Raw genomic sequence first — 143,309 nt, 5'->3', positions numbered from 1 at the left:
ACACAACATCATGGATGCATGCCGGGTCCAAGCAAGAACATCTGCTGGACTACATAGTGACGGATCAGTGGATGCGGGCCCATGTCCTTGACACCAGGACCTACCGTGGAGCTGATCTGCCCTCTGACCATCGACTTGTCATCTGTAAGATGTGCCTGCCATTCTTCCACTCCGGTGGTGGGTGTACACCCAGGACCCCATTCCAACCTAAGGTGGCCTAGTCTCGGCTAGCTGATGAAAGTTGCAAGTGAGAATTTCATCATCGCTTGCGGCTGGGGTTGGCATTGTCCCCCACTCCTTCAGATGTCGAGGGTAAATGGGCGAGGTTTAGGACTGTGACTCATGCAGCTGCAATAGCTGCTTTGGGTACGCGGTCCAGACCTCCCCAGAGACCCTGGCTGACAGAGCATCCTACGTCAGAGAATGAGGAGGCTTACCGCAACCTTCGCTCAGAGGTTCGGAGAGCCGTGAGGCGCTGCAAGGATGGGTGGTGGTCGCGGGTTGCTGTGGAGATGGAGTTTGCCTCAATGGCCCGCAATCACAAATCCCTATTTAACTCAAAATAGTAACCTGCAGCGCCACACCTATTACCATCATTAGGGGAAAAAACGGTGATCCAATCTCTGACTCCCAGGAACAGGTTTGCAGATTTGCTGAGCATTTCTGTGAGGTCCTGGGGGGGGGAAATCCCTCGACATGGGAAACATTGTTGGACAAAGTGGGGATGACCCTGCGGAGGCTGCGGTGCCCCAAATATTTGAAGAAGTCACCCCCTGTGAGTGGCTGGCTGAGGTGCCATCTGTTGAGGAAATCCAGAGTCTGAGACCAGGAAAGGCACCGGGCAGAGATGATCTCCCAAGCGAAATGCTGAGGGAGGGTGGCGTTTGCGCACAGACTGCCCTACATGACATCATAACAACAGTCTGGACCACTGGACGGGTTCCGCAGGACTGGAAGGATGCCCTGGTAGTCCCCCTCTTTAAGAAGGGGGACCGCACAGACTGTAACAACTACAGGGGTATCTCACTCCTCAGTGTGCCGGGAAAGGTCCTGGAAAGGATTATTCAACATCGCCTTGCTAGGCACGCTGAGGAGAGGCTTGCGGAGCCTCAATGTGGTTTCAGGAAAGGGCGGTCCTGCACGGATGCCATATTTTCTGTCCGTCTGCTACAGCAGAGTTGTAGGGAATTCCAACAAGACCTACATCTCTGCTTTATTGACCTGGTCAAGGCCTATGATACCATCAGTAGGCTTGGGCTCTGGGTTGTTCTTCATGTTTTCGGAGTCCCTGACCCTCTGCTCACGATCATTAAGGACCTGCATGATACCCGGGTAAAACTACGTGGCCGGGAGTCAGAGCCATTCGCTGTACACCTTCGGGTGCGACAGGGATGTCCTCTGGCTCCCACATTATTTAACATTTATTTTGACTACGTAGTTCGTAAGGCCTTCAATAGCTGTACTGGAGGAATTTCCATCTGGTACAAATATAATGGGAGGCTGATCGATGCCCGGGTGCGGTCAAGGGATGGCTCCCTATTGCTCAACCATGTTATGTATGCCAATGATCTGGTAATCGCTGCTCACTCAGAAGAGGAGTTGGAGGCGCTGCTCCTAAACCTGGAGCTTGCCACTAGGAAGTGGTGGGGCCTTACCATCAGCCCCACCAAAACTAAGCACCTGCCAGAGTATTTTGTACCATCGGACACTCCACCCCCACAACTCTTAATTGGTGATGGGGCAGTTGTGGAGAGAGTAGAGAGTTTCCCATATCTGGGCAGTGTGCTTATGACTGGCTCCGGTTTAACAGCAGAGGTTTCACTCCGAATCAGTCAAGCGGCATTATCTTTTCATCAGTTGCGTAATGCTGTGTGGAAGCTACCTGGTCTGTCGCTCCGCACGAAGCTTCAGGTCTTCTCGGCCAGTTATTCCATCCCTTCTCTACGCTTGCGAAACGTGGACCCCCCTAATGAAACATTTTTGCCAGTTAGAAACATTTAGGCTGGCCTGCCTACGATCCATCCTGGGTTTAACCACGCTGGATTGTGTGAGGAGCTCACAAATCCTTGAAAGATCTAGACAAAGTCCCATCGGTGAGCTTCTCCGGCAGGCAAGGCTACGTTGGCTGGGCCTGTAGCCCGCATGCCCAGCCACCGCATGCCGAAACAGCTTTTATTCGGCCAGATCGAGGGGGCTAAACAGACGCGGCACGGGCTAGAGAAGAGATGGAGTGATGTGGTATGGGAGGATGTGGAGTTGAGTAGTCTTGCTGATGACCGGTACCAGCGGTGTCAAGATCGGCCTCTGTGGAGGAGGCTTGTGAAGGACGCTACAGGGCAGTTGGAGGCAGTCGCCCTCCAACAACAACGGAGGGCAGAGGAGCGGCTATCACAACAACGAGCGGAGCGCCGGGTGGCTAAAGCACAGCAAGTTGGTACAGTAGGGGGCACAGGTGGTGCATCAGCCAGTCATCTCGGTCATCTCAGTCAGTCGACCTGTGGCACCTGGGTCTGCCCCATGACCTCCTGCCAGCGCGCGTTTGACACTTTACGTGGCCTCAAGGTGCACATGACCTGGCACAAGCATCGTGATGACGTCACCACCACTTAGTGGCGAATGGCGGTTGTTGTTGTTAGTGTGTGTGTGATGTTAGTGTGTGCGTGGTGTGTGTGATGTTAGTGTCGACTCAGCCTCAAATGAGTACCTGGTGCGGTGTGTAGTAAACGTCATTACTGGGGAGACAAAGGCGGCCTGGCGTGGTGTTGGCCACCCACCCCCTCTTGTGCCATGCCGGCCTTCATAGGTGCTACTCGCTAACAGCTCTTGGCCCAATAGTCTGTTAAAGCTATACGGGGGATCTTTGTCATCTTTGGTGCAAGTGCTGCAGATGTAGATTCCACTGGTTCTTCACGTTCTGCAGATGTAGATGCCACTGGTTCTTCACGTTCTGCAGATGTAGATGCCACTTGTTCTTCACGTTCTGCAGATGTAGATGCCACTGGTTCTTCAAGTTCTGCAGATGGAGATGTCACTGGTTCTTCATGTTCTACAGGTGTAGATGTCACTGGTTCTTCACGTTCTGCAGATATAGATGCCACTGGTTCTTCACGTTCTGCAGATGTAGATGCCACTTGTTCTTCACGTTCTGCAGATGTAGATGTCACTGGTTTTTCACGTTCTGCAGATGTAGATGCCACTGGTTTTTTACTGTCTGCAGATGTAGATGCCACTGATTCTTCACGTTCTGCACATGTGAATGCCACTGGTTTTTCACGTTCTGCAGATGTAGATGCCACTGGTTCTTCACGTTCTGCAGATGTAGATGCCACTGGTTCTTCACGTTCTGCAGATGGAAATGCCACTGGTTCTTCACGTTCTGCGGGTGTAGATGCCACTGGTTCTTCACGTTCTGCAGATGTAGATGCCACTGGTTCTTCACGTTCTGCGGGTGTAGATGCCACTGGTTCTTCACGTTCTGCAGATGGAAATGCCACTGGTTCTTCACGTTCTGCGGGTGTAGATGCCAATGGTTCTTCACGTTCTGCAGATGTAGATGTCACTGGTTCTTCACATTCTGCATATGGAAATGCCACTGGTTCTTCACGTTCTGCTGATATAGATGCCACTGGTTCTTCGCGTTCTGCAGATGTAGATGCCACTGGTTCTTCACGTTCTGTAGATGTAAATGCCACTGGTTCTTCACGTTCTGCAGATGTGTAGATGCCACTGGTTCTTCACATTCTGCAGATGTCGATGCCACTGGTTCTTCACGTTCTGCTGATATAGATGCCACTGGTTCTTCGCGTTCTGCAGATATAGATGCCACTGGTTCTTTACGTTCTGCAGATGTAGATGCCACTGGTTCTTCATGTTCTGCAGGTGTAGATGCCACAGGTTCTTCACGTTCTGCAGATCTAGATGCCACTGGTTCTTCGCGTTCTGCAGATGTAGATGCCACTGGTTCTTAATGTTCTGCAGATCTAGATGCCACGGTTCTTCACGTTCTGCAGATGTAGATGCCACGGTTCTTCACGTTCTGCAGATGTAGATGCCACTGGTTCTTCACGTTCTGCAGATGTAGATTCCACTGGTTCTTCACGTTCTGCAGATGTAGATGCCACTGGTTCTTCATGTTCTGCAGATGTAGATGCCACTGGTTCTTCATGTTCTGCAGGTGTAGATGCCACTGGTTCTTCGCGTTCTGCAGATGTAGATGCCACTGCTTCTTCCCGTTCTGCAGATGTAGATGCCACTGCTTCTTCGCGTTCTGCAGATGTAGATGCCACTGGTTCTTCACGTTCTGCAGATGTAAATGCCACTGGTTCTTCACGTTCTGCAGATGTAAATGCCACTGGTTCTTCATGTTCTGCAGATGTAGATGCCACTGGTTCTTCACGTTCTGCAGATGTAAATGCCACTGGTTCTTCACGTTCTGCAGATGTAAATGCCACTGGTTCTTCACGTTCTGCAGATGTAAATGCCACTGGTTCTTCATGTTCTGCAGATGTAAATGCCACTGGTTCTTCACGTTCTACAGAAGTAGATGCTACCACCGCCATCTATTACGCGGCTGTTGAACTTACGACTCTGGGTCCGAACAGGCAACTGGACAAAGGGACCGGGTTTGTTCGTATCCCTGAAAGTTCGTAGGTTGAGTAGTCATAAGTAGCAGAGTCCCCACTCACGTTTAGTTCAACGAGCTGAATTTGGCTTTCCAGACCCCCCCCCCCCCCTGGGCCCCCACCTTACCCAACCCCCCCCCCCACCCTTTTGCCTGGCGTCTGAACGTAACCCCCGACGCGACCGCCGCAGGTAATCGACGACTGGAGGAGCCTCATCAGCAATGCCCACTCGCGGGGCGCCATCGTGAGCACCACGGAGCGCGACTTCAAGCGCGACCTCCACAGGGTCATGAAGCCGTCGGCGGTTGCGGCGTCCACGCACCCGCAACAACAACAACCCCTGCTTCCTCTTCCAGCGCTTCCAGCGCTTCCAGCGCTTCCGCTTCCGCCCGACGAACCCCGGCACGAGCGGAATGTCGTCGTCAGGCGCCGCTGTTCCGCCGACGACGCCAGGAGGCTCTCCACCTCGTCGGCACCGCCCAGCAGCATCCTCAAAGCCAGCTACGGTGGCACCGGCACCAAACAGCCGCTCCGATCAGTGCGCTTCAACATCCCGTCAACTTCCGCCGCCGCTGCCGGCAACCAGAGAATTTTTCTGGGATTGCCGCTCCCACCGGTAGTCAGGGAGCGAAGCGAGCGTGGGGGCCGTGGGGGGGGCTTCACCCCGCCGTAGCCGAGCCGCCGTGCCGTGCGCGGTGGACGGTTCTTTTTTGGCGCCCAACCGCACTGCGTGTGGGCACGCACGTTGAAGGACGACAACACCAAACACAGCGGCAACAAGCAGTTTTGAAGAAAGAGGCGTTCCAGACGGCCACGGGAGCAGCGCGTCTGGAAGCGCCGCCGTCACCGCGCGCGATGATGATGCGGTGACCGCTAGGAGGATGACGACCGCCGGAGTTGCGCGGTGATGTTTTATTGCTCTTTGACGAAGAGCAGAAGGAGGAGGAGACGTAGAGTGAAACAGCCGAGGTGCCACCGTTGAGGTTGTGCCGCAGGTGTAAATATATTGCTTGTGGAAATCAAGTTCGGTTATTGTTGTTACGGTTTGTGTACATTTTTTTTAACGGTTGGTTTTTTGTTGGGGGCGGGGATACTTTCAATTCCTGGACGCGGTGACGCCGGAAGGTGCGTCGTCTTTGTGTGCCCCTCCGTTCTTCTCAACTGGAGGTTACGTGGCGGGGGTGGGCTGGGCGGGGTTAACGTGTCGCCGGGACATGTTTGTTGATGTGACGTTTTACACACGCACATATATATAGAGAGTAAGAAAAAAAAACATTTTTGCGAGGGGTGGTGGAGGTGGGGTGGTTTTAATTTTTCATGAGAACCCCGGGGCATTCCGCTCCTCGTCGCGACTGCCACACACGCACGGGCAGTCCGCCGACGCTCTGCTCACATTCCTCATTCTCATTTTGCACCCTCGTGACGTGCGCAATTGTTTTTGCTCGGTTTTTGTTGCCCCCCCCCCCTCGTTTGCGTTGTCGTTTTCACTACGGGAGAGCTCCGCTCAGCGTCCCCCCCACCCTGCGCTGCTCCTTCTCATCCAAACGGTTTCCTCCCCCCTTGTTTTTGTTGATTTGGGAGGTGACTCTTGAGTGCCGGAGTCGCCGTTACCATGACGCAAGCAAGAAAGAAACGTCGTGGCCGTAGCGCCCGGCGGCTTCTTGATAATCGGACGGAAGCGACGAAGGAGCATTCCAGACGGGCCGCGGCAGCGCGTCCGAAAGTGCCGCGTGGCGACCACCATCTTTGTTCGACGGTTACCCATAAGCCTTTGCCGCCGCTACTACTGCGAGGATGAGCAGAGTGTCGCGTGGTGGTGCCTTTAACGACGAGATTGGCGGTTCGTTTGTGGCGAGCACTTTGCGTGCGCGTGATGTAGCGCGACCGTGTTGATGGTAAACTCGTCTTCACACTTGACTTTTTTGTTGCATGCTGTTACCAATAACTTTAACAATGAAAATTTTATTTGAAGGCTCGGCCGTTGTGGCGGTGATGTCCGTCGGAGCGTTGTTACGGCACGGCGATGAGCGACGGGCAACCACCTTTTGCCATTTCATTTTGCTAATAAAGCGTTGGGCCCGTCAGCCCCCTGGAGATGCGTTTCCACAAATATTTTTCATCTTTTCACGACGAAGGGGGTTTGGTTTGTCGGGGTTACATCGCGTGAAGATGCAGGGTGTGTGTCGTGAACCCGACCACCTGACACGGCCCCAATTTCGTGAGGTTTGTGTCGCACGAACAAAACGTGGCCACATTAGTGACTACGTCGGCGCACACCGGTTGTGTCGTGGGGAGTAAACCCAACTACAACATTTACAATTTGAGTTACTGAACCAAAAATGTTGCCGGAAGAATAATGTTATTCGCCTACAATTACTGCTACGCGTTCAATTGCATCTTTTTCTACGCGTGCGAACACGCATCGACTGCACGGTCTGAATAGAGGGGCTTCACTTATATGGGACGATCGTTTTTAATGGATAAAGAACGGATAATACACTGGTAACGTGATAACAAATGCATGTTAATCGCTTCAAAAAGTCAGAGGCTCCACTTGTTCGCAATCATTGTCAACGCGTGCCTGGAATCTTCTCCAGGTGGTCTCCAGAGCCCAGAGGCACATTTCTTGTGGTATTGTTGCAAATTCTCAGAAGTGTTAAACATGTTTTGAAGCACCCTGTATTTTTAAAGTAGTTTGGTTGATTTACTGCGACTACGATTACTATTTTTATTTTACAGGTAAAGGCTCACTGGGCTATCAAGCTCTTTTTCAGAACCACCCACTCAACCAATTCACCCAACCACCCACTCCACCCATCCACTCACCTACCAACTCACCCACTCACCCATCCAATGAACGTAACCACTCACTCGCCTACTCATCTACCCAACCACCCACTCACTCACCCACTCATCTACTCACCTACCCACTCACTCACCCACCCACTCAACCAATTCACCCACCCACAGAAAATAGAAACCTCCTCGTGGTGCATCCTGGTAACTTCTGGAGGGGTATTCCCCAGAAGGCCAAACATATTAACCCTCCTAAACCAACCGCATCTACCCAAGAAACGCGTGGACAAAAACAGTCGGCACTGTCAATCCTCTCAATATTGACGGATACTCACACGGCAAGTGAGTGGTGACGTCACATCTGTGATGTCACCCGCATGCGGCAGCTGACGTCACACATCCCCCCCCCCCACCCTCCGCGTAGGCCGCGTATTAATCCAAGACATGAATCCAAGTCTCGGGCGAAGCCTGGATAGTAAAGCTCGTCATTGTACGAAGCACCGTCAAGTACTTTCGAGTGGAACATTTTACGGGATGGCTGTATACGCAAGTGGTGCCTCGTGGTCGGGGATTTCAACTCCCGTGACACAACAATGACGGCACCCTGGGGGAACAATGGGCAGAGTCCAGTGGCCTGACGCCCAAACAACCCCCCCAAGTCATTCAACAGCAGCCACTGGAGGAGAGGATACAACCCAGACATCGGTTTTTACAAGCAATTAAATTAGCCATATTTGCCGTAGAGCAGCACTAGAGCCCATGCCTAACACCCAGCACCGCATTGTTCCCAGGCCGCGGACCGGTAGGAACCGGGCCGTACAGCAGGAGGTGAGCGGTGGGTCTGCGCGTGGCCCGCCCTCATTGTCTTATTTTTGGTAAGCCCATAAGCTAACCCCTAGCCAAAATGAGCTTCTTTGAAAAGGGGGAAAGACCCAATGATGACCCCCCCCCCCCCCCCCCCCCGGTCTGTGAAAAAATTGTCTTCCACGAAACCGGTCCCTGGTGCCAAAACGGTTGGGGACCGCTGCCCTAGAAGTATCAAACTGGGGTCACCAATAACAGTGCTAACACACTCCGTTTCGCAGACGATACAACCTGAAAAAGCCGATTGGATAGCCTTCACAGAGGCAGTGGAGGAATCAATCTGGGACATCACTCCCACCCACGGGCACTACAGCGATTTCATGACGGCTGTGAAAATAAGGGCTGCCGCACAAGATACATCCCAGGCAGGGCCGGATTAAGATTGTGTAGGCCCCTGGGCTACAGGGTACTGGGAGGCCCCCAGTAATATTTTCAAAAGGAAAACAAAGTTGAAGAAAAATAAAAGTATTTTTTACAAGGCTAACAACAATACAAATTCAGCGTTCACAACTTAAATACATTTTCACTTCATCTCTGAAGGCCCCTGGGCTGCAGCCCCAAAGGGGCCGTCCATAAATGACGTCACGCGATTTTGGACGATTTTTGACCCCCCCCCTTCGTCACACGACGTCACAAAAAGTCAGACCCCCCTCAAATATGACGTCACAAAGCTCTGCCCCACCCCCCGAAAATAAAACATGCTTCAAATCGCTTTAAACTATTGTCATTGTAGTGCGTATTTAATATGGCGCTGCACTCTGATGTTGTATTAGAAAACATTTATTAAAAAGTATATTGAATTAAGTAGAACCTGTTGTCTATATTTACTTAAAGTTGCGCATTTTGTTGTGACGTCAGATTTCTCAAACCCACCCCCCCTCTTCGTCACACATCGTCACAAATGTCTGACCCCCCCCCCCCCCTAGGTGCGTGACGTCATTTATGGACGGCCCCTAAATCCCATGCCTGAATCCAGGCATGTCAAGCACAACATCGGAGCTGTCCGCTCTCTATGAGACAGAATACCACCTCGACCCCTTCTCAGAATCCCCTATTACGTTGGGAGATAACCTAATAGACAACAGAGGAGTCGAGCGACACACACTGCCTGGAGGGAGATGATCGTGAACGCGAATATGACACACGACAGCGTGAACGCTTGGGCGACCATAAGAAAACTTAGGAGGTGACAACATGAAACGCATCCAGCCGTGTCAAACGTTACCGCCAGCGAGGTCGCACAACAGCTGCTCAACAACGGGAAGCGGTTGCAAAGAAGAAACAATGGAGAACGACATCGATCTTTTATACCACCTGAAAAGCAGCCACCCAAAGACTCAACCTGCCCGTGTACTTTGGATGATCTGACAGCCGGCATAGGCCTGCTTCAACAGGGGAGGTAGCAGGAGTAGACGACATCCTAGTTGAGATGATACAATGTCTAGGAGCCACCGCTAAGCAATGGATTCTTGGCCTGTTTAACACGGTGGCTTTTGCGTCACCTTTCATTTCTGCACTTGAGTGGTTATAGTAAAGTCGGGTAGAAGGGAAATAATAAAATAATAAAAATAAAACTATAATAATAAAAATGTATTCTTTTATCATTTCCCTTCTCCGTGACTTTACCGAAAGAACCAAGAAGATGAATCCCTGCAGTCACGAAAGCTTCTAATTGAAATTGGTTATAGTAATTGGGTTCAGTTATTAAATAATATACATTACAACGAATTACTCATCTACAACTGATTATTAATCATAACAATTGACCGATTGCTAATCTATACTCTTTGTTTTTTTCGGTAAAGTCACGTAGGTAAAAAATAATCAAATCAAATAATAGTAAAAGAAAACGAAATTAAATCACGACGTTTCGGAGGCAACACAAGTCTCCGTCTTCAGGTGGGACCGTCACAGCCAAATTTACTGTATGAAGTGAAAAGAAATCCAATATCTATCTAACTATCTAGTTAATATTATCTATCAGCTTAACTTAGTGTCCCTATTAATCAATTCAACTTCCGCCCCCTTTGTTCACGGTACCCCAATACCCCCCCTCTCCTGCTTCATGAATAGATGTTGGCAATCGTCTTACCTTCAGGCTAGCATCCCCCCCACCCTCCCACCTGGGCTCCCCCCTCCCCCTCTTACCCGATAGAGTGGCGTCTCTCTATTAGCTCGCTTCACTCACTACAGCGACTTTGGCTGTAACGGCTCCACCTGAAGAAGGACGCTTGAAGGAAGCTTCTTTTTGTTTGCATTTTGACTGCTTGTGTTGTGGTTATTGCAAACATGATGCCTCATATAAAGGTGTCAGTTTTGTACCAGTTGAAAGGGTAAAAACCTATTACTATATTTTGCCACTGGTAAAGGAGGTCTCATAGTGTTAATGCTTACCCGGAGCTCTCAATACTCTGATAGTGCGCTGTTTTTGAGTTGTACGCCTTTTGGCGTCATCTGGTCCAACACCAATGGAGACTAGGCTCTAAGAAAAGCTGTCTCGGGTGTGGACCAATCAACTTCAAGGACAGTGCATATCATTATCAGAGTTGTTTCTTTTTGTTTGCATTTTGACTGCTTGTGTTGTGGTTATTGCAAACATGATCCCTTGTATAAAGGTGTCAGTTTTGTACCAGTTGAAAGGGTAAAAACCTATTACTATAAGGAAGCTTGTGTTTCGATTTAAAGCTTTCGTGACTGCAGGGATTCATCTTCTTGGTTCTTTCGGTAAAGTCACGTAGAAGGGAAGTAATAAAATAATAAAAATAAAACATAATAAAATGAAATAATTCTCACGACGTTTCGGCTACAACGCAAGCAGCCGTCTTCAGGTGAAGAATGAGACACTACCAAGCTAGGAGCTTATATATAAACTGGGTTGGAGGTGGAAGAGCGCCTTAACAAAAATAATGTGCATATGAAGAGGAATTTAGCATATTCATGGAAGCTACCCCTTTTTGGATGTCCTAATCAAAAGGAGACCTGATGGTTCAATGAGCCACTCTGTCTACAGGAAAGCCACCCATACGGATGCTTATCTAAAACCGGATTCCCACCACCATCCATCCCAGAAGAATTCCCTCATCAAGACTCTATATCATAGAGCCCAATGCATCTCCGACCATGAACACATTTCCAGTGAACTCAAACACGTACGCCAAGCTCTTACGGCTAATGGTTACTCCGACTACACAATCCGCAAAGCCATCACTCCAACCATCAAGAAGGATCCTGTTGAGGAGCCTTTCAAGACCATCACCTTACCCTACATTGCTGGGGTCACAAAAAAGATCTCCAAAATCCTGATTAAACACAAGATCCAGGTCCGATTCAACACAGTACATAAAATCCGTGATCTGGTACCGTCTGTAAAAGATGTGGTTCCAGACATACAGTACCCTGGTGTCTACAAACTAAGTTGCCTCTGTGGTAGCAGTTACATTGGGGAAACCAAACGACATGTCTCGGACCGCATCCGTGAACATAAAGCTGACCTGAAACACGGTAGGACAAACACCTCAGCCGTGGCAGATCACTGTTACAACTCAGAGGGCTCACATGACATTGACTTCTCCAAGACAGAGGTTCTCTGCAAGCCATCTGGCTATCATGAGAGATTCGTTCATGAGGCGATCCACATATACAAACACAGAGACAATTTTAACCGAGAAGATGGATTCTGGCTTAGCAATCATTGGAAGGACGTAATAAACCATTTCGATACACATTACGGTGGGTAGAATAATACATAGTGTTATGTTGAAACGTATAAGGTATAGGGTGGTTTATAGTAATACAGTATATAATTTAATGTTGGGTTTATCTATGGCAGTATATAGTACGGTATATGCTCGTGTGATGTAAGAGAATAAAGTTTAGATGGAAGCATATTATATAATTTTTACGACGTAGAATTGTAATGTATTACTTGCTGTTAGTAACTCAGCTTATTGTAGAGTATAGTAAGTATACTAATGGTGCTATGCAGTTTATACTTTAGTTTTTTATGTAGTTTATACTTTAGTTTTCTACGTGGTTGTTTAGTAACTGCAGCTACATATCATTAACATTCCTTTCCTTTGTTAATGCTACTCCCTGCACCCCCCCTTGGTGCGGCTGATCCTGCATAATGCATGGGCATAATATGACTTTGAAACCCCCCCGCCCACCTCCTACGCATTTTCCATGAATATGCTAAATTCCTCTTCATATGCACATTCTTTCTGTTAAGGCGCTCTTCCACCTCCAACCCAGTTTATATATAAGCTCCTAGCTTGGTAGTGTCTCATTCTTCACCTGAAGACGGCTGCTTGCGTTGTAGCCGAAACGTCGTGAGAATTATTTCATTTTATTATGTTTTATTTTTATTATTTTATTACTTCCCTTCTACGTGACTTTACCGAAAGAACCAAGAAGATGAAGCTTGTGTTGCCTCCGAAACGTCGTGATTGAATGTAGTTGTTTTCATTTATTTTATTTTTTTACCTACGTGACTTTACCGAAAAACCCAAAGAGTATGAATCCTTGCAGTCACGAAAGCTTCAAATCTAGAATTGATTACTGATCTATTAAATAATTACAATAACCTCCTCCTCCGCCTCAAATCACTGCACTTGCTCCCGGATCTATTTAAGACTGGGAGCAAGTGGAGGGCTTCACCATTCTGGCAAAATTGCCCGATGATGCTGGATGATGTAATTACACGCGAAACGTCGTACTCCAAAATTGAAAATGTTGTAGATTTACTCTTCAACACACCGGTGGGCTAAAGTAGTGAACTATTTTGTCTTTTGTCAACGTGACACTTTTTTTATTGATTGGCCGTGTCAGGTGGTGGAGGGTTATGACACATTTATAAATAACGCGATCTAAGCCAAAAACGTTTATTATGCTCCTTAACTAATTCAACGCTATTGACGAGTAAACAGATACCATCAGTATGGAGGCAGGCAAGAGTCAGTTCTGCCCAAACCCGAAAAAGACCTCACCAAGAAGCTACAGACCGATCTCCCTCCTTAGCAATTTGAATCACAGTTCCTATGATCACTGTTACATTGTTTTTATAGCTTTATTTTGGTGATTTTGAAAACGTTTTGGTTTAGCCATATTTGTTTGTTGTAGTGCAGAGTGAGCCTGATAACTTTAATCTAAATTGTCTTATGGTTGTTATTGTTTGACTTGCATCCCACTGGGATTTTTGCACACAGCGTTGAAATACGGTGTTTTTTTCTGGAAGACTTTGCTGTTTTTTCCTGGATTTTTCTGTTGCGTGTGTAGTGAGCGTAAGTAGCGCAGGAGACGTCGATGGAGGCAACACTTATTTATTAACAAGAGCTACGATACAGCACGTAGCGAACCCTCACACTTGAAGGTGTAACGGCCCCTTCACCCGATTCTACTAGAGGATGTGTTCCTCAGCTAACGTTCCTCGTGAGCTCCTACTACACCCCTCTATCTCAGACCATCCTAAAGGAGGCTAACTGACCTGGCCCAGCTTCGGCTCAGGTCCGACCCTCAGCCACTCGAGCCTGGCCCTCACAGGGACCCAGACCTCGCTCTCTGAGGTCGCCCCTGGCTTGCCCTGCTCGGCTCTTATAAGAACTGCGAGACAGGGTAGTCCAAGGGCTAGGCTAGTCGCTCTTCAATCTTCACTGGCTCTTCATTCTCTTCTGGCTCCAACGACTGCCTCGAGCTCTCTCTCTCTCACCGCCTTATATACCCAACCCCCCCCCCCCCCCCCAGAGGGGCGGGGCTGTGTGGGATCCCAGCCACAGCCTCCCACACAGCCCCCCAGGGTGGTGACCGTTTGCGGACGTTGATGTAGACACCCCCAACGTAACAGCTCGCCACACCCCGTTACGTAATACCTCTACACGTGTAGTCACTCTAAGATGTTTCTTGTTCATGCTTTTGTTGCGGTTGCACCCGAGTCAAGAGCCGCATGGCTCACAGGGTTATACTTACTACATGAAACTGAAAAAAACTGAAAAAACTCTATGGACATCCTGCAACAAATTTCACCCCGCGTAGATCTCAAACTCATATGAGACCAAGCGGGCTTCAGACCCGGCCCATCCTGTGCAGGCCAACTCCTAAGCCGCACACAGCACAGCGAAGATGGTTACCAACAGAAGATGATCACCGGCACGGCGTTTGTTGATTTGCCTGCTGCATATGATGCTGTTCGGAACCGCATTTTGATCCACAAACTGTACCTCATAACTGGCGACCTAGACCTTAGCCAGACCATTCGTAGCCTCCGAGAGAACAGACGCTTCCACGTGGAACTAAGCGGGCAGAAAAGTCGATGGCGTTCTCAAAAGAATGGCAGTGTGGCTCGCCCCACTTTTATTCAACATCTACACCAACGATCAGCCACTTCCTGATAAATGTCAGTGGTCCATCTACGCTGACGGCCTCTGTATCAGCATACAGCAGACGAATTTCGAGGACACAGAAAAGATCCGGGAGAGGACAATGGACGAGATGTCAAGATACTCCCTAAATAATCATCTCAAACCCAACCCGAGTGAAGCCCAAATCTGTGCCTTCCGCCTGAGAAACTGGAATGCAGAGCGACACGTGAACGTCACCTGGGGTGACCAGGGCCTCGAACACCATCGTCACCCAATGTACTTCACGGTAACATTGTTCAGTTTATTTATGAGGTATAGCCCTGTGAGCCATTCGGCTCGTGAATCGATTACAACCGCAACAAATAAAAACGTGAACAAGACACATCTTAACGTGACTACGTGCAAACAGAACAATCCAGGAAAAAACAGCAGTCTTCCAGTAAGACTGGATCCTATACTCGGCTACAAAAAGCACACTTTAAATACCAAAGTCAAGATCAACACACGAAACGAGATTCTGCGAAAGCTCGCAAATTCAGAGTGGGGAGCACATCCATCCACGTGCCACTGTCTTGGCACTTTGTTTTTCTGTGGCTGCATATGCATGCTCGACCTGGGGACGCTCAATCCACAGTGAACATGTCGACACGGCCCTAAATGACACGTGCAGAATCGTATCAGGGTGCCTGAGAGCCACCCCTGTCCCCTGCCTATATGCACTATCTGGCATAGCGCCCCTTAACATCAGGAGAAGGTTGGCAGGTGACCACAACCTGCAAGTCATAGAGTGGGGGGGATGTCCGTTATTCGCTACGTGGCCATCAGCCAGCACCACCGTCGTCTGTCACCGACAAACAGCTTCTTGTGCCCCACTGTGCCACTGACCACATCACCGGAATTTGCTAGAAGTTCCCTCTGGCAAAAAGAATGTGGAAAAAAAATCAGTTCCGGTCCCGCCGCTCCTAAAACCCTGTCAAGATCACGGTCTGTGCGGGGGCCGCCCCCCATGCAGGACGGGCCGGCAACCCGCACTCGTTCTAAGTCCCTCCCCTTTTGTTAATTGTTGTTGTTCTAATCTCCGTTATGTCTTGTGATTCCTGATCGTCATATTGTTTCTCGCATTATTATTGTTCTGCTGCAGCCGGGGACGGCTGGCTTTTTCATCAGTGGGGGGGGGGTCATGTAATGTGAGCATAAACGGGGTGGTTGCTGGCCTCCGCGCCAATCACACGGCCCGGAGCATTGGGGGGCGGAGCCTGGTCGGCGGGGCGTGTGGGAGGAGCCACTGCTCACCTCGGCTCCAATGGGAGACGAGGTGAACGGGGGGCGGAGACGGGGGCAGTACGGGAAGGAGGAGTCAGGGTCACGTGATGGGAAGGATATAGAGGGAGAGCCGGAAGAGATCGAGGAGTTGGAACGGAGCAAGAATAGGGGAAGCCACGCTGGGCAGTGCGGGAGGAGCGGCGCCATCTGCCACGTGGTCGAAGACCTACGCACACCATCGGCCAGCGGTGTGCGTGGGGTAGACGGGGCTAGCGGTGTGTGAGGGGCTAGCAGAGTGTGCGGGGCACACGTGGCTAGTGAGTGACAAGCGGAGTGTGCGGGGCACACGGAGCGAGCAGTGTGGCTGGCGGCGTGTGCGGGGCACACGGAGAGAGCGGAGCGGCCACCAGCGAGTGCGGGCCACACGGAGCGTGCGCGGGGCGCGCGGCGGAGACGGCGCGGGTTCGGCCGAGGACCAGCGGGGTGCGATACGAAGAACCTAAATAAACGACAATGGAGACCAAGAGAGCCTGACAGAGTCGTTTATTGCAGATGTGTAGTGACATAAGAAGGGAGGGGCTGCTGGGGGCTCTGGGACCCTTGGCGCCAGGCGCTGGGTTCCCAGGCGGGTCAGACGCTTAAGCCTCTTGGCGCCAGGCATTGGGTTCTCGGGTGGCCCAGGCGCTTAAGCCGCTTGGCGCCACCAACGGGGGGGGCTGTGTGTGCTCTGTGGGATATCTGGGGGCGCACACGGCCCCACCCCTCGTTGGGGACTAGGCATAAAAGGGGAGCTCCCTGGACAATCAGGGCCAGTTGTAGCTCAAGACCCAAGACCAGCCATCTGAGGAACCTGGGATGTTGTGAGAGCCAGTGGTGGGACTCTGGAACTCCCGACTCTACGACCTTGTGAGGGCGAGTTCCAGAGCATAGCCAGAGTAGAGTATCTAGGCTGTGTACCTAGGCTGTGTACCTAGGCGGTAACAGAGTATCAGGACTGTTGGAGAGTTGGAGAGTTGGAGTGTTGGAGTGCTGTTGGATTGTAATAAAGAAGTTACCTCTACAAGTGTCTCCGGAACCCGTTACATTTGGCGTCAGAAGTGACCATGGAGACAAGAAGTAAGCCACGTACCTTCAGTCCTGACGGCGATGTCGAGGAGCAAGCGGCGACGGGGCAGCCAACTCGGGCCGACAACGACGCCTTACCGCCGGCTGAGCAGCCGTCCACCACACCTGCCGATCCTCCTCCAGCGTCGGGAGCAGCAATGGAGGAAACGCTGCTTCGCCTCACTGAGCTGCTCCACGCCACCGTCTCCATCCTGGACGACATGCGTCGCTCACAGGCGGAGACAGGAGGGAGAGAGGCGGCGCAGCGGCCGCGCCATTCCGCCGCAGCCGTTCCCGGCACAAATACATCCGGGTGTGTCGTCACTTCTGCCGGGGGAGCAGTGGCCGCTGGGAGTGACATCACTTCCACCGGGGGAGCAATGACCGCTGGGAGCAACGTCACTTCTGGGCCCAGCGCGGTCCAACCAAACAACGCCGCGTCATCAGCGCTGCGTCCCTCACCGCCGGGTGACAGCTGTCTGCAACCTAGCAACGCCGCGTCATCAGCGCTGCATCCCTCACCACCGAGTGACAGCGCTGCGAACGCGAAGCCAGCTTCAGCCGAGTTGCCAGGCAACGAGCGCGGGGCTCACGTCCAGCAACGCCTGCCGGAACTCAAGGCATTTTCTTCAGAGGGGGGTGAGTGGGCAGCGTTCGAACGCCGGTTCGTCTCTCTTATAGAGACGTCCGGCTGGTCGGAGTATGAAGCGCTTCAGGGCCTCCCGGCCATGCTCGACGACGACTCCCTCGCAGCACTCCTTGTGGTGCCACGGGCGAAACGTGCCACGCTCACGGATGCCCTTCATCAGATGCGGCTGATTTATGGACCCCCGTCCGAAGCACGTCACCGCTTCGATGCGAGGAGGAAGAAGGCCTCCGAGTCGGCGATGGGGTACCGCAGCGCGCTGCTGGCCATGGCGCGGGTTGCCTACCCTCACATGGATGAAGACGCTGTGGAGTCACTCGTACTGCAGAAGCTCATGAGCTTGGCCCGCCAGCTTCGAGTTGCCATGCCGACAGCCGACAACGACGACGACTTCACGTCGCTACGTGCTGCCAGGTGCATCCAAGCACACCTACATTGCGATGAGGACACGACCATCGCCGCCTGCACAGGCCCACCTGATGCACAAGCCTATGACGTGCATTCGGGGCCTCATCAGGCCTTCGCGGCAACAGAAAGTCGCGGATCGTCCAACTGGCGATCCCAGCGAGATCACCACCAGCGGGACCGGCCAACCTCGCGCCAGGACGGGGCGTCCATCATCTGCCACAACTGTGGCCTTCAGGGCCATGTGGCGTCCGGCTGCCGGGTCCCCCGACGCCGGACTTCAGGACCTCCGGCGCCTCGCCCACCACCGTATCCTCGGCATACCCAGGCGAGTCACGACACCTCGCACTCTCGGCCCCCACTTACAACAAACACGCACCTTCACACCACACAGGGGGGTCATGCTTCGGAGGAGGGGGATTCGGGCCCATCATTGAACAACCGGGCGATCGGACCAGGTCAATGGTCCGAGTTGGCCCATAGGGTCGTTGCCGCGGCGGCAGGGTCCTCTGCCGTAGTGGGTTCCATCGAGGGCATTGATGTTCATATGTTGATCGATACGGGTGCGTCGGCGACCATCATTTCAGACATAATTTATAACATTCTGCCCGATACATGCCGTCCCTTGCAGCCAGTTGATGTGCCATGCTATGCCGCAAATGGGAGTTCGTTGGGCATCACCGGACGGATCAATGCTCAGATCCGCATTGCTGACGTCCAATTAGTTGGACCCATTTTGGTCTCATCAACCCTCGCCGTCCCGTGCCTCCTCGGAACAGATTTCTTGGGGAAGATGCCCATTAAAATTCTCATTAACAAAGGGTGTATTGAGCTCCCCTCCGGCCGATGCATGGCCTTCCTGCCCACACCCACTCGGTTGCACTCCGCATCTACGACGGTGCAGGCATTGGCGGCCTGCACAATTCACATTCCTCCCGGCTCTCAGATGTTAGTTCCCCTCCGGTTTCGTAAACCACTTGACTACGACGCGTTCATGGGGGGTGCTGTGATCGGGCCTTCGCGTTCAGCTGAGCGGGTGTCGGACCTCGTGTGTGCACAAACGCTCGTGCGAAGCGACCATGACCCCTTTATCCAGGTCCTTAACGCGGGATTGGAAACGGCCGTTATCTGTCAGGGAATGGTGCTTGCTCACGCGACGCCAGCCCCGTCAGAAGATGTGATCGTGGGTCACGTAGGAGGCGAGTCCTCTTCCGTTGCCAAGCCAGGATGGCTCGATGCGCTTTGCTCCACTTCTGCCGATTTGTCACCATTACAGAATGCTAAATTACGCACGCTGCTGAGTGATTTCGCTGACGTTTTCAGTCAAAGCAAATTCGACATTGGCTGCACTAAATTGTTAAGCCACCACATCGACACGGGTGATGCCGCTCCAATTCGTCAAAACCCATTCCGGTTGAGCTCGGCCGAAAAGGAACATGTACAGGTGGCCGTCAACGATATGTTGGTGGCCGATGTCATTGCGCCATCAAATAGCCCATGGGGGGCGCCGATCGTTCTTGTTAAGAAGCACGACGGGAGCCTCCGCTTTTGTGTTGACTTCAGGAAACTTAATAAGATTTCTGTGGCCGATGCCTACCCGCTTCCCAGGATGGACGAGTCGCTCGATGCCTTAGCAGGTGCGCACTACTTCTCCACCTTGGATCTCCTCTCAGGGTTTTGGCAGCTACCCCTTGATGACGCATCCAAACCAAAGACGGCCTTTCGCACGCCGCAGGGACTGTTCCAATTCAACAGACTTCCCATGGGTCTTCACTCGGCCCCGGCGACGTTCCAGCGCCTGATGGAGCTGGTCCTCGCTGGGCTCCAGTGGGATTCTTGCCCAATCTACCTCGACGATGTAATCGTGTTCAGCAAAACTTTTGAGGAACACCTCACGCGATTGAAGGCAGTTTTCCTTAAAAGGCGGGCGGCTAACCTCAAATTCAAACCGCAAAAGTGCCACCTCATGAGGGATTCGGTTCGTTACTTGGGCCATATTGTCAGCCGCTCGGGAATTGCCACGGACCCCGAAAAGACAAATTGCGTGCGCTCATGGCCAACTCCTACCTCTGTTGGGGAGGTGCGGATTTTTATTGGCTTCGCCTCATATTATCGACGATTTGTTGCGGGATTCGCATCCATCGCGAAGCCCCTCCACGCATTAACGGCCAAAGGGGTAAAATTCCGTTGGGGAGAGTTAGAACAGGCATCGTTCAATGCCGTCCGAAAAGCACTGGTCGATGCTCCTACCCTGTCTTATCCAGATTTTACCACTCCGTTCATTCTGGATACAGACGCCAGCAACACCGGAATTGGAGGGGTGCTGTCGCAAATTGTCAATGGAGTGGAGCGCGTCGTCGCCTATGGCAGCAGGGTGCTGTCGCCCGCGGGGCAACATTACTGCGTGACGCGCCGCGAATTGCTTGCTATCATTTTTTTCATAAAGCAGTACAGACCATACGTGTATGGCAGGCATTTTACAGTACGCTCCGACCACGCGGCACTACAATACGCCTTGCGAGTGGACCAACCATCTGGACAGCTCTCGCGTTGGCTCGAGATCCTCCAGGACTTTGCGTTCACTGTCATTTACCGCAAGGGGATTCAACACGGGAACGCCGACGGGTTGTCGCAACTGCCGACCAATGGGCGCTGTGCTTGTTTTTTGGGTGCGGGGCGTTGTAGGCAGCCTGACGGGGTACCGCCCCCATCCCTTGCGGCCGCGGCCGGGGATGGGGTCGGGGACCACGGGGCTCCCTCCACGCAAGTTCCGCAGGACGCGTTGCTGGGCCTCGGGTTGGACGACTGGGGACGTCTTCAGATGGAAGACGTCTCCCTCCTCAAATTGAGATGCCGCACTAGGGATGCCGAGGGTCACAGGGGGCAGGGGAGCCCCGTATCATATGTCATCCGGGAAGGCGTCCTCATGCATTGGGATCGGGGGTCCCAATCCCACACGTTGGTGGTGCCCACCTCCCTGCGGGGGCGACTTGTGTGGGAAACCCACAGTCGCCTCTTGCACTTGGGTGTTCAGAAAACACTAGCTAAAATCCAATTGGAATTTTTCTGGCAGGGCATGGCAAACGATGTGGCTGACCTTGTGCAAGGTTGCACAGAATGTGCACGGCGGAAACCACCTGCTAGGCTGTCCTGCCCGCCGCTCCAATCCATTAAGGTTTCCCGGGTCAATGAGATCGTCGCATTGGATATTTTGGGTCCATTTCCCGCTACTCCTCGGGGTAGTAAGTACCTTTTGGTTGGGGTCGAATATTTTACCCGATGGGCCATGGCCTGGCCACTCCCCAACCAGTCTGCAGCAGCCATTTCGGAGGCCTTTTTCCAGGGCTACGTCCTGGATAAGGGTGCTCCCGAACGCCTGCTGACCGACCAAGGGAAACATTTCTCTTTCACCCTGTTGCGGGATGTGTGCAACCTGCTAGGGACACACAAAATTCGCACCTCGCCATATCACCCCCAGACTGACGGTATGGTCGAGCGATTACATAGGACACTTACCTCCATGCTAAGCCACCAGGTGTCTGAGTCACAGACTGATTGGGATCTCCACATACCTGGTGTCTTGGCCGCCTATAGAATGGCACCCCATGCTGCCACGAGGTACTCGCCATTCTATCTTATGTATGGTAGGGAGGTTTGCCCCCCAATCGATGTACAATTGCGCATTAAACAGCCCGCACCTAAGGCTAAGATTGCCGACCACATCCGTGCTAATGTGCGTCGTCTCGTGGATGCCCGGGAGGCTGCTCAAAATAACTCAGAAGCCCGTCAGCTTGCCAACGAGCGGTTGCGGAACCTCCGCACGTCCCGCCACGTTTGGGTAGAACGGGACCGCGCCTAGCTCCACTGCCCGCAGGTACCATTGGCTACTTCCTCAAAACTGCTTAAGCCTTGGAGAGGCCTGGTTGTTATTATTCGCGTTCTCCGCCCGCAGTGTGTCAGGATCCAGCATGGCAAGCGACGTTGGTTCGTGCACCCGTCACGTCTAAAACCTTACATTCAACCCTACACACCTCCTTCACTTCTCCGGGGCCGAGAGCGCGACATGTCTGACGAGCCGCGCCGCGATGATGCTGCTTCTAACTCTCGGGCAGGTCCCGTTGTCCCGCCCTCAGGTGCCTTGGGAATGAAACCCGCCACGGCCGACCCAGCGGGAACAAGCTTGCCCGCGGGATCAGCGACCCAGGACACAAGCGCAACAGCGGGTCGTCGGTCCCCTCCCACCTCCGTCGCGACCGATGGAACTGCCACTCGGACTCGCTCCAAACTCAAACGATTTTCATGACCCCCGCCCACGAACTCTCGTCCCAACACGCCGCCACTCACCTTGCCATCATGTATAGTGGGCGGTTTGGGCGTGCGTTCATCCTGCATATATGTGTTTATACAGTGTTGTTCTGCATCGGTGGCCTGGAGTTTATTTTATACGCGTGACCACAGGAGGGGGAGAGGCGCTTTCTTCTCATTTTTTTTCTTGATTTGTCACACACTCATTCTGATGGTTAACAAATAATTTATTGTACAATTGTATTTTTTTTGACAGCCAGGTCGGCTGGAGGCTACGTAGAGGGGGGTAATGTAGTGACATAAGAAGGGAGGGGCTGCTGGGGGCTCTGGGACCCTTTGCGCCAGGCGCTGGGTTCCCAGGCGGGTCAGACGCTTAAGCCTCTTGGCGCCAGGCGTTGGGTTCTCGGGCGGCCCAGGCACTTAAGCTGCTTGGCGCCACCAACGAGGGGGGGCTGTGTGTGCTCTGTGGGATATCTGGGGGCGCACACGGCCCCACCCCTCGTTGGGGACTAGGCATAAAAGGGGAGCTCCCTGGACGATCAGGGCCAGTTGTAGCTCAAGACCCAAGACCAGCCATCTGAGGACCCTGGGATGTTGTGAGAGCCAGTGGTGGGACTCTGGAACTCCCGACTCTACGACCTTGTGAGGGCGAGTTCCAGAGCGTAGTCAGAGTAGAGTATCTAGGCTGTGTACCTAGGCTGTGTACCTAGGCGGTAACAGAGTATCAGGACTGTTGGAGAGTTGGAGTGTTGGAGTGCTGTTGGATTGTAATAAAGAAGTTACCTCTATAAGTGTCTCCGGAACCCATTACAGATGCACCAGTTGTGCCCCCTACTGTACCAGGCTAGGTGCAGGAGGTCACGGGACAGACCCTGCAGGTGCCATGGGTTGACTAACTGTGATGACTGGCAGATGCACCAGCTGTACCCCCTACTGTACCAGGCTAGGTGCAGGAGGTCTCGGGACAGACCCAGAAGGTGCCATGGGTTGGCTGACTGAGATGACTGGCACATGCACCAGTTGTACCCCCTACTGTGCCAGGCTAGGTGCAGGAGGTCACGGGACAGACCCTGCAGGTGCCATGGGTTGACTAACTGTGATGACTGGCAGATGCACCAGCTGTACCCCCTACTGTACCAGGCTAGGTGCAGGAGGTCTCGGGACAGACCCAGAAGGTGCCATGGGTTGGCTGACTGAGATGACTGGCAGATGCACCAGTTGTACCCCCCTACTGTCCCAGGCTAGGTGCAGGAGGTCTAGGGACAGACCCAGAGGTGCCATGGGTTGACTGAGACGACTGGCCGATGCACCACCTGTGCCCCGTACCGTGTCAACTTGCTGTGTTTTATCCGCCCGGTGCTCCGCTCGTTGTTGTGACGGTCGATTCACTGCCCTCCACTGTTGTTGCTCGAGGGCGACTGCCTCCAACTGCCCAGTGGCAGCGTCCCTCACAAGCCTCCTCCTTCACAGAAGCCGATCTTGACACCACCAGTACCGATGCTCACGTTGATCTCGAGGACGCAGGCTCAATCTGTATTCAAGTGTAGGGTTTCATGATAAAAGAGTTTTTTTTGTGTTGGGGGTTCGGTCACATCATTTAAATGTGTTGTAAACCCCACCATCACCTGACACAGTCAATCAGTTAAGGTTTGTCACGTGAACAAAACGTGCTAATTAGTTACTAGTTCAGCACTAACCGCTGTCTGTGTGTATGTGTGCTGGAGAATAAACCCACACTACAACATTTACAATTCAAGTAACCGTGACGTTTCGCCGGCAATTACAACAACAACCACAACAACAACCACAACAACAGCCAGCAGCCTCATCAGGCGACAGCCACAGAGTTGTGGAGAAATCCTCCTGCTGCTTCGGTCTTAAATGTGTCGTGTCAGCGGAGCGGGAGACAAGGTTTTTCAGGAGCACCTTCTTTGTTAACACCTTCAGGTTCCCAGGTCCGTCCTCGCGATCTCCCTAGTCGTCTAGCCTAGCCTTAACACAACCCTCACCGTGTAACACCGACGGCGCAGACCAAGACAGCAAACAACTATCCGGCCGCGCAATATCTCGCGAAGATGGCAGCGGCGAAGACGACGAAGACGACGGCGACGATAAGACGAGTCCACTTCCCGGAGCCGACAGCCACGAGCTCCTGCCCTCCGCTGCTTTTATGCTACCCGACGTGGCCTGGCTCCGCCCTGGCCGCGCCTCCCTTCTCGAACCGACTAGCGGGTTCCAGGGGCTTCCAGACGGGGTCTTCCATGACCCTTGCCCCAGTTCCTCCGCCCTGCCGACACACAGCCGTGTACTTGCTTTACCGGCTTGTGTACTGCTCATCCACCGCAGTTGCCGTTTCTGGGCAACAGTCGGCGCTATTACACTACACCTGTATAATTGTATAAACTTGTATAGTGTTTTACTTTTTGGTGATGAACAAGTTTGGCTGGTCAGCACCCAGATGCGTTTCCACAATATAGTGGCTAGTTTTTTTGGTTTCATCTTTTCACAATAAAGGTTTTCATACTCTCTGGTTCCTTCGGTAAAGTCATGTGAATAGAAAAAAACACGACGTTTTGGTCGCAACACAAGCGTCCGTCTTCAGGTGAGAAAATTATCTGCTGTTGTGGCTTTATATAGGCACAGGAGGGGGGGGAAGGGGGTGGAAGGAGTTTTGTCGAGTCGTGGCTGTAGGAGTTCACGGGGGAGAGGGGGGGAGGGTTTGTGGCGTGCAGGGACGGGTGGGGGCTGGAGAAATTAGCAAGTAAATGAACTTGTGTTGCGACCGAAACGTCGTGTTTTCTTTTATTATATTTTTTTCAATCTACGTGACTTTACCGAAAGAACCAAAGAGTATGGATTCCTGCAGTCACGAAAGCTTCAAATCAAGAATAAAGGTTTTGTTGGGTTAGATGGCGTAGATGCAATGAGGGAAAAAGTATTTGATCCCCTGCTGATTTTGTATGTTTGCCCACTGACAAATAAATGATCAGTTTATAATTTTAATGGTAGGTTTATTTGAACAGTGAGAGACAGAATAACAACAAAAAAATCCAGAAAAACGCATGTCAAAAATGTTATAAATAGATTTGCATTTTAATGAGGGAAATAAGTATTTGCCCCTCTGCAAAACATGACTTAGTACTTGGTGGCAAAACCCTTGTTGGCAATCACAGAGGTCAGACGTTTCTTGTAGTTGGCCACCAGGTTTGCACGCATCTCAGGAGGGATTTTGTCCCACTCCTCTTTGCAGAACTTCTCCAAGTCATTCAGGTTTCGAGGCTGACGTTTGGCAACTCGAACCTTCAGCTCCCTCCACAGATTTTCTATGGGATTAAGGTCTGGAGACTGACTAGGCCACTCCAGGACCTTAATGTGCTTCTTCTTGAGCCACTCCTTTGTTGCCTTGGCCGTGTGTTTTGGGTCATTGTCATGCTGGAATACCCATCCACGACCCATTTTCAATGCCCTGGCTGAGGGAAGGAGGTTCTCACCCAAGATTTGACGGTACATGGCCCCGTCCATCCCTTTGATGCGATGAAGTTGTCCTGTCCCCTTAGCAGAAAAACACCCCCAAAGCATAATGTTTCCACCTCCATGTTTGACGGTGGGAATGGTGTTCTTGGGGTCATAGGCAGCATTCCTCCTCCTCCAAACACGGCGAGTTGAGTTGATGCCAAAGAGCTCCATTTTGGTCTCATTTGACCACAACACTTTCACCCAGTTGTCCTTTGAATCATTCAGATGTTCATTGGCAAACTTCAGACGGGCATGTATATGTGCTTTCTTGAGCAGGGGACCTTGCGGGCGCTGCAGGATTTCAGTCCTTCACGGCGTAGTGTGTTACCAACTGTTTTCTTGGTGACTATGGTCCCAGCTGCCTTGAGATTATTGACAAGATCCTCCCGTGTAGTTCTGGGCTGATTCCTCACCGTTCTCATGATCATTGCAACTCCACGAGGTGAGATCTTGCATGGAGCCCCAGGTCCATTTGCGAATAATCACACCAACTGTTGTCACCTTCTCACCAAGGTGCTTGGCGATGGTCTTGTAGCCCATTCCAGCCTTGTGTAGGTCTACAATCTTGTCCCTGACATCCTTGGAGAGCTCTTTGGTCTTGGCCATAGTGGAGAGTTTGGAATCTGATTGATTGCTTCTGTGAACAGGTGTCTTTTATACAGGTAACAAAGCTGAGATTAGGAGCACTCCCTTTAAGAGTGTGCTCCTAATCTCAGCTCGTTACCTGTATAAAATACACCTGGGAGCCAGAAATCTTTCTGATTGAGAGGGGGTCAAATACTTATTTCCCTCATTAAAATGCAAATCAATTTATAACATTTTTGACATGCGTTTTTCTGGATTTTGTTGTTGTTATTCTGTCTCTCACTGTTCAAATAAACCTACCATTGAAATTATAGACTGATCATTTCTTTTTCGATTTAAAGCTTTCGTGACTGCAGGGGATTCATCTTCTTGGTTCTTTCGGTAAAGTCACGTAGAAGGGAAGTAATAAAATAATAAAAATAAAACATAATAAAATAATCCTCTATATATAAGCTATATATACGCTCCAAGCTTGGCAGTGTTTCATTCTTCACCTGAAGACGGCTGCTTGCGTTGTAGCCGAAACGTCGTGAGAATTATTTTATTATGTTTTATTTTTATTATTTTATTACTTCCCTTCTACGTGACTTTACCGAAAGAACCAAGAAGATGATCATTTCTTTGTCAGTGGGCAAACGTACAAAATCAGCAGGGGATCAAATACTTTTTTCCCTCACTGTATATAAATGCATGTGTTGTTAACCCACCACCACCACCGCCGTTCAGCACTCACCGGTTCGAGTAACCGTAACGCTTCGCCAGGTAATTTCAACAACTAAAGTATTTTACTAGGTAAGGCCCACTGAGCTATGTAGGTCTGCTTCAGAAACCCTGATCTGGCTATTACAAACGATGGCTCAACGAAGTGGCTTATCATGTGGAAATGTATCCAAAGGCTGTAACCAGTCCAGCGATCGGCAGCACCATTCGCGTGACAAATAAACTCCTTTAAAAAAAGTTTTTTGTTAAACTACGGCTTTATTAACAACTTGGTTTAACTCACGGTCGAGAAGTCCGTCAATGGCACCTGAGACACGCGGCACCTGCGTTTTGTGCAAGCCGATTGCACAGTTTAGGAACCGCGGCGTTTTTGACCTTCACACAAATATATATATATAAACTAGCTTTACTACCACCCCGGCTTCGCCCGGGACTTAATTCACCACACCCGGCCGCCTTTGTCTCCCCAGTGGCGATGTTCACACACCACACCAGTTAATTGTTTGAGGCTGAGTGGACCTAGGGGAGGCCCAGGACCGGTTAAAATAATCATCACTGGTGGTGGCCGTGAGCGGGAATCGAACTCGGGTCGCCGGGTTCGTAGCGCAGCGTGCAAACCACTACACTACAATGCGTTACACTTCCACATGCGCGGGTCACCTGACAGATTTGACGCCACAGCTCACTTGCCGTGTCAAAAATTATATGCATTATTGAGCTCCCCCCCCCCAAAAAAAAACATAAGTGTATTTTAATAATTTTTGCATGGTGTACAGTCTGGAAAGTACCCACATGGCAAATTTCCAGTTTGTTGCATGTCGGGAAGTACGCTAAACATTTTGAACAGAGACACATATTCACAACTTTGCCTTTTATATATATGGAGATAATAAGGCGTCCATACAAAATGTAAATTGCTTTAAAGTAGCGAATTAATTGATTAACTGATGCCGAGTTTGATACAGGCATGCATTGTCACCGGATCTGAGTACGTGCGCAAAATGTGGAATTACTTGGACAATGGGAAGAGGACGAAATTTTGATTACAAGATTTGACCACGACAAACAGAGAGGAATCAAGTTAAGTAAAACCGTTGAAAAAAGGCAGCTATGCTGGATTTCAGTGTCAAATATTACGTAGGGTCCAGTATACACTACGTACATACAACTTGAAACAATGTAAACACAGCGTTAATGCAGTTTTCACGACTAATAAACGCTAATATAAATAAGTGTAGGGGTGTCAGGGGAAGGATTCCCACCAATAGATGGGTTAGTGGGAGGGGTGATCGAGGAGATATAAGGAGAGAACGGGCGGGAAGAGGGGGCCTTTGGCGGGAACGAGATTGGGACGGCTGGCGACAGGTGTGAATGGAAGGAAAGGAATAAAGGACGAGACCCCTGCAATCTCGTGTCGGCTCCTCTCTACATTTGGTGGCAGCGGTGGGATCCTAATGGCTACAAAGAAGAATCCTCGCGGGAGGGAGCCGAGGGAGGAGGAAGCAGGGGCCGGGGATCCTTCACATCCTGGGCAACAAGGGGGCCTGCTGTCAGAAGCAGCAGAAGGGGGCCCGGATCGCCTGGAGGATCGCATGGAGGACCGCATGGCCCGCGTGGAGAGGGCGCTCCAGGAGCTCTTGCAGAGGCTCCCTATGGGGGGCCCGCCGGCACCGGGACCCCCACCCCCACGCGTACTACGGGAGGAGAGGCCACGGGAAGGCCCACCCCCCAGTCCCCACCGCCCCCTACAATGGGGGGGCCCCCCCACACCACAAGGGGGGCCCATCCTACGTCACCTAGGGGGGGCAATTTGCACCACATAGAGAGCCCAGCCCGCAACCCAGGGGTAAGCCCACACTATGTAACAAGGGCGCGTTCACCCTGCTGTGACGCACTCCAAAGGGAGGAACCCCATCTTCAGTCCATCCACACCCATCCCCCATCATTTCACCATGCACCACAGGATAACGAGACGCCGCCTGGTCAGTGGCCGGACTCAGCCACACAATGGAGGAAGCTGGCAAGGCGGGTGGTAGCGGCCACGTCAGGAACCTCGGTCCTGGTCGGTGAAATCGCGGGAGTGTCGACACGTATCTTGGTCGATACGGGGGCATCAGCCACGATCATCTCGAGCACCATGCATGAGATGCTGCCGGATAAAATCCGACCTTTAGTCCCCGTCAAGACAACGTTCATTGCAGCAAATGGAGGCAGCATGGGCTTCCTGGGCCAGGTTGAAGCCCCGATACAGATTGGGCAGCTTTCGGTAGCAGGACCCATCCTTGTCTCCGCAACGTTGCCCGTACCCTGCCTGTTGGGGACGGACTTTCTGAGGCGGATGCCAATGAAAATCGATCTGGCCAATGGGCGGGTGGAAGTCCAGGGAACGCATCTCCATTTCCTAAAGGCGGAGGGGGCCAGCCGGGGTGTACCCTATGTGCAGGCTCTGGTCAGTAAGTCTGTCTCCATTCCCCCAGCAGCCCAGATGCTGGTTCCGCTGCAATATCGGTCCCCCCTCGTGACAGCCCGACCAGACTCACCCATCCTGGTGTCTCCGGCGTCAGCGGCCATGGATCGTCATGCGCTGGTGGGGGCCGAAACTATTGTACAGAGGAACCAGCATCTGTTCATTCAGGTGCTGAACACCTCCGATAGAACAGCGACGGTGCAGGAGGGAACAGTTCTGGCCCACGTTAGTCCCTTGTCACTAGGAGCCCCAGGGACAGAGCCCGAGCTTGTAGGCAGCATCAGCCAGTCCGAGGACAGAGGGGCCAAATCGTGGATGGACCAGCTGGCGGGGCCTGAGCCGGGATTGCCGCCCGACCAGAAACAGCAGCTGCACTCGTTATTGCAGGAGTTCTCGGACGTGTTCAGCCGGGGACCGTTCGACCTAGGGCGCACAAATCTGTCACAGCACCACATCAACACGGGAGATGCCGCACCCCTGCGCCAAAACACATATAGAATGAGCCCAATGGAAAAAGGGCACATTCAACAAGCGGTGCAGGAGATGCTGCGGGCCGACATAATTTCTCCATCCTCGAGTCCCTGGGGGGCACCGGTGGTCCTAGTCAAGAAGTCAGATGGGTCACTGAGATTCTGTGTGGACTTCCGACGCCTCAATGCCGTCACGCTGGCCGACGCATATCCCCTACCACATATCGACGACTCATTGGATGCACTGGCGGGAGCAAAATTTTTCAGTACGCTGGATTTGTTGTCCGGGTTCTGGCAGGTCCCACTAGACGCGGACTCCCGGCCTAAAACAGCATTCCGGACACCACAGGGCCTGTTCGAGTTCAACTGCCTGCCTATGGGCCTCCAGACGGCGCCGGCAACGTTCCAACGCATAATGGAGTTGGCCTTAGCAGGCCTCCAATGGGAAACGTGCCTCATCTACCTGGACGACGTCATTGTTTTCAGCCGATCATTCGAGGAACACATTGACCGATTGCGTCAGGTGTTCCTGCGGTTCCGGAACGCGAACTTGAAGCTCAAGCCGTCGAAGTGCCACCTTATGCAGTCGTCGGTACGCTACTTGGGCCACGTCGTCAGTGAGTCGGGAGTGGCTACAGACCCGGAAAAGACGGCCTGCGTGAGGGCCTGGGCTGTTCCCACAACGGTTCCGGAGGTACGCCGGTTTGTGGGTTTCGTTTCTTACTACCGCCGGTTTGTGCCCAACTTCGCAACCATTGCCAAGCCCTTGCACGTGTTGACGGCGAAGAACCAGAGGTTTTATTGGGGCCCTCTGGAGGAAGAGGCATTCCAGCAGCTGCGCTCACGTCTGACAGATGCACCACCATTGGCCTTTCCGGATTTTGGCCTCCCCTTTATCCTGGACACGGACGCCAGCGATGTGGGCATCGGCAGTGTTTTGTCGCAAGTCCAGCAGGGTCGGGAGGTGGTTATCGCCTATGGTAGTCGCGTGCTTTCATCAGCGGAGCAGCGCTACTGCGTCACACGTAGGGAACTCCTGGCAGTCGTTCACTTTGTGCAGCAATTCCGACCCTACCTGTATGGTCGCAAATTTACGGTCCGCACTGACCACGCGGCCTTGCAGTATTCGCTCCGCATCGACCAGCCTTCGGGCCAGCTGGCCAGATGGATAGAGCGCCTGCAGGAGTACAGGTACCAAGTAGTGCATCGCAAAGGGACCAGACATGCCAACGCAGACGCATTGTCCCGACTGGTGCCCCAGGGCCCTTGTGCATGCACCACAGGCGGGGCACGCTGCAAGGAGGCGAGGCCGGAGGGGACGGTCATCGCTCCCGTACGCACGGCGGAGGGCGCACAGGGTGAGGTCCAGCTGACCGACCACGACCTGGGGCTGACCTTGGACGATTGGAGACGGCTACAGCTGGAGGAAGCCCCACTGCGAACACTACGCGCCTCAGCAGAGGCAGGGGGGGAGGAGTACATCGTATGGGAGGATCTCCTCATGCGATGGGACCCGACAGGGCGCCGGCGATGCCTGGTAGTTCCGGAGTCGCTGCGTCAACAATTGGTTATGGACGTACACGGCCGCCAGCTGCTGCACCTGGCAGGGCGGAAGACACTGCACACATTACAGGGTCGGTACTTTTGGCCAGGTATGACCGCTGACGTGCATCGATGGGTCGCTACCTGCGTCGAATGTGCGCGGCGAAAGCCGCCACCCCGGGTAAGCCGGGCGCCCCTACAGCCCATCACGGTGACCAGGGTCAACGAATTGGTTGCGTTGGACATCTTGGGACCGCTGCCGGTCACGCCACGGGGAAATAAATACCTGTTGGTCGGAGTCGAGTACTGCACGAGGTGGCCGATGGCGTGGGCCCTCCCGGACCAAACGGCACAGACCATCGCCGATGCCTTCGTGGGAGGCTATGTCCTTGATAAGGGGGCACCGGAGCGGTTGCTCACGGATCAGGGCAGGAATTTCTCCTCACAGCTATTGAAGGACGTCTGCTCTATCCTGGGCACTAAAAAGGTCCGAACATCTCCATATCATCCCCAGACCGATGGGATGGTAGAGCGGCTTAACCGCACCATAGCGGCCATGCTGTCCCAAGTGGTGGACGAAAACCATTCCGACTGGGACCTCCACATTCCATCGGTCTTAGCGGCGTACAGGGTGGCCCCACACGCGGCGACGGGGTTCTCGCCGTTTTTCCTGATGTACGGACGGGATCCCGTTCCGCCTATTGAGGTGCAGCTGACGGACATTCCTGCAAGAGCCGACGCATGGCCGAAGGCACTAAAGACCTCCCTCATTTATTTGAGAGAGGCCCGCCAAGCAGCCCAGGCCGCATCGGCCGCGAGCCAAGAGAATAATGTACGGATACGGGAGAGGACAGTGACAGCCAAGCCCTTTAAAGTCGGGGACCAGGCATGGCTACACTGTCCTCAGGTACCGGTTGGCCTCTCACCAAAGCTGCACCGACCCTGGAAAGGGCCGGTCGAGGTCATTAAAGCACTCCGACCGCAGTGCGTCCAGGTCCAACTGGGTAAGCGACGATGGTTTGTACACCCCACCCGCCTTAAGCCATACATCTCTCCACCGTCATCTTCACCAACATCACCACCAACATCACTGCCAACATCATCATCATCCCTACCCAGGCCAAGGTCGCCGACCACCACGCGCCGACCGGCAGGGGGTTCGGTGCCCTGTGTTCCCTTGTCACCTACAGCACCCCATGTGAGGCCTGATGGAGCGGCGGCACGAGCGGGGGCCGGAGAGGCAGCGGCGCCAGGCAAGGCGACACCGGCACCACCGACCCAGGGACCGCGACGAGAGGGCCTTCGAAGGAGGGAGCCGCCACGGTCATCTGCTGCCTGTGGATGTCCGGGCTGTTACGGGATGCTGGCTGGAGACCTGGGCAGGCCGCGCAATTGATTCGTTGTGTTATATTGCATTGTATGGTTGTGGGGGGGGGTAAGGGCTGTCGTCACTGTCAGTGGTGGGAGGCATGGGGAGACTTAAATGGTCCATGGGGGAGGCAGAACCGAGGACGGTTATTTTTTCTCCGGGGGGGGGGGGGGGGGGGGGTGATGTAGGGGTGTCAGGGGAAGGATTCCCACCAATAGATGGGTTAGTGGGAGGGGTGATCGAGGAGATATAAGGAGAGAACGGGCGGGAAGAGGGGGCCTTTGGCGGGAACGAGATTGGGACGGCTGGCGACAGGTGTGAATGGAAGGAAAGGAATAAAGGACGAGACCCCTGCAATCTCGTGTCGGCTCCTCTCTACATAAGTAACATTTAAAAAACTTTTTTTTTAAACACGCTTTAATGAAATGTACCGTACTAGTAATGGAAAAACTCCACGACTCCAGGAAGTGGCCCCGAAGCTTGCCAGAACTTAAGGAGCCGTGGTGATTTACAGCCAACGTTAGTTGAGCGTGGACAATTAGACCCAAGCCGAAACATAACATATAAAAATGAATGTTTAAAAATACTTTTTAAATTTTTTATGATAGAATATAGTATTGTCATCTGTATGACATAAGTATACCAAGTTTGCAGTCGATACCACATTGGGAAGTGGGTTAAAATTGAGTTACAAGATTTGAGGATACAAAAACAACAGACGGAGTGAGTTAAATAAAAGCTGCTTTATGTAAATTCATCGTTGTCATCAGTCCGGCGATCTTCAAACTGCGCGGTTGTGTTGAAAGAAGAGCGTCGTGGTCGTAGTACGACTGCTAACATCACCCCGTGATGCAGTCTTATTGAGGTTATTGGAGTGGTTAAGTACGCTACAGTAAATACGGTAACTTTTAACGGTAGGAAATTTATTTTGTGTCCATTTGTACATTTACTGATGCCAATTTCATTAATAGTCAACGTATTTAAAGCGCAAAAAAACATACACACAATACCGATAAACATGATGTTACGCAAGAATGTGCAATAATTATCGATTGTAAGTAATGTCCCGATGTTTTAAAACAAAAAACCCCGGCGTCCCCCCCCTCCCCCCCCGAGAAACCGCCGGGATAATCGATGATCTCCCGTGAAGAAAACAAAACACAGAAAACAGCCCTACACATAGATTCAGATCATTCGGTGGAACATTTATCCTGCACGGTATCCGTGGCACGCGGCGGCGGGGCGGGGCTGGAGGGGGCGGGGCTGGAGGGGGCGGGGCGGGGCTAGATGGGGCGGGGCGGAGCTGGAGGGGGCGGAGCCGTATAAATTTGGCGGCAGGCGCCGCGGGCAGCCCCGAGTGGTCGTCATCGGTCGCGGTGGGGTCCTGACGAACGGTGGGGGTCAGGCGCGGTTGACGTCAGCGCGGGGGATGGGGGCGAGAGGGGGGTGGGGGCGCGGAGGGTGTGGGTGGGGGCGAGGAGGGGGGGGTGGGGGCGAAGAGGGGGGGTGGGGGGCGGGCGAGGAGGTGGGGGGGCGAGGAGGTGGGGGGGCGAGGAGGGGGGGGGCGAGGAGGGGGGGGCGAGGGGGAGGTGGGGGCGAGGGGGGGGCGAGGGGGAGGGGGCGAGGGGGCGAGGAGGGGGGGGGCGAGGAGGGGGGGGCGAGGAGGGGGGGGCGAGGAGGGGGGGGGCGAGGGGGTGGGGGCGAGAGGGGTGGGGGCGAGAGGGCGGTGAGCGAGAGGGGGGGGCGAGGGGGACGAGGGGGAGTCGAGGGGGGGGCGAGGGGGAAAGGGGGGGGCGAGGGGGAAAGGGGGGGGCGAGGGGGAAAGGGGGGGCGAGGGGGATGAGGGGGGGGCGAGGGGGATGAGGGGGGGGCGAGGGGGATGAGGGGGGGCGAGGGGGGAGGGCGTGGGGGGTGGCGGGGGGGGGGGCGAGGGGGGGGGCGGGGCTTTTAAGGGGCTGGGACGTGAAAAAAAAAATTCGCCTCAGAGTCGCGAGCGAAAGAAATTGTCGGACTGGACGCGTTAGGAGATACAACTTGAAGTCGTCGTCAACATCATCGTCGTCTTCGTTGTTGTTGTCTCGCGCAGATAACTCACCTCGCCGCGCCCAAGAGAGAAGTTGCGCCGGGCCGTGTGTTGCGACGAGTGGGCAGGGGTGAGTGTGTGGGGGGCCCCTCACGGGAGAGAGAGAAAGCCTGAGCTAGGCCTCAGGAGGGGGGCCTACCTCGCGCGATGCGCGTGTTAGGCGGAGTTTAAGCGGTGGGATAACTCGCACGGAGTTGTTGTTTTGATGGTTTGGTGGTGATGGTGTCGATTGCTTATTTACGAGTTGAGGCGTGAGGCGGTTCGTGACGGGAGATTTCGGGGCCCTGTCCGCTGCGCCGAGGCCTGCCGGCCTCTGTTGTGACGTTAAGTTGGTTGTTGGCGTTGTTGTGGTGGTGATGGTTGTTGTTGTTGATGGCTGTTGTTTAGTTATCGGTGGTGGTGATGGTTGTGGTTGGTAGTGGTGGTGATGATTGTTGGTGGTGATGGTTGTGGCGATGATAGCTGTTGTTTAGTTATTGGTGGTTTTGATGATTGTTGTGGTTCGGTTGTTGGTAGTGGTGGTGGTTGTTCGGTTGTTGTTGGTAGTGGTGGTTGTTGTAGGTGGTGATGGTTGTTGGTGGTGGTGGTTTGTGGTAATGGTGGTGTGGTTGTTGGTCGTGGTGATTTGTTGTTGGGTTGTTGTTGGTAGTGGTAGTGATGGTTGTTTTGGAGCGGTGGTGTCGCGGTTTTCGCGCTCCGCTACGAACCTGGCGACGCGGGTTCCATTCCCGCTCACGGCCAGCAACACCCAGTGACAATCATCTGCGCCTCCCCTAGGTCGACTCCGCCTCAAATGAGTACCTGGAGTGGTGCGTAACATCGCGCCCCGAGGGAGACAAAGGCGGCCGAGCGTGGTGTTGGCCACCCACTCCCTCGTGGGCCCTGCCGGATTTCGTAGGCTCTCATTAACAGCACTTGCCCCTACAGTCTGCTAAGGCTATACGGAGGATCTTTGTCTTTGTACCTACGTGCTACTCTCTAACAGCACTTGCCCCTACAGTGTTACAGGCTACACGGGGGACCTTTGTGTGTAGCTGCTGCTACTCGCTACTAACAGCACTTGCCCCTACAGTCTGTTACAGGCTACTCGGGGGACCTTTGACCCCCCCCCCACGCTAGTGCGTGCTGGTTGCTGAGGACATCGCTCAAACACGCGTCCCGAGAGGTGTTCTACAGCACGTCCAACCGTGGAGATGGAGCGATTGAATCCGCTCGTGGTGTGCAGCACGGCTGCTGCTGCTACTGCGTGAATTGTTACTGCGGCGGCGGCTTGGGAAGCGAGGCCTTCATCCAGCAGTGGATGATCATAGCTGATGGCTTGGGGAGGTCTTCGTCCAGCAGTGGATGATCATAGCTGATGGCTTGGGGAGGTCTTCGTCCAGCAGTGGATGATCATAGCTGATGGCTTGGGGAGGTCTTCATCCAGCAGTGGATTGACAATGGCTGATGATGGTGGCTTGAGGAGGTCTTTGTCCAGCAGTGGATTTAAAATGGCTGATGATGATGGTTTACGTACGGTGCGAAAGACGGTCTGCATACATGACTTGGTAAGGCCTTCATCTAGCAGTTGATTGATCATGGAAGATGATGATGGTTACACAGAGAGAGAGCAGCGGGGTGGAACGGCTGTGCAGCAGCTGGGGCGGTTCGTTCGCTGCGCAATGAATGAACCCGGCCACCCGAGTTCGATTAGCGGGCACGGCCGACGTCCGTGGCGGGTGATATCTCAACCTGCCCTTTGCGACTTGGCCCCTTGAGCAACCCGCACGGGCCCAGCGTGCGTGGTGAAGTATGGTCGAACAACAAACGCACGGGCGGGATCGGGAGCACGGCGCAAGGCGGAATTCATCCAGCGGCGGATAGACAAAAGGGCTGCGTGAGTCCCACTGAGCTACGTCGTTCTTTTGTGGTCAAGCGACTTGGCCGCCCATTACAGCGAAGTGGCTTATCACCTGGAAGTTTATAGCAGCCAAATATTCCAAACGCGCAATGTCGATTCTAAACGTGGAGGAAATAACGGAAGACCCGGAGAAAAATCTATGCCACCACAGGGAGAGACGTTAACTACCTTGGCCTGGTATGGAGGAGGTCGTGGGTTCGATCCCAACCCTGACTCTTGCTGTATATTTGGAGTTTGTGTGTCTCTCTCCGTGGTTGCGTGGATTTTCTCCCCGGGTCCTCCGATTTTGCCCTCCACATTCAGAATCGACAGACATCACGCGTTTAGAATGCTTGGTTGCTCTGCATTTTCACGTGATGATGAGACGCCACTAAGTTTGATCTTTCATTTGTGGAAAAGTATTTTCTGAAAAAGAGCTTGTTGCTCAGTTGGCCTGACCTGTTAAAATTGAAAATAGTTTCTCGTTTTAGTTTCCATCAGCTTTAACGTCACACTCCACGGGATGCAAGTTACTCGGTTCACCGATGATCGAGTCGTATATTTGTAAGTGTTTAGCATGAGTGAAAGCAATGTTCGAGTGTAGACTGAGTATGAGTGCTATAAGTTAACGCAGTCATCATCCGGACCATAATTTATAAGAGCTACAATTTTTCAACATTTTGTTTTTCCAACTTGTCAAGTTATGTGTGAACTTCTTCATCGGAGGTGCGGGAGGAAGGACAACAAACCAGATACAAACAGCAGTTCGAAAGAAATTAGTTTTCAATCTAGATTCATACCCAGGGACTTGATTATGTGTGTACCACGTTGGATCTCTCCAGACCTTCCAGTGCATCGTAACAAAGGAAAGACTCCCTCACCTGCGTGTCACTTGATGAGGCGCTTGCTGCTCCTGCCTCTGCCGTGTGGTTTGCTTCGGAATGCAGTAGAACCCCCTCCTCTCAACGAGGGTAATTCGTTAAGCGAGACGGTCGTCAAGCGAGCGACAGAAATACACGTTCAAGGCTAAATTCGTTCCGATAGGATTGAGATTACGCCTTGTTCACCCAAAAACATACTTTATAATATTTAAACAATGGATATTAATACATCAGTTTCAGTTTTTTTCAGTTTCATTTATTTGGTATATTTTTACGTAAAGATGCCAACAACATAAATGCGTAATATTAAAAGAAACACTGTTAATTGATGCATTAATATTACGGTACCTACAACAGTCTGTCGTTAACAGGGGGGAATGGTTGGTAAGCGAACACATTGGGCTCTATGGCCAATGTGCCATCACTATACACTACACACGACATTATTAGTTCGCCTTTTGGCGTACTCTGGTCAAACACCGTTTTGAGACTCGGCTCAAAAGAAAGCTGTCTCTGGTGTGGACCAATTCGTTTCAAAGACAATGAATATATGAGTTTTTTTGTTTGCATTCTGACCACAAGTATTGTGGTTAATGCAGACATGATTACTTGTAAAAGTTTTCAGTTTGGTGTTTTAACATTCTCAACACAGCTGCTTTGTTGCCAGAAAAAAAGGGAAAACCTGTTCTCACACTACATTATTGTACGCTACACATTGGCCCTATGGAGGCCTGTTGTTAAGTGATTAGTCGTTAGGTGGTCGTTGAGAGGGCTTCTGCTGCAGTAGACTCATTGCAAAGGGAGCAGTGGCAAGTCGTCAACGTTTTTATGTCGTGGTTCTTTGAGCCAACCCAAGGTTCCTCTGGGGGTGCTGCTGTGTGGATGATGGAGCTTCCCCTTACCTCCTGCAAACGAGTGGGAGGCTCACAAATTGTGACGGGTGGAAGTGTGGGTGGCTGGCTGGGTTGAGGTGGCTGGCTGGCTGGGTTCAGGTGACTGGGTGGGTGGGTTGAGGAGATCCATTGTTTATAACGCTCGCAGAGCGGGTTGTGTGTGGGGGTGCTTTTAATCTTGCGGTGGTGCTGGGAGGAGGGAGGGAGATACGCGGCCTTGATGTGCGGGTTCTGTTCGGCGTGCACCCTACGTGTGTGTACATTGAAACTTCTTTCACACCTTACGTATCCAAGCAACCGTGCTGATCGGAGGTGCGATTGTAGGGGAGAGGGAAGGACGACAAAACTAAACACCACGACAAGCAGTTCGAAAAGAAATTCGTTTTCAATCTGTATTATTTAAAAGTGCATAGCTCCAGTGGCTTCCCAGCATCGGAAGGAAGAGCGCTTTTTGTGTTTAGCTTGTTGTCCTTCCCCAGCGCCTCTATTTTGGCGCGGTTGGCTACATATGGTGTGAAGGAAGTTCTACATACACACATGCGTATGTTCTCCACCAGGTCCTTGAACTTGACAATTATTTTCATGAGCTCACTCGCGCGCACGTACATGCGCACAAACACTTGCACGTACACTCGCACACACATAACACGCACACACACACTTGCGCACACACCACGCGCACACCACACGCGCACACACCACACGCGCAAACACCACACACGCACACACTTGCGCACACACACACTTGCGCACACACACACTTTCTCACAACAACAACGAGCAGTTTTTGAAGAAATTAGTTTTCAATCTGGGCTTTGAGCAGTCGGCAAAATCCCCAGCGCTGTTTGCGTTGACGCCGCTGCCGCCTTGGGTAGACCGTGGTGGCACGTGCCGCGAGATGCTGCCGTCTTTTGGTGCACGAGCCACCACCACCGCCGCTGCCACGGAATGCTAATGATGATACAGCAGCGTGTGGACGTGCCCGAGTGTCTCTCGGCGAGTGGAGTGGCGGCGGTGGTGGTGGTTGGTGGTGGTTCGTAATGGCCGTGCCGCTGATGCCGAGACTGAATCCCCAAGGTGTTCTAGGTTTTAAACGTTGGGATTGGAGTGTGTATCGCCTCTGGGGGGTGTGGGGTGGTTATAATGGCCGTGTCGGTGAGACCGACTGTGAGCCATCGTCGTTGAGGAGCTGGGTTCAAGGCCTGGATGCGAGGGCGACCTCGTTCGAGAGGAGCTTCGTACCGGCTGTGTCGGAGGCACTTGAGCCGGCACCGGTGAGAGCCTAAATTCAGGCTGTGTTTTTAGCAAAGAAAAAAGGTTTTTTGTAAAAAAAAATAAAAAAAAATCTGACGCTAAGGTCGGTATCTGCGTTGCCCGACTTGACTCATTTTCCCGGGTTTTTGTCATAAAAAAAAATTAAGCATAGCGGTGAGTAGAAGAGAAAAAAATATGTATATTAAACAAGATTAGCAGTGCTTGTTGTACAATACCACCACTGCTTGCTGACCTCCACAGGCTGAGGGACTCCTCCAGTGAGGATGATCATCGTCCCAGGCTCATCCAAAGTGGGGGTGGCATGGTTTGTGGTGGTCGAGGCTGCCGACAGATTGACTGGAGTCTGCGTGGGACGTTGACCGGTTCCTTTGGGGGGGGGGGGGGGTGGCTCCGTTGCTAACAGTGGCTGCACTGTCTCTGTCTGGCTGACAGGCGTTCAGGGCGGCTGAGCGCGGTCATGCTGTCTGTCTGACATGCGTTCCGTCTCTGACCGTGCGTGTGCTGTGTCTCTTGTCTGACGGGTGATCAGGACGTCTGACCGTGGCCGCGCTGTGTTTCTACGTCTGACAGGCGCTCCGGACGGCGCCATGCTGGACGTGACGGTCAAGACGCTCGACTCACAGACACGGGCCTTTTCCGTGCCCGAGGAGGTAAGGCGCTCCTCCATATTACAACGTGCGGTCTCATTCTTCTATAATGCCGCCTGTAGTTTTCACAACGCGTCAGTGGATGTATAACACAATGAATGTAGGAAACATTAAAACAAAATTATAGCGTGGATGTGAATGGGGATGTGTGACATAATCCGAGCGAACGGACCTTTGTTGGCTTTGCGTAGGAATAAAGTGGTCGTGCGTCTGGCTCTGTGTAGCATCATCGCACGAGACATTGGGATGCTGCTGGATGCATCTGGATGCTATCCACCACGCGCCCTCGGTCTTTGTGTAGCCTGTGTTATGTCTCCTGCATTGGATATAAAGCGATCGAGCGAACAGAACTACGTCGCGCTGTGATTAGGAATAAGCCGTCATAACGGCAGCTGCCTCAGCGTAGCATCATCATCGGCGTCGTCGTCGCGCAAGGCCCTGTGTTGCGAATCTCATGGTGTTGTCGCAGACTGTGCTTTACCCCCTATATTATATATGATTTATTATAACGCGATTTTTCCATAACACGGTGTTCTTCAGGAACGCAACTACTACAACCGCCACGTTATAGGAGAACAGAATTGTTGTTTTTATCGTACCAGGGTAGTAGCGTTAAACTCTCAACTAATCTTATTTTAGCAGGTAAGGCACGCTGAGCTATTTAGCTCTTTTTCAGATGTGCCCTTGCCACAAACGATAGCTCAATGAAGTAGCTTCTAATCATTTGGGAAAGTATAGCAGTTGTCACTTACTCTAAACGCATGTTTATACAGGTAGGAACAACAGGTTCCACACTGCCCACCAGGGATTATTTGTCTGTCTGTCGTGCATATTTGTCTGTCGTGCACGAATGCGCTGTCCAACCAAGTTCCTGCCTGCCCACTCGGAAGGAACGTGTTTAAACCTGTAGTGGGTATTGTGCGTTACACGCGGTTACCACGACTTACCTGGTGTAGCGTTAGCCACGGGTCAACGGGGCGACGGCGAGTCTGGCCTGCATCAAGTGACGCCGTGAGGCCAGGGAACCCAGAGGGCGGTTGGGAACTGGAGGTTACGCAATAATCCAGGTCCCTTCAGAAGGTTCCAGAGAGTAGGCGTGGCCAGGGGGGGCGGAGTGACCCTGGGAGCTGTAGATAAGGCGGACCCCTCAACGGGTTTGCCAGTCGTCGTCAAGCTGAAGACTGAAGAGCCAGCTTTGACTAGGACCCTGGGAACCCCGCACCCGACGTCCTTTTAAGGGCCGGGACTGAGTGGGTCAGTGGCCGGGACCCGATGACCTTGGCTGGGTTGGGTCAGCTCGCCTCCCCTAGAGCCCCTAGCCGTAGGGTTGATGTATATAGAGGAAGTGGTCCCAGTGATTAGGACACTCTAGCCCGGAGGCTATACCTTCCCAGGGTATCGGGTGGAAGAGGCTGATGCCCCTTTGTGTCAGGGACGTTGTGTTGCCGTTATTATAGTTATAAATAAAAGTATTTGCCTCCAGAGAAGACCGAGTCTCCATCATCACCACTACAAATGTGGAGGGAAAACTGGAGGACCCGGAGAAAAATCAACGTGACCACGGGGGGAGAGAGACGCAAACTCCAAATATTTACAACAGGCATTGTCGAGGTCGTGATCGAACCCATGACCTCCTGCATACCAGGCGAGGTAGCTAACATCTCCTAGCCACCGTGGCATCCGTGCCTCACTGCGAGAAGGGGCCTGGGGTTCGATTCTAGGGCGCACCTCTGCGTGGAGTGGTGCGTTCCCTCCCCGTTCTGCAAAGTGACTGGGACCTGTTGCATGAAACCGTTGTACAAGGCTTCAAAGTGTGATTTCTATATAACTCTGCCATTTCTTTATTAGCACCAAAACCAGACTCGTTACTGACACTACACTTACTACGATACACTACACTACTCCTATACACTGCAACTGTACACTACACTACACCGCCACTGTACAAAATTGAAAACTACATTTTTTACAACTGTTTGTTGTTAGTTTGTCCTCCCCCCGCACCTCCAATTTGCGCGGTTGGCTACACGGTTCAACATGCGTACAATTTGCATCAAAAAGACAAAGATCTCCCATGTAGCCTTAACAGAGACTGTAGGAGCAAGTGCTGTTGGCGAGTAGCACCTATGAAGGCCGGTACAGCAAACGAGGGGGTGGGTGGCCAGCATCACGCCCAGTCGCTACACACAGCTACACTAGATACACATTTGAGGCCGAGTCGACCTAGGGGAGGAGGCCCAGGACCGGTTCGGATAATTGTCGCTGGTGTTGTTGGCCGTGAGTGGGAATGGAACTTCGGTCTCTGCCAGGTTCGCAGCGCCAACCTCTGCGCCACCACCGCTCCCCATTTCCATCACACGCACAGCACACCCCACACCTGAACGAGTCTTGCGACTTGTTGAGGTGTCCGTGAGTAAGCAGTCGTAGTAATAACAACACATTCTTGCGGAGGCAGCTGGTAGGAATGTTGGGTTGCTCGGTCAATGGCCAGGGTCAACGGCGGCGTGGTGTATTCCGCAAATATGCCCGACTGAGGGCGGGCACAAGCCGGCGTGAGTAGGTTAAACGTTGAGTTTTATAAGGGCACCACGGGGTGACCAGCCCCTCCCCACCCAGCCCCTCAACACCCAGCCTCACCCAGCCCCTCCCAACACTCCCCTCTCCACCTAGCCCCACCCTCCCCACCCAGCCCCTCCCTGCACGTCGGACGGACACAATAATCCCCTGTGGGCTGGTGGAACCCGTGGGTTCCTACCCGTATTAATAGTAAGTTGTTTGCAGGACAGCCTGTACTCAGCCTGGCATGGAAACGAGGCAGGGTGCGTGGAAAGTCCCCAGCCCACTTAAGTGTGTCCTGGGGGCTCTTCGTTGCCGCACTCGCTGGCTGCCCCTGGCACTCATTGGTAGTTGTGGTGGTGGTGGTTGTTGTGGTGGTTGTTGTTGGTGCTCAGTCCTCCCAGTTGCTTTGTGCCAGATCCTCCTGCAGTGTTGCTCTCTCTCCTCTATCCCGTGTCCCTGGCTCTCACCTCTAACCCATTCCTATCCTAGTATAGGCTCTACATGTTTTCTGTAAAAACATTTAAAGTGTTTTTGCATTAGCTCTGTCCGTCCGTGCATCTGTCACGGTGTGGAGCGAGGGTGCACTATAGCGCTTGTAATGGTAATCCAGTTTGAACCAAACGTTTGTGTAAGGTTTTGTTGCTGTCATGGGAGAAAACCGGACAAAACCATCAAAGGTTACATCTGTGCGACCCTTTTTGCCATTATCAAAATGATGGCTGCCACGGTGGCTAGGAGATGTGAACTCCTTCGGCTTGCGCACAGGACGTCTTGGGTTCGATCCCATCCCTGACGCCTGCTGTATATTTGGAGTTTGCGTGTCTCTCCCCGTGGTCGCATGGATTTTTCTCTGGGTCCTCTCAGTTTTAACACTCCACATTTGAATCGACGTCATGCGTTTAGAATATTTGGCTGCTGATATACATTTGTGGCCAGGTCGTTACTGAAAAAAAGCTACATAGCTCGGTGAGACTTACCTGGAAAAATAAAAATAGTTTAGTTCGCTTAGTTTATGGAAAAATAAGAGTAGGCGTTACCCTTTCTGGCAATAAAACAGGCGTTAACGTGTTCCAACATCAATGAGTTTCAAAAACAATGTATTTATTATTGTAAGAGCACGTTGGTTTGCATGTTTTTCCACAAGTAGTGTGTTTGGTTAATGCAGACTTGATGCATCACAAGCGCTGCTTTCCATTTGGTGTTTGAACATCTCAACGGCTCCTGTTTTCTTGCCAGAAAGGGTAAATAAAGCCTCTTATTAGTTTTTCCATCAAAAGGTTGTTCCCCGAAGCGCTTTTAGACACAAACTTAGAACGGAACGTTCACTATTTGCAGACGTGTCGCAGGGAGAGTTTTCGCCCCCGATTTTGCTAACCTCCTTGCCGGCTTTCATTCCGCTAATTTAAATAAAGTATGGTGGCCACCTCGGTGTACGGTGGTCACCTCGGTGTGTGGTGGCCACCTCGGTGTATGGTGGCCACCTCGGTGTACGGTGGTCACCTCGCTGTATGGTGCCATCGATTGCCGATCCGCCTCACACCGGGTCCCCCCCCCCCCCCCCCCATTGTTTCTATTAACACGAAATTTTCCATTTAACGACAACGTTTTCAGCCAATCGGAGCGCTCCCAAGTGGACTCGGGCAGCAGGGGCCCCTCTTATGAGCGTTTTGAGAGCGGCTGGCTGCTAGCCGAGCTTTTCAATGTTTGATGGTGTGCGGTGCTTGTGGAAACAGCTCTCGTGAATACTTGGTGTGTTTCTTTTTGCTTAAAAGTTAAAGGTTGACAACAATGGGCCCCCTGAATTGAATGTGAAGGAAGTGAGGAAAGCAATTGGTTAAAGAATTCAATAAAATTGCTCCCACCCCAGCTTCTCCATCAACCCCTCAAGCCATCCGTGTTCTTAGCCCAAGGTAGCAATTTGTATTTTATGCTCTTATTTAGGCACCGATTTAATGCTCTATCCATGTTTATTTTAATGTTAATGCTTTCGTGTGTTCTTATAACGTTTATAAAAAAAATAGTGTTTTAAATATTACAAGCTCTGCTTTTAGGGTGAAATCAATAAGCTTCTGATAGTCTTCGAACACATTTTTAAGCCTTTAGCGTGCATTTTCTATATTCGATCAACGATAATTTTGATTAACGATGGTTTATCACCGATTTAATATCGTTAAGGGAGGCACCACTGTAGATGCCGCCGTTATAGACCCCACTCTACGTGCGGGAGATTATTTAATTCCTCGCTTTGCTTGAATTTATTTCTTTTCGGATAAAGCGTCCTCAACGTTTAACACCGTAGTAGTAGTAGTCGTAAGCTTTCACCACCACCACCACCTGACACTGCCAATCGGTAAGGGTTTGTGTCACGTGAACAAAACGTGGCCAATTGGCGACTGCTTCGGCGCGAACCGTGGACAGCGGTGGTAGCGTGTCGCGGTTAGCGCTACGCCGCACTACAAACCCGGCAACCCGAGTTCGATTCCCGCTCACGGCCAACACCAGAAACGATCCTAGGCCTCCCCTAGGTCGACTTGGCCTCAAATAAATACCTGGAGCGGTGTGTAAACATCGCCACCAGGCTAACTGCACACTGGTGGTGTACCACCAGGCTAGCTACGCATTATAGTGGTGGACTACCAGGCTAGCTACGCATTATAGTGGTGGACCACCAGGCTAACTACACATTATAGTGGTGGACCACCAGGCTAGCTACACACTATGGTGGTGGACTACCAGGCTAGCTACACATTGTAGTGGTGGACCACCAGGCTAGTTACGCTAATCACACTGGGAGTAGCTACAACGGACAGGACCCCGGCTTGGGTCCAGGTCCACGTGTTGGCGACTTCTCGGACGTAGAACGTAGATCTTCAAGATGACGACAACAACGCCGAACCCCGTTCCCTCTGGGGACCCGGCTTGTATCCTCGCTGGTCGTGGCTGGCTCTGCCCTTGGACACGACCACCTTCTAGAAACTCTCGTAGCTTCTCGACCCAACACGTGACCACCCCTAGCCCCCACCTGGGGGCCCCTGTGTAGACTTTACCGGTCACGTGTCCTTCGGGGTCAACCAGAGTGCCATGGCCCTTTAGTAGCCCCATTCCCATGGCCCGCACTCTCACACCCTACCCTGTAGGGGTCGGCACTGCACGCAGAGCGTGGTGCCATCCAGCACCGTCAATCAGTGCTCACCGAGCCCCTCTTGGGCCGGTACTGCACCCACATATACGTGGTGCACGTGATGTCAATACATCGCACGCCGTGCTTCTAGAGCCAGCAAGAGTTTATATAAGTTCTCAAAAGCTGATATAAACTCTTGCTGGTAACAGCTTCTCTTCACAAGGCAGCAGACATGGTGCTGCTCGCAGCAGACATCGCTATTTTCACCTGAAGACGGGCGCTTGTGTTGCGTCCGAAGCCTTGTGGTTTATTTTGTTTTATTTCTACCTACGTGACTTTACCGAAAGAACCAAAGAGTATTGATTCCTGCAGTCACGAAAGCTTCAAATCAAAATATCGTAGTGTTGGTTTACTCTCCAACACACACACACCAGTTAGTGCTGAACTAGTAACTATTTGGCCACGTTTATGTTTACGTGATACAACTTACAATTGTCTGTGTCAGGTGGTGGTGGGTTTCATGATGTATTTATATCTACGCGATTTAACCCAATTAAACCTTTTCTCGTGGATAAGCGCGGATTGGAACCTGTTGCCGTGCGGCTGAGCTGCCTTGCCATCCCCTCCCCCCACACCCGCCGGTGTCCGCAGATCACAGTGAAGGAGTTCAAGGAGAGGATCGCGACGTCTGTGGCCATTGCCAGCGACAAACAGAGGCTCATCTACCAAGGCAGAGTTCTGCAGGATGACAAGAAGCTGAAGGAGTATGGTGGGTTGTCCCCCCCCATCACCCCCCGTCTGGCGTCCAGCCTGCCCGTACGCATCGGTTGGTGGCCACAAGTCGCCACCGTTCGCCGCGCTCCTTCCGATTATTGGGAAGCCACTGGAGCTGTGCACGGTGGCTGAGAGATGTCAACGCCCTTGCATGGTCTACAGGAGGGTCATGGGTTCGATCCCGACCCTAACGACGCCTGTTGTGTATTTGGAGTTTACGTGTCTTATCTTTCTCCTCGTGGTCGCGTGGATTTTCTCCAGCTCCTCCAGTTTTTCCCTCCACAATTAGAATTGTGAGGTGCCTTCAGAATATTTGGCTGTGGCTGTGAATTTCCACGTGATAAGCCACTTTGTTGAGCGGTGATTTGTGGCGGCCTGGTCGCTTCTGAACAAGAGCTGTATCGCTCAGTGGGCCTTACCTGGTAGAATAAAAAGTTTAGTTTTCGTAAATCCTCTCGATTTGAACTGCTTTTTGATCTGTGCGAGTGCTGCCCCCCCCCACCGTACCCCCACATCCTTAAACCCGATTGGTCGACCCATGTTGAGTACCTGATTGGTAGACCTGGGCTAAAAAGGCTCCCACGGCGATGGTGACGTCACTCGCATCCCACAGCGTGGAGCCAGGTTTGTTGCGTCACCTTGGAAATGTAACCCCCCTGCAGACGTCCACGGCAAGGTGATCCACCTGGTGGAGCGGGCACCTCCGCCCTCCCGCCCTCCGGCCGAGGGGCCCGGCGGGGCGCAGTCCTCGGCGTCTGCTGCCGGCGCTGGCGGCCCCCAGCGTGGCGGCGGTGGGGGGGGGTCAGGGGGGGGCCCGGGGGGTGCGGGAGGGGGCGGCGGGGGAGGAGGAGCGGGGCCTCACCCCGATCGCAACGGGAGCGGTGGCTACATGATGATGGGCACCTTCAACGTGCCCTCCAACATAGGCGACGTGCAGCAGATACAGGTGAGGTGAGGGGTGGGTGGCGCCAGCGATGCGTGGGAGGGCGTCGCTCCAAACTCGTGTTCATTATTACCAAGGCTCCGCCACCTCCTTCCCTCCCTCCATGTGGGGTAGAGGTAGGCGAGTGGGATGATTTGGCAAGTGGGGTAGGTGATGAGTAGGTTAGTGGGGCGAAATTAAACTGTATTTGTTTCCCTGTCAAACTGAAGCCCGCCCACTGCAATGTTGAGGGCGAATCCCTCTGATGTTTAGCGGAGTTTAAACCGCATGGTGGTCAGTACAGAGAGAGAAAGTCTCCGTGTAGAGGCGTTGACACGGAGGAGGAGGTGGGAATGAGTCTTGAGCCCCCCCTGTAAATACGAACGGAGTAGAATGAGATTCTCAGCTGTTGACGTTTACACGTTTACACCCAGAGTAACCGTGAGAGACGGTGTGCCGCGTCAAATCTCTGCGGGCCTTTCTTGGGGATTGTTTGACCGACTCCAATGTGGTGGTGCGTCTCGCGTGGTGCAGCACGCGGTGCAGCAGGCGTTGTCGGGGCTCGGCGACTTGGGCCAGAACGCCAGGGTGACCACCTCCACAGGGGTGAGTAGTGGGGGTTTTAGTGGACGTGTGTGTGTGTGTATTACGCTTGCTTGTGCGATGTTAGGGGGGGCCCTATTCCTACTGCAGCTCTAGCTCCACCTTCTCGGCTCTCGGCTCGGGTCCGAGCCACGCGGTCGCTTCCAAAAGGCGCCCACGAGCGAGCCGAGCCGCGGCTCGGGGCAAACGGGGAGCCACGGTTGAGACTTCGGGGTCGGTGCCGACTCGAGCCAAAGTGTGGATTCTTAAGATCCCCGGGGCTCGCGAATCGGAGGTGCGGGGAAGGACAACGTATGACACGAAACAACAAGCGGTTTTGTTGTCCTCTGATTTAGAGGCCGACCGAAATTCGGTTTCGACGCCGAAAGTTGGCAATGGCCTCTTTCGGTTTACTTTCGCATTTGGCCGAAAGTAAATTTTTTTACTTTCGGTCTGGTTTCGGTTTCGGCCAAAACTGATATTGACTTTCATTCGTCAACCAAAGATCTATTTTTAGAATATAACGCTATTGCTACGTCTATCACTCTGCCTATCGGCGGGTCAGTCGGTGCTAGGCAATCCTATGCGATAGGCTGCAAACACACAGACACGTCAGCAGCGTCAGCAGCAGCTTGGGAGCGAGGTTACAGCCGCAACCATGGTCCGCTAATGTCAACAAACGGCAGCCTGCATCTCCATCCGTGGGTGGGAGTCTCTTTGGCGGGACGACAACAAAGTGCCTCTGTTGTCTGTCCCCAGCCGCCTGCCCGCCTTGGCTTGATGTGCTGCGTTCGCTTCAGTCTACATGCGTGTTGACACCGAGTTTCGAAGTCTGACAATTAGAGGCCGACCGAAATTCGGTTTCGGTTTCGGTGCCGAAAAGTTGGCAAATGACCTCTTTCGGTATAGTTTCTGTTTCAGCCGAAGTCGATTTGTAACTTTCGGTTTGGTTTCGTTTTCGTCCTAAACCAGATATTCAGTTTTGGTCGGCCTCTACTCCGATTAACCACAGTTGGCTACGTACGATGTGAAAGAAGTTCAACATATGACACTATACTCCTATACACTACACCACACTACATTATACACGACACACTACTATACACTGCACTACTCTACACTAACGTACTAAATTGAAATAACTTTCTTTAGAACTGCTTGTTGTTTGGTTGTTCTTCCCCCTCGCACCACCTGATTAGCCACGGCTGGCTCCGTGCGTTTGTGCGAAGTTCAACGTACACGCAACACACACACACACTGAGACATGACTTCAACTGGGAAGATGGATACAAAATGTAGCAATCTGTGGAAGGACGTTTATCAACCGGGTGTATTGTTAACTGTTGTTGGCCGGCTCTCTGAGTTACATTACATTTCTAAATTTTGCTAAGTTTGATCTATCATCTTGTCCCCTCTGTAAATTTCATTAGCCGACGTTTGCTAGCCTTACATTTAGTTACGCTAGGGTTGTACCCACCACAAACGTCTATAACCTCTGATTGCAGCAGCTCTCTCGCTACATCTCCTCCTGCCTCAGCAGTCCGCCTGCTGTATGGTTTCACCTGAAGACGATGGCTTGCGTTGCTATCGAAACGTCGTCATCTATTAGCTGTTTTTCTATCTACGTGACTTTACCGATAGAACCAAAGAGGAGACAAGTGGTAGTTTAATTAAAAGATGTTCCCTCCCTCTGCGTGAAGAACGATGAGCGTCCGGGTGGGACGCTTGCGATGTGTGGTGCGGCATTGGCGATAACCCCGATGACCCCCACGTACATCGTTTATCCATCTACTTACATTCGAAAAAACAAAAGTTTGGCTGGCTGGCTGCCTGGCTGGCGCTTGGGCGGACGGGCGACGGTAAAGTTCACCGCACGCGCATCTCTCGTCGCGCGCATCCCACAGCGTTGAGCATCACCTTGGCGACGTAACGCCCCCCCTACCCCTCGCCTCTCACCGCCCCCGCCGTGTATCCCACGGCAACGCGCGGGCAGTGCGAGTGTCGCTCGTTCACCGTAACCCATCCCCCTGGCTTCGTCGCATATTCTCCCCATAGATGGTCTCACGATGACCTTAATAATAATAATTATTATTTACGTTTATTTTTTTCTCCCCATCCGGTTCGTCAACAGTGGATGGCGGTTAACCCCCTTGCGCAACTGACGTCTGTTAAAAAGAGCTTTCTAGCTCATCGGAATCCTCCAGTATAACCAAAATATTCTGGAATCGTTGTCCACGACCTTGGGGGGGTTGCGTTTCTGTGTCGAGTTTGTGTGCATGGGGGTTTTCTTCCCGCCTTTTCCGGTTTCCCTTTCCGTAGCCAAACAAATGTCTAACAACAACAACAAAAACACGTCCTCCAATGCCAGGACGAAAAATGTTGCACCAACGACTCGTTCAGAAAGGGATTTCTGCGTCGGAGCAACAGCGCACTCGCCCCTCCTCCACCACCCCTCCTCCTACCCCCTCTCCCCCCCTCCTCATCCTCCTCCTCCCCACCTTTTCCTCCTTTCCCCCTCCTCCTACCCCCCTCCTCCCCCCTCCTCTCACCTCCTCCTCCCCTCCCCCCTGTTCCTGCCCCTCCTCTCTCCCTCCCCCTCCTCCCCCCTCTTTTCCTCCTCCCCAACTTTTCCTCCCGCCACCTCCTATCTGCTCCCACCTCCTCCTATCTCCTACTCTTCCTCCTCTCCCCCACCCCCCCCCCTTTCTCATCCTCACAATTTAAACAGTTGTGGCTCTGCGAGGCTCACTCGGGCGGCTGAACGTTGGCACGGTAACGCGAGTGGCCCCGTCGCCGCACAATAATCTTGCCGTTGTTGGTCGTCGTCGGTGTGGAAGGAACGGTGGTTGAAACGTCTCTCCGCTGTTCTCACTTACGGGGCACTCCCCCGCGGTGTATTCGGTGTAAATCCCGCCCGTGTCTCGGACCCTAGGCTGCGCCCGGACGCGTCGTGTCGTCGCGTATGAGACGTATTCGTGCGTTGAGAATTTCCGCCGTGTGTCAACAGCCGGATGGTTCGTCGGTCGACGTGCAGATTAACCTGGAGCAGCAGCCGGTGCAGGTGAGGAGACGGCGTCACCGCGTCTTTATCCCCCCCCCCCCTCGCCCGCTACGGCCACTGAGGAGTTATGCCACGGTTGGCTAGGAGGTTAACTGCCTCGCCTGGTACGCAGGAGGTCATGGGTTCGATCCAGATCTCTGACGCCTGCTGGAGTTTGCATGCCTCTATCTCTCATCTTTATCACGGTGGCTAGGAGGTTAACTACCTCGTTCTGGTACACATGAGGTCGTGGGTTCGATCCTGACCCCTGACGCCTGTATATTTGGAGTTTGCGGTGTGTCTCATCATCACGGTGGCTAGGAGATGTTAACTACCTCGCCTGGTATACAGGAGGTTGTGGGAGAAAAATCCACGCGACCACGGGGGGAGAGAGACAATGGCTCCAAATATACAGTTTGAAAGGTTGGGATCGAAGCCCACGACCTCCTGTATACCAGGCGAGGTAGTTAACATCTCGCCAGGACTGTGGCATTGATGACCCCTTATGCCCAGTCCGTCGTGAGTCGCGATCGGCAGGGTTTCCGGCACCGCCCACCGCCGTGTGTGTGTGTGGACCCAAATCTCGAGGCTCTTTTGGGAAGATGCTGCGCATTTTTAGCCTAAAACTCCCAGCCTGGTGGTTGCCCATCCAACTACTCTCCAGGCTCAAGCGCCTCTCGGCTCTGCTTCAGAGCGTGCTCGTCCGCTTGTCGCGGAGGTTCGTGCGTTTTTCGAATCGGGCGGGCCGCCCTGGTGACTAACGCTGCCGGCGTATTCGCTCAAGGAAAATACCGCGTCCTCTTCGTGAAGTTCGAAATTTGAAAAGTTGCCTGCTAATAATTGGGATTACACGCAGCAGCAGCGGCAGCAGCAGTAGCGGCATCGTCCTCTACTGTGAAACTACTGCACATGCAGTGTCTGTGTAACACGGCAGCGCCTGCCTTGGCGCGATTAATAGCCCGGCGCTGCGAGAAAGACGGCGCCAACACCAGACGGCAAACAACTCGACGATTGTAATCGTCGTCGTTGTCGTCGTCGAGCGGGTTATCCGCCAGAACGCGAGGTTTGGAATATTCAGAATCGGGAATCTTTTTCTTTTTTTTCCTGGAGAAATCCCACGAGCCTACGCAGCTCCTTTTTCATCTTCACAGATGTTGTCCAGTAATATTCTGTTGGGCGACCGTGGTTGTAGGCAGCGCGACGACGACGGCGGTGGTGGCATGCCCGTCGCGATGTGGGCGAGCGTGCTAACGTCTGCGTCCACCTTTCGCCCCCCCTCCTCCCCGTCTCCCGCACTTCTTCTCCGTGTTGCGCTCGTCCCCACCGGCCGGCCCGCAGAGCGAGCCACGCCTGCGCCTGGTGCTCGCGAGGCAGATGCTGCGCGAGATCGTCAGCCTGTTGAGCCAGCTGGAGGTGAGTGCCACTCGCAGCTGCTGAACTATCACGGGAACACCCCGAGACGGACATGTACAGGCGGTCCCCACGAGATACGAACAGAACCCGCTTGCGACCAGCGTTTGTGAGGGGCAGGAGCAAGGGCCGGGGGATGAACTGTGGCTGCCAGGCGGCTGTCGGGTGAGCCCAGGGAGCTGCTGCAGCGAATGATCGCTCGCTCGCTCAATCATCTCATGTAGTCGCTGTGTGGCGCCCCCGAAACCCAGCATCTTAAATGACCACCGTGACCCCGGCAGGAACACGATCAAATCGGCACGATTTAACCGTGGCAACCGTTGCCGAACCCCTCCCCCCACCCCCCAAAGAACAACGCGGTGGGAGCTGATGGCGCCGACACTTCCCAGAATGCCACGGGAGGAGCAGCAGCGGCCGCCTCGTCCGCGAGCGACGCGGAGATGGAGATGGACGTGGCGGCGGCAGTGCCCGGCGAGGCCGCAGCACTGTCGCCCGGCGCCGTCGGCATGGAGGCCGAGACCACGGCGATGGCGGAGCCGGAGGGCGGCGGCGGTGCCGCCGCCGAGACGACGCAGGGAGGGGCGGCACCGGCGGCGGGCACCGGCGGCGGCTGGCACCGGCGGAGGGGCAGGAGCAGGGCCAGGCGACGAATGGTGGCGGCCAGACGGCTGTCAGGTGAGCCCAGGGAGCTGCCGCAACAAATGATCGATCGATCGCTTGTTCACCATCGTATGCACTGGCTCGCTCCGATATTCACCAATGAGAGATCATCGGTGTGAGGGTCACCACACATTTGAAACCATTGGGGGTTTGACAGCACGATGATGGCGGGGCGGGGTGGGGGGGTTTCACATTTGTGTATTGTCGGGGGCCGCCAGTGGCCTGCGGGTCTTGCAATGAAGTACACTGACCTAGATTGGAAACTCATTTCTTCAGAACTGCTTGTTGCTATTTTTAGTTGTCCTCTGATAAGCATTGTTGGCTACGTACGAAATTCAACGTACACGCACACACTGGCTTGGGTTTTTTTGTTTGATTTTGCGTGACGTTCGTCCACTCTCGCCTCCTCGTCGTGTCTGAACTGAAGAATGTTTTATTTTACCAGGCAAGGCCCACTGAGCTATACCGCTCTTTTTCAGAGTGGCTTATCTGGAAATTTATAGCAGCCAAAAATACTCTTAAACGCACGTAGACTCTAAACGTGGTGCGGAAAAACTGGAGAAAAATCCACACGACCACTGAGAGAGAGACACAAACTCCAATTATACAGCAGCAGGCGTCGTCAGGGTCGGGATCGAACCACCGACTTCCTCCCTGCACACCAGGCGAGGGAGCTAACATCTCGCCGTCGTTGCCGTGTCTCCTCGCGCCTCCTATCCACAGCCACCCGGCGCCGGCTGAGCTGCTGGAGGTGCTGTCGGAAATCCATTCGGTGCAGACGCAGCTGCAGCCCCACCTGGCGCGCTACCAGGAGATCCTGGCCACGGCCGCCACCGCCGACTACAACAACAATGTACGCTCGCTAGTACGGTGGCACTTGCGCACGCACGCTCGCACACTCGCTAGTACGCTGGCACACTCGTACGCTGGCACACTCGCTCTGACACTGGCACGCACACGCTCACACTAGTACGGTAGCACATGCTCGTACGCCTGTACGCTCGCAACCTCGCTGGCATGCTGGCATGCAGGCTCGCACGCACGCTCCCACGTTCGGTCGCTCCCTCCACCGAGCCAATGGCTCCTTGGGTTACGGTTACAGAGTCGTACGTATGTATCTTGAACTTCTTTCGCATCGTACGTAGCCAACCGTGCTAAACGGAGGTTGCAGGATGGGTTGCATGCTGAATTGCAGGATGGGTTGCATGCTGGGTTGCATGCTGCGTTGCAGGCTGTTGATAGAGAGACACGCAAACACTAAATATGCAGTTGGTGTCAGGGTCGGGATAGAACTCAACCTCCTGCATACCGGGCAAGGTAGTTAACATTCTTTGGGTTTTTGGTTAAAGTCGCGTAGATAGGTTCAAAGAAAATAATAGAAAACTAAGACGTTTCGATTGCAGCACAAGCGTTTGTCTCTCTTCCTGATGACGAACGCTTGTGTTGCGATCGAAACGTCGTAGTTTTTTATTATTTTTTTATTTTCTTTGAACCTATCTACGTGACTTTACCGAAAGACCCAAAGGATCTGAATTCCTGCAGTCACCAAGGCTTTCAGTCAAGATCTAAGGTAGTTAACGTTTCATAGCCACCGCAGATGCCCCCTGCAGACTGATGCCGGCTTTGTGGTAACGGTTTCCGAGTCGGAGGGGGCGGCTCTCGCAACGCTGCCGTGTCGACGCCGCGCCTGCGTGCGTGTGTGTGCGTGTGTACGTGCGTGCGTGTGTGTACGTGCGTGTGTACGTGCGTGCGTGCAGACGGAGGGGCGCGAGGAGGACCAGCGCGTGCTGGGCCTGGTGAGCGAGGCGCTGCGCTACCTGGGCAACGCCATCGTCACGGTGTCCGACTTGCGCTGCAACCTGGCGTCGGCGGCGCCTCGCCACCTCCACGTGGCACGGCCCCTCGCCCACTACGCCCACTACGCCCAGCCCGTCGTGCTGCAGCAGACTCTGCCCATACAGGTGGGGGGGGATGGGGGGCTGGGGGAGAGGGAGGGGGGGCTGGGGGAGAGGGAGGGGGGGCTGGGGGAGAGGGAGGGGGGCTGGGGGAGAGGGAGGGGGGCTGGGGGAGAGGGAGGGGGGCTGGGGGAGAGGGAGGGGGGCTGGGGGAGAGGGAGGGGGGCTGGGGGAGAGGGAGGGGGGGCTGAGGGAGAGAGGGAGGGGGGCTACACTGCTACCCAACCCTGGCCGCCCGAGTTCGATTCCCGCTTGCTTGCCAACATTGGTGATGGATATCTGACCTGGTTCTGGGCCACTGCAGCTGACCGCTGCGCCACCGCTCCTGAACGACTCCTCACACTCGCCGACACTCGGCCTGGAGCACAGGGAAGGGCTCAATCTACAAACTTGACCACTCAACTTGCACACTCGCTCACTCTCTGCAGAACAGGACAAGAACACCAACTCCACTTGGAGAAAGGCACCGGAGTCGGGAATCTAACCTAGACCCCTTGTTGCCATGAGTAGCCGTCACCACCACCGTCACCGCCACGCCACCCAGGACCTGACCCCAATGCCGCCCCCCTCTCTCCACCTCCCCTCTCTCTCTGTGCCGCAGATCAACCTCGGCGCCACGGTCACCATGTCCACCAACGGGTCGCCAACAGGCGCCAACAACAACGGCGGCGCTGCGCAAGCCGGGAGTGTCCCTCCCTCGGGGGGCCCCGACCAGCTGGGCCCCGACGGCGTCCACGGGGATCCCGGGCAGCAGCAGTCGCGGCCCGCGCGTCATCCGCATCACTCACCAGGCCCGCGAGCCGCTCATGATGCACATGAACATGCCAGGTACGGAGAGGGAGTGGTGGCGCAGCGGTTAGCGCGCCACGCTACGAACCCGGCGACTCGTGTTCGATTCCCGCTCACGGCCAACACTGGTGACGATGATCTGGACCGGTCGTTGGCCTCCCCCTAGGTCGACTCGGCCTCAATTGAGTACCTGGTGTGGTGTGTTGTAAACGTTGCCACTGGGGAAACAAAGACGGTCAGGCGTGTTGCTGGCCACCCATGCGTATTGTTCCGACCTTCCTAGGTGCTCACTTGCAGCACTTGCCCCTAACAGTCTAAGCTATATGGATGGTGGAGGTAAGTGTGTGCGAGTGGAGGTGATTGTTTGAGTGGTTGGGATGGGGGTGAGTGAGTGGAAGGGTGAGGGACAGGGCGTGTATAATGAGTGTGTGTGTGTACGTCCGTTTCCCCAAGTTGTTCCCCTTCTTGGTTCTTTCGGTAAAGTCACGTAGAAGGGAAGTAATAAAATAATAAAAATAAAACATAATAAAATAAGATAATTCTCACGACGTCTCGGCTACAACGCAAGCAGCCGTCTTCAGGTGAAGAATGATACACTACCAAGCTAGGAGCTTAGTTTGGTAGTGTCTCATTCTTCACCTGAAGACGGCTGCTTGCGTTGTAGCCGAAACGTCGTGAGAATTATTTTATTATGTTTTATTTTTATTATTTTATTACTTCCCTTCTACGTGACTTTACCGAAAGAACCAAGAAGATGAATCCCTGCAGTCACGAAAGCTTTAAATCGAAATTTAAGTTGTTCCCCGTCGTGCCGTCGGTGTCTTGAGGCGGAACATCCCGTTGGGAACTCTTAGCTCGACTGTCATTCGCGCAGCTGCGTTGTGTACACGTTGAACCTCTTTGGCAACTGTACGTAGCCAACGGTGATGACCGGAGGTGCGTTTGCCGTGGATCAATCGTCGGATACCAAGACGGTCGTTTAAAGATCCCCGTGGCGGCGTTCGCGAGAGCGATGCCCATCGTTGTTGCGCCAGCGTCGCGGTCCACGTTTGCCAATTTCAATCGGTGGCACCGCAAACCCACGCACCGGCAGCCATCGCCGCCCCCTAATGGCAGACTGATGCACAGGATCATCGCGGGGGCTGGGAGATGTTAACTGTCTTGCCTGGTATGCAAGAGTTTGTGGGTTCGATCCCGACCAAGAACGTCTGTATGTTTTGAGTTTGCTTCTTTCTCTTTCCATGCTCGTGTGGATTTTTCTCCGGGTCCTCCGGTTTTTCCGCTCCTGCGTTTAGATTATTTCGGCTGCTGTTATATAAATGTCCACGTGATATGCCACTTGGTTGAGCTGTCGTCGCGTGTGGCCAGGTCGCTTGTGAATAAACGAGCCGTATAGCTTTAGGGGGCCTCGCCAAATTAAAATATAACACAAATAAAAAGCTGCCACCTGGGGAGGTGCTCCGAGGCTGAACCACGAAGCAGAAATTGTGCTGTGAACCGACTGCAGGCTGCGTCTAAATGTGGAGGGGACAAATCCACGTGACCGCCACAGGGAGAGCAAGAGACGCAAATTCCAAATGTACAGCAGCAGGCATCGTCAGGGTCGGGATCGAACCTAGGAACTGCAGACCAGGCGTGGTGGTTAACATCTCCTAGCCACCGTGGCACCCTACTAATTAGCTGTGTCGGGTGGAGGTGGGTTTTACGGCACATTTACAATTACTCAATCGAACCCAAAACGCGTTATGAGTACCATTCACCCTGCCCACTCCCCACTCCTCTTCCACCCTCTCTCCCCCTCCCAATCCCTCTTCTCCCTCTCCTTCCACTCCCTCTCCTCCCCCCCTCTCCTTTCACTCCCTCTCCTCCCTCTCATCCCCCCGACCCCCCTCAGGAATGAACGGCAACTTTGCTGCAACGTCCACGACGCAGACGCCGACGACGCAGAGCGCGGGCGGCAACGTGCCCCCCAACGTGATCTTCGTGTACACCACGGAGGTGGGGGGCACCCAGCCCACCACCGCCACCTCCACCACCACCACGGCAACGGGGGGGGGCGGCCGCAGCAGCCGCAGCAGCAGCAGCAGCAGCAGCCGCAGCCGGCACCCCGCAGGGTCAGTGAGCGGTGACTGCACCGTGGTGGGTGGGGCGGGGTGGGGGGTAACAGGGAGGTGCTGACGGTAACGACGGTAACGACGGTAACGACGGTAACGACGGTAACGACGGTAACGACGGTAGCGACGGTAGCGACGGTAACGACGGTAACGACGGTAACGACGGTAACGACGGTAACGACGGTAACGGGGAGGCGCTGATCGTGACGGAGGCGCCAATGACGCTGACGGTAACGGGGCACTAACTACGGTAACGATGGTAACGGTGTGGGCGTGCGTGAGGCTGTAACGTGAGCGCCGCCCCCCCCCCCCCCCCAGGGATCCCCCACCTGCACATGCCGGGCATCCCGCCAGAGCTCATGCCGGCCATCATCCAGCAGATTACCCAGCAGGCCATGGCGGCAGCGGCAACCGCAGCCGGTGAGTGGCCATCGCGGAAGAAGAGGGGGACCTGGGTTCGATTCCCGCTCTCACGGCCATGAAGAGACAGACAAAGGTTCCCGTGTAGCTTGAACAGACTTGGGGGCAAGGGCCGTTAGCGAGTCGCAGCACCACCTATGACAGCCGGCACTGGCACAAGGGGGTGGGTGGCCAGCACCACGCCCGAACACTCGTTCACTTGCACCACCACATCAACAACAACCGCCATTCGCCACTAAGTGGCGGGTGACGTCACCATGGCATTTGTGCCAGGCTATGTGCACTTTAAGGCCACGTGAACTTTCGAATGCCCGCTGGCAGGATGTCACGGGACAGGCCCGACAGGTGCCATGGTTTGACTGACTGAGGTGAATGGCCGATTCACCACCTGTGCACCACTCGCACACGTACACACACACACACGCGTACACACACACACACACGCGTACACACACACGCTCACAAAGGCTAAGATCTCCCGTATAGCCTTTAACAGAATGTTGGGGGCAAGTGCCGTGAGCGAGTAGCAGCGCCAATGAAAGCCGGCATTGAGACACACGAGGAGGTGGGCGGCCAACGCCACGTCCAGCCGTCTTTGTCTTCCCCCAGTGGCGATGTTTACTACACACCACACACCAGTCCTCACTTCAGAATTGTTCTGAATAATTTCTACTGCAGGAGAAGGAATCTGATGAGCTATAAATCTCTTTTTCACAGATGCCCAGTAGGGGCACGGGGTCAGAATGTTCCAGCAGCAATCGTTACAACAGCAATCGTTACACACAAACACGATGGTAGTGCAAAGTACAGGTCAACAAATCGCCCAAACGCATCCAAATACAACACTAAACCATCCTACCAGGCAAGGCCCACCGAGGTAATGAACTTATTTTTCAGAAGCGGCCTTGCTGCCACAAATGATAACCCAACAAAAAGTGGCTCGCGTGGAAATTGACAGCGGCAAAATAATTAAACTCTCGGTGAATGTTGCCGAGTCGACTTGGGGGGGGGGGGGGGGGGGAGGCCCTAGAGCGGTTGGATGTTGATGGCCGTGAGTGTGAATGTAACTTGGGTCGCCGGGTTCGTAGTTGCAGCACGCTAATGGCTACACCGCTCCCCACAAACAAACGGATGTACACACACGCAAGGCAGGGGGTGACACTCACCGCGTGTGTTCGCAAGGTGCACCGAGGCCAAACGCCAGCACCAGCGTGGACACCGATGATAGCGATCGTCTGAACAAGCGGTTCCGGTGGGCCTCCTCCCCTAGGTCGACTCGGCCTGAAATGAGTACCCGGTGCGGTGTGTAAAACAACGTCACAAGGGGAGACAAAGGTGGCCGGGGCGTGCGTTGGTGCTGGCCACCCACCCCTCTCGTGCGCCGTGCCAGCTGCCGTAGCCGCTGCTGCTCGCTAACGGCACTTGACCCCAACAGTAAGTTAAGGTTATAAGGGGGATCTTTGTCTCTATGTATGAAACAGCTGGAGCCTCCAGTAAACCATGTGACTGCTGTGACCACACCCACTCTGAACACCCTCCCCTCTCCACACTGCCGCTCACTGTGGAAACAGACTCTACTCAATTGGAACCTCCTTTGCCAGGAGCAAAATCTGACAACAAAACTGACACCTTTTTTACAAGGAGTCATGTTTGCATAGACCACAATACGTGCAGCCATAATGCAAACAAAAAACATAACTCTGATAATATATGCACTGTCCTTGAAGTTGATTGGTCCACGCCCGAGACAGCTTTCCTTAGAGCCTAGACTCACATGGGTTGGACCAGATGACGCCAAAAGGCGCACAACTCAAAGACAATGCACTATCAGAGTATGAGAGCTCGGGGTAAGCATTTACAACTCTGGAACCAATTATCATATTTTGCTACTGGCAAATGAGGTTCCAACGTGGTTGATGTCGCTGTGCCGGCGATGTTGTTGTTGTGGTGGTGGTGCTGTGGCGATGTTGTTGTGGTGGTGCGATGTTGTGGTGCGAGCGTGCAGGCCAGATGAGACCGGTGTTCCAGGTGCGGCCCCCGCGCGTGCTGGTGGTGCGTGGCCCCCCGCCCACGGCGCGCCCCCCCGGCCCCGCCACGCACTGCGCTCCCCTGCCGCTGCACACGCAGCAGCAGCAGCAGCAGCAGGGCGGCTTGCAGCCGGTAGGCAGTTGGGGCGCCGCGGTGGCTAGGGGATGTTAACTCCCTCGCCTGGTGTGCAGGAGGTCGTGGGTTTGATCCCAACCCTGATGATGTCTCTCTCCCGTGGTTGCATGGATTTACTTCTGGGTAGTCCGATTTTTCCCTCCACATTTTTAGAATCGGCGTGCGTTTAGAATACTTGCTTTCTATGCATTTTCATGTTATGATTACGAGCTATCGTTTGTGGCCAGGTCGCTTCTGAACAGAGTTGCATGTCTCAGTGAGCCTGATAGTGTGTGAGTGTCAGAGTGGAGTTTGTATGATCGCCCCCTGTTTTAGAGAGTGAGTGCGCGTGTGAGTGTGAGTGTGTGAGTGTGAGCGCGTGAGCGAGTGAGGTGAGCCGACGGTTTGTGTTGTGTGCGCACGCAGGGTGCCATTCCCGCCAACGGCTCCCTGGCCCAGGTCATCGGCAACCTCGTGGGGCAGCTGCTGACGGTGAACCCGGCCGCGGCTGCCGCTAACGGCGGCGCGACCGCTCCCACAGCGGCGTCCTCCACCGGTAACGGTTGTTGTTGCGCTGCTGCTGTCGCCGCTTGCCGCGCCTGTTGCCCAATTTCTACGCGATCGTCGCCTTAAATTGCCGAGATCCGACCGTGTTCCATCCGGTGTTCGCCGAACCAATTTGTTATCAGGTCGCACTCCATTACACGCACACAAAGCGCTCGCCACGTGAACACGATACCCTCCTCCCTCAGGATTGAGTCGGCGACAACGAGGTGGTGGCACGTGTCGCGTAGTCGTACGTCGACAAGTTTCGATTATCGTGACTCGCTTGCTCTACGGTACGTCCGGCAAAACCCTGAGCAATGCGGCTTTCCCGTTTGCGTACAGCGCCAGTCGGCACCGCTGCCACGGTCACCACCTCGTCCGCCTTCCCCGGACCGACCGCCTTCCTCATCGGCGGCGGGGCCGGCGGGGGCACCGACACCGACACCGGCACCTCGTCGTCGTTCTCCACCTCGTCCACCTCCTCGTCCACCTCCTCCTCCGCCACCTACAGAACCACCTTCAGCACCAGTTCCAGTTCTGGCGCTCCTTCATTCGGCAGCGGGCAGATGAACCAGGTGCAGCTGGTGCAGCTGATGCGGACGTTGGTGGCCGGGGTGGCGCCGCCACCACCGCCAGGGGCGCCCGCAGCCGCAGCCGCAGCAGCAGCCGCCGCGGCCGCCGGCGTTGGCGGCGTGGCGCCGGGCACCAATGTGACGTTCCAGCACCCGCAGGGCACGCCACAGTCGGTCTTCTTCCGGGGGCTGGCGGAGTTCATGGAGGTGGGTGCTGGCGGTGGAGACGTCGCTCCTCCGCCCTCCGTTGTTGTTGGAGGGCGACTGCCTCCAACTGCTCAGTAGCAGCGTCCTTCGCGAGACTCCTCCACAGAGGCCGACCTTGACACCGCTGGTAGCGGTCTATGTCAGGCCCCCTCAGCTCCACATCCTCCTGTACCGCATCACTCAATCTCTTCAGTCCGTGTCATGCCCATTCATCATGATCATCGCCACCACTATTACCATCCTCACCACTGTTGTTGCCACCATCATCACTGGCACCATTGTCATCACCATTATTACCATTATCAACAACCACCCCCCCACACCAACATTTAATAACTCGGTTCTTGTCGACCGTGCATTTGTGTCTCCGTGCGAGTCTGCGGACTTGCGCGAGTCTAAAGATCTCTGTGCAAGTCTACGGGGTATCTGTGTGTGTCTACTGGGCTCTGAGCGAGTCGTCTTCGGGGCTTTGTGTGACTCTGTTTGTTGAACGTCTTTCGTGACCCTACGTAGCCAACCGTGATAATCGGAGGTGCACTGTGTGAATCTTAGGTGCTCTGTAAGCCTTATGGGTCTGTGTGGGGCTCTGAGTCTATGGTTCGGCTGTGCCAATGGCGTAATTCCTTAGCCACGGCTGGGAGCACGCTTCGGTTGAGCCCAGCTCACCTTGAGCCAGAGCCGAGCGCGGAGCCAGGCCGTGAGTCGGACTACAAGGGCCCCTTTGACTCGGACGGGCGTTGAGATGTGTCTGCTCCCTACGCAGGCCGTACCGGTCTTGGGCCAGCAGCAGCAGCAGCAGGCGACACCAGCGGAAGCGCAGCAACCTCCATCGACGCAGCAGCAGCAGGCGCAAGCGGGAACGACGGCCGGCTCCTCGCCGGCAGCACCGCAGCAGGCGCAGCAGGCGCAGCAGGCGCCGCAGGCGCCGGCGGAGGAAGCGCTGACGCCGGACTTCTTCAGCAGCGTGGTGCAGGGCGTGCTGGGCAGCGTGCTCACGTCGCTGGGCGGCGCCAGCGGCTCGGAGAGCCAGGAGAGCATCGCCAGCTTCATCCAGCGCCTCAGCGGCACGCCCAGCGTGTTCGAGACCGGCGCCGGTAGGCGGGGGTGGGGGGTGGGGGGGCGGGGGGGTGGGGGGGCGGGGCGGGGGGGCGGGGGGCACGGGGAAAGCGGCAGCCGGAACCGGCGTCACCGACGATTGCCCGAGGCTCCGTGGCCCTGTATTTGGATGTTTGACCAACTCCCCAACTCGTGAGTGTTTTACGCGTAGGGTAGGAAACGGGGAGCGCCTGCTAGGGAGGGCGTGGACAACGCTCGCTCTACAACGATTGCCTCGAGGCTCCGTGGTCCGGTATCGGAACGTTTGACCAACTCCATTTAATCGGTGATCACACTCGCAGAAAATGAATACCCGAAGAAAATCCCACGCGCGTGTTGGTGAATGGTAGCGGATGGCGGTGAGCCGTGTGAGTGCAGGTGGCTGTATGCCCACTGTGCGTGTACCTGTGTGCATGAGGGCTGCTGACCCTGATCTGCGAGTCCATGACCGACGTGGTGGTGAGTGAGCGCGCGAGTGCGTGAGGGCTTCGCGTGGCCTCAAAGTGCACTTGGCCTGGCACAGGTGCATGAGGGCCGTTCTTCAGCCAGCTGCCGACTCTGTCCATGACGGACGTGGTGCTGAGCGAGTGAGTGCAGACGGCTGTACACCCACGGTGTGTGTGCTCGTGCGTGTGTGCGTGAGGGCCGTGTTCTTCAGCCAGCTGCCTACCCTGTCCATGACGGGCGTGTGTGCGTGCGTGTGTGCGTGTGTGTGCGTGTGTGCGTGAGGGCAGCGTTCTTCAGCGAGCTGCTGACCCTCGTCTGCGAGGCCCTGTCCATGACGGACGTGGTGATGCTGCTGCATGGACAGTCGCAGCCCCTGCAGCGTCTGAGGCCCCAGCTCACGGCGTTCTGCCGCCAGCACTTCCTGCACGACGGCGAGCCCACCGAGGCCAACATCGCCGTCAGTGCCCCCCCCCCTCGCCCACCCCACCAGTAACAGTACCACTGATGCGATGGCGACGATGATGGTGTTCTTATTTTGTTTATTAACCCCCCCCCCCCTCCCAGGCCTCGACGGAGCAATTGGTGGATTTCATGGAGCAGTACGTGCGGGAGAGCTTTGTGAGTTTTCGTCCGCTCGTTCGTTCGCTCGCTCGCCCTTCAGTGTGACGATGTCAATTGCCAGTCCAGCGGTGAAGCGCATTGGAGTTCGTGGACCACGGACGCCTCGCCGTGTCCTCCATTCTTCCACAAGACCTCCAAGCCCCACCAGACTGTTGTGACTGCCACCCGAGTTCCATTGACGGTGGTTGGGAGATGTTGACTAACCTCGCCCGGTGTACAGGTAGTCCTCTACTTACGATGGGGTCCTCGTAACGCGTCTCCATCGTAAGTAAAAAATATCGTAAGTCGAAGATGGCCTCGCCTACCCAGGAGTCTTAAAGAATGGTGATTAATTTAGCATAACAGAGCAAATTACAGTACCGTACTGTATCAACTATATACTGTATTTATTAATTACAATACTGTATTGCACAGTGAAATGTAAAGTAAAAAAAACAAGCCTACCTATATGAACTGCAATTAAATAAAAAACATTTCAGGAAACAATCCTATCCGCATCACACAAGGCGGTAGATGCGTACATCCCAGCAGCGTCCCAACGTACAGCATCGTACCTCGTACGCTGCTGCGTTTGCCTGCCGCGCGAAATGTAAAATATTTTACAATTTTGTCGTATCGCCATCGTTAGATCGAAATATCGTAACTCCGGGACTCTCTGTATAGGAGCTCGAGTGTTCGACTCCTGAAGCTGCTGTACGTTTGGAGTTTGCGTGTCTCTCTCCCCGTGGTCGTGTGGATTCGTTTCCGAGTCCTTCGGTTTTTTTATTCCCCCTCGGCCACTTTTGTTGCGCTGCTGTCGTCTGTGGACGGCCAGGTCACGGCTACACAGCTCAGTGGAGTCTTGCCTGGTCAAATAGAACTAGTGGAGGTTATCTTCTTGGTTCTTTCGGTAAAGTCATGTAGAAGGGAAATAATAAAATAATAAAAATAAAGCATAAAATAATTCTCACGGCGTTTCGGCCACAACGCAAGCAGCCGTCCTCAGGTGAAGAACAGGTCGGCTGCTTGCGTTGTGGCCGAAATGTCGTGAGAATTATTTTATTATATTTTATTATTTCCCTTCTACGTGACTTTACCGAAACAATCAAGAAGATGAATCCCTGCAGTCACGAAAGCTTTAAATCGAAATTTAGTGGGTCTGGGTCTGTCTGAATCTCTACGCTTTCATGGTATTTTGTTGCTGCTATAAAACTCCACGTGATTGACGATGAGCCACTTCGTTGAGCTTTCGTTTCTGATAGCCAAGTCGTGCCAGATTTAAAGAAGTACATAGCTGCTCTGTGGGACCTTCCTTACCTGGTAAATTAAAAACTAGTTGACTAGTTCTAGTAGCCATTTCTACAAATACAGAGGGGACATCGCGGCGATGCACGACTCCGCCCGACGTGGTCGCCCGTGGGCCTGACCACCTGAAAGCGACAATTTGCAGTCGCTGCTCCTGCATCGTCGACGTTGGCCGTACACGAGGAGGATTACCGCTGCATTGGTTGTGAATGGCGGCGTGCAAACGTTGTCGTTGTGGTTGTGTGCTAGGCGTCCGTTGCCGTGCGCAATGGGGTGGACATCCTGCAGACGAATCTCTGCTTCGTCCGAGAGAGAATAAACCGCCTGGCGACCTACATCCTGTGCAACTCGGGTAAGAGTGCCGATCGGCACGCTGGGCACGCTGGGCACGCTGGGCACGCTGGGCACGCTGGGCACGCTGGGCACGCTGGGCACGCTGGGCACGCTGGGCACGCTGGGCACGCTGGGCACGCTGGGCACGCTGGGCACGCTGGGCACGCTGGGCACGCTGGGCACGCTGGGCACGCTGGGCACGCTGGGCACGCTGGGCACGCTGGGCACGCTGGGCACGCTGGGCACGCTGGGCACGCTGGGCACGCTGGGCACGCTGGGCACGCTGGGCACGCTGGGCACGCTGGGCACGCTGGGCACGCTGGGCACGCTGGGCACGCTGGGCACGCTGGGCACGCTGGGCACGCTGGGCACGCTGGGCACGCTGGGCACGCTGGGCACGCTGGGCACGCTGGGCACGCTGGGCACGCTGGGCACGCTGGGCACGCTGGGCACGCTGGGCACGCTGGGCACGCTGGGCACGCTGGGCACGCTGGGCACGCTGGGCACGCTGGGCACGCTGGGCACGCTGGGCACGCTGGGCACGCTGGGCACGCTGGGCACGCTGGGCACGCTGGGCACGCTGGGCACGCTGGGCACGCTGGGCACGCTGGGCACGCTGGGCACGCTGGGCACGCTGGGCACGCTGGGCACGCTGGGCACGCTGGGCACGCTGGGCACGCTGGGCACGCTGGGCACGCTGGGCACGCTGGGCACGCTGGGCACGCTGGGCACGCTGGGCACGCTGGGCACGCTGGGCACGCTGGGCACGCTGGGCACGCTGGGCACGCTGGGCACGCTGGGCACGCTGGGCACGCTGGGCACGCTGGGCACGCTGGGCACGCTGGGCACGCTGGGCACGCTGGGCACGCTGGGCACGCTGGGCACGCTGGGCACGCTGGGCACGCTGGGCACGCTGGGCACGCTGGGCACGCTGGGCACGCTGGGCACGCTGGGCACGCTGGGCACGCTGGGCACGCTGGGCACGCTGGGCACGCTGGGCACGCTGGGCACGCTGGGCACGCTGGGCACGCTGGGCACGCTGGGCACGCTGGGCACGCTGGGCACGCTGGGCACGCTGGGCACGCTGGGCACGCTGGGCACGCTGGGCACGCTGGGCACGCTGGGCACGCTGGGCACGCTGGGCACGCTGGGCACGCTGGGCACGCTGGGCACGCTGGGCACGCTGGGCACGCTGGGCACGCTGGGCACGCTGGGCACGCTGGGCACGCTGGGCACGCTGGGCACGCTGGGCACGCTGGGCACGCTGGGCACGCTGGGCACGCTGGGCACGCTGGGCACGCTGGGCACGCTGGGCACGCTGGGCACGCTGGGCACGCTGGGCACGCTGGGCACGCTGGGCACGCTGGGCACGCTGGGCACGCTGGGCACGCTGGGCACGCTGGGCACGCTGGGCACGCTGGGCACGCTGGGCACGCTGGGCACGCTGGGCACGCTGGGCACGCTGGGCACGCTGGGCACGCTGGGCACGCTGGGCACGCTGGGCACGCTGGGCACGCTGGGCACGCTGGGCACGCTGGGCACGCTGGGCACGCTGGGCACGCTGGGCACGCTGGGCACGCTGGGCACGCTGGGCACGCTGGGCACGCTGGGCACGCTGGGCACGCTGGGCACGCTGGGCACGCTGGGCACGCTGGGCACGCTGGGCACGCTGGGCACGCTGGGCACGCTGGGCACGCTGGGCACGCTGGGCACGCTGGGCACGCTGGGCACGCTGGGCACGCTGGGCACGCTGGGCACGCTGGGCACGCTGGGCACGCTGGGCACGCTGGGCACGCTGGGCACGCTGGGCACGCTGGGCACGCTGGGCACGCTGGGCACGCTGGGCACGCTGGGCACGCTGGGCACGCTGGGCACGCGAGCGAAACCACCGCCTGGGTTCGACTCCTCCTGGCTCGGGTGTGGCGTCTTTCGCTCTTTCTCTGTGTGAAGGTTTGTGTGTTCTACCCCTGTTCTACAGAGTTGGTGTGTGAGAGTGTGTGAGTATGTGTGTGAAAGTGAGTGAGTGGCCTGCATCAGTTTCCTCTCTGGGTTTTCCGCTTCCTTCCCATCGGCGAAAGTGCCACCCCCCCCCCCCCTGAAAAATGTTGAGTAGAACACTGCTCTGGGTGAACAAGTGGAATCATGATGACGATGATGAAGCATCGTGCATACCCCCCCCCTCCCCCCCCCCGCCGTCCCCACCCGCAGACAGCGACGCGGAGTTTGCGCGCCAGCTGCTGGTGCTGTGTAACGGGGCGCTGTTCGAGTGGCTGGCGCTCAACCGGCACTGCCTGCGCGACGGGGATGACGCCATCGTCGCCGTCATCAACAGCCGCATTGTGAGCACGTGGGGCTGTGTGGTGGCCGGGCGGTCGCCGGCTTTAAAACCGATTTTGTGATGGACGGTGATGGAAATGCGCACAGGTTTTTAAACCAAGACACGAGGGAGGCAGCCGCTGGAGGTGGTGGGTGGTGGTTGTGGCAGAGGAGGGTGGTGGTTGTAGTGGTGGCGGAAGGAGGGTGGGGGGTGGTGGTGAAAGTGGTGGAGGGTGTGTGGCGGTGGCGGTGGAGGGTGGTGTGGCCGGGTCTCTTCTGAAAAAGAGCTATACAGCTCTGGGCCTTACCTGCTAAAATAAAACTAGTTTAGTTGGTAGCAACGCAGGGCGACGGGAGCGGCGAGGGAGGGTGAGGCGGGAGAGGGAGCGGCGAGTGGAATCTTGCCTCTCGGTGGGCTGCACGGCGGTTCTCAGTTCCCCGCCCCTCCCCCGGGGGGCCGCCTTTGTCGCCCCCCTCTCCAGCAGGGCCACCTGTCGGCAGACGTCAACTCCACACTGGTGGTGTGGCTCACCGCCATGATGGAGTCGCGGCTCCGCGCCGTCATGGCGCTGCTCCCGCCCGGCGGGGAGCACGTGCTGCAACACGTGCGGCGCCGCGCCGACGCTCTGCCTACGTCGTCGCGGCCGCCGCCGCCAGCGGCGTTAGTACGGCCGCCGCCGACGGCGCCAGCGGCACCAGCCATGGTGCGAAGGGAAACGCGGGCGGTGCGTGCGGTGCGTGCGAGCGTGCCGACGGTTGGCGATGTTTTGTGATGACGTCACGGTGTGCTGGGCGACGTTGACTCTCAGCTGCTCTCACCCCGTGTCCCCTACTGGACATCTGAACAGGAGCTTCATGGCTCCTCGTGTTCAGATAAATATTCTGATTCTCAACTTAATCGGCTGGTATACAGGAGGTCTACCCTGTTGCCTGTTGTATATTTACAACAGGCATCCGGTTTTTCTCTACACATTTTAGAATCTGCTATGAATTTCCATGCAATGATGATGAGCTCGCTTTGTTGAGCTATCATTCGTGATAGCCAGCTCACAGCTCAGCAGGACTTTACCTGGTTAAATAAAAAACTGTTCATAGTTTGTAACCATAATGAACATTATTGTGTTTTTGCCGCTGTGCTGTGGTCGGGCACGATGTCCGACGTTTCGCTGCACGTGCTTGCGAGCTTAGGACCCCTGGAATTCGGTTCGGCTCTGAATTCGGTTGAAGCCTCCGTTGAGGCTTCCAGGATTAATAACGACGGTGTCAACGCGCGTGTCCTGTATGTGTCTGTACGGTGAACTTCTTTCGCACGACCGTACGTGGCCAATCGGAGGTGCGGGGGAAGGACAACAAACTAAACGCACTAACGGTTATAAAGGAACGAGTTTGTCAATGTGGATGATTTAAAAGTGCATCCTAGCTCCCAGTGGTTTCTTAATATTGGAAGAAGAGCGTTCCAGACGGCCGCAGAAGCAGCACAATCCTAAAGTGCCGTGCGACGATGATGCGGTGACCACCGTCTTTGTCCGACGGACATCCAAAATCCGCTGCTGCTGCTACCGCCGCTGGTGTGAGAACAACCGGTTAATCACTCTCCTTGCCGAGATCGGCATCAGCGGCGAGGTAGCGAGACGCGGGCTCACCACGCGGTGCTCCCCTCCGTGCCCGTAGGACTCTGCAGCGCAAGGTCCATCCGGTGACGAGGTGGAGATGGCCGACAGCGACCACGCGGTGCTCCCCTCCGTGCCCGTAGGACTCTGCAGCGCAAGGTCCATCCGGTGACGAGGTGGAGATGGCCGACAGCGACTCGGTCAAGGTGAGGAGCCTGGCCCTTCGGTAGACCCTCACAGCAGAGACCCATAGACTCGCACAGCGGAGACCCATAGACTCGCACAGCAGAGACCCATAGACTCGCACAGCAGAGACCCATAGACTCACACAGCGGAGACCCATAGACTCACACAGCGGAGACCCATAGACTCTCACAGCAGAGACCCATAGAATCACACAGCAGAGACTCACACAGCAGAGACCCAGAGACTCGCACAGCAGAGACCCAGAGACTCGCACAGCGGAGTCCCATAGACTCACAGCAGAGACCCATAGACTCTCACAGCGGAGAGCCATAGACTCACACAGCGGAGACCCATAGACTCGCACAGCCGAGACCCATAGACTCGCACAGCGGATACCCATAGACTCGCACAACAGAGACCCATAGACTCGCACAGCAGAGACCCATAGACTCGCACAGCAGAGACCCATAGACTCGCACAGCAGAGACCCATAGACTCGCACAGCAGAGACCCATAGACTCGCACAGCAGAGACCCATAGACCCATAGACTCGTAGCAGAGACCCATAGACTCGCACAGCAGAGACCCATAGACTCGCACAGCGGAGACCCATAGACTCGTCGCACAGCGGAGACCCATAGACTCGTCGCACAGCGGAGACCCATAGACTCGTCGCACAGCGGAGACCCATAGACTCGTCGCACAGCGGAGACCCATAGACTCGTCGCACAGCGGAGACCCATAGACTCGTCGCACAGCGGAGACCCATAGACTCGTCGCACATCGGAGACCCATAGACTCGTCGCACATCGGAGACCCATAGACTCGTCGCACAGCGGAGACCCATAGACTCGTCGCACAGCGGAGACCCATAGACTCGTCGCACAGCGGAGACCCATAGACTCGCACAGCGGAGACCCATAGACTCGCACAGTGGAGACCCATAGACTCGCACAGCGGAGACCCATAGACTCGCACAGCGGAGACCCATAGACTCGCACAGCGGAGACCCATAGACTCGCACAGCGGAGACCCATAGACTCGCACAGCGGAGACCCATAGACTCGCACAGCAGAGACCCATAGACTCGCACAGCAGAGACCCATAGACTCGCACAGCAGAGACCCATAGACTCGCACAGCAGAGACCCATAGACTCGCACAGCAGAGACCCATAGACTCGCACAGCAGAGACCCATAGACTCGCACAGCAGAGACCCATAGACTCGCACAGCAGAGACCCATAGACTCGCACAGCAGAGACCCATAGACTCGCACAGCAGAGACCCATAGACTCGCACAGCAGAGACCCATAGACTCGCACAGCAGAGACCCATAGACTCGCACAGCAGAGACCCATAGACTCGCACAGCAGAGACCCATAGACTCGCACAGCAGAGACCCATAGACTCGCACAGCAGAGACCCCATAGACTCGCACAGCAGAGACCCCATAGACTCGCACAGCAGAGACCCATAGACTCGCACAGCAGAGACCCATAGACTCGCACAGCAGAGACCCATAGACTCGCACAGCAGAGACCCATAGACTCGCACAGCAGAGACCCATAGACTCGTCACACAGAGACCCATAGACTCGTCACACAGAGACCCATAGACTCGTCACACAGAGACCCATAGACTCGTCACACAGAGACCCATAGACTCGTCACACAGAGACCCATAGACTCGTCACACAGAGACCCATAGACTCGTCACACAGAGACCCATAGACTCGTCACACAGAGACCCATAGACTCGTCACACAGAGACCCATAGACTCGTCACACAGAGACCCATAGACTCGTCACACAGAGACCCATAGACTCGTCACACAGAGACCCATAGACTCGTCACACAGAGACCCATAGACTCGTCACACAGAGACCCATAGACTCGTCACACAGAGACCCATAGACTCGTCACACAGAGACCCATAGACTCGTCACACAGAGACCCATAGACTCGTCACACAGAGACCCATAGACTCGTCACACAGAGACCCATAGACTCACACAGCAGAGACCCATAGACTCACACAGCAGAGACCCATAGACTCGTCACACAGAGACCCATAGACTCGTCACACAGAGACCCATAGACTCGTCACACAGAGACCCATAGACTCGTCACACAGAGACCCATAGACTCGTCACACAGAGACCCATAGACTCGTCACACAGAGACCCATAGACTCGTCACACAGAGACCCATAGACTCGTCACACAGAGACCCATAGACTCGTCACACAGAGACCCATAGACTCGTCACACAGAGACCCATAGACTCGTCACACAGAGACCCATAGACTCGTCACACAGAGACCCATAGACTCGTCACACAGAGACCCATAGACTCGTCACACAGAGACCCATAGACTCGTCACACAGAGACCCATAGACTCGTCACACAGAGACCCATAGACTCGTCACACAGAGACCCATAGACTCGTCACACAGAGACCCATAGACTCGTCACACAGAGACCCATAGACTCGTCACACAGAGACCCATAGACTCGTCACACAGAGACCCATAGACTCGTCACACAGAGACCCATAGACTCGTCACACAGAGACCCATAGACTCGTCACACAGAGACCCATAGACTCGTCACACAGAGACCCATAGACTCGTCACACAGAGACCCATAGACTCGTCACACAGAGACCCATAGACTCGTCACACAGAGACCCATAGACTCGTCACACAGAGACCCATAGACTCGTCACACAGAGACCCATAGACTCGTCACACAGAGACCCATAGACTCGTCACACAGAGACCCATAGACTCACACAGCAGAGACCCATAGACTCACACAGCAGAGACCCATAGACTCGTCACACAGAGACCCATAGACTCGTCACACAGAGACCCATAGACTCGTCACACAGAGACCCATAGACTCGTCACACAGAGACCCATAGACTCGTCACACAGAGACCCATAGACTCGTCACACAGAGACCCATAGACTCGTCACACAGAGACCCATAGACTCGTCACACAGAGACCCATAGACTCGTCACACAGAGACCCATAGACTCGTCACACAGAGACCCATAGACTCGTCACACAGAGACCCATAGACTCGTCACACAGAGACCCATAGACTCGTCACACAGAGACCCATAGACTCGTCACACAGAGACCCATAGACTCGTCACACAGAGACCCATAGACTCGTCACACAGAGACCCATAGACTCGTCACACAGAGACCCATAGACTCGTCACACAGAGACCCATAGACTCGTCACACAGAGACCCATAGACTCGTCACACAGAGACCCATAGACTCGTCACACAGAGACCCATAGACTCGTCACACAGAGACCCATAGACTCACACAGCAGAGACCCATAGACTCGTCACACAGAGACCCATAGACTCACACAGCAGAGACCCATAGACTCACACAGCAGAGACCCATAGACTCGTCACACAGAGACCCATAGACTCGTCACACAGAGACCCATAGACTCGTCACACAGAGACCCATAGACTCGTCACACAGAGACCCATAGACTCGTCACACAGAGACCCATAGACTCGTCACACAGAGACCCATAGACTCGTCACACAGAGACCCATAGATTCGTCACACAGAGACCCATAGACTCGTCACACAGAGACCCATAGACTCGTCACACAGAGACCCATAGACTCGTCACACAGAGACCCATAGACTCACACAGCAGAGACCCATAGACTCACACAGCAGAGACCCATAGACTCACACAGCAGAGACCCATAGACTCACACAGCAGAGACCCATAGACTCACACAGCAGAGACCCATAGACTCACACAGCAGAGACCCATAGACTCGCCACCACCGCCACCTCGGTGTAGCGACTTAATGTCACATTTCAATGAAGCGTCAGTTGTAACAAATTTTTTGTTATTTCTTTTCATTAGATCGGCTGCACTTTGGACAATGGCTCCTCTATCTCTCTCTTCATACACACACAGAGACCCATAGACTCACACGGAGACCAATAGATGGGCGGGTGGGGGGGGGGGCAATTCAGAGAAAATATTATGGGAAAAAATGTCTGTTTATCCGCTTAGTTTGTGAATTTTTTTTTACCAAAACTGATCCTGCCTCTCGTCCCTGCTACCACCAATCACTGCCACTATCATCAATACCACCACCGTCAACACCGCTAACATCATCCTCAATATCACCACCATCAATATCACCACCATCATCAACGCCGCTAATGCTACAATCAACACCACCGCTAACACCGCCACTGTCAGTCGGCTCCCATGCAGTCTCCCCCGCCGGCCACCACCGCAGAAGAGGCCGCGGGTCTGGCCGACCGGCCCGTGGCCATGGACGCCGCGCCGCCGGGGGGGGCGACGCTTGTCCAGGAGGAGGCAGCGGCGACGGGCGCGGAGGCGGGAGCCTTGGTGGGCGACGCCTGGGCCTCCGTGGTGCCCCCTGTGAGTCGTTGGCACCCGCCTCTGTACCACCAGCACCGCCGCCACCATCACCGCCACCATCACCGCCGCCACCACCACCAGCACCACCACCATTACCACCACCACCACAATCACCACCAGCACCACCACAATCACCAGCACCACCATCACCACCACCACCGCCGCCGCGGTGGGGGCTGTTCGGGTGATCGCGATGGGAGACGTCATGGGTCACACAGGGACATCCGTCTGTAGGCTGGTGGTGGGGTGGGGTGGTTTGGAGGATTGCAATGGGATGGGAGCCGTCTTGAGTGGAGTTTGTCGAACACACACAGAGTGAGGTGGAGTGTGGAGAGAGAGGTGAGAACTTCTTTTGCACAGTACGTAGCCCATCGTGCTAATCCGAGGTGCCACCGTTGTGCTCCCCTCCTCCCCCCGGTGAGCCCGGCAGGACTGGGTGCCGGTGATGAGGCAGGACATCCACAGCCAGCGGCGCATCAAGCCGCAGGCTCCGTTCAGCGACGCCTATCTCAGCGGCATGCCCGCCAAGCGCAGGAAGGTGCGGGTGAGGTTTTATATGTGCTTGTTTGGGGTGGTGGCGGTGTCGTTGTTTGGTGTGGTGGTGGCGGTGTGGTTGTTTGGTAGTGTGGTGGGGTGGTTGTTTGGTGTGGTGGTGGCGATGTCGTTGTTTGGTGTGGTGGTGGTGTTGCTTTTTGGTGTGGTGGTGGGGTGGTTGTTTGGAGTGGTGGTGGCGGTGTGGTTGATTGGTGACACGTTGCGATGCTGTCCGTAGACCATGCAGGAAGGGGAGGGTGGGCGCCTGTCCCTGGCCGACGCTCTCCGCCGAGCGGCGCGCGGAGCCGGGGCTCAGCCGGTGACCAGCATGGAGTCGCTGGCACGCGACGCCGACGCCACGCAGGCCGCCTACAGGCAGCAGGTGACGCGTCGCACCGTCACTCACGTACAGGCAGCAGGTGACACGTCGCACAGTCACTCACGTACAGGCGGCAGGTGACACGTCACACAGTCACTCACGTACAGGCAGCAGGTGACACGTCGCACGTCACTCGTGTACAGGCGGCAGGTGACACATCGCACAGTCACTCGTGTACAGGCGGCAGGTGACACGTCGCACCGTCACTCGCATACAGGCAGCAGGTGACGCGTCGCACCGTCACTCGTGTACAGGCGGCAGGTGACACGTCGCACCGTCACTCATGTACAGGCGGCAGGTGACACGTCGCACGTCACTCGTGTACAGGCGGCAGGTGACACGTCGCACCGTCACTCACGTACAGGCGGCAGGTGACACGTCGCACCGTCACTCATGTACAGGCGGCAGGTGACACGTCGCACCGTCACTCACGTACAGGCGGCAGGAGACACGTCGCACCGTCACTCGCGAACAGGCGGCGGGTGACGTGCGGAGAGGTCACTCCCCCCCCCCCCTCGATCCACCTCCCCGCCCCTCCAGGTGAAGTCTGACATCAAGAAGCGGCTGAAGGACGACTCTGACTACGACCCCAGCCGCTTCCCCAACTCGCGCCGAGTCTTTGAGGACGACGATTCTTAGGGTGCTCAGGGCACCAGAGGCGTTAGTGTAGGAGGTGACGCACCACCACCACCGCTGTCACCACCACCTTCACCACCACTACCACCGCTATCATCGTCACCACCGCCGCTGTCACCACCACCGCTATCGTTTAGCCACCACCACCATTGCTATCACCACCACCGCTATTATCGTCACCACCACCACCACCACCGCTATCGTCACCACGACCAACCAACCATCATCATCATCACCACCGTCATCATTGTCACCATCACCGCTATCGTCACCACCATCCATCAGCGTTATCACCATCACGCCCATCACCACCACCATCATCATAGCAGTCGCCACCACCAACACACGCGTGCTTGACTCCGTACTGTATATTGTTGCCAAAGTGATGATGGTTTTTGTTTGTTTAGTTTTGCTGTTTATTTTATTGTCTTGGTTGGGGGGGGGGGCTAGAGTTGGGGGTGGTGTGGGGTAAGGTGATGTAGAGAGTGGGGATTGGCACGCGTGAGGGGCTTTGTTTCTGTTGCTGTGTTCCGTGTGTCGCCCACCCACGCCCCACCCCTCCCATACTTCACGGCAATGTCTCTTCCCCTCCCTTGGAACCTGTGATTGAATAAATGACGAACGTTTTAATGGCTTGGAGTGGGTATCGTGTGTTGGCGGTGGGCGGCACCCCCCACCCACCTCCCTCATTCTCGTCCACCTGTCCCGTTCTCATTGACTCTCCCACCCACCCGCCTGCTCCCTCACCCACCCTCCTACTCACCCACCCACCTACTCACCCACCCTCCTACTCACCCACCCTCCTACTCACCCACCCACCTACTCACCCACCCTCCTACTCACCCACCCACTCGCTTGCCCATCCACCTGCACACTCACCTGCCTACTCGCCCACCCACCTGCTCATTCACCAACCCACTCACCCTGCCCATCCGCCTCACCCACCTCACCCTCACCTGCCTACACACCCACCTGCTAATTTGCCCACCCGCTCCCTCAGCCACCTGCCTACTCACCTGCCCAAAGGCAAAGATCCCCCATATATTCATAATAATTTAGGTTTTTGGGTCAGATCGCGTTATTTACAAATGTGTCGTAACCCTCCACCACCCGACACGGTCAAACAGTAAAAAATGTGTCCGTTTTCAAAGGACAAATTAATTGACTTCTTTAGCCCACCGGTGTGCTGAAGAGAGAATCAACAGCGTTTTAAAACTTGAGTAGTACGACGTTTCGCTGGTAATTACAATCCGCTTCATCGGGCAAGAATGGTGAAGCTCCCCTGTTCCTTCCGGTCTTAAATAGAGCAGCATCAGGGTGACGTCATCTAATTCAATCTGGTGCAGTGATTCGAGGCAAGGAGGGGGAGGGTTTTGTAATTATATAGATTGGTAAGCAGTCAAATGTTATTCATTTGTATTTTGTTTCCCTTAAAGGAACTGTAATTGTATTTATTTCATAATACGCTTCCAGGCCGCACTAAGCCTGTAGCTGTCAGAGCGATTGAAGTTTTTTCTGTTTCTCTCAATTTCAAAGGATTCTCTAATTAGTCTTGGCCAGTAGTAATTAGTTTTACACAACACTTCAACGTTATCAAAATCAATTGAGTGTCCTTGTTGACAAGCATGCTCTGCCACTGCCGACAGTTGTGTTTGAGATCATTTAATGTTTCTTTGGTGTTATTTTAGTCTTACACTGCCACAAACAATGAATCCGATATACACCTTCTGTTGATAATTTAGGCAATTCGTCTTTAGTGCCAGATACCAGTTTTTGAATTTTGTGCACTGTACCAAATCTTACTTTAATGTTTTGCTTTTGCAAAACCCGGGCTAATTTGTCAGTTACTCCTGAGATGGAATTTTAATTGTTTGAACAATCAGCATACGGGTGGCCTAAAGAAGTCAATTAATTTGTCCTTTGAAAACGTGACACATTTTTTTTACTGTTTGGCCGTATCGGGTGGTGGAGGGTTACGACACATTTATAAATAACGCGATCTGACCCAAAAACCTAAATTATGAATAATATTGGTCGCGAAAGCCTGCTACGTGTTAAAATCCCCCATATAGCCAAAAGCTGTTAGCGAGCACCTAATGAAGGTGGGCACGGCAGGGGATGGGGTGGTCAGCACCACGCCTGGCCACCTCGCTCTGGAGTGGAAATATTTACTTGACACTGCACCAGTTTCTCAGTTGAGGCTGGGTGGACCTAGAGGAGGCCCAGTGTCAGTGCATTATTAGATACTAAGTGCCATGATAGGTGCAGAGGCCACGTGAAGTGTCATATGCCTGCAGGTTGGTCACGGGACAGACCCAGCAGGTGCCATGGGTTGGCTGACTGAGATGATTGGCTGATGCACCACCTGTGCCCCCTACTGTGCCAACTTGCTGTGCTTTAGCCACCCGGTGCTCCTCTCGTGAGCGTCGCTCCCTCCACCCTCCGTTGTTGCTGGCGGGCAACTGCCTCCCATTGTCCAGTAAAGGCCTCGTCACAAGCCTCCTCCACAGAGGCCGATCTTGACACCGCTGGTACCAGTCATTGCCAAGTCCACTCTGCTCCAGTTCATCCCTTCAGCCAACGATGGATTTTCCCTCCCCCAAAACCCCACCCCTCGCCTACATCACCCACTCAACCTCCCGCTCACCTCCTACCCCACCACCAACCCACAGCACACCCCTCCCCAACGCCACCCCACTCGACAAATGAGCGTACAACCTTCATAAAACACTTTATTTTAGTACAACAACATACGGGAGGGGGGGGGGGGAGCTATTCCGTTTTTTTTGCACATACAGTGTTACATTTGTCACATAGAAAAGCAATGGGGGGGGGGCGGGTGGGTAGGTGGGGGTGGCGTTCCAACCACAGCCAAACCTCTCGGAGTCCGCGTTAGGGATGAGTCTGAAGGGGGTGGTGGTGTGGTGGGTGTGGACCCCCCCCCCTCACTCCTGAAATGCTGTTTGTTGGAAGAGGGGGGGGGGTGAGAAGAGGAAGAAGAGGTTTGTATGTGTGCGCACACGTGTTTTTATTTGAATTTTAATATAAAATAACCACCTTCCTGTCACACTAACTATACATTGGAAACACGGGGTTTTTTTTCTCTTATAACAGCTACGGTAGGGTTATTATAACAAAGATAATATATAGTGTCCAGTAACACACGAGGAGGGGGGGTGGGTGGGTATCTGGTTGTGGGTGCTCTCGGCACCACCACCCCTGCCCCACAAACAAATGAACATGCACGGCCGAGGGGGACCACACTCCCCTCCGTCTTCCCACTGCGCAGAGCGACAGCGCCTGCAATAATTAGTAAATTACAAAGTTATCAAATAAAGTCTTATTTATGTACAATTGTGTGCGTGCGCGCCCGTGTAGAAATGAAGCCGGATAGAGCAGATCGCTGTGACGTGACGCGATTATAGAGATGCGGATTCCGCCTTCTCGCCCACCAGAGCCCTCTCAAGATGCCCGGCTTTACCTCCCCCCCCGCTCCCCTGGACGATTTCCTTTCCAGCTGCTTTATAGTTTTTTTCCAGACGACGCTGGTGCCCCAAGCGCCCCCCCCCCCAACCCCTCGCCACGATAGAGTCAATTTCGAGGGCGGCTCCGAATCTGTTTTATTTCTCTGAACGATGTCGCGAGCGAGATTTTTGCAACCTCCCCTAGTTTTGCGACGTGGGGAGTCATTTTGCAGTCGGTAACACCCGGCGAGTTTTGTGCGGCAAAGCGCTTGGCACGAACCGCAGCGCTAAGCAAAGCGAGCGCAGAATGCGAGTTCCATTCCCGCGTGGTTGCTGGCCACTCCGCCTTGTGCCGGCCTTGATGGGTGCTGCTCGCTGACAGAACACGGCCCCACCAGTCTGTCAAGGCGGTGCGGGGTGGGAGCTTTGTCGTAAACGCACAAGCGGCGTACACGCGATAAGGCAGGGATATGCACGATTTCACTTTCGTTGTGTGTGGGCGATTACGATGCCACAGCGGTTACACGGGGGGCTGGGAACGGGCACCGTGGGAGGGCTACCGGCAATGTTCCACAAAGAGCTGAAAAAGTTTTCGTTTCCCGGGGTGGGAGGTGGGGGGATTGGGGTGAAAGCAAAGAGACTTTACAAGTTAGGCAGGCCTCCCGATTCACGTCGAGTGCGCTGTCTGGATGCAAGTGCTGGCGTGATCATCAACGTCTCAGGAAGTCCTTCCCAGGAGACGTCATCTCTGCTGCTGCTGGAGAGCAAACCGCGAATAAATACTCTGAGGGTCTGGAGATTGGGGGAGGGCGACGGATTTCACCGCCCCCCCTTCAATCGCCCGACGGCCACGATGGGGGTCCGTGGCAGCTGACAGTTACGATACCGGTGGTGGGGGGGGGACCCCCTGAAGCAAGCGGACCAGCTAAATAAAAAACAATGGGAAATTTTGATATATTTAGTTTTTAATGAGTTTTGACGTTCCCGGCTTGAAGCTCGCCTCCCCTGCCGCTGCGGTGACGGAGTCGAGACGTTGACAGACCTCCACACTCCTCCATCACGGAGAAGTTCAAATCCTGGTTGGGGGCTTATCTCGGAGGGACGGAGGGGTCGATTAAAAAAAACCGAGCAGCTGGCTGCCGATCAGCGCGGTGGGCTACATCCACGGAGCGTAAGAAGTTTCACTTCGTACGTTGCGGGGGGGGGGGGGAGATCAACGGCAGTTGCCCATGATGGAGAGGAACTCTTGCCCCCGCCCCCCCTGACAGGGGGTGTGGTGGGGGGGTGTGGTGGTGGGGGGGGGGTGAACGGAGATGGGGTGGGGGGGTCTGGCAGTGCGAGTCGGAGCGGCCGCGGAAGCTTTTGAAAGTCTTTTTGGGCCAACGACGGCGGCTCCCGTGGGTTTGATGAAAAATAAAAGATCGAGTCCGCGACCCGTTTGCGATACGCCGCCGCGTGTCTCTGCCCAAATTCCGTTGAAACGCAGAGGCACGCTTAGCCGGAGGGTGGGAGAGAAGAAAAAAACGTCACGTATGAAAATACACCCACGGCGCTCATTTTTTTTACGTACTTTTTTTTCCCCGCGTTTTAACTCCCAAACTGTTATTCGTAACAATAATTAGTATTTTTTTTACAAAGACCAAACCCACCACCCCCCACCCACCCTCCTCCTCCTCTCCGTGTTATATTTGGACTCATCTTAAAATACAGTTGCCACCTTAACACGGTTACTACATATATACACGGTTAGATCGATCGGTAGAACGTCTTGTGTGTGTTTTAACAGCCTCGGCCGTGCGTGCGCAAGCGTTGTGGTGGAACGCTTCTGCTAGAAATGCATTTGTAAAAATGTCAGAGAGAGAATGAAAGAAAATCAAATCGCCCGCAGCGCAAAAGCATCGCTTCAGAAATGATTGGAGCGCTGCGTAGCCCCAAACCAAAATGACGGACGAGGGAAGGGGGGGGGGGGTTCCGGGGGTAAAGGAGAAAAAATACAAACAAAAGTAATAATTGCGTTTTTACCTCTTAAAGCCGCCCGCCGCCGCCACCATCACCCGCCTTCTAAAGCCAGCGATTAATCGGCGTGAATTTGTGCCCAGGATTCATCATCATCACCACCACTCGACAAAAAAAAAAAGATGTTGATAACCCACGAGAATTAGAAAAGCAAAACGAGCCGAGCGTCCTCGTCAAACGAAGGACGCGCCAAGATGTGCATCCACCGCCACGCTCTCCCACCAACCACCACCATCATCATCATGATCATCGACATCAGTGGGTGGTGAAATGAGACACCGTACACGCACGAAGCTTGGCGATGTGCAGCAAGGAAGGAGAATCGGGGTTGGTGGTTTCATGCCGACGCTGGAAGGTCGTGGCCACTGCAAGTTTGGCAAGATCCGTGGTGGTGTTGGAGGATGATGATGTGGTGCGTAATCCACAGGGGGACCGCAGCCTTCAAATAAACCATTGGGGATTACTTGGGGAGCGCTGCCGCTGCTGCTGGCAGCACCTTCACTCTCACGTCCCAAGACTCCCAAACAAAACAAAACAACAAACGAAGCTAAGGAAGTGTGGCGGAGTCTTCTACTTCTGCCCGCCAACTCAACGCCCGCCGCCGTTCCCTCTCTTGCCCCTCCGCGCCCCTCCCGCCGCCCCCCGCCACCACCGCCCCCCACCGCCGCCGCCACACCAAGGCGGCGCTCCCCGGGACGGGTCTCTGATGTTCCGTCCTTGCCGTCGTCGCCGTCGTCGGTGTCAGCTGCAGGGTCGGGGCTGACGAGAGACGGCGCTCAGCCGGGCTAAGCGAGGTCGGTGAGAGCTGGCACGGGTTGGCCCCGCGGAGCTGGGCCCCACCCACAACCCTCCGCCGCCGCCATCACCAGTAGGGGCGAGGCTGCTGCCGGAAGTAGGGCGGCCACAGGTAGCACTTGCCGCACTCCCCGCAGCGGAAGGTCACCTCCCCACGGCTGTTGGTCTGCAGCGGCGGCAGCGCACAGGGGTGCTCCTCCTTCCCGTCCTCGCGCACAGCCTGCGCCGCGCCGCCACCGCCATTGCCGCCATTGCCGCCGCCGCTGCTGCCAGCGGCGCTACCCGCGGCTCCCTGCTGCTGCTGCTGCTGCTGTTGCTGCTGTTGCTGCTGCTGCACTCCCACCCGCCCTTCCCCGCCCTGGCTTCCTGCTCACCCCCAAGCATTCGGGAGGAGGCGTGTGTGGGGGGAGGGGGGTGAGGAGCGGGTGAGGGGAGACGGTGGGTAGGGGGGCAAGGGGGGGGGGCAGTGGGTAGCGCACACACACACACAGGGGGTTGTTGCCAGGCACTTGTGTGTGTTGTGGGGCGAGGTGAGAGCAGTGGTGGCGGTGGGGGCAGGGAGTGGAGTTAAGGTCGGTTCCGTTCCTCGGTGTGTCGAGAAGGGGGGGCCGGGTGGGGGGGGGGCCGACCACCTGTGCCTGGGAATCAAACACGGCAGCGTGGGGCGAGGAGCAGAGGGTGGGGGGACGCTCCGGCGTCCTCCTACACGTGGCTGCCGGAGGGACCACCCCACGTCACCCCACGCTATCCCACGTCACGTTGGGGGGGGGGGGGGGCGCTTGGTTTATTTCCATTCAAAAACGCCGCGAGTTTCCCGCCCCCCTCCCCGTAATAAACAGTCACCGTGACAAAACCGAAGCCTCCACAATCATCGCCGCCGCCGCCGCCAACAGCAACAAGCTGCGTCACCGCACACATTTTCGCCGCCGCTTTCCCGCCTCCTCCTCCTCGGCGAGATCGCGCGGCGCCCGGCGCGGTGGGGATGGGGGCGGGCGGGCGAGCGAGATCTTAAAGCCCCAGTGGTCTCACATCGGAGCGACTCAAGACGCACATGCAGCAGGAACGCGACAAACAGCCCGCGTACCGCCGTTGCTTCCAAGTGGCGTTTGATTTTTTGCTCGGACGCGGGTTTTGTTTTATCTCCGTTTTGGTTTCGCGGTTCCGTCTTCGGCGCGGGGTGGACGCGTTCCGCTTCCGGGGGGGAGGGGAGGGGGGTTTGGTTTCGTTTCCGGGGGTTTTTGTTCCCGGCGCGAGCAATGAGGAATTTCCACCCAACATGCTTTGTAAACTGGGGCTTTAAGGGCATTTCTCTCGTGACGTCCTTGTTATCGCCACACGCTTGCGGCGTTAACCCAACACACTTCTCTCCCCCCTCTCCCTGACTCTGGGTTGCTGAGCGAGAACAGCGGACTCGGGGGGGCGGCGTGAGGCGGGGAGAGGGGGAAGGGTGAGAATGGGGGGGGGAGGGAGAGGAAGACACGGAGTGGTGGAGAGCAAAGGGAGAGGAAAGATGGAGGGAGGAGATAGGAGGATGTGGACTGTGGCTCTCTGGGCGAGCGCGACCGTCTCTGCATGACCCTGCGGGTTTCTGAGTGACAATGCGGGTCTCTGAGCGAGGGTCCCTGGGTGACCCTGCGGGTCCCTGCGGGTCTCTGCGGGTCTCTGAGCGAGCCATTGCGAGTCTGGAAGAGCCTGCGGGTGTCTACGTGGCCCTGCGGGTCCCTGGGGGAGCCTGCAGGTGTCTAGGACTGCTTGCGGGTCTCTGCGTGCCCCTGCAGGTGTCTGGACTAGCCAAGAGGGTCTCTGGGTGAGCGCGAGTTGTTCTGGGTGAGCCTGTGGCTTTCTACATGACCCTAATGGTCTCTGCGTGAGCCTGTGGGTCTCTGGGCGAGTCTGCGGGTCTCTGCCTGAGCCTGCGGGTCTCTGCCTGAGCCTGCGGGTCTCTGCCTGAGCCTGCGGGTCTCTGCGTGACCCTGCGGGTCTCTGCGTGACCCTGCGGGTCTCTGGGTGACCCTGTAGGTCTCTGGGTGACCCTGCGGGTCTCTGCGTAACCCTGTGGGTCTCTGGGTGAGCGTGAAGCTCTCTGGGTGACTGGGAGAGCCTGTGTGTGACTGGGAGAGCCTGTGTGTGTCTGGGAGAGCCTGTGTGTGTCTGGAAGAGCCTGTGTGTGACTGGCAGAGCCTGTGTGTGCCTGGGAGAGCCTGTGTGTGACTGGGAGAGCCTGTGTGTGACTGGGAGAGCCTGTGTGTGACTGGGAGAGCCTGTGTGTGACTGGGAAAGCCTGTGTGTGTCTGGGAGAGCCTGTGTGTGTCTGGGAGAGCCTGTGTGTGTCTGGAAGAGCCTGTGTGTGACTGGGAGAGCCTGTGTGTGTCTGGGAGAGTCTGTGTGTGAATGGGAGAGTCTGTGTGTGAATGGGAGAGTCTGTGTGTGAATGGGAGAGCCTGTGTGTGTCTGGGAGAGCCTGTGTGTGTCTGGGAGAGCCTGTGTGTGTCTGGGAGAGCCTGTGTGTGACTGGGAGAGTCTGTGTGTGTCTGGGAGAGTCTGTGTGTGACTGGGAGAGCCTGTGTGTATCTGGAAGAGCCTGTGTGTGACTGGGAGAGCCTGTGTGTGTCTGGGAGAGCCTGTGTGACTGGGAGAGTCTGTGTGTGACTGGGAGAGTCTGTGTGTGTCTGGGAGAGCCTGTGGGTGTCTGGGACAGCCTGTGTGTGTCTGGGAGAGCCTGTGTGTGACTGGGAGAGCCTGTGTGTGTCTGGGAGAGCCTGTGTGTGTCTGGGAGAGCCTGTGTGTGACTGGGAGAGTCTGTGTGTGTCTGGGAGAGTCTGTGTGTGACTGGGAGAGCCTGTGTGTATCTGGAAGAGCCTGTGTGTGACTGGGAGAGCCTGTGTGTGTCTGGGAGAGCCTGTGTGTGACTGGGAGAGTCTGTGTGTGACTGGGAGAGTCTGTGTGTGTCTGGGAGAGCCTGTGTGTGACTGGGAGAGCCTGTGGGTCTCTGGGCGAGCCTGTGGGTCTCTGGGTGACCCTGCGGGTCTCTGCGTGACCCTGCGGGTCTCTGCGTGACCCTGCGGGTCTCTGGGTGACCCTGTTGGTCTCTGGGTGACCCTGCGGGTCTCTGCGTAACCCTGTGGGTCTCTGGGTGAGCGTGAAGCTCTCTGGGTGACTGGGAGAGCCTGTGTGTGACTGGGAGAGCCTGTGTGTGTCTGGGAGAGCCTGTGTGTGTCTGGAAGAGCCTGTGTGTGACTGGCAGAGCCTGTGTGTGCCTGGGAGAGCCTGTGTGTGACTGGGAGAGCCTGTGTGTGACTGGGAGAGCCTGTGTGTGACTGGGAGAGCCTGTGTGTGACTGGGAAAGCCTGTGTGTGTCTGGGAGAGCCTGTGTGTGTCTGGGAGAGCCTGTGTGTGACTGGGAGAGCCTGTGTGTGTCTGGGAGAGTCTGTGTGTGAATGGGAGAGTCTGTGTGTGAATGGGAGAGTCTGTGTGTGTCTGGGAGAGCCTGTGTGTGTCTGGGAGAGCCTGTGTGTGTCTGGGAGAGCCTGTGTGTGACTGGGAGAGTCTGTGTGTGTCTGGGAGAGTCTGTGTGTGACTGGGAGAGCCTGTGTGTATCTGGAAGAGCCTGTGTGTGACTGGGAGAGCCTGTGTGTGTCTGGGAGAGCCTGTGTGTGACTGGGAGAGTCTGTGTGTGACTGGGAGAGTCTGTGTGTGTCTGGGAGAGCCTGTGGGTGTCTGGGACAGCCTGTGTGTGTCTGGGAGAGCCTGTGTGTGACTGGGAGAGCCTGTGTGTGTCTGGGAGAGCCTGTGTGTGTCTGGGAGAGCCTGTGTGTGTCTGGGAGAGCCTGTGTGTGTCTGGGAGAGCCTGTGTGTGTCTGGGAGAGCCTGTGTGTGACTGGGAGAGCCTGTGTGTATCTGGGAGAGCCTGTGTGTGACTGGGAGAGCCTGTGTGTGTCTGGGAGAGCCTGTGTGTGTCTGGGAGAGCATGTGTGTGTCTGGGAGAGCCTGTGTGTGACTGGGAGAGCCTGTGTGTATCTGGGAGAGCCTGTGTGTGACTGGGAGAGCCTGTGTGTGTCTGGGAGAGCCTGTGTGTGACTGGGAGAGCCTGTGTGTGACTGGGAGAGCCTGTGTGTGACTGGGAGAGCCTGTGTGTGACTGGGAGAGCCTGTGTGTGACTGGGAGTACCTGTGTGTGTCTGGGAGAGCCTGTGTGTGACTGGGAGAGCCTGTGTGTGTCTGGGAGAGTCTGTGTGTGTCTGAGAGTGCCTGTGTGTATCTGGGAGAGCCTGTGTGTGACTGGGAGAGCCTGTGTGTGACTGGGTGAGCCTGTGTGTGACTGGGAGAGCCTGTGTGTGACTGGGAGAGCCTGTGTGTATCTGGGAGAGCCTGTGTGTGACTGGGAGAGCCTGTGTGTGACTGGGAGAGCCTGTGTGTGTCTGGGAGAGCCTGTGTGTGTCTGGGAGAGCCTGTGTGTGTCTGGGAGAGCCTGTGTGTGACTGGGAGAGCCTGTGTGTATCTGGAAGAGCCTGTGTGTGACTGGGAGAGCCTGTGTGTGTCTGGGAGAGCCTGTGTGTGACTGGGAGAGTCTGTGTGTGACTGGGAGAGTCTGTGTGTGTCTGGGAGAGCCTGTGGGTGTCTGGGACAGCCTGTGTGTGTCTGGGAGAGCCTGTGTGTGACTGGGAGAGCCTGTGTGTGTCTGGGAGAGCCTGTGTGTGTCTGGGAGAGCCTGTGTGTGTCTGGGAGAGCCTGTGTGTGTCTGGGAGAGCCTGTGTGTGTCTGGGAGAGCCTGTGTGTGACTGGGAGAGCCTGTGTGTATCTGGGAGAGCCTGTGTGTGACTGGGAGAGCCTGTGTGTGTCTGGGAGAGCCTGTGTGTGTCTGGGAGAGCATGTGTGTGTCTGGGAGAGCATGTGTGTGTCTGGGAGAGCCTGTGTGTGACTGGGAGAGCCTGTGTGTATCTGGGAGAGCCTGTGTGTGACTGGGAGAGCCTGTGTGTGTCTGGGAGAGCCTGTGTGTGACTGGGAGAGCCTGTGTGTGACTGGGAGAGCCTGTGTGTGACTGGGAGAGCCTGTGTGTGACTGGGAGAGCCTGTGTGTGACTGGGAGTACCTGTGTGTGTCTGGGAGAGCCTGTGTGTGACTGGGAGAGCCTGTGTGTGTCTGGGAGAGTCTGTGTGTGTCTGAGAGTGCCTGTGTGTATCTGGGAGAGCCTGTGTGTGACTGGGAGAGCCTGTGTGTGACTGGGTGAGCCTGTGTGTGACTGGGAGAGCCTGTGTGTGACTGGGAGAGCCTGTGTGTATCTGGGAGAGCCTGTGTGTGACTGGGAGAGCCTGTGTGTGACTGGGAGAGCCTGTGTGTGTCTGGGAGAGCCTGTGTGTGTCTGGGAGAGCCTGTGTGTGTCTGGGAGAGCCTGTGTGTGACTGGGAGAGCCTGTGTGTGACTGGGAGAGCCTGTGTGTGACTGGGAGAGCCTGTGTGTGACTGGGAGAGCCTGTGTGTGACTGGGAGAGCCTGTGCGTGTCTGGGAGAGCCTGTGTGTGTCTGGGAGAGCCTGTGTGTGACTGGGAGAGCCTGTGTGTGTCTGGGTGAGCCTGTGCGTCTCTGGGCGAGCCTGTGGGTCTCTGGGCGAGCCTGTGGGTCTCTGGGCGAGCCTGTTTGTCTCTGGGCGAGCCTGTGGGTCTCTGGGCGAGCCTGTGGGTCTCTGGGCGAGCCTGTTTGTCTCTGGGTGAGCCTGTTTGTCTCTGGGCGAGCCTGTGGGTCTCTGGGCGAGCCTGTTTGTCTCTGGGCGAGCCTGTTTGTCTCTGGGCGAGCCTGTGGGTCTCTGGGCGAGCCTGTGGGTCTCTGGGCGAGCCTGTGGGTCTCTGGGCGAGCCTGTGGGTCTCTGGGCGAGCCTGTTGGTCTCTGGGCGAGCCTGTGGGTCTCTGGGCGAGCCTGTGGGTCTCTGGGCGAGCCTGTGGGTCTCTGGGCGAGCCTGTGGGTCTCTGGGCGAGCCTGTGGGTCTCTGGGCGAGCCTGTTTGTCTCTGGGCGAGCCTGTTTGTCTCTGGGCGAGCCTGTGGGTCTCTGGGCGAGCCTGTTTGTCTCTGGGCGAGCCTGTTTGTCTCTGGGCGAGCCTGTGGGTCTCTGGGCGAGCCTGTGGGTCTCTGGGCGAGCCTGTTTGTCTCTGGGCGAGCCTGTGGGTCTCTGGGTGAGCCTGTGGGTCTCTGGGTGAGCCTGTGGGTCTCTGGGTGAGCCTGTGGGTCTCTGGGTGAGCCTGTGGGTCTTTGGATGAGCCTGTGGGTCTTTGGATGAGCCTGTGGGTCTCTGGGTGAGCCTGTGGGTCTCTGGGTGAGCCTGTTTGTCTCTGGGTGAGCCTGTGGGTCTCTGGGTGAGCCTGTGAGTCTCTGGGTGAGCCTGTGGGTCTCTGGGTGGGTGAGCCTGTGGGTCTCTGGGTGAGCCTGTGGGTCTCTGGGTGAGCCTGTGGGTCTCTGGGTGAGCCTGTGGGTCTCTGGGTGAGCCTGTGGGTCTCTGGGTGAGCCTGTGGGTCTCTGGGTGAGCCTGTGGGTCTCTGGGTGAGCCTGTGGGTCTCTGGGTGAGCCTGTGGGTCTTTGGATGAGCCTGTGGGTCTTTGGATGAGCCTGTGGGTCTCTGGGTGAGCCTGTGGGTCTCTGGGTGAGCCTGTTTGTCTCTGGGTGAGCCTGTGGGTCTCTAGGTGAGCCTGTGGGTCTCTGGGTGAGCCTGTGAGTCTCTGGGTGAGCCTGTGGGTCTCTGGGTGGGTGAGCCTGTGGGTCTCTGGGTGAGCCTGTGGGTCTCTGGGTGAGCCTGTGGGTCTCTGGGTGAGCCTGTGGGTCTCTGGGTGAGCCTGTGGGTCTCTGGGTGAGCCTGTGGGTCTCTGGGTGAGCCTGTGGGTCTCTGGGTGAGCCTCTTTGTCTCTGGGTGAGCCTGTGGGTCTCTGGGTCAGCCTTTGGGTCTCCGGCGAGTCCACGGGTTTCCTGGGCGGGCCTGTTGCTGTCTGTGTCGGCATCTCCGGGCGAGCCCGCAAGGGTCTCCGGGCTAGCCTGCGGGTTCCCTGGGTCTCTGGGTGAGCCTGTGGGTTTCTGGATTAGCCTGTGGGTGTCCGCCTGAGCCTGTGGGTTTCTACGCGAATCTGTGCGTCCCCATGGCAGTCTGTGGGTCCCTACGCGAGGAGTCTGCAAGACCGCCGGTGTAATCGCTGTGGGCGTGCGGCTAACGTCCGCATTGGGCGATGGGTGCTCGTCGTCCGCCACCTCCATAGCCGCGTGGGGTGCAACGTAGCTGGGATAGGGTGCAGAGGGGGGCGCTGGATGAGGAGGCAGATGGAGGGATTAGTGGGGGTGGTGTGGGGGGAGGGGTGGGAGATGAACGGCAGGGAGTAAGACGCAGGGCAAAGGTGACCGGGTCAGATGATGGCACGGGGGGCAGAGGGATAGCGATGGAACAGGGGGAAGAGCAGAGAAGCAAGTAGGACACCCAGAATCGTGCAGAGAGAGAGGAGGGAGCAGCAGGGTGGAGGGGACAGGGCAGGAGGAGGAGAGGGACGGAGGCGCTGGGCGGACTCGCTCTGTGCTACGGAGCAATAATCAACAGCACAGTCGGCGCAATGACTCCTCTACAGGAGGAGGAGGGGGGAGAGGCGAGGGGAGGGGGACGCGGCGGTGGCGGTGTTAGCGGCGGTGGTAGCGGACGGCCAGGACAGTCGGTGGGGGTGGGGGGGGTGTGGGATGGGCGGCTTGCGAGGGGAGGACGGTGCTCAGGTGGTGGGTAGCAAGCCTGGGCAAGGCCAGAGGATGCTGGTGGGGGGGGCATCAAATCCTCGGGGTCCATTTGGCGCGTGCGCGCGTTGTCAACGACGCCGCCGCCGCTCAGAATGGGCCACCGCCACCACAGCCACCAGCACCACCACCACCGCCACCACCGACAACCGCCGTCACCACCGCCGGGCTCCTCCAGCCGGAGTGCCGATCCTCCGTCCCGTCCCCTCTCCTCCCCCACGGCTCGTTTCCACTGGCGCCTTCGCCGCCGGTACCGCCACCGCCGCCGCCGCCGCTAGTGCCGCCGCCAGTGCCGCCGCCGCCCCCATCGGCGTTACCTTGCCCGAAGTCCGAGTGGAAGCTGTTGGGGGAGGCGTCGGGAAACGCGGGCGGCTTGTCCCGCACGTCGGCACCGGCCACGCCGCCCGGCTGCGCGCCGGACTTGTGCGACTTCTGGTGCAGGGCCAGAGAGGCGCGGTGCTTGTACATCTTTCCGCACGTGCGGCAGTGGAAGCTCTTCTCGGCGCTGTGCGTGCGCTTGTGCCCGATGAGGCTGTGCGACCAGCGGAAGGTCTTTCCGCACTTGTCGCAGCGGTACGGCCGCTCACCTGTGTGAACGCGCTGGTGACTCAGCAGCTCGTGCGAGCGCAGGAACGCCTTGCCGCACGTGTCGCACTGGTACGGCTTCTTGTCCGTGTGGATGCGCTGGTGCTGCGGGGTGGCGGGCGCGCAGGGCACGGCGGTGACGGCGGTGACAGCGACGGCGGTTGTGGAAGCGGCGGTGACGATGGTTGCAGTGGTGGAGGCAGTGACAGAGTTCGTGGTGACGGTTGTGGCGGTGGCAGCGATGGTTGTCGTGGTGACAGAGTTGATGGTGGCGGTGACGGCGAGGCGGTGGGTGGTGGGGCGTGTGGGAGACAAGGGAGAGAAGGGAGAGGGCAGACGCACGGTGAGGTGGCAACCTAAAATAAAAGTAGTTTAAATAGTCAAATAGTTTTAACACTCCTCCAAATCAATGACCAATGAATGACCTCCAAGTCGCGACTCGGCGAGGTTCACAAGCGAGACAACCCCAGTATCCTCAAGTGCCGCTTCTCAACTCAACAATGTTTTCTATTTTACCACGTGAGGCACCCGGAGCTGGGCAACTCTTTTGGAAGCGGCCTGGCGATCACAAGCCCAACTAAGTGGCGGTGCGAGTCGACAGTTCTCTGCGCAAGTTTACCCCTGACCCAATCACTACCCCGATCATCACTACCCCTTACCGCTACACCAACCCCTAACCCAATCAATACCCCTACACCAAACCCTAAGCCAATCACAATACCACTACACCAACCCCTAACCCAATCAATACCCCTACACCAACACTAACCCAATCAATACCCCTACACCAACACTAACCCAATCACTACCCCTACACCAACACTAACCCAATCACTACCCCTACACCAACACTAACCCAATCAATACCCCTACACCAACACTAACCCAATCACTACCCCTACACCAACACTAACCCAATCACTACCACTACACCAACACTAACCCAATCACTACCACTACACCAACACTAACCCAATCACTACCCCTACACCAACACTAACCCAATCACTACCCCTACACCAACACTAACCCAATCACTACCACTACACCAACACTAACCCAATCACTACCACTACACCAACACTAACCCAATCACTACCCCTACACCAACACTAACCCAATCACTACCCCTACACCAACACTAACCCAATCACTACCCCTACACCAACACTAACCCAATCACTACCCCTACACCAACACTAACCCAATCACTACCCCTACACCAACACTAACCCAATCACTACCCCTACACCAACACTAACCCAATCACTACCCCTACACCAACCCCTAACCCAATCACTACGCCCATCACTACCACAACACCAAGCACTAACCCAATGACTATTGCTATCCATAATGCAGATTTTTTGGGCTAGATTGCGTAAATTTAAATGTGCCGTTACACCCGCCACAACTCGACACAGCCAATTAGCAATACAATTAGCAAGGTTTCGTCACGTAAAGAAAACATGCCAATTCGTAACTAGTACAGCACACCGGGTGTGTTGGAAAGCAAATCAATAACATTCACCATTCGACTACCGTGACTTTTCGCCGGTAATTGCAAATGGCATCATCAGGCGGCAGCTGGATTTGTGGAGAAATCCTCCTGTTTCATTCCTCAAATAGACGGATAGGTGTCACTTGTAAGCCCTTCTTGGGCAAAGTGGGGTGGGGATTAATGATTGCCTATGAATTACAATGTACATTAGACATGCACATTGTTGTTCGTGTACCAGCTGTCGTTTGTGTCTACTAAAATAGCAGTACCTGTTGATTGTCTGCTCAGAGGCAATCCACACTGCTGTATGGTGACCTGTATAGGCATGCATGTAGACAATGCATTACTTGATGATTCGCTTACAAGCAGCACTAAGTCTGTAGCTATCTGAATGGTGAAAATAATTTTTCTTTCTCTCAATTTCGATAGATTATCTAATTAGTCTTGGCCAGTAGTCACTAGTTTTGCACAGAACTTCAACATTATCAAAATCAATTGAGTGTACTTGCGTCTTCTGCCACTGCCGACAGTTGTGTTTGGGAGTAGTTGGGCCGACAACACAAATAAAAAGCAAGAGACTAAAACAACACAAGGAATTGTAAATACTCTCTCTCTCTCATCTTCACGGTGGCTAGGCGACGTTAACTACATCGCTTGGTACACACAGGAGCTCCTGGGTTTGATCCTGACGGACGCCTGCAGTACATTTGGAGTTTGCATCTCTCTCTCTCCCCCCGTGGTCCCGTAGATTTCTCTCCGGTTTTTTCTCCACATTTAGCGAACACGTATTTCTGCATTTCCACGTGACGACAAGCCACTTCACAGGGCTTCTGACAAGAGAGCCACGCAGCCTAACCTGGTAACATTAAAGTTGTTTTTACTTTATAAAGATTAATACATGACACGGTAGCAACGTCGCCCACTACTGGGGTGTCTCTGTAACGCCTTTCTACGTGCCCATCGCTCAGCAGCGAGAAGAACGGCGATAGTGCCGTGCACCGAATCATTTCTTGTCATTATCCGAGTGACCACCGCCAACCTCATTCCAGTCACCACCACCCTAATCTCACAGCCACCACCCTGATTTCAGTTACCACCACCCCCACTCTGATCTCACCACCACCACCCCTGATCTCAATCACCATCACCACCCTGATTTGAGTTACCACCACCACCCTGATTTCAGTTACCACCATGACCACTCTAATCTCACCACCACCACCACCCTGATCTCACCACCACCATCACCCCTGATCTCAATCACCATCACCACCCTGATTTAAAGTCACCAGCACCGTGATATCCCCGTGACCCCCACCCACCCATCCCCTCCCGCCCCCCGCCCCCCCTCACCTTGAGCACATCCTCGGGCAGGCGGAAGTTCTTGCCGCACTGCTCGCAGACGTAGGGGCGCTCGTCGGTGTGCGTGCGCTGGTGGCGCGCCAGGTCCCGCGTCAGCGCGAAGCTCTTGCCGCACTGGTCGCACTGGAAAGGCCGCTCGCCCGTGTGCAGCGACTGGTGGCGGAACAGGTCGGTGGACTGGCGGAAGAGCTTGCCGCAGTCGGCGCACTTGTAGCGCTTCTCCTTGACGTGCGACGAGCGCCGGGGCAGCAGCTCGCAGGCCGCGGCTCCCCCCCCGTCCTTGCTCACCAGCACGCCGCCCACCACGCCGCCCACCACGCCGCCCACCACGCCGCCCACCGCCCCGCCGCCCCCGCCCACCGCGCCCACCGCGCCGCCCCCCCCCGCCGCCGCCGGGGCCGCCGGGGCCGTCCACGCCGCCGCCGTTGGGGCCGGCTCCGGTGTCGGCGCCGCAGTCGAGCGGCTCCACGGTGGGCCCCGGGGTGCCGGTCTGTGTCGGCTGCTGCTGTTGCTGCTGCTGCTGCTGTTGTTGCTGCTGCTGCTGTTGTTGTTGTTGCTGCTGTTGCTGCTGCTGTTGTTGTTGTGGATCAGGGGCCGGGCAGCTTGACATGACGTGAGAGCCTGCGGCAAATGTTAAACGACAGACAGCTGTCACGATGGACGCGCGTGTGTGTGTGCGCGTGTGTGTGTGCATGTGTGTGTGTGCGTATGCGCGTGTGTGTACGCTTAACTTCTATCGCACCGTACGTAGCCAACCGTGCTAAACGGAGGTGCGGGGGGGGAAGGACAACAAACTAAACACAAAGCATGATAATTGGTTTTTTACCCTTTTATCTGGCAACAAAACTGAGGTGTCAATTTTGCTGCCAGATAAAAGGGTAAAAAAACTAAGATCATATTTTTCTACTGGCAAATGAGGTTCCAATGGTGTAAATGCTTACCCCGAGCTCTCATACTCTGATGGTGCATTGTCTTTGAGTTGTGCGCCTTTTGGCGTCATCTGGTCCAACACCATGTGAGACTAGGCTCTAAGAAAAGCTGTCTCGGGTGTGGACCAATCAACTTCAAGGACAGTGCATACATTATCAGAGTTGTGTTTTTTGTTTACATTACGACCGCAGGTATTGTGGTCTATGCAAACATGAATCCTTGTAAAAAAGGTGTCAGTTTTGTTGCCAGATAAAAGGGGTAAAAAAACAATTATCATATGTTTCTACTGGCAAATGAGGTTCCAATGGTGTAAACACAAAACAGTTCTAAAGAAATGAGTTTGTCAATGTCGATGATTTAAAAGTGCACAGCACCCAATGGTTTTCTAACATCAGAAGGAAGAGCATTCCAGACGGCCGCAAAAGCGCATTGGAAACTAACATTTGTGATGGCAAAGTCGTTCTGAACAAAAGCTACAAAGCTCAGTGTGGCTTACCCGGTGAAGTAAAAATAGTTTAGTAGTTCAGGTTCAGAGTGTGGGGAGCGGTAATGCAGTGGTTAGCCCGCAACGCTACAAGACCATCGAACAGAGTTCGATTCCCGCTCACGGTCAACACCAGCGACGATTATCTGCACTGGTCCTGGACCTCCCAGAGGTCGACTTAGCCTCAAATGAGGATATGTTGCGTATAAACTTCACCGCTAGGGAGACAAAGGCCACACCACCCCCTTGCCCAAACAGTCTAAACTAAAACTAAACTCCGATTTAAAGCTTTCGTGACTGCAGGGATTCATATTCTTGGTTCTTTCGGTAAAGTCACGGAGAAGGGAAATAATAAAGTAAAAAAACTAAAACAATTAAATTCTCACGACGTTTCGATTGCAACAAACAATCATCATCAGGTGTGAAAACAACAGCAAGAAAAAAACGCCACAGATGTGGTGCTAACGTTAACGTTAAAAAAAAAGAAAAAACGCCACTTATTTCAAATTTTTATTATTTCCCTTCTACATGACTTTACTGAAAGAACCAAGAACATAAAACTATTTTTATTTTACCCGGGAAGGGCCACTGAGCTAGACCTGTTTTCCTTAAGTGACCCGGCGGGGAAAACCCGGAGGTCCCGGAGAAAAATCCCACGCAACCACGGGGAGACAGACACACAAACTCCAAATATACAGCAGCAGGCATTGTCAGGGTCAGGATCGAACCCACGACCTCCTGTTTACCAGGCGAGGTAGTTAACATCTCATAGCCACCGTGATGATGACGATGATGGAGAGAGACACGCAAACTCCAAATATACAGCAGCAGGCATCGTCAGGGTCGACCCCACGACCGCCTGCGTACCAGGCGAGGTAGTCAACATCTCCAGCTTCCGGAAGGGGGGGGGGGGACGTCGAACACGGTGCCCAAAAGCCCTCTACCGCAATCGTGGAAGCAGCTTCAGGCGCTGGCAGGGAGCTGGTAGGAGCTGTTAGGAGCTGGTAGGGGCTGGTAGGGGCTGGTAGGGGCTGGTAGGTAGGGGCTGGTAGGGGCTGGTAGGGGCTGGTAGGGGCTGGTAGGGGCTGGTAGGGGCTGGTAGGGGCTGGTAGGGGCTGGTAGGGGCTGGTAGGTAGGGGCTGGTAGGAGCTGGTAGGTAGGGGCTGGTAGGAGCTGGTAGGGGCTGGTAGGGGCTGGTAGGTAGGGGCTGGTAGGGGCTGGTAGGTAGGGGCTGGTAGGGGCTGGTAGGGGCTGGTAGGGGCTGGTAGGGGCTGGTAGGGGCTGGTAGGGGCTGGTAGGAGCTGGTAGGTAGGGGCTGGTAGGGGCTGGTAGGGGCTGGTAGGGAGCTGGTAGGAGTTGGTAGGGGCTGGTAGGGGCTGGTAGGGGCTGGTAGGGGTTGGTAGGGGCTGGTAGGGGCTGGTAGGGGCTGGTAGGAGCTGGTAGGTAGGGGCTGGTAGGGGCTGGTAGGGGCTGGTAGGGAGCTGGTAGGAGTTGGTAGGGGCTGGTAGGGGCTGGTAGGGGCTGGTAGGGGTTGGTAGGGGCTGGTAGGGGCTGGTAGGGGCTGGTAGGTAGGGGCTGGTAGGAGCTGGTAGGGGCTGGAAGGGACTGGTAGGTAGGGGCTGGTAGGGGCTGGTAGGGAGCTGGTCGGGGCGCTGGCACCACTCACCGGCTTCTTCCCCGAGCGGCACCTGCTGCTCCGAGCGCGTCTTGCGGGCGCGGGGACTCTGCGTCAGGCGCAGGCCGCCCATGATGCTCGGGAAACTGGGGGGGCTGGCGGCCGGGAACTCCGGCATGGGGTCTGCAGACAGCAACCCAAGGCGGGGGTGGGGGGGTGGGGGGGGAGACCCACACACACCACACATACCACACCACACACCAGACAAACACCATCACGAGTTAATACCACTCTTCAATGCAGCGCGAGTTTAACAAAAAAAACATTTTCATTCGATAGGCGACACTTTGGACAATGACTCCCCTCTTGGGTGGCTACGTAGGGTGCAAAAGAAGTTCAACATACACACAGAGACCCACAGACTCACCACACAGACCCACAGATCCACAGACCCACGACACAGAGACCCACAGACTCACCACACAGAGACCCACAGACTCATCACACAGACACCCACAGACTCATCACACAGAGACCCATACTCACCACACAGCCATATTATCATAACACAGAGACCCATAGACTCACAACGTATCGCGCAGCGCTTTTAGACGAGCTTTTGCGACCGTCTGGAACGCTCTTCCTTTCGATATTAGAAAGCCACTGGGAGCTGTTACACTTTAAACTCATCATCTAGATTGAAACATGTATTTCTTTAGGGTCGTGTTTAGTTCGTTGTCCTTCCACTCCGATTAACGCGGTTGGCTACGTATGGTACGAAAGAAGTTCAACATTCCTACATTCGGAGATGTTATAACTCTACCTCCCCTGGTATACAGGAGGTCCGTGAGTTCAACCCCGACCCCGACACCTGTTTATTTGGAGTTTGAATGTCTCGCTCCACATGGCCATGTCGATTTTCCTCCGGGTTTAGCATATTTGGCTGCTGCTGTACATTTCCACGCGACGATGATGATGATGACGATGAGCGGCCACCACGATGAGCTATCGTTTGTGATGGCAGGGTCGCGTCTGAAAAAACACCTGCACAGCTCCGTGGGGCCTTAGCTGGTAAAAAATATAGTTTACTGTAGTTTAGTCTGTATGGGTCTGCGTGTGTCTGCGTGTGTCTCCGTGTGTCTCCGTGTCTGTATGTGTGTCTGTATGTGTGTGTCTGTAAGTGTGTGTCTGTATGTGTGTCTGTAAGTGTGTCTGTAAGTGTGTCTGTATGTGTGTCTGTATGTGTGTCTGTATGTGTGTCTGTATGTGTGTTCAACCGAGGAGGAGGAGGAGGCACCCAACGTCGTCGCGGTTGTACAATGACAATACCTGCCCCTGGCCACGGGGAATTTCCACCGCGGCACACGGCATGCCCAAAACAACATTCGAGCTGGACCAAGCTCATTTTGGGAGTCTGTACCAAAGACAAAGATCTCCCGTACGGCATTAACAGACTCTATCAAGGCTGGCACGGCACACGAGGGGGTTGGGTGGCCAGCATCACGCCCGGCCGCCTTTGTCTCCCCTAGCACCAGGTACTCATTTGATATTCTCAGGTTTTTTCGGTAAAGTCACGTAGGTAAAACATTAAAAGTGATGAAAGTAAAATAAAACAAAACAAAAATAAAAAATAAAAATACTCATTTGAGTTGACCTATGGGGAGGAGGCCCAGGACCGCTTCACACAATCGCCACTGGTGGTGGTGGCGGCGAGCGCAGCGCGCCAACCGTTACCACTCCCGCTCCCCCCCCCCCCCACATGCACCAACACGCACTTATTCACGTGACAAACCTCACGAACAGGCTGTGCTCAGGTGGTGGTGATGGCTTAACGACAACATTTACATTTTACGCGGCCTAACCCCAAAAACCTTCGCGACCAATATGATTCGTCGCGAAAGCCTCCGTGTGTTGCACGGACACGTACTGACACGCGCACTGGCACGCGCACTGGCACGCGCACTGACACGCGCACGCACGTGTGGGGTGCCTTGAGGATTAACTCCTGGAGCAGGTGTCTGGGCGCTTTCGCGGGATTGGGTTGCTCGGGTTGCCGCGGAAGGTGGCCAAGGGCTGCCAGGGCACAGAGGCCCAGCCAGCAAAGATCCGCAGAAACATGGGGGAGTGGTGGGTGGTGAGTGCGAGTACGTGTGTGTGTCTGGGAGTGGTGGGTGGTGAGTGCGAGTACGTGTGTGTGTCTGGGAGGGGTGGGTGGTGAGTGCGAGTACGTGTGTGTGTCTGGGAGGGGTGGGTGGTGAGTGTGAGTACGTGTGTGTGTCTGGGGTGGGTGGGTGGTGGTGTGAGTACGTGTGTGTGTCTGGGAGGGGTGGGTGTGAGTGTGAGTACGTGTGTGTGTCTGAGGGGTGGGTGGTGGTGTGAGTACGTGTGTGTGTCTGGGAGTGGTGGGTGGTGGTGTGAGTACGTGTGTGTGTCTGGGAGGGGTGGGTGTGAGTGTGAGTACGTGTGTGTGTCTGGGGTGGGTGGTGGGTGTGAGTACGCGTGTGTGTCTGGGAGGGGTGGGTGTGGGTGTGAGTACGTGTGTGTGTCTGGGAGGGGTGGGTGGTGAGTGTGAGTACGTGTGTGTGTCTGAGGGGTGGGTGGTGAGTGTGAGTACGTGTGTGTGTCTGGGAGAGGTGGTGAGTGTGAGTACGTGTGTGTGTCTGGGAGGGGTGGGTGGTGGGTGTGAGTACGCGTGTGTGTCTGGGAGGGGTGGGTGGTGAGTGTGAGTACGCGTGTGTGTCTGAGGGGTGAGTGGTGAGTGTGAGTACGTGTGTGTGTCTGGGAGGGGTGGGTGGTGGGTGTGAGTACGTGTGTGTGTCTGGGAGGGGTGGGTGGTGAGTGTGAGCACGTGTGTGTGTCTGGGAGGGGTGGGTGGTGAGTGTGAGCACGTGTGTGTGTCTGGGAGGGGTGGGTGGTGAGTGTGAGCACGTGTGTGTGTCTGGGAGGGGTGGGTGGTGAGTGTGAGTACGTGTGTGTGTCTGGGAGGGGTGGGTGGTGAGTGTGAGCACGTGTGTGTGTCTGGGAGGGGTGGGTGGTGTGTGTGAGCACGTGTGTGTGTCTGGGAGGGGTGGGTGGTGTGTGTGAGCACGTGTGTGTGTCTGGGAGGGGTGGGTGGTGAGTGCGAGTACGTGTGTGTCTGAGGGGTGGGTGGTGAGTGTGAGTACGTGTGTGTGTCTGAGGGGTGGGTGTGAGTGTGAGTACGTGTGTGTGTCTGGGAGGGGTGGGTGGTGAGTGTGAGTACGTGTGTGTGTCTGAGGGGTGGGTGGTGAGTGTGAGTACGTGTGTGTGTCTGAGGGGTGGGTGTGAGTGTGAGTACGTGTGTGTGTCTGGGAGGGGTGGGTGGTGAGTGTGAGTACGTGTGTGTGTCTGAGGGGTGGGTGTGAGTGTGAGTACGTGTGTGTGTCTGGGAGGGGTGGGTGGTGTGTGTGAGTACGTGTGTGTGTCTGGGAGGGGTGGGTGTGAGTGTGAGTACGCGTGTGTGTCTGGGAGGGGTGGGTGGTGTGTGTGAGTACGTGTGTGTGTCTGAGGGGTGAGTGGTGAGTGTGAGTACGTGTGTGTGTCTGGGAGGGGTGGGTGTGAGTGTGAGTACGTGTGTGTGTCTGGGAGGGGTGGGTGGTGGGAGGAGACTGTGAAAGCGTGTGTTCGCTGTGACGGCGCGTGTGTGTGTATGTCAAACTTATTTCGCACCGTGCGTAGCCTAATCGAAGGTGCAGGGGAAGGATAGCAAACTCACACAGGAAGCAGTTCTAAAGAAATGAGTTTACAATTTAGTACAGTAGTGTAGTGTATAGTGTAGTGTATAGTATAGTGTATAGTGCAGTGTATAGTGTAGTATGTGTAGTGTGTAGTGTAGTCTATTATGGTGTGGTGTATAGTTTAGTTTGTATGTTGAACTTCTTTCACATCTCACGAAGCCAACCGCGTTAATCGGGGGTACGGGGCCAGGGAACTAAACAACAAAAACTGTCCTCAAAAAATGAGTCCGTCAATCTCGACGATTATTTAAAAGTGCACCGTAGCTCCACCATGGCTTCCTGATATCGGAAGGGGACGAACAATTCCAGATGGCCGCAGGGAACAGCGCCATGATGATGATGCATTGACCACCGTCTTTGTTCGACGGCTCGCCAAAAGCCGCTGCTGTTGCAAGGATGACGACCAGAGTTGACGTGATGACGGTTCATTGCTCCGTGAAGCGATCAACAACGTGTCTGTGTGTGAGAGCGTGTGTGTGTGTCTGTGTGATAGCGTGTGTGTGTCTGTGTGTGTGCGTCTGTGTGTGAGAGCGTGTGTGTGTGTGAGCGCGCGTGTGTGTCTGTGTGTGAGAGCGTGTGTGTGCGTCTGTGATAGCGTGTGAGTGTGTGTGAGAGCGTGTGTGTGCGTCTGTGTGTGAGAGCGTGTGTGTGTGCGAGAGCGTGTGTGTGTGTGCGTCTGTGTGAGAGCGTGTGTGTGCGTCTGTGTGAGAGCGTGTGTGTGTGTGCGTCTGTGTGATAGCGTGTGTGTGCGTCTGTGTGAGCGCGTGTGTGTGTGTGTGAGCGCGTGTGTGTGTGTGCGTCTGTGTGTGAGCGCGTGTGTGTGTGTGAGAGCGTGTGTGTGTGTGCGTCTGTGTGTGCGTCTGTGTGTGAGCGTGTGTGTGTGTGCGCGTGTATGTGTGTGAGAGCGTGTGTGTGTGTGCGTCTGTGTGTGCGTCTGTGTGATAGCGTGTGTGTGTGTGCGTCTGTGTGAGAGCGCGTGTGCGTGTGTGAGAGCGTGTGTGTGTGTGTGAGTCTGTGTGAGAGCGCGTGTGTGTGTGCATCTGTGTGAGAGCGCGTGTGTGTGTGAGAGCGTGTGTGTGAGAGCGCGTGTGTGTGTGTGAGAGCGCGTGTGTGTGCGAGAGCGCGTGTGTGTGCGTCTGTGTGAGAGCGCGTGTGTGTGTGTGTGTGAGAGCGTGTGTATGTGTCCGTGTGAGAGCGTGTGTGCGTGCGTCTGTGTGAGAGCGCGTGTGTGTGTGCGTCTGTGTGAGAGCGTGCGTGCGTGCGTCTGTGTGTGTGTGCGTCTGTGTATGCGTGCGTCTGTGTGTGTGGGGCAGGGTGGGTGACGGGGCTTGTGAAGTGCGCGTGTGTGAATGTGTGAAGTTTGTGCACAGCGGTGGCTGTGTGCGTGTGTCTATCGTCTATGTTCGTGAATGGTATCTTTGTACGTCTGTGCGTGTGCGAATGGTCCCGTCTGTGTGCGTGTGTGAGACCGTGTCTGTGCGTGTGTGTGTGTACGTCTGTGCGTGTGTACATCTGTGCGTGTGTGTGAATGGTCCCGTCTGTGTGCGTGTGTGTGAATGGTGCGTGTGTGTGTACGTCTGTGCGTGTGTGTGAATGGTCCGTGGGTGTGTGCGTGTGTGAGAGCGTGTCTGTGCGTGTGTGTGAATGGTCCCGTGTGTGTGCAGTCGTGGTGATGCCAAGTGAGAGTGAATGCAAGTCTGTGCGTCTGTGCTTAAGTGAGAGCACCCTTGTGTGTGTGTGTGGAGAATAAGTGTCGCGGTTTAGCACCCCGTGCTACGAACCCGGCGACCCGAGTTCGATTCCCGCTCAGTGACGATTATCTGAACTGGACCTGGGCCTCACCTAGATCGACTCAGCCCTAAAATGAGTACCTGGTGCGTTGTAAAAAATATAAAAAAAACATTGCCACCGAGGGAGACAAAGACGGGCGGGCGTGGTGTTGGCCACCCACTCGCTCGTGTGCCGAAGGCCTTCATAGGCACAGCACTTGCCCCAAACAGTCTGTGTGGGCTACACGGGGGACCTCTCTATGGGACGTTAATGTGAAGGAGGGAGGGAGCCCCCCCCACCCCCTTCATCCAGCAGTGGAATCGGCCACTTGAGGCGCGTGACCGGGTGGGCCCCAGGCTGCCACGGCTAGGGGGCAACGTGAAGTCTCAAGTTGGCTGGGATCCCTCCGTCCCACCCAGTCTCCCTCCATCCCTCCCTCCCTCCCTCCCGACTCTCTGGGTGTAAAACTCAACAGCTGAGAATCTCATTCTACTCCGTTCGTATTTACAGGGGGGCTCAAGACTCACCCCCACCTCCTCCTCCTCCTGTGTCAACGCCTCGACACGGTGACTCTCTGTGTACCGACGACCACGCAGATTAAACTCGCAATGAGCTTCAGTTTGACAGAGAAACGACTAAAGCCAGGAGGCGTGGATTTAAAAATCACAAACTTGAATCTTCAGTGGCACCCTGCTCATCGACTCGCTCACCAACGCGCTCGCCCAGCCGCTCACCAACCCACTCGCCGACCCACTCACCCACCCACTCACCCACCCACTCACTCACCCACCCACGCACCAACCCACTCACGAACCCCTTTTCTTCCCTGCGTACATGCGTTAGAGTTGCTGTGAATCTGTGTGTGCATTGACCGTAATTGCATCACTCATTTCCGTCGAGTAACCACTAAATAACGAGCGGTTCTCCATCAAGTCCACGTGCTTCAGATTAACGGGCGACTTCATGCACCGTACGTACGCTTAACTTATTTTGCATCGCACGTAGCCGACCACAACAAACACACTCAAAGCAGTTCCAAAGAAATGAGTTTGTCAATCTGGATGATGATTTAAAAGTGCATCGTAGCTCCAGCGGCTTCCTAATATCAGAAGGAAGAGCTTTCTAGACAGCCGCAGAAGCGCATCCGAACACGCAGAATACATTGACCGTCGTCTTTGTTTGGCGGCGAGCCAAACGCCGCCACCGCTGCTGCGAGGATGACGACCGGAGTTTTAGCATTGGTGGGTGGGTGGGTCAGTGAGTGGGTCAGTGAGTGGGTCAGTGAGTGGGTCAGTGAGTGGGTCAGTGAGTGGGTCAGTGAGTGGGTGAGCGGGTGGGTCAGCGAGTGGGTCAGCGAGTGGGTCAGTGGGTGGGTCAGCGAGTGGGTCAGCGAGTGGGTCAGCGGGTGGGTCAGTGAGTGGGTCAGTGAGTGGGTCAGCGAGTGGGTCAGAGAGTGGGTCAGTGAGTGGGTCAGTGAGTGGGTCAGTGGGTGGGTCAGTGAGTGGGTCAGCGAGTGGGTCAGCGAGTGGGTCAGAGAGTGGGTCAGTGAGTGGGTCAGTGAGTGGGTCAGTGAGTGGGTCAGCGAGTGGGTCAGCCAGTGGGTCAGCGAGTGGGTCAGCGAGTGGGTCAGAGAGTGGGTCAGAGAGTGGGTCAGTCAGTGGGTCAGTGAGTGGGTCAGCGAGTGGGTCAGTCAATGGGTCAGTGAGTGGGTCAGTGAGTGGGTCAGTGAGTGGGTGGGTGGGTCAGAGAGTGGGTCAGTGAGTGGGTCAGTGGGTGGGTCAGTGAGTGGGTCAGCGAATGGATCAGTGAGTGGGTCAGTGAGTGGGTCAGAGAGTGGGTCAGAGAGTGGATCAGTGAGTGGGTCAGTGAGTGGGTCAGTGAGTGGGTCAGTGAGTGGGTGGGTGGGTCAGTGAGTGGGTCAGTGAGTGGGTCAGTGAGTGGGTCAGTGAGTGGGTGGGTGGGTCAGAGAGTGGGTCAGAGAGTGGGTCAGTGGGTGGGTGAGTGAGTGGGTCAGTGGGTGGGTCAGCGAGTGGATCAGCGAGTGGGTCAGCGAGTGGGTCAGCGAGTGGGTCAGTCAGTGGGTCAGTCAGTGGGTCAGTCAGTGGGTCAGTCAGTGGGTCAGCGAGTGGGTCAGCGAGTGGGTCAGCGAGTGGGTCAGCGAGTGGGTCAGTCAGTGGGTCAGTCAGTGGGTCAGTGAGTGGGTCAGTGAGTGGGTCAGTGAGTGGGTCAGTCAGTGGGTCAGTCAGTGGGTCAGTGAGTGGGTCAGTGAGTGGGTCAGTGAGTGGGTCAGCGAGTGGATCAGTCAGTGGGTCAGTGAGTGGGTCAGTGAGTGGGTCATGTGAGTGGGTCAGTGAGTGGGTCAGTGAGTGGGTCAGTGAGTGGGTCAGTGAGTGGGTCAGCGAGTGGATCAGCGAGTGGGTCAGCGAGTGGGTCAGTGAGTGGGTCAGTCAGTGGGTCAGTCAGTGGGTCAGTGAGTGGGTCAGTGAGTGGGTCAGTGAGTGGGTCAGAGAGTGGGTCAGTGGATGGGTCAGTCAGTGGGTCAGTGAGTGGGTCAGTCAGTGGGTCAGTGAGTGGGTCAGTGGGTGGGTCAGTGAGTGGGTCAGTGGGTGGGTCAGTCAGTGGGTCAGTGAGTGGGTCAGAGAGTGGGTCAGTCAGTGGGTCAGTGGGTGGGTCAGTGAGTGGGTCAGTGAGTGGGTCGGCGAGTGGGTCAGCGAGTGGGTCAGTGGGTGGGTCAGAGAGTGGGTCAGTCAGTGGGTCAGCGAGTGGGTCAGCGAGTGGGTCAGTGAGTGGGTCAGTGAGTGGGTCAGTGAGTGGGTCAGTGGGTGGGTCAGTGAGTGAATTGGTTTGTAACAAGGTGAGTGGATGAGTGAATGGGTGAGTGGAAAAGTGAGTGGGTTGGTGAGTGAGCGGGTGAGTGAGTGAGTGGGTGGGCGAGTGAATGTGTGAGTGAATGGGCGAGTGCATGGGCGAATGGCTGAGCGAGCGAGTGAGCGGGCGAGTAAGCGAGCGAGTGAATGAGAGTGCGAACGGGAGGCATGACCTTGAAAACCACAAACTTGAGTAGCGAGTGGCACCGTGCCGCGCCACTCACGATCCGTGTGCGACTCTGTCAATGCGCTCTATTTATAATTTATACGAGGCGGCTACCGGCGAGTATTTTTAGTGCGTTTGTTGTCAGCTTCTTCAAAGACGAGCTGGCTCGCCCGGACAAGCGCCTCGTCCACCGATCAGGGCTCCCCCCCCACCCCAACAGTCAACCTCGCTCCGCTGCCTACTAAGCAAAACAATTTCTGCTCCTTGACCAGGTACGGGAGCCATCATGGAGCTGCTGTTTAGCTCACAAGTGACAATGGTTAACACAAATGTAGCAGTGGGCTTATCATCATCATCATCCTCACATGGGAATGTATAGCAGCAGCCAAACACTCTGAACGGAGAGATACAGAGAGACCCAGAGAGATACATACCGCTCCAGAAACACAGAAACCCACAGAGACTCATAGACTAAACTAAACTATCTCTGGCTATCACCAACGATAGTAGCTCAACGAAGTGGCTTTTTATCATCATCATCATCACGTGGCAGTTTACAGCAGCAGCCATATAACTCTAAACGAGTGATGTTGATTACATTATAAATGTGGAGGGGAAAAATCCCACGCGACCACGGGCAGAGAGAGAGAGACACGCAAACTCCAAATATACAGCAGGGTTGGGATCGAACCCACGACCCTTCTGTAGATGAGGCGAGGTAGTTAACATCTCCTGGTCACCGTGGTGAGATAAAGACGACCACATTAATTAGAACACACAGAACTGATAATCCCAGAGCTGGGATTTTGCCAAAATCTAAAAAATACTTTAATTTTGCATCTATGCAGTCATTGATGATCGGGTCGTATTATAAGCTATCGCTAAATAAACACAAAATGCTGTTTCTAAAGAAATGTAGTATCGTAGTGCAGTGTATAGCGTAGTGTATAGTGTAGTATCGTAGTGTAGTGTGTGTAGTGTATAGCGTAGTGTATAGTAGTGTAGTGTATAGTAGTGTATAGTAGTGTAGTGTATAGTAGTGTAGTGTATAGTAGTGTAGTGTATAGTGGTGTAGTGTATAGTAGTGTAGTGTATAGTAGTGTAGTGTATAGTAGTGTAGTGCATAGTGGTGTAGTGTATAGTAGTGTAGTGTATAGTAGTGTAGTGTATAGTAGTGTAGCGTATAGCGTAGTGTATAGTGTGTAGTGTATAGTGTGTAGTGTATAGTGTGCAGTGTATAGTGTGCAGTGTATAGTGTGCAGTGTGCAGTGTATAGTGTGTAGTGTATAGTGTGTAGTGTATAGTGTGTAGTGTATAGTGTAGTGTACAGTGTAGTGTACAGTGTGAAGTGTACAGTGTGAAGTGTACAGTGTGTAGTGTACAGTGTGCAGTGTACAGTGTGCAGTGTATAGTGTGCAGTGTATAGTGTGCAGTGTATAGTGTGCAGTGTATAGTGTGCAGTGTATAGTGTGCAGTGCAGTGTGCAGTGCAGTGTGCAGTGCAGTGTGCAGTGCAGTGTGCAGTGCAGTGTGCAGTGTATAGTGTAGTGTATAGTATAGTGTATAGTGTAGTGTATAGTGTAGTGTATAGTGTAGTGTATAGTAGTGTATAGTATAGTAGTGTATAGTATAGTAGTGTATAGTATAGTAGTGTATAGTATAGTAGTGTATAGTATAGTGTATAGTGTAGTGTATAGTATAGTGTACAGTGTAGTGTATAGTGTAGTGTATAGTGTATAGTGTAGTGTAGTGTATAGTGTAGTGTATAGTGTAGTGTAGTGTATAGCAGTGTATAGTGTAGTGTATAGTATAGTAGTGTATAGTGTAGTGTATAGTGTATAGGTGTAGTGTATAGTGTAGTGTATAGTGTAGTGTATAGTGTAGTGTATAGTGTAGTGTATAGTGTAGTGTATAGTGTGTAGTGTATAGTGTATAGTGTGTAGTGTATAGTGTGTAGTGTATAGTGTGTAGTGTATAGTGGTGTAGTGTATAGTGGTGTAGTGTATAGTGGTGTAGTGTATAGTGTAGTGTATAGTGTAGTGTATAGTAGTGTATAGTAGTGTATAGTGTAGTGTATAGTGTAGTGTATAGTGTAGTGTATAGTGTAGTGTATACTTTTTTTCGCACCACCGTACATAGCCATCCGCACTAATCGGAGGTGCAGGGGGAAGATACAGATGGTAAGAGAGACTGTGATATGGTGAGAGATACAGAGGGATAGTGAGTGGGTGGGCGATAAGTCATAGACACATTGGCACGGAGTAGATTATCTCCACCGTCTGTGCGTATCTCCTGTGTGTGTGTGCCTGGATAATCAGCAGTAGCGTAGTTGGTTGTGGGGAGCGGTAGTGTCGCGGTTAGCGCTACGCTACAAACCCGGTCACCCCGAGTTCGATTCCCGCTCACGGCCAACACAAGTGACGATTATTTTAACCGGTCCTAGGCCTTCCCCTAGGTCGACTCGGCCTCAAATGAGTAGCTGGTGTGGTGTGCAAACATCGCCACTGGGGAAACAAAGGCGGTCGGGCGTGGTGCTGGCCACCCACCCTCTCGTGTGCCGTTCCGGCCTTCATAGGTGCTGCTCGCTAACAGCACTTGCCCCTACAGTCTGTTAAGGCTACACGGGGGAGCTTCGTTTTTGTATAATCAGTTTGCCTCGGCCTCAAACGAGTACTTGGTGTGGTGTGTCGTAAACATTGGGAGGCATTGGCGCCATCTGTCGGTAGCAGTAATTCAATAAAACAAATTGCAAGTGTACACATTTCTAAGATCGAAGGGAATTTTTTCACTTCCTATCGCCGTAAGCGGGAGTGCGCGTTGCTTACGGTGCGAGATCCACGAGAAAATCTGTCGGTCCTCGATTTCTGCCGGTCAGGACAGAACGACGATTTAACTATTTTTATGACACACTTTTATTTAACTCACTCCGTCTGTTGTCGTATCCTCAAAAAATCTTGCAACTCAATTTTTTACCAACTTCCCAATGTGCTATCGACTGCAAACTTGGTATATGTGTGTCATACTGATGACAACACGATATTCTATCATTAAAAATCCAAAACATATATTTTTAAACATTTTACACGCTTTTATTTAACTCACTCTGTCTGTTGTCATATCCTCAAATCTTGTAACTCAATTTCAACCGTCTTCCCAATGTCATATTGATTGCCAACTTGGTATAGGTGTGTCATACTGATGACAATACGATATTCTATCGTTAAAATAAAAAAAATATCTTTCTAAACAATATTTTTTACGGCTCTAATTGTCCACGCGCATCTCACGTTGTCTGTAAATCACCACGTGGTCCCTTACGTCACGGCAAGCCTCGGGGAGCCACGCCCAGGGGCGGGGCATGTGGAAGGAGGGGAGGGGCGATGGGGGAAGGGGCAGCTCGGACAGTACATTCATTAAAGCGTGGTTTTTTTTAAAAGTATTTTTAAATATTTATATTTTATAGTCAAGGTCAGGGCCCAATGCGCTGCTATACAACTCTTTTTCAGAAGCGACCCAGCCACAAATGATAGCTCAACCACACAGTGGCTTATAGCAGCAAACAAATACTCTAAAACACGTGGTGATGTTGATTCTAAACGTGCCACACGACCACGGGGAGAGACTCACAGACTCCAAATATACAGCAGCAGGCATCGTCAGGGCCGGGATAGAACCCACAACCTCCAGTAGACCAGGCGAGGTAGTTCACATCTTAGGACAAACTACTACTATTTAACTAAGGCCCACCGAGCGGCAATATATCGCTTATTCAGAAGCCAACTGGCCACAAACAACAACTCAACAACGCAGTGGCTTGTGTGGAAATGTATAGAAGCAGCCAAATAACCTAAACGCGTAGAGATGCCGATTTGAAATGTGGAGTGGAAATCCACGCGACCACGGGGAGAGACTCACAGACTCCAAATATATAGTCATTAGGGTCATGATTGAACCCAAGATTTCCTGCATACCAGGCGAGGTAGTTAACATCTCCTAGCCACCGTGATGATGATGATGAGAGAGACACGCAAACTCCAAATATACAGCAGCAGGCATTCGTCAGGGTCGGGATCAAACCCACAACCTCCTGCATACCAGGCGAGGTAGTCAAAATCTCCTCGCCACCGTGGTGATGATGAGAGAGAGACGCAAACTCCAAATATACGGCAGACGTCAGGGTCTGGATCGAACCCACGACCTCCTGTACATGAGGCGAGGTAGTTAACATCTCCTAGCCACCGTGATGATGATGAGAGACGCAAACTCCAAATATACAGCAGCAGGTGTCAGGGTCGGTATAAACCCCACGACCTCCTGCATACCAGGCGAGGTAGTTAACATCTCCGAGTCACCGTGGTGAGGTAAAGACGACCAACATTAACTCGCACACCCAGAACTAATAACCCCAGAGCTGGAATTTTGCCAAAATGGAAGAAAAAAAACACTTTCAGTTGGTGTCTGTGCAGTGATTGGTGACCAGGTTGAGTGAGGGTCGCATTCTCAGCTGTGGCTTGGCTCCCGCGGTATCATTACGGTTATGTACGTATGCATGTTCGTTTGTACCGTACATAGCCAACCGCGCTGATCGGAGGTGCGGGGGAAGGACAACAAACTAACACACAAAAAGCAGTTCTTAAAGAACAGAGTTCGTCAATCTAGATGATGATTTAAAAGTGCATCACAGCTCCCAGTGGCAGTTTGCTAATATTGGAAGGGAGAGGGGCATTCTACTGGCCAAAGCAGGTCATCATCATCATCGTGCTACAACTGGACGTTTGGCCAACTCCATTAGTTGGAGCACAACAGATAAATAAAAGAACCTGCCATGGGAACGACGCCCCAAACTCCGCGCGGATGGGACACGAGAATCCCCCCAAATCGCTTTAACTGGCTCCCATCCACGTGGCCGAGCCTACGGAGAGCTGCTGGAACTCCACGGCTGGCTTTCCGCTGCCAATAAGTCGGCGCCAGATGCAGCAAATTTGAGATCAAAGGCCGAGATGAGCCGGCCACAGCCAATGGGGTTGTCGGCCCAAGCGAGCACTCGGGCGATCGCCGTGCGACTTGACGAACTGACGGACAGGCGGACGGACCACACAGACGGACAGGCGGTGGTGGTGGTGACGTGGGGCAGGTGGTGGTGGTGGTGACGTGGGGCAGGTGGTGGTGGTGGTGATGTGGGGCAGGTGGTGGTGGTGGTGGTAACGTGGGGCAGGTGGTGGTGGTGGTGGTGACGTGGGGCAGGTGGTGGTGGTGGTGGTGACGTGGGGCAGGTGGTGGTGGTGGTGACGTGGGGCAGGTGGTGGTGGTGGTGGTGTGGGGCAGGTGGTGGTGGTGGTGATGTGGGGCAGGTGGTGGTGGTGGTGACGACGTGCGGCAGGTGGTGGTGGTGGTGACGTGTTGCAGATGTTCACGGTTCAAGCCCCACATCTGCCCTGGTTAACACTGCTGCGAGTATTTACCAAGCTCAACATACACACATCCTACACTATACACTACTACGCACTGCACTACACCATACCACACTAAACACTACATTACAATCCACTACCACTATACACTACACCACTTTACTAAATTGAAAACTCATTCTTTATAACTGTCTGTTGTGTTTCGTTTGTTGTCCCCCGCACCACCAATGAGCACGGTTGGCTACGCAAGGTGCAATAGAAGCTCAACGTACATACTACACGACACACTGCTAAACAATACACTACAATATACACTACACAATACATGGCATTATACACTACACTCCACCAAATTGAAAACTAATTTGTTTAGAACTGCAGACGCAGTCTGAAGGCGGTGGCCGTGTGGGCGGTCGTGTGGGCGGTCGTGTGGGTGGCGACCAGCGGCACCGCCCATCACTGTGACGACGACGACGTACCGGGGTCCTTGGCCTTGTCCATGCCGACGCTGAGCGGCGGAGGCGGCGGCTGCATGCCGTGGACGCCCGCCGACATGGGGCTCTCCTTGCCCATCTGGGCCACGCAGGGGGCGCCCGGCCCGGGCCCGGGGCCCTTGGGCATGCTGGGCATGGGGTCGGCCTGGGGGCTCTCCAGCCCATCTGCGGTGGGGGTCAGTGGAGGGGGAGGGGGGGGGGTGGTGGTGGTGGCGCAGCGAGGTGGGAGGCACACGAAGATGGGGTTGAAGTAGTGGCACGGGGGAAATGTGGAGGTGGGACAGATGCGAGGGGAGTGGGTACGGAGATGGGGCGGTTGTACGAAGAGGGAGTGGCACGGGGAAACGTGGAGGTGGGAGCATGGAGAAGCGGTGGTGGCGGCGGCGGAGGAGGGTGGTTGGCACAGGCAGGAGGAGGTCGCGATGAGGGCACAGGGCAAGCGGGTGTGGGCATCAAACAGTGGGCGGTGGCAACACGAGAAGGGGCGCGCGGGGAAGGGCAGGCGGTGGCCACAAGGAGGATGGGCGACACACACGTGGGTCGGGTGGCACAGAGGTGGGCGGGTGGTGGTGGTGGAGGTGGTACGAGTAGGAATGGGGTGGCACGGGGACATGAGATGTTGGCGTGGGGAGGTATTGAGACACGGGAGGTTGGGGACGGCACAAACACAGGGTGGCACACGGGCGGATGGGTGATGGTGGTATGGTACAAGTAGGAATGGGGTGGCATAGGGGAGGGGATGGGGGTGGGGGAGAGATATGAGAGGTTAAGAAAACATTCAATTACACGGGAAGGGGGGGGGGACCTAACTGGTTGTCCAGCGTGGTGGTAAAGTACGGTTCAATAACTCCCCACCCCCCTAGACTCGCATGACAGGACAAGGCCCTCATCCGGCAGTGGACTAACCAAGGACGCCAAACACAAAAGGAGGCACAGGGGAGGTTTGTTATGAAAACATTTATTTAGAATCCGAATATTTATATCCTGCAGGCAGGAATCTGATGAGCTATTAAGCTCTTCCCCCCGCCCCCACAGATGTCCAGTGCAACGTATAATCTCCTGAAGCCTCGCAGAGTCTCAAAGGCTGCCCCCCTATCGGGGGTTCTTGCCGTGCCGCGGCAGAAGAACTGCGGCTGGCAAGGTCCGTTTATCACCAAAGGCGGGAAAAAACAACGGCCACCAAGTGGCGTCCGTTTTCTGACATCGGTCGGATTTCGCTGGAAACATTTGGCTGGCAAAGATAAAATCTCTACGTTTTGAGTTGGCTAAAGACTCGCCCCCCTGTGAAGGACAAGAATATGGGTAAAGCGTATGGGTTGACACGTGCGCTTATATATCCCTCAAGCCCCTCTCCCGAAGGTTCCTTGAGCTTCCGCATTGCCTCCAGCCAATCACCTTCCCACTTCTCCTAACGAATGCCAACAGTCCACCCTGTCAATCATCCTCCATTTCCCATTTTGTATTTCTCCTCCAATCCCTTCAATTCCCTGCAAACCACAAAATCCCCTTTCAGGCCTGTTAAGTAACCAATCGGAGGGCTTATTTTTACTTCCCGATTATCCGTGTCACGCGGTAACCACCAGGTGAGTTGAGTATCGTTGGTAGCGGTACAATTTCTACGATCTCTCAATCAGCTCACGCCTTCAGTAAACCACCCGACTCCTGTGATGCGTCAGGGTCGGGATCGACCCCACGACCTCGCCAAAACCCCGACCGCCACCCCCCTCCCGCCACCCCCTCTATCCAACCAGCCGTGTAAATGAGTTCACCACACAGTTGGTCCACGATCGCCAGGTCACATGCGGTGGGGTAGGTAAAGTATGGGCACTTCCACCGTTTTTGTCCAAAACTTCGTGGGAAGAAATACCCACTCGGTAGTGTGGCTAGGAGATGTTGACTACCTCGCCTGGTATACAGGAGGTTGCGAGTTCAATCCCGACCCTAACGCCTGCTGCTGTATATTTGGAGTTTGCGTCTCTCTCTCTCGCCGTGGTGCCGTGGATTTTTCTCCCGGTCCTCCGGTTTTTCTCTCTCCATAATTACAATCAACATCACACGTTTAGAGCAGTGGTTCTTAACCTGGAGTGCGAGATGCCTTTCCTGAGAACCAAAGCGGTGCAAGGCTGGAGAAACCCTTAAGAACCACCGGTTTAGAACTTTTTGCTGCAATAAATTTCCACGTGAGAAGCCAACTTCGTTGACCTATCATTTGTGCTGGCCAGGTCAGGGCTTCTGCACAAGAGCTGTACAGCTCAGTGGGCCTTGCCTCGTTAAATAGGAAATAGTTTAAACAGTTTGAGTTTCGAGCGGAGAGCCTTCGGCCGCCAGTGGCACGGGCGAGCACTCTGCGCCCTTCGAGCCCCCGCTGCTTTGTTGTTCGCATTCATTGCGCCGTTTGCAAAGTGGGGTAGGGGGGGAGAGGTGTCATGACTTTCTCAAAAGCGGAGAACGAACATCTGGAACTGGGGGAAGGAGACAATAAAGTGAGGGGCGCCGATGGGCCGCAACCGACGATGGCGTTGACGGTCGGGCGCGTAACGCTGTCGCGGCGCTTTGCCGAAAATCCATCTCTCTCGCAAAGCACAGAGCCGCACGCACATCGAGGTGTTCACGGCCAAACTGGCGAGCGTGTTCACACATTCGCGGCAGGAGAACCGGAGCACTCGAAGGCAGGCCCCAGGTGTGCGAGGGGGCAACGTTCTATCCCAAACAGATGGGACAGATGGGACAGAAGATAAATCGGACAGCTTTAACCTCCAAGTAGTGCGAATGTTGAACAGCTGAGCCCTGGCTGTCTACCTGCACCTTATCAGACTGTGCACTGACTCTGCCCCTTACCACACACACACATCAGACTGTGCACTGACTCTGCCCCTTACCACACACACACATCAGACTGTGTACCGACTCTCTGCACCTTACCACATACACACATCAGACTGTGCACTGACTCTGCCCCTTACCACACACACACACATCAGACTGTGTACTGACTCTGCCCCTTACCACACACACACATCAGACTGTGTACTGACTCTCTGCACCTACCATATACACACTCCAAAGAAGACAAAGATCCCCCGTATAGCCTTAACAGACTGTAAGAGCAAGTGCTTTTAGCGAGCACCTATGAAGGCTAGCACGACAAACGAGGGGGTGGGTGGCCAGCACCACGCTTCGACCGCCTTTGTCTCCCCAGTGGCGATGTTTACACACCGCACCAGGTACTCAATTTGAGGCTGAGTCGACCTCGCGGAGGCCCGAGACCGCTTCAGATAATCGTCACTGATGTTGGCCGTGAGTGGGAATCGAACTCGGGTGATCGGTTTCGTAGCGCAACGTGCTAACCGCTACACTACCGCTCCCCACACACTCACACACCTACACACACTCACACACACTCACTCACACCTACACAACCACCACGACTACTGCTGCTGCTACTATTTATCACGATGTACCCCACTGCTCAATCAAGTCACTTCATTCCCTTCACACTTGTATCTCTTTCGCCCCACACAAGCATAAATAGTACCGACTGTGAATACGTCTTGACTACATTATATTGGTCTCACCATTATTTTTAAATATTATACAGTAAACCCTGGTTAATGCGACACACATGGGGCTCTGGCCGGGCCAAATTATCCAATATTCCGAATTATCTACAACGGTAACTCCCCAGCGCCTCGTGCCCCAATAAAAAAAAATCCAAACTTGTTTTCCAAACTCTTCACACACCGTATGCATTGACAAACACCGTGCAAAAATTCTATCCAAAATTTTGGATTTGTCTCGCACACACCGATTACTTCTTGATGTCGGTGTAGACGGAATTTCTGAGACGGTTGGCTTGCACAGAGTGCACAAACAATGTAGTAAAGTCCAAATCGACGGATATAGGCCGAAAGCACGCCCGTGCCAAAGAATCCCCAATTACGAATCATCAAATCCCAAAATAACGTGGTTTTACTGGATAAAGTGTTCTTCTTTGTGACTTTCTTACTGATGGTTATTGACGGAAGTAGTAATCTATTACTTTGGTGAAGATTGTTTTTGTGTAGCTGCTGCGCTGTTCAAGGAGGAGTGGAAGCTGGCAGGCATCGCCCCCACTCGGTTCAGTGAGAATTCACAACGAACGGCGTCAACGCGGCGACCGACAATCATCCATCTCTACCGGTCACCAGAGCAACAACAACAACACGCACTACCACCACCACCATCACCACCACCACCATCACCACTACCACCATCACTACCACCACCATCATTGATCTCTACCGTCCTCCAGAGCAACAAAAACAACGCATACACACACACACTACCACCATCACTACCACCACCACCACTACCATCACCACAACCAACATCCATCGTCGATCTCTCCCGTTCTCCAGAGCAACAACAACAACGCCCACACACACTACCACCATCACCACTACCACCATCACTGATCTCTACCGGTCTCCAGAACAGCAACAACCACGCACACACACACTACCACCATCACCACCACCACCACTACCATCACCACAACCAACACCCATCAGCGATCTCTCCCGTTCTCCAGAGCAACAACAACGCTAATCCACGCCAACGGCCCTCTTCAGGGTCAAACAACGTGCCAGACAGGTCCTGGGACAAGGATCCTCCGAATGAATATTGACGGAATCTCGCGGCCGAAGTCGACGCGCTTGACCACCCGAATGTGACAATTGTAGTCGTTGCTCCGCATCTACTGCATCAGCAGCCGTACAGAAGAGACTCATAGATAGCCATAGAGATCCAGACTGAGACGCACAGAGACACAGAGACCCATAGAGACTCACAAAGACCCATAGAGACTCACAGAGACCCATAGAGACTCACAGAGAATCAGAGACTCAGACCAAGAGACTCACAGAGACTCAGAGAATCATAGAGACTCAGAGACCCATAGAGATGCAGTCACCCACAGAGATACAGAGACCCATAGAGACTCACAGAGAATCAGAGACTCAGACCCAGGGACTCACAGAGACTCAGAGACCCATAGAGACTCACAGAGACCCATAGAGAGGCGCAGACACCCACAGAGATACAGAGACCCATAGAGACTCACATAGAATCAGAGACTCAGAGACCCATAGAGACTCACAGAGAATCAGAGACTCAAAGACCCATAGAGACTCACAGAGAATCAGAGACTCAAAGACCCAGAGACACACAGAGAAGTTGTTTGAGAGGAGAGCCTTGCGAGTGAGCGTCATCGCTGTACCGTGTTACACTTCGCTGTATCCTGTGCATCTAAATAAATAAAGACTTTAATCTGTGTCTCAAAACCCTCTAGGGTACTTCCCGACAAGGTAGAAAGCTGAAATTTTGTACTCAAGGAGCTTTTAGGACACAAAAAACAGGGAGCAAAATCTGAAAAATCTGAGATTTTTCATTTTAAGGCCCCAAATATCGATGTTTAAGTGCCACATAACACGTTTGTGCCTGGTGTCATTCAGAAACCGTTAAAAATATAAGAGTGCGGTTTTTTTCGTTTGCTAGAGCATTAGACGGCACAAACTAAAGGGGGAACTGGTTGAGTTTTATCTTTTATTGTTTGAGATATTTCAGATTCAAACGGTTTTGAACGGAAAAAAATAGCATTTAATGACCCTTAAATCTGAATTCGAAAACGCGAAAAAAAGTTAGCAGAGCTTCCCCTCCTAGAGACTATGAAGTTAAATTAATTTTTAGTCTTTCTAATAAAAAAAAAAGAACGAAATCTTTAAATCGATCGCTTTCCGATGGATGTACGTCTTTAAATGGAGGAAGTTGAATCGAAGTCGTCGACAATCTTTGCAGAGTTTTTTGTGCGGAAAAATACCAAACGTTCGGAATAGTCGTCACTTGTCTGATCGCTGGGTTGGGAGGGTGGGGAGGGGCTGGGTGGGGGAGGGTGGGGAGGGGCTGGGTGGGGAGGGTTGGGCTGGGTGGAGAGGGGAGGGTGGGGAGGGGCTGGGTGGGGAGGGTTGGGAGGGTGGGGAGGGGCTGGGTTGGGGAGGGGCTGGGTTGGGGAGGGGCTGGGTTGGGGCTGGGTGGGGAGGGTTGGGCTGGGTGGAGAGGGGAGGGTGGGGAGGGGCTGGGTAGGGAGGGAGGGGCTGGGTGGGGAGGGGAGGGGCTGGGTGGGGAGGGGCTGGGTGGAGAGGGTGGGGAGGGGCTGGGTGGGGAGGGGCTGGGTGAAGAGGGTGGGGAGGGGCTGGGTGGGGAGGGGCTGGGTTGGGGAGGGTGGGGAGGGGCTGGGGAGGGGCTGGGTGGGGAGGGTGGGGCTGGGTGGGGGGTGGGAGGGGTGGGGCTGGGTGGGGAGGGGCTGCTCACCCCGTGGTGCCCTTATAAAACTCAACGTTTAACCTACTCACGCCGGCTTGTGCCCGGCCTCACAGTCGGGCATATTTGCGGAATACACCACGCCGCCGTTGACCCTGGCCATTGACCGAGTAACCCAACGTTCCTCCTACCAGCTCCCTCCGCAGGAATGTGTTTGTCGTCAGGTATCACGACACACCACCCAGACGTCGCCGCCGCCGCCGTACTCACAGGGGTTCCACTCCTTGGTGACGCGCCCGCTGCGGGCCCAGATCTCCCGCCACATGTGGTAGAGGTTGTGGTTGCGCGCCGCCTCGCGGAGAGCCGTCGGGTCGTCCGGCAGGAACTGCGCCGCCGCCGCCTGGAATTCGTCCATTGTCGCCCTCGCGAGGACGGGCACTGGCGGAGAGGTTGGGAGGAAGGAGGGATTTCGTACGTTACGTATGTACGTACACATACCGTATGTAACGGTATGTACACATGCCGGGCGAGGGCAGTTAACGTCTTCTTTTCTCCACCATCACAACCGCCAGCTTGAGCCGCACTAATCGCGTACGGGAGTTGACGATTGTGGGTCCCGCTAGCAACACTCTCTCGTTCAAACCGAGCAATTTCTGCCGCCGCAATGTGCGCGTATTGAACTTCTTTGCACCGTACGGAGCCAACCGTGGATAAATTGGAGGTGCAGGGAGGGGGTGGGGTCAAATTAAACATAAAAAGCAGTTCTAAAGAAATTCGTTTTCAATGTAGTAGAATGTATTGTAGAGTACAGTGTAGTGTGTGTGGTGTATGTAGTTATAGTTTAGTATGTACTCGCTTTACTACCCGGCTTCGCCCGAGACTGGATTTTTGTCTTGGATAAATTCACGGCCGACGCGGAGAGGGTTGGGGGGGGGATGCGTGATGCCAGCAGGCACACTGCGTGACGTCAGCAGGCACACCGCGTGACGCTGCCGCATGCGGGTGACATCACAGATGTGACGTCACAGATGTGACGTCACCGCTCACTTGCCGTGCAAAATATATCCATTAATGCCCCCCCCCCCCCCCCCAAAATACAAAAGTCTATTTTTATACTTTTTGCATCGTGTACAGTCTGGAAGCTACCCGCATGCCAAATTTCAAGTGTGATGCATGTTGGGAAGTATGCTAAACATTTCCAACAGACACACACATTCACAAATTTCCCTTTTTTATATATGTAGAAGATGTAGAACTTCTTTCGCACCGCAAGTAGCCAACCGTGCTAAATCGGAGGTGCGGGCGGAAGGACAACAAACTATAATCATCATCATCAATCATATCGGCAACTATCAATCCACTGCTGGGATGAGACGCTCGCCCCCCAACCCCACACCGAGGCGTCGGCATTCCTGCGACGCCTCTCGTCCACTTGGGATGGGCGGCGGGGGGGAGGGGTGTTAAATAAAAATATTCCCGGAGAGGTTTCGCTCGACACAAAAAACCCACGTGCTCCTGGCCCTGCCCCCCCTCTTTGCCTCAACCAAGATCCCCACGTGAACGCGCGGCGTGATATTCCAAGCCATAACCCAGTGGTTCTTAACCTTTACTGCAGCCTTGCAAACTCCCTTTGGTGCTCAATCGTTAACAACAATGTAAAACATGTTAACAAACACAGAGGGTTTGACGGAACAAAGTAAGTTGTAACCTACGTGGCCGTGGCTTCGGTTGTGTTTGGATGATTCACCTTCTAAAAAAAAATCTGGCCGTGTCTCGCCACCCCCCAGAAAGGGCATCTCGCACCCGCCGTCATGGGCTGCGTGCACCCCATGTGAAGAACCACTGCAGAACCTCTCAAGCTTTGCCGTGTCTCTCTCTCTCGGTTCCTCCTCCTCCTCGTGCTCAATCCACGCTGTCGCTCTCCACCCTCCTTTCCTTCACTGGAACAAACTTGCCCCTCCGCATTAAGCAGTCACCTTCGCCCACTAATTTTCCGCTGCTCACTCAAAACTCACTTATTGTTACCCCCAGCACACCCCACGACCCTCCGCCCTTAATCTCCCCCTCGTAACGACCACCACCATTCTTGGGTTCACCCCTTCATAATCTCATTACACGGCTATCACTCATCAACCCACATTCATTCAATCCATTCATCATCATTTACCGTCATCAATTTAAATTTTCACCAAATTCACGCATCATCACAGATTTGCACCCCCCCCCCCTCCCATTGCTTCCTCTCATCTATTTCGTTCACCTCACCTCCACCGTTACATTCACACACACGCTGCTGTTGTTGTACCGTTGTTAATTCTCTGTAAAGCGCCTTAAGGCGCTCGATAAAATGCGTTAAGAGTCGCTCGTGCCGAGAAAACCTCCACCCATATAGTGCATTGTACGTACAACTGGGGCGGAGAAGTGGTGGGGCAGCGGTTAGTCGCGCTGCGCTACGGAATCTGGAACCTGCCGAGTGGGGACATCCCGCTCCCCATCTCCAAGGTGGACATCCTCCGGGAAGCGTTCCCACCCTTGGCTGCCACTCCCGGGTTAGTCTGGACCGCCGGCGCACCGTCCCTCCAGACCGTGGACGTATTGTCCTGCACAAGGCCGCTTACTTTTGCTCGTAAATATATCGCGTCTTTGACCCTTTTCCGTGTCTGAGACGTTTGACGTCTGCTGTAAGTTTCAGGGTGGGTGGGTGTGTGTCCCTTTCACCCACTGAATCTCGGAACATGCGAGCGGCTTGGGCGTTAATTTTATTTAGAGAGGCGTAGTAGTAGTAGTGCTATTAGTTGTGGTGGTAGTAGTAGTAGTGATATTAGTTGTGGTGGTAGAAGTGGTATTAGTTGTGGTGGTAGTAGTAGTAGTGGTATTAGTTGTGGTGGTAGTAGTAGTAGTGGTATTAGTTGTGGTGGTAGAAGTGGTATTAGTTGTGGTGGTAGTAGTAGTAGTGGTATTAGTTGTGGTGGTAGTAGTAGAAGTGGTATTAGTTGTGGTGGTGGTAGTAGTAGCGCCCTCCCGCATGGCCTTGTGGGAGCCTCCGTACCGACGAAGTGAGTTCAATTCAGTTTTTATTCCTATTCTATTCCGATGAAGTACTATTCCGTTCACGTCATCGGAAAGGATTAATCTGTTCCCTCATCTATGGTGATATGTTAACTGCCTCGCCTGGAATTCAGGAGGTTGTGGGTTCATTCCCAACCTCGATGACTGTATATTTTGCAGTTTGCGGTGTCTCTCCTCGTGGTCGCATGGATTTTTCTCCCTTCACGTTTAGAAACATGAATTCAGAGTGTTGGGCTGATAGAAATTTCCACACCAGAGGCCATATAGTTAAGCTATCATTTTGGATAGCCAGGACACTTAGAAAAAAAAGCTATTCAGCTCAGTGGGCCTTAACTGGTCAAATAAAAATATTAAAAACAGTAATAGTACGTGATCCAGTTTGTCAATATCCTTCCAAGCACGCACCTCTGCACTCTTCTTTTCATTTTGTTGAGCGGGATAATTTTCTGACTTTATCGCTGCCAACGGCTTTCACGACAAGCGAGGTTCTGGACACGTCATGTGGTGCAGACTCACTCCGTAGACGGAACACGCAGTCAGAGGTAACGGCGTTCTTTTTGCTCAAACTCGAGTGAAGCAGCACTCATCCCCTTCTGGCAGACCTCGAGTCGGCAGTGAAAATTTCATATTCCTACGGTGCACTCTCTCTACCATAACACCAATGATGAACTCATCAACTCATATAAAACGGTGTGTGCATATGCTGCCAAGGATAGGGCTGACCATACTCCGTAATACCTGTGTGATGTTATGACCTTAATAGGTGCTCGCTAACAGCACTTGTCCCTACAGTGTAAGGCTAATATGGGGGGGGAGGGATCTATGTTTTGTGTATGTGTGTGTACACAAACACGTGTGTGTGTGTAACTGTGGGAGTTCGACAACGATCCCCAGTGTAGCCTGTAAGACTGTCGGGGCTAAGTGCTGTTAGTAGCGAGTAGTAGCAGCACCTATGAAGGCCGCCACGGCACACGAGGGGGTGGGTGGCCAGCACCACGCCCGGCTGCCTTTGCCTCCCCCGTGGCGATGTTTACTACACACCGCACTTGGCACCGTAACTCCTGTCAGACTACGAATATTGGTTCATACTGGCGCAATCCGACGAGATACAAAGCTCAGGACCAGTTCAGATAATCCGTCACCGGCGTTGGCCGTGAGCGGAAATCGAACTCGGGGTTCGTGGCGCAGCGCGGCGTTAACCGCTGCCCCACTGCTCCCCATGCACTGGAATGCATTTGTTAGCGGCACCGCATACACAACATTTGTTGTGAGAACATTTGATATTGCTCTTACTGCGAGTCAAGTCCATCACGAGTGCGCAGAGGGCCGGCCGGGCATATATTGCAAAGGCTGAGCAAACATTTTTTCGTGGGGGAAACTGGTAACATTCGACTGGCACTGTGTAAACTAATACCGCATGCAGCATTTTAAAAGGAACCTCGCAATGTAACGGCGTATGCTCGGCGTGTTGACATTGCGCGTGGCGTATTTACAATTGCAGTTTCAGAATCCCAGGGGACAAGACACGCACCCCCCGCCCCCCCCCCCCGCATGGAGCCGGTACGAAAAACGCATTTTCAGCAGGCAAGCGGTACAAGAGTAACGTTAAATTCTCGAAGAGCAACAGCAACACATTTAATCTAAATTCACTCACACGCAGAGTCAATTGTTGACTTCTTCGGCACGGTCTGCCAATACACAATGTGGCACACACAGACACACACCAGCAGCAGCAGCAGAGCAATATACAGACAGTCCCCGAGTTACGATGGTCCGACTTTCGATATTTCGATCTTACGATGGCGATATGACAAAATTGTAAAATATTTTACATTTCGCGCGGCAGGCAAACGCAACAGCGTACGAATCTTGGTGTGTACAGTACAATATGATACGTTACGTTCAATGTATGTATGATACGTAGCTTTAGCGATTTCATTTTATGGTTACCACGATACGATACGTTCAATGCATGTTAAAAGTTTTTATAGCAGATAGGATTGTTTCCTGAAAAAACTTTCTATTAAATTGCAGTTCACATAGGTAGGCTAAGAATTTACCTTGGTTTTTTTACTTTACATTTTACTGTGCAATACAGTATTGTAATTAATACATACAGTATATTGTTTATACAGTACGGTATTGTAAATTGCTGTTTTGCTAAATTGTCACCATTCTTTAAGACTCCTGGGTAGGCTGGGCCATCTTCGACTTACGATATTTTCGACTTACGATGGGGTCGTCATCGTAAGAAGAGGACTGCCTATACGCACACATTTAGTAAACACCAAAGACAAAGCTCCCCCGTGTAGCCTCTAACAGACTTGGGGCAAGTGCTGTCATCGAGTAGCAGCTCCTATAAAGAGCGGCACACTGTGGCACACGAGGGGGTGGGTGGCCAGCACCACGCCCGGTCGTCTTTGTCTCTCCCCAGCGGGGATGTTTACTACACTACACCACCACCGCTACTTATTTGAGGCCGAGTGGACCCAGCGGAGTAGGCGCCAGGACGGGTTCAGATCAATCGTTGCCTGGTGGTGTTGGTGGCCGTGAGCGGGAATCGAACCCGGGTGGCCAGGTTTGTAGCGCAGTGATAACGTCTACACCAACTATCGTGTACAGAAGGCCTACGCGGAGTTGTATATGATCCATAATATAGTTTTTTTTGGGTTAGATCGCGTAAATATGAATGTGTCGTTAAACCCGCCACCAACACCCGACAGACAATTTGTAAAGTTTCGTCACGTGAACAGAACACGCCGATTCGTTATTAGTACAAAACAACGTCAGCGTGTTGGAGAGAGCAAATCCACAACATTTACAGAGTACGACATTTCACCAGTAATTACAACTAGCATCAGCTTTGCTCTCCAACACACCGATGTGCTGCTGTACCATGTTGTGGATTTGATCTCTAACACAGCAATGTGCTGTACTATGTCTGTGGATTTGATCTCTAACACATCAATGTGCTGTACTATGCCTGTGGATTTGATCTCTAACACATCAATGTGCTGTACCATGTTGTATATTTGCTCTCTAACACATCAATGTGCTGTACTGTGTTGTGGATTTGATCTCTAACACATCAATGTGCTGTACTGTGTCTGTGGATTTGATCTCTAACACATCAATGTGCTGTACTGTGTCTGTGGATTTGATCTCTAACACATCAATGTGCTGTACTGTGTCTGTGGATTTGATCTCTAACACATCAATGTGCTGTACTGTGTCTGTGGATTTGATCTCTAACACATCAATGTGCTGTACTATGTTTGTGGATTTGCTCTCTAACACATCAATGTGCTGTACTGTGTCTGTGGATTTGCTCTCTAACACATCAATGTGCTGTACCATGTTGTATATTTGCTCTCTAACACATCAATGTGCTGTACTGTGTTGTGGATTTGATCTCTAACACATCAATGTGCTGTACCATGTTGTAGATTTGCTCTCTAACACATCAATGTGCTGTACTGTGTTGTGGATTTGATCTCTAACACATAAATGTGCTGTACTATGTCTGTGGATTTGATCTCTAACACATCAATGTGCTGTACTATGTTTGTGGATTTGCTCTCTAACACATCAATGTGCTGTACTATGTTGTGGATTTTCTCTCTAACACATCAATGTGCTGTACTATGTCTGTGGATTTGATCTCTAACACATCAATGTGCTGTACTGTGTTGTGGATTTGATCTCTAACACATCAATGTGCTGTACTATGTTTGTGGATTTGCTCTCTAACACATCAATGTGCTGTACTGTGTCTGTGGATTTGATCTCTAACACATCAATGTGCTGTACTGTGTTGTGGATTTTCTCTCTAACACATCAATGTGCTGCTGCTCTACGAGTAACGAATTGTAACGTTTTGTTGACGTGACAAACCCCTCACGGATTGGCTGTTGGGTGGTGGCGGGTTCAACGACACATTTATATTTACGCGATTCCAACCTAAAAAAATAACTACATTATAAGTTACGTAAATTACGAGTATGTATTCACATGTCGGGCCCATGAGTGAGGTAATGCAAGGTGAGGAGGTTGCGTTTAAACCTACAGTATATACATTATTTATGCGATATAACCTAAAGAACAAGCTGTATTATACATTTGTGTAAGTATATTACAAGTATTTATGCGCATATCTTAGCCCGTGGCGCGCTGCTTTTGCAAAAAAATTAAACACCAAAAAAAGTGATTGACGCCCCGAAGTGGTCGATTGGTACAAATTAAGGTGCAGGGAGTTTTGTCTTGTAAAGAAAGAGAGAGAAAAACCTCGAATAAGAACAAAATTTCGTGGAGGAATTTAAATAAAATTAAAATTTTCCACTCAGCGCCGTCAGCGCCAGCGAAGCCTCCTGGGCCCAATCCAGGCGAGCGGTCCCGCCAGTTTAACGCGATCGGAAAAATTCGACACAGAAAGCAACGGCGCAGCGAACCCCCGGCGACGTGGGAGACGAACAAAACACACAACTCTACACGTTTTAAAATTAGGAGGGGAGGGGGAAGGTCGCGTTCTATCGACAGATGTGGGCTTTGTATATTCGGCGTTTTGTGTCAACCACAAGGCCTAGGCCCGTCTACTCCGCGCGCCCCCCCCTCCTTGCCTAGAACGCCACCGCCGGGCGAGCGCGAGCCCGGGCGCGGGGAGCTAGGCGAGGTCGAGGCCTCGACCTCGAGGTTTAACTTCTCTCTGTGCGTGTTGTTGTAATCGTTTTATATTTTAATTCCCCTACTCGTTCCTCGCTGATTTTGTGCGTATATAGAGTGGGGGTGGGGGGGTATCACCGTTTAAATAGAACTGCGATCGCCTCTTTATATCGGCGGCCGTGGTGGTGATGCTGGAAATTAGAAACTGACAGCGAAGAACCGGGGGGGGGGGGGCGCTGCCTCTCATTAAGACGCCGCTTTCAAGCAATCTTCACTTTACAAAGCCGCCGCTTTAAATGCGGCGCTTTAAAGCACAAAACAATGTATAAAACTAAACCCCTCAGAGCCCCACTGGGGGGGCCCTTTCCGCCGACTTACCGAGTCGGGGCGAGTCGGCCCCAAGGCGGACTGCGAACGGCCTCTCCCCTCCTGCTCCTCCTCCTCCTCTTCGTGTGTCACGGAGATTTTGTATTCCTCAGCCTTTCCAAACGCAGCAAAGCAGAGAAATAAAACAAAGCCCCCCACCACCACCACGATCTCAACGAGTCAAGATCCGCCTCAGTCGCGCGTTCAACTCCCGCGTTTTACAAATTTGCCGACCACTCAGCCACTCGGCCAGCCCCAAAGCGTCTCCCTGCTGCACGCAGACTCCGTCTAACGCCTCTACGCCGGCTGCAGCAAACTGCGCGTGGGGACGAGTTTAGTCGAGGCTGTTGTTGATTGACGCGAGAGGAGAGGTCTCCACAGCGAAACAACAGCGATATAAAGCGCCATCCATGAGGGCGAGCAGCGGTGGTGGTGGTGGTGAGTAACAATGGCGAAAGAGCGGCCACCAGCGATGGGTAGAGGAGGTGGTGAGGGGTGGTGGGAGGGAGCTCTTCCCTTCTCTCTCTCTCTCGCCTCTCTCTTCGCGATGGCTTCTTCGGTCTCTGATTGCCTCCCCCCGCCCCGTGAAGGAAGGAAGGGAGGAAGGAGGAGGAGGGACGAGGAGGAGGGAGGAGGCGGCGGTGGTGGCGGCAGCGGCCGCCGTACGGGCGACAGCGCGGGCGGGCGGAACAAAAGGCTGCGGGAAAACGGTGACGTCGCCACTCACGTGACCGCTCACGGTGGTGGTGGATGGTGGTGGTGTTGACGGTGGTTAGTGGTGGATGGTGGTTGGGTGGTGGTTAGTGGTGGTGGCTCGTGGTTGGTGGTGGTGGTTAGTGGTGTTGGTTAGTGGTGGTTGGTGATGGTTGGTGGTGGTTAGTGGTAGTGGTGGTTAGTGGTGGTTGTTGTTTAGTGGTGGTGGGTGGTGGTTGTGGTTAGTGGTGGTGGTTGATGGTGGTTAGTGGTGGGCGTGGTGGTGGTTAGTGGTGGTGGTTAGTGGTGGTTAGTGGTGGTTGTTAGTGGTGGTGGTGGTTAGTGGTGGTGGGTGGTGGTTGTTAGTGGTGGTGGCTGTTGGTGGTGGTTGGTGATGGTTGGTGGTGGTGGTTAGTGGTGGTGGTTGGTGGTGGTTAGTGGTGGTGGTGGTTGTTGGTGGTGGTTAGTAGTGGTGGGTGTGGTGGTGGTTAGTGGTGGTGGTGGTTAGTGGTGGTGATTGGTGGTGGTTAGTGGTGGTGGTGGTTGTTGGTGGTGGTTAGTAGTGGTGGGTGTGGTGGTGGTTAGTGGTGGTTAGTGGTGGTGGTGGTTAGTGGTGGTGGTTGTTGGTGGTGGTTAGTGGTGGTGGTTGTTGGTGGTGGTTAGTGGTGGTGGTTAGTGGTGGTGGTTAGTGGTGGTGGTTGTGGTTGGTGGTGGTGGTTGTTGGTGGTTAGTGGTGGTTGTTAGTGGTGGGTGTGGTGGTGGTTAGTGGTGGTGGTTAGTGGTGGTGGTTGGTGATGGTTGGTGGTGATGGTTGGTGGTGGTTGTGGTTGTTGGTGGTGGTTGGTGGTGGTTAGTGGTGGTGGTTAGTGGTGGTGGTTAGTGGTGGTGGTTGTTAGTGGTGGTTGGTGGTGATTGGTGGTGATGGTTGGTGGTGGTTAGTGGTGGTTGTGGTTAGTGGTGGTTGTGGTTAGTGGTGGTGGTTAGTGGTGGTGGTTAGTGGTGGTGGTGGTGTGAGGCATGCAAGAGGTGAGACGGAGGCACCAACCAGCATCATCATCAACAACAATTCTCAACCACAACAATCAACACCAACAACAAAACTTAACAATCATCAACAACGATCACCAGGCATGCAACTGGTGGTAGTGACGTGATTGTGGTTGGTGGTAAGTTAGTGACGGTGGTGGTGGCTGGTGGTGATGGTGACGGTGGTGGTGGCTGGTGGTGGTTGTTTTTGGTGGTAGTGACGGTGGTGGTGGTTATAGTGACGGTGGTGGTGGTTCGTGATGGTTGGTGGTGACGATAGGGGTGGTTGGTGGTGGTGGTGGTTGGTGGTAATTAGTGGTGGTGGTTAGTGCTATTGTGGTTGGTGGTGGTGACGGTGGTGGTGACGTGGTTGATGGTGGTAGTTAGTGGTGGTGGTAGTTAGTGGTGGGCGGTGGTGGTTAGTGGTGGTTAGTGGTGGTGGTGGTTAGTGGTGGTGGTGGTTGTTCGTGGTGGTGGTTGGTGGTGGTTAGTGGTGTTGGTTAGTGGTGGTGGTTAGTGGTGGTGGTTGGTGGTGATGGTTGGTGGTGGTTAGTGGTGGTTAGTGGTGGTGGTTAGTGGGGGTGGTGGTTACGGTGGTGGTGGTGTGAGTGGGAGACTTGCAAGAGGTGAGACGGAGGCACCACCAGCATCATTGTCAACAACAATAATAAACCACAACAATCATCAACCATAACAATCAACAACAATCACCAGTCCTGCAACTGCCACACGTGACGGTGGTGGTGGTGTGAGCGGGAGACGACGCGCAGAGGCAAGCCAGAGACACCCAGCATCGTTGTCAACAACAACAATCATCATCCACAACAATCAACACCATCAACAACAATCAACAAACACATTCCTGCGGAGGGAGCTGGTAGGAACGTTGGGTTGCTCGGTCAATGGCCAGGGTCAACGGCGGCGTGGTGTATTCCGCAAATATGGCCGACTGTGAGGGCGGGCACAAGCCGGCGTGAGTAGGTTAAACGTTGAGTTTTATAAGGGCACCACGGGGTGACCCAGCCCCTCCCACCCCCCACCCAGCCCCACCCTCCCTACCCAGCCCCACCCAGCCCCACCCTCCCCACCCAGCCCCTCCCCACCCTCCCCACCCAGCCCCTCCCTGCACGACGGACGGACACAATAATCCCCTGTGGGCTGATGTAACCAGGAGGTTCCTACCGATATAATTCACAACAATCATCAACAACAACTTCACCAACTCTCACACGTTGAAGGTGGTGGTGGTGTGAGCGGGAGACGCGCAGAGGCAAGACGGAGGCAGCCAGCATCAGCATCGTCAACATCTAAATAAGTAACATTTAAAAATACTTTGTTTAAAAACACGCTTTAATGAAATGTACCCTACGAGTAATGGCAGAACTCCACGACTCCAGGAAGTGGCCCCGAGGCTTGCCATAACGTAAGGGGCCGTGGTGATTTACAGCCAACGTCAGTTGAGCGTGGACAATTAGCCCCAAGCCGAAACATAACATGTAAAAAGATTGTTTAAAAATATTTGTATTATTATTTATGATAAAATATAGTGTTGTCATCAGTATGACATAAGTATACCAAGTTTGCAGTCGATACCACATTGGGAATTTGGTTAAAATTTAGTTACAAGATTTGAGGATACGACAACAACAACAACGACAGACAGAGTTAAATAAAAGCGTATAAAAATAAAAACAACAATCGTCAAAAGACGGCGTTCTAATTTAGAGAAAAACGTCGTCGTGTTATTGACCTTCCCGTGAAAGTGATATCATTGTGACAAGAGGTTTTCCCCTTTTTTCTGGCAACAAAATAGGTTTGTTAAGATGTTAAAACACCAAACTGAAACCTTTTACAAACAAAAACATCCTGTCTTTTTGTTCGCATTCTGACCACAAGTATTGTGGTTAATGCAGACGTGATTCCTTCTGTAGTGGGTTCACACGCGACAGAGACGGTGTAGTCGAGACACACTATTATAACCTTACACTCGGCACAGGACAACGTATACAACACTTGAAGGGGTAACGGCCCCTTCACCCGTACTTGACTGGGATACACCCCTAGGCTATCTGCCCAACTGTTCTGCTCCCAGATCCTCCGCTAAGGGGCTAGGGGAGGCTATCTGACCCGACCCTAGTCAAGGCGCAGGTCACGACACCCAGCCAGACAGACCCGGCCCTTAGAAGGACATCGGCTCTGAGGCTCTGGGGCCGTGCCACTGGCTTGCTCTGCCCGCCCCTGAGAAGGACGGCGAATCAGAGGAGTTCCAGGGCCTATCTGCCCGGTCTTCAGTCTTCACTGGTTCTTCACTCGTTAGCTCCCCAACACTGAACCACGAGCCCTCTTGCTCCCCGCCTTTTATACCAATTTGCCACCGAGGGGTGGGGCTGTGTGGGATCCCAGCATCCCCACACAGCCCCCCAGGGTGGTAACCGTTGTGGATGTGGACACCCCCCCTGTGTGCTTGTCCGTTTCCCTCCCGTAACACCCCCACACTTACACCATTGGAACCTCATTTGCCAGAAAAAAATATGATAATTGGTTTTTTACCCTTTTATCTGGCAACAAAACTGACACCTTTTTTTTACAAGGAGTCATGTTTGCATAGACCACAATACCTGCGGTCGTAATGTAAACAAAAAACATAACTCTGATAATGTATGCACTATCCTTGAAGTTGATTGGTCCACACCCGAGACAGCTTTCCTTAAAGCCTAGTCTCACATGGTGTTGGACCAGATGACGCCTTTTGGTGTTGGACCAGATGACGCCTTTTGGTGTCATCTAAGGAAAGCTGTCTCGGGTGTGGACCAATCAACTTCAAGGACAGTGCATACATTATCAGAGTTATGTTTTTTGTTTGCATTATGACTGCAGGTATTGTGGTCTATGCAAACATGACTCCTTGTAAAAAAAGGTGTCAGTTTTGTTGCCAGATAAAAGGGTAAAATAACAATTATCACCCCTACACTTGTAAAAGGTTTCAGTTTGGTGTTTTAACATCTTCACACCTTTCGATTTAAAGCTTTCGTGACTGCAGGGATTCATATTCTTGGATCTTTGAGTAAAGTCACGTAGAATGGAAATAATAAAATAATAAAACATAATAACATTCTCACGACGTTTTGGCCACAACACAAGCAGCCGTCCTCAGGTGAAGAACAGAGCTGTCGGAAAGACAGCGTCCCTATGAACACCGCTAAGCTTGGCAGCACGGTACTTTAAGCTGGTGGGAGGAGCAGAGCGCCTTGACAAAGGAGTTTACATATCAACAGAGGGGCGTGGGGGAGAGGGGCGGGGGGGAGAGGGGCGGGGGGGAGAGGGGCGGGGGGCGTGGGGGAGAGGGGCGGGGGGGAGAGGGGCGAGGGGCGGGGGGGAGAGGGGCGGGGGGCGGGGGGGAGAGGGGCGGGGGGCGTGGGGGAGAGGGGCTTGGGGGAGAGGGGCGGGGGGGAGAGGGGCGGGGGGGAGAGGGGCGGGGGGCGTGGGGGAGAGGGGCGGGGGGCGTGGGGGAGAGGGGCGGGGGGCGTGGGGGAGAGGGGCGGGGGGGAGAGGGGCGGGGGGCGTGGGGGAGAGGGGCGGGGGGCGTGGGGGAGAGGGGCGGGGGGGAGAGGGGCGGGGGGCGTGGGGGAGAGGGGCGGGGGGCGTGGGGGAGAGGGGCGGGGGGCGTGGGGGAGAGGGGCGTGGGGGAGAGGGGCGGGGGGCGTGGGGGAGAGGGGCGGGGGGGAGAGGGGCGGTGGGCGTGGGGGAGAGGGGCGGGGGGCGTGGGGGAGAGGGGCGTGGGGGAGAGGGGCGGGGGGCGTGGGGGAGAGGGGCGGGGGGCGTGGGGGAGAGGGGCGTGGGGGAGAGGGGCGGGGGGCGTGGGGGAGAGGGGCGGGGGGCGTGGGGGAGAGGGGCGTGGGGGAGAGGGGCGTGGGGGAGAGGGGCGGGGGGCGTGGGGGAGAGGGGCGGGGGGCGTGGGGGAGAGGGGCGGGGGGGAGAGGGGCGGGGGGCGTGGGGGAGAGGGGCGGGGGGCGTGGGGGAGAGGGGCGTGGGGGAGAGGGGCGGGGGGCGTGGGGGAGAGGGGCGGGGGGCGTGGGGGAGAGGGGTGGGGGAGAGGGGCGGGGGGCGTGGGGGAGAGGGGCGGAGAGGGGCGGGGGGAGAGGGGTGGGGGAGAGGGGCGGGGGGGAGAGGGGCGGGGGGCGGGGGGGAGAGGGGCGGGGGGCGTGGGGGAGAGGGGCGGGGGGCGTGGGGGAGAGGGGTGGGGGAGAGAGGCGGGGGGCGTGGGGGAGAGGGGCGGAGAGGGGCGGGGGGCGTGGGGGAGAGGGGTGGGGGAGAGGGGCGGGGGGGAGAGGGGCGGGGGGCGGGGGGGAGAGGGGCGGGGGGCGTGGGGGAGAGGGGCGGGGGGCGTGGGGGAGAGGGGCGGGGGGCGTGGGGGAGAGGGGTGGGGGAGAGGGGCGGGGGGCGTGGGGGAGAGGGGCGGAGAGGGGCGGGGGGCGTGGGGGAGAGGGGTGGGGGAGAGGGGCGGGGGGGAGAGAGGCGGGGGGCGGGGGGGAGAGGGGCGGGGGGCGTGGGGGAGAGGGGCGGGGGGCGTGGGGGAGAGGGGCGGGGGGCGTGGGGGAGAGGGGTGGGGGAGAGGGGCGGGGGGCGTGGGGGAGAGGGGCGGAGAGGGGCGGGGGGCGTGGGGGAGAGGGGTGGGGGAGAGGGGCGGGGGGGAGAGGGGCGGGGGGCGGGGGGGAGAGGGGCGGGGGGCGTGGGGGAGAGGGGCGGGGGACGTGGGGGCTGCCCCCATGGGGAGTGGAGCCCCGGGTCGAGGCGCGCGACGTCCGGGGTGGAGGCACGCCACGTGACCAGCGCAGCAAGCAGTAACGCGGTCACGTGGCTTCTGTATGCATTTTAGTAATTAGTGTCTACATTATTAATGTTTAATATGCCATATAAAATATCACTTCTTTTCCTCTGGAAGGTATTGTCTCCTTTCCCTTCATTTCTTATGGGAAAAATTCGTTTGGTTTACGTCATTTTCGGTATAAGTCCTCCTACCTTCTGGAACGAATTAACGACGTATACCGAGGTTCCACTGTACTCATCTCCAGCTGCTTGGTGGGGTGGCGCCCGAACACCACGAGTGGACGAACAGCGCCTGACCACAACAATCAACAACAATCAACAACACCAATCAACTAGAACAACAACAACAATCATCAACCATAACAACAATAATGAGCGTGAGACGCACAGAGGCGTCTAGACGGAGGCACCCAGCATCAGCAGCGTCGCCGTGAAATCCCAGGAACGAATCTGCGACATCGGGCTCCGGCGGAGTCTCTAACTTATTAAACTCTAAACTCAATTACTAAACTCAAAACTCAACTATAAAACTCAAAGCTAAACCAGTAAACTCAAAGCTCAACTATTAAACTCTAAGCTCAACCATTATACTCAAATTACAACCATTTAAGTCAAACCTCAACTATTAAACTCAAAGTTCAACCATTAAACTCGAAGCTCAACTATTCAACTCAAAGCTCAACAATTATACTCAAAGCTCAACTAATCAACTCAACTATTAAACTCAAAGCTAAACTTTTAAACTCAAAGCTAAAATATTAAGCTCAAACATTAAATTAAAAGCTCAACTATTAAACTTAAATGTCATTTAACTCAAGCTAAACCGTCAATCTCTAAGCTCAACTATTAAACTCAAAACTAAACTTTTAAATTCAAAACTTAACCATTAAACTCAAAACTAAACTTTTCAACTAAACTATTGACCTCAAATCTAAACTATGAATCTCAAGGCTAAATCATTAAGCTCAAAGCTCAAGTATTAAACTCAAAGCTAAACTTTAAAACTCAAAGCTCAAACATTAAGTTCAAAGCTCAACTATTAAACTCTAAGCTCAACCATTAAACTCAAAGCTTAACTCGTTATCTCAAAGCTAAACCGTTAAACTCTAAGCTCAACCATTAAACTCAAAGCTAAACTTTTAAACTCAAAGCTAAATTATTAAGCTCAAAGGTCAAACATTAATTTCAAAGCTCAACTATTAAACTCAAAGCTCAACTCGTTAACTCTAAGCTCAACCATTAAACTCAAAGCTTAACCGTTAAACTCAAAACTCAACTTTTCAACTAAACTATTAACCTAAAATCTAAACTTTGAATCTCAAAGCTAAAGCATGAAAATCATAGCTAAACCATTAAGCTCATAGCTCAAATGTTCAACTCAAAGCTAAACTATTAAGCTCAAAGCTCAAACATTAAGTTCAAACCTCAACTATAAAACTCTAAGTTCAACCATTAAACTCAAAGCTTAACTCGTTAACTCAAAGCTCATCCGTTAAACTCAAAGCTAAACTTTTAAACTCAAAGCTCAAATATTAATATCAAAGCTCAACGATTCAACTCAACTATTAAACTCAAAGCTCAAATATGCTGTTATAATGTTAGAATGACCGTTATAATGCTGTAAATGCCTTTATAATGCTGTTAAATTGTTATGATAAATATGAGGCCTATTTAACAACGAAGCCTGCAACTTTCCTTATTGTGAATGTTACTTTTAATTGAATAAGTCGAGTCAGACTTGTGTAATAAAGGTCGTTGAGGCGACTTCTGGAATCTGGTTTTTTATTCACTTTTCATTACAGCTCTCCATGCTGCTGACAGGCAGCGTGAGAGGGATAGAGAGAGAGAGAGAGACGCGCAGCCACGTGGCAGCCTGGACCCCCGCTCTCGCATGGCCTCCTCCGTTCGTTCCAGTTCTGACCACGTGTTGTTCGTCTCCACCCCTATTTAATACCCGGGTCACGTGGTACATTTCCACCAATCCTGGTTAGCCTCTATGGAATCTTCCAGACTCCCTCGTAGGCTCCCGGGACCACGCCCCTGACTCATCTCCCCATTGGCTGTGGCCAAAGCCAGCAGAACCAATCCTCTACTTACAGCTGTCACCTTTCCATTACGTCAGGGCCACGCCCCTAGGCTTCCCCCCATTGGCTATGGACCAGGACCGGCAGAGCCAATCATCATGACGAGTTGTGATACGTCAGTGAGCCGGATATATCCTCACATTACACTTGTATCCAAGTAACTATATTGCGATCTTGAGAGCAAGGATGACGAAATATCTCATTCACAGTTCAGTGTTATGTGCAGCGCTGTACATTTAGGCTGCAGTATGGTGATCACACGATGTGCCTTTATTTAACACCAAGCTTATTATCTTGTGTAGCTATTCAGTGCTAATGTAGGTGTCTAGTCGATCCAGGATCTATTGTTGAGTTCAGGTTATCTAAGGCAATGTTTTGATGATGTAGTGTTAAATTCATTGTATTGATATTTCCAAGTATTAACAGATGCTGTATCTGTGCTGTGTTTTCCCATCAGTTTTACCTCGTTCAATTCAATAAATTACGTTTGGAGTTGGATGTTCACCCTGGCTCTGAGGGTTTATTGTATGCGAGGTTAACTACTCGGATAGCGGTGAAACGCAGCACACAGTGAGGCCACAACATGAGGCTCAACAATTAAACTCAAAGCTAAACCATTAAACTCTAAACTCAACCATTGAACTCAAAGCTTACCCATTAAACTCTAAGGTCAACCATTAAACTCAAAACTAAGCTTTTAAATTCAAAGCTAAACCATTAAACTGAAAGCTCAACTTTTAAACTCAAAGCTAAAATATTACGCTCCAACATTAAATTAAAAGCTAAACTATTCAACTCAAAGCTCAACCATTAAACTCAAGGCTTAACTATTAAACTCAAAACTCAACTTTTCAACTAAACTATTAACCTCATATCTAAACTATGAATGTCAAAGCGAAAGCATGGAACTCAAAGCTAAACCATTAAGCTCAAAGCTCAAATATTAAACTAAAAGCTCAACTATCAAACTCAAAGCTCAACTACAGTTCGAGTTGCCAAACAGCCTCGAAACCTTCATGACTTGGAGAAGATCTGCGAAGAGGAGTGGGACAAAATCCCTCCTGAGATGTGTGCAAACCTGGTGGCCAACTACAAGAAACGTCTGACCTCTGCGATTGCCAACAAGGGTTTTGCCACCAAGTACTAAGTCATGTTTTGCAGAGGGGTCAAATACTTATTTCCCTCATTAAAATGCAAATCAATGTATAACATTTTTTACATGCGTTTTTCTGGATTTTGTTGTTGTTATTCTGTCTCTCACTGTTCAAATAAACCTACCATTAAAATTATAGACTGATAATTTCTTTGTCAGTGGGCAAACGTACAAAATCAGCAGGGGATCAAATACTTTTTTCCCTCACTGTATTACACTAAAAGCCAAACCATTAGAATCAAAGCTCAACTACTAAACTCAAATTTCAACTATTCAACTCAAAGCTCAAATATTAAACTCAAAGCTCAACTATTCAACTCAAAGCTCAACTATTCAACCCAGAGCTAAACTTTATAACTCATAGCAAAAACATTAAACTCTAAACTCAACCATTAAACTCAAAGCTTAACCATTAAACTCAAAGGTTAATTAAACTCAAAACTGAACTAGTAAACTCAAAGCACAACTGTTACACTCAAAGCTCAACTATGAAGCTCAATACTCAACTATTAATCTCAAAACTCAACTATGAAACTCAAAGCTGAACGATTATTCTCAAAGCTGAACTTTTAAACTCAAAGCTTAACCATTAAACTCAAAGCTGAACTATTAAACTCAATGCTCAATTATTGAACTCAAAGCTCAACCCTTAGAATAATAAGTCAACTATTAAACTCAAAGCTCAACTATTAAGTCTTCTTAGGTTTTTTCGGTAAAGTCACGTAGAAAGTAAAATAAAATAAAAACAAAAATCACGACGTTTCGGAGGCAACACAAGTCTCCGTCATCAGGTGGGACCGTCACAGCCAGATTAGCTGTATCATCTTGATCATCTTGATACAGCTAATCTGGCTGTGACGGTCCCACCTGATGACGGAGACTTGTGTTGCCTCCGAAACGTCTTGATTTTTGTTTTTATTTTATTTTACTTTCTACGTGACTTTACCGAAAAAACCTAAGAAGATGATTCCTTGCAGTCACGAAAGCTTCAAATCTAGACTCAACTATTAAGCTCAAAGTTCAACCATTAAACTCAAAACTAAATTATTAAACTTAAAACGCAACTTTTAAACTCAAAGCTTAACCATTAAACTCAAAGCTGAACTATTAAACTCAAAGCTCAACCCTCAGAATAATAAGTCAACTATTAAACTCAAAGCTCGACAATTAATTTCAAAGCTGAACTATGCAACTCTAAATTCCACTTTTAACCTCAAAGCTGAACTATTGAACTTAAAACTCATCCATTGAACTCAAAACTCAACTATTACACTCAAGGCTTAACGATTAAACTCAAAGGTCAACTATTGAACTCAAAGCTGAACGATTAAACTCAAAGCTCATCTATTAAAATAAAAGCTCAACTATTACACTCAAAGCTCAACTATGAAGCTCAACACTCAACAATTATTCTTAAAGCTGAACTATGAAACTCAAAACTCCACTTTTAAACTCAAAGCTCAATAATTGAACTCAAAACTCAACCATTGAACTCAAAACTCAACTATTAAACTGAAAGTTCAACTATTACATTCAAAGCTCAACGATTAAACTCAAAGGAGAACCATTAAACTCAAAGCTCAACTTTTAATCTCAAAGCTCAACGATTAAACTCAAGGTTCAACTATCAAACGCAAAGCTAATCTATTAATGTCAAAGCGCAAATATAACACTCAAAGCTCAACTTTTAAAATCAAGGCTCAACTTTTAAACTCAAACTCAACTATTACACTCAAAGCTCAACTATGATACTTAAAACGCAACTGTTACACTCAACTTCAGCTATTAAACTCGAAGCTCAACTATGCAACGCAAAACTTAACTATTACACTTAAAGCTCAACGATTAATCTCAAAGCTCAATTATGAAACTCAAAAACTCCACTATAAACCTCAAAGCTCAACTATTAAACTGAAAGTTCAATTATTACATGCAAAGCTTAACTATTAAACTCAAAGCTCAACGAATAAATTCAAATCTCAACTATTAAACTCGAACCTCAACGATTAAACTCAAAGGTCAACTATTACACTGAAATTTCAATTATGAAACTCAAAGCTCCACTATTAAACTCAAAACTCAACTATTAAACGCAAAACTGAACTATTAAACTCAACACTCAACCATGAAATTAAAATTCATAATAAAGGTTTTTGGGTTAGATCGCAATATTTATAAATGTGTCGTAACCCTCCACCACCCGACACGGCCAAACAGCAAAATATGTGTCACGTGTAATGCGAGCAAGGATTGAGGGGGGGGGTGGAGTCTGGGTCACGTGGGGAGTGGGTGGAGTTACGGTCACGTGGGGGAGAAGATTTAGGGAGAGAACCGGAAGGGGAAAGGGGAGTTGAGACGGAGTGAAATACGAGGAGGCCACGCTGGGCAAGATGGAGAGTGTGGCGCGGTTGCCACGCGGTGGGAGACATCGACACCGACGGCCATCGGTGTCAGACGAAGAGAGCTAACGGGGCAGTGAGAGGCTAGCTGTGAAAGGGGCAGCAGTGACGCTAGATAGCGGGGCAGCGGTGTGGCTGTAAGGATTGCCTGACGGGGCAGCAGTGAGACTGCATATTGGAGCAGCAGGGAGACTGCACAACGGAGCAGCCGAGGGCTGTGGAGAGGTCGTCGAGCGGGACGCGGGCCTGAGCGAGACGCCGTGGTACGGAGATTCTATGAACCCAATAAAGGACAACGGAGATCGACATCTGAGAGAGAGTCCTTTATTACATTGGTGTCAGAAGTGAAACGGTATGTCAAAACAGCTCAGGAAGATGACCGTCCTTGCACCATCTTCGGCAACATCTTCCGACGACGATCTCCCTCCAGCGGTGGCGCTGCCCACGATGGAGGAAGACAGCGGAGCGGGGACGAGCGGGGTTCCAGCCGTGCAGGACGTGGCCGCCTCGGTGGGCCCACCCGCGCGACTGGACGCTGACGACGGATGGCGACAGGTGGCAGCGCAACTGGAGGCGCTGAAGGCGGTACTGGTGCAATTGTGCGTTCTCGTCACGCCGGCGACGACTTCGGGGAGGCCCAGCGAGGAACAATGGGCCGGGGCCTTGCCGTCGCCGTCAGCCCTCTCGACCACGCGGCACGAAGACGCTATCTTGGGCGTGGCCGAGGAAGAACGGCGGGAAGCCGCCATCTTGCGCCCTCCGCCGCGGGAAGCCGCCATCTTGCACACGTTGCGGAGCGACGCCATCTTGTCGCTGCCGCGCGTGTCACCATCGGAGGAGGACGGAGGAGCAAGAACCCGCAGACGTCATTTGACAACGGTCAAAGAATTCTCAATCGGCGGCGATTGGAGCGCATTCGCTTGCCGTTTTCAAGGGGCCGTACGCTCCGCCATGTGGACGGACGCGGAGGCCCTGGAAGTCTTACCAACACTTCTCGACGACGAGTCCATCCGGTTCTTCCGCTCCTTCAAGGCCGACAAGAAGAGGACGCTGCAGGGTGTCTTCGAGGAGATGGCGGATGCGTATGAGCCTCTGGACAATGCCCATCGAAGATTTGTTCAGCGCCAGCGGGCGCCTGATGAATCGCCGGTGGCCTACAGAGGCACAGTTCTAGAACTGGCGATGGCAGCATACCCCGAGACGGAGCCCGATTTCGATTTAAAGCTTTCGTGACTGCAGGGATTCATCTTCTTGGTTTATTACTTCCCTTCTACGTGACTTTACCGAAAGAACCAAGAAGATGGAGCCCGATTTGTTGGAGCCCCTCGTGTTGGGCAAGATGCTCGAATTATCTAGAGACCTTGGGATCCCCATGCCGGTGTGCAGCCATGATAAATTGACGTCCCGTGCTGTGGCTAAGTGCTTGGACGCTCAATTTAATCTCCGACGCTGGAAGCAGGTGTCAGCTTGGACGGGGGGCCCGTCGTTGAAGGCGGTGCTACGGGGTGGGATCCTACAAAGGCGATCTACGTTCCTGACGACAAGGGACCGCAGGAGTTGACGGCCGCCTCCGCCCAGTGGCCTGCACGGGGGGGGGATGGGGCCGAGGTCCGCGCCGCTGGCGCGGGATCGTCGGGACAGGGGGGGTGCCGCGCGTTGGAACGACGTCGAGTGCTTCCGCTGCGGCCGTAAGGGCCACTTCGCAAGGGACTGCTGGGCTCGCATCCCGGGGCCGCCCCAACAGGAGGCCTCGACCACGGACGCCGCACGAAAAGACCCACCAGTACAGGCAAGTCGGTGCGCACCAGACACCCGGCAAGGCCTGTCACCTCATGCATCACCATCGCCGCGCAGTCCGTGTGTCGTTAACAACAAGGTGCCTCCAGTTGACCCGGGTCGCTCGCTGACGCAATGGCGCCGATTGGTACGCAAGGTAGTTGCGGCCGCTACGGGGTCGTCCACGGTACTGGGTTCCATTCAGGGGGTTGAGGTGCATATTTTGGTGGACTCCGGTGCGTCCGCGACCATTATTTCGGATGTCATTTTCCATCTTTTGGGCATTCCGCCAGGGAAAGTGCGAGCGGTTTATGATTCATGCATAGCGGCGAATGGGGGAAGTATGGGCATTGTGGGCCAGGTGGACGCCAACATAACCATCGGGGGGGTGTTGGCTTCAGGGACCGTGTTGATCTCTAGGTCCCTCGCGGTGCCCTGTTTGTTGGGGACTGATTTCCTGGCAAAAATGCCCATTCAAATAAGGATTGATCAAAACTGCATTGAATTACCGGGGGGGCGTAAAATTTCGTTCCTACCGTCGCCATGGGGCCGGTCTGCCCCTGTTTGCCAGGTGCAGGCGCTGTCCGAGGTATCTGTTGACATTCCACCTGGTTTGCAGATGCTTATCCCGTTGAGATATCGGAAGCCAGTACCTGGCGTTGAGGGAGCGGCGGGGGTTCTGTTATCGCCGTCCACGGCTATAACGGGCGGCTCGGCGCTGGTTCGGGCACAAACAATATGGCCAGCCCCCGTTCTTACAGGTGCTAAATGGGAGTGCAGAGAATGTCAGTGTCCCGGCCGGAACGGTTGTGGCTCACGCCACGACCGCGTTCACGACCCATGACAACCGGGTCTGCCGGGACATGGTAGGGGGGGTTTCGGGGCCAACGGGGCAGGATGACCGTTGGGTTGCCGAGTTATGCGAGGAGAATTTGTCCCTGACCAGGGAGCAACGGTCTGCGCTTCGCGCGCTGTTGCTAAGTTATTCCGACGTGTTTAGCTCGGATGATTTTGACTTGGGACGCACCTCCCTGCTTTCCCACCACATTGAGACGGGGGATGCCGCTCCGATTCGGTTGAACTCGCATCGGTTGAGCCCGACGGAGCGGGATCAGGTTCGCAGGGCAGTGGAGGACATGCTAGCCGCTGATATTATATCCCCGTCTAACAGTCCATGGGGCGCGCCGGTGGTCCTTGTGAAAAAGAAGGATGGGAAACTGCGATTTTGCGTCGATTTTCGGAAATTGAATAAGGTGTCCGTCGCAGACGTGTACCCACTTCCGCGTATGGATGATTCCCTCGATGCCTTGTCTGGGGCGAAGTTTTTTTCAACATTGGATCTCTCTTCGGGATTCTGGCAGCTTCCTCTTGACGAGTCTTCGAGGGAAAAAACGGCTTTTCGCACGCCACAGGGACTGTTTCAGTTTAATTGCCTTCCGATGGGCTTGAATGCGGCTCCAGCCACTTTTCAGCGGTTGATGGAGCTGGTGTTAACGGGTCTGCAGTGGGAGACATGTTTGATTTATTTGGACGATGTCATCGTCTTTAGCCGCACATTTGACGAACATTTGCAGAGATTGGAGACGGTTTTTGCTAGGATGCACTCCGCAAATTTAAAATTCAAACCGAAAAAGTGTCACCTACTGCAACGATCCGTGCGTTATTTGGGACACATAGTCAGTGCGGACAGGGTGGCCACGGACCCGGAGAAGACGGCGTGCGTCCGTAACTGGCCAACCCTGGCCTCGGTTGGGGACGTCCGTCACTTCTTGGGGTTCGCCTCATATTATCGCCGGTTCGTCCCGAACTTTGCTATGATCGCTAGGCCCTTGCACCTCCTTACGGGTAAAGGTCGGATGTTCAGTTGGGGTCTGCCGGAGGAAGCGGTGTTTCAGGGCCTACGCAATCGGTTGGCGACGGCACCGACATTGGACTATCCGGATTTCGATAGACCGTTTATTCTGGATACGGACGCTAGTGACACTGGGATTGGGGCCATTCTGTCACAGTCCAAAGGCGGCGTGGAGCGCGTGGTAGCCTATGGTAGCCGTGTACTGTCCCCGGCAGAAACCCGCTACTGCGTCACTCGCCGCGAATTGTTGGCTATTGTCCATTTTCTCCGCCAATATCGGCCGTATCTTTACGGCCGGTCGTTTATTGTGCGCACGGACCATGCGGCTCTGCAATATGCCCTGAGGGTTGACCAACCATCTGGCCAACTGGCACGATGGTTGGAGACCCTGCAGGAATTTTCATTCGACATACAATATCTGAAGGGGTCGCGTCACGCGAATGCGGACGCACTCTCCAGATTACCGCAGGGGTCCCCTTGCGCTTGCGCATCGGGTACGAATAGGTGTACGCCGGTTCAGCTACCCCCTCGGCCTGTCGTGTCAGCTGTAGAGATGCCTGGGGCTCCGGTGTGCCCAGGACCGGCCGATGGGGTTCTGAACCTGCCGCGCTCGGTATGGATTCGCGAACAATTGCTTGACGACTCGTTAGGGGCTTTACGGAGTCAGGCTGCGAAGGGAGCGGGGGGATTGCTGTCCGGTGGGACGCCGGGGGCCGCTCTCCAGGATGGTTTGCTCATGTGCAGGGAGGGATTGCATGACCGCTGGCGTCTGGTGGTACCGTCGTCGCTACGGTACGAATTGATTCGGACTCTGCACGGTGACACTTTATTACATCTCGGGGTGCAGAAGACTTTGTTAACATTGCAGCGAGACTACTTCTGGCACGGTATGATGACGGATGTCGTCGGACACATTCGGGCGTGTCCCGAGTGTGCCCGGCGGAAGCCGCCTAAAAACCCTTACGTGCCGCCGGTGCAGTCTATACAAGTGTCTCGAATCAACGAGTTGGTGGCGCTGAATATTTTGGGACCTTTCCCGCCGTCCGCTAGGGGTAATAAATATTTGCTGGTCGGGGTAGAATATCTTTCATGCTGGCCGATGGCTTGGCCCTTACCCGACCAGTCGGTGGCGTCTATCACGGACGCCTTCCTATTTGGATATGTGATGGACAAGGGGGCGCCGGAGAGGCTACTCACGGATCAGGGGCGAAATTTTTCTTCCAAATTGTTGGCGGATGTGTGCGCTGCTCTGGGAACCAAGAAGGTTCGTACGTCTCCTTACCACCCGCAGACGGATGGCATGGTGGAACGCCTTAATCGGACGCTGTTGGCCATGCTATGTCACACGGTTGACGAGAAACAAGCTGATTGGGACTTGCATATACCTGGGGTACTCTCCGCGTATCGAATGACGCCTCATGCGTCCACTGGGTATTCTCCAATTTTTTCTCATGTACGGCCACGAGAATGTGCCGCCGGTGGAAGTACAGCTGAGTACGGGGGCGAAGGGTCCTGTTAAACCTCTCCCCGAATATATTCAAGACACGGTTCGACGCGTCGCCGAGGCACGGGAGGGGGCCCGGTTGGTTACTGCCAAGGCTCAAGCGCGAAACGAGCGTTGCGCCCGACGCTCGACCGGTACATGCCCCTGGCGAGTGGGGGACATGGCATGGCTGCACTGCCCGCAGGTGCGGCCGGGGACCTCCCCTAAGCTTCATAAACCATGGCAGGGGCCAGTTAAGCTTATTGAAGTCCCTAAC

At 54.0% G+C, this 143,309-nt stretch overlaps 3 protein-coding genes across 4 annotated transcripts in view; 2 read left to right on the top strand and 1 right to left on the bottom strand.

Annotated features, from left to right (window-relative positions):
• SETX (senataxin) overlaps positions 1-6,716 on the top strand; it is a 70,078-nt gene extending 63,362 nt beyond the window's left edge. For both annotated transcript variants that reach the window (XM_078620000.1, XM_078619999.1), the window contains exon 26: positions 4,813-6,716. In XM_078620000.1, the coding sequence (XP_078476126.1) occupies positions 4,813-5,295 (483 nt within the window). In that variant the 3' untranslated portion in view covers positions 5,296-6,716. The remainder of the gene's footprint in view (positions 1-4,812) is intronic.
• A 28,265-nt stretch (positions 6,717-34,981) lies between these two features.
• Positions 34,982-77,018, top strand: BAG6 (BAG cochaperone 6). The gene is given in 30 exon segments (XM_078620029.1): positions 34,982-35,180; positions 40,609-40,688; positions 47,017-47,134; positions 47,802-48,085; positions 48,596-48,667; positions 51,576-51,704; positions 53,022-53,096; positions 53,444-53,686; positions 53,719-53,768; positions 54,477-54,606; positions 55,511-55,714; positions 56,310-56,470; positions 56,472-56,536; positions 58,392-58,554; positions 58,556-58,611; positions 58,930-59,031; positions 61,037-61,191; positions 61,600-61,729; positions 62,062-62,498; positions 63,262-63,592; positions 64,328-64,497; positions 64,605-64,658; positions 66,195-66,297; positions 68,487-68,617; positions 69,077-69,298; positions 70,348-70,410; positions 74,654-74,839; positions 75,270-75,383; positions 75,612-75,755; positions 76,293-77,018. Coding segments are annotated over 29 exon segments (4,254 nt in total). The 5' UTR covers positions 34,982-35,180; positions 40,609-40,625; the 3' UTR covers positions 76,392-77,018.
• Positions 77,019-82,524: 5,506 nt separating this feature from the next.
• On the bottom strand, positions 82,525-118,060 carry LOC144737349 (uncharacterized). The gene is made up of 6 exons (XM_078620003.1): positions 117,916-118,060; positions 111,334-111,513; positions 96,960-97,069; positions 93,849-94,292; positions 90,727-91,099; positions 82,525-83,029 (listed from the first exon to the last, which is right to left on the bottom strand). Exons 1-6 carry the CDS (start codon positions 118,058-118,060, stop codon positions 82,731-82,733), a joined length of 1,551 nt encoding a protein of 516 aa, XP_078476129.1. The 3' UTR covers positions 82,525-82,730.
• Positions 118,061-143,309: the final 25,249 nt, after the last annotated feature.

The sequence above is a fragment of the Lampetra planeri genome, chromosome 68 (assembly GCF_965212315.1).
Source record: "Lampetra planeri chromosome 68, kcLamPlan1.2.h2, whole genome shotgun sequence".
NCBI lineage: Eukaryota > Metazoa > Chordata > Hyperoartia > Petromyzontiformes > Petromyzontidae > Lampetra > Lampetra planeri.
Note: the sequence above shows the minus strand (reverse complement) of the source record. Positions and strands in the feature narration are given on the sequence as shown.

Coding starts and splice junctions, on each gene's coding strand:
- LOC144737349 (XM_078620003.1), bottom strand. CDS start 118,060: ATGGACGAATTCCAGGCGGCGGCGGCGCAGTTCCTGCCGGACGACCCG. Junction 111,514..117,915: donor CACCAAGGAGTGGAACCCCT/GTGAGTACGGCG, acceptor CCCCCACCGCAG/ATGGGCTGGAGAGCCCCCAG. Junction 97,070..111,333: donor GGACAAGGCCAAGGACCCCG/GTACGTCGTCGT, acceptor TGCTGTCTGCAG/ACCCCATGCCGGAGTTCCCG.